Below are 107,725 nucleotides of genomic sequence, written 5' to 3' on the forward strand. Positions count from 1 at the left end.
CCCTGGCCAATGTTGCTAAATGGTTAGCACCCCGACCCACACATCGAAGGGTTGGAGGGTCCTGGGTTAAATCCCGCCCTAAGTAAGGGCGCCTGCAGGAGGCAACAATCCATGTGTCTCTTTCACAACCATGTCTCTCTCTCTCTCCCTCCTCCCTCTCTCCATTCCGCTCTCTCCAAAAATCAATGGAAAAAATATCCTTAGGTGAGGATTAGCAACAACAAAAAGAATACCAGCTGAGGAGTAGTTAAGGAAAAGTCCGAGGGCGTGAATGGGTTAGAAGACCCCAAGAGGGGAAAGAACCCTTCCCCAATGCCAGACCCCAAGAGGGGAAAGAACCCCCAATGCCGCCCTGCCACTTCTCCCTCATTAGCTCAGCTGGACAGGGAACACTGTCTACAGTCAGGTACCACACGATGATGTCTCACTCAACTGCATGCATGACTCCCATTATAATACAAGGGAGCTGAAAAAATCCTTTCCCCTACTGACACTGTAGTTGTAATGTCTTAGTGTTTGTGGCAGTGCTGGTGTAAACCGACTGCACTGCCAGCTGCATATATAAAAGTATAGCATACAGTTATGGACAGTACATACTTGGTAATGACAAACAACTGTTACTGGTTTATGTATTGTTATTTTAGAGTAAAGAAGTTTGCTGTAAGACAGTATGCTGGCAGCAGCCTCATACATCTTATATTTACCATGTCTCTTGATTGCATCATTTTCTCTTGCAGTTGATTTTGTCATGTTTTGTTTTGTAGAGTAAATTTAGTGTAGCCTAAGTGTACAGTGTTTGTGAAGTCCACAGTAGTGTACACTATGTCCTAGGCCTTCACATTCACTCATCACTCACTGACACCCAGAGCAACTTCCAGTCCTGCAGGCTTCGCTCACGGTAAGGTGTACCACTCTTCGTATATATTTCTTTTAAATATGTTTCTATGGACTTCAGAGAGAGGGAGAGGAAGGGATAGAAACATCGATAAGAGAGATCTTGTGCAGTGGCCATCTCCCCGCTGGCCTGTGCCGCCTGCTGCCCGCGGACTCACCGTATTCATCAAATAAAGACATAATACTCCCCCCGCACCACCAAAGAAACATCGATGAGAAAGAAACATCGATGAGAAAGAAACGTCAATCGGCTGCCTCCTGCATGCCCCCTACTGGGGATCGAGCCTGAAACCCGGGCATGTGCCCTAACTGAAAATCGTACCAGTTACCTCTTAGTACATGGGACAACGCTCAATCCACTGAGCCACACTGCCCGGGGCCCATTCTTCATCTTTAACACCACATTTTTACTGTACCTTTCCTAAGTTTAGATACACAAATACCATTGTCACAGTTGCTTACAGTATTCAGTAGAGTAACATCCTGTATACGTTTGTAACCTAGGAGCAACAGGCTATACCGTATAGCTTAAGTGTGTAGTGGGCTATACAAGCTAGGTTTGTATAAGTACACTTTATGGTGTTCACACAACAACAAAATTGCCTAAAGATGTATATTTTTTTAAAAGACGTATTTTTCAGAACATACCCCCATCGTTATGTGGCACATGACTGTTCTGAGGTTTATCTGTGATCAGGGAGAAGATACAGTTTTTGCCCAGGAGCTGTAAAAAATTTCAATGACACCCTGAAATGGTTAAGACTTTGATATTTTATTAAGAAACATCTTTATTTTAAACGACAGTACAAAAGTTGTATATATAATATAGATCTGTATAGGTGTATATACACACAAATGCTCACTCACCCTTACATACATATACACAACCCTGCTCATCAGAATCAAACCCTATTTTATTAATATTCTAAATAAAAAAGTATATTTTTTCCTAAAACATACTGTACATAAAGCTGTCAGACAACCTGAAGAATGGAGGACATTTAAGAAGTATCTAGGCACCCTACCCACAGTCTTCCTCTCCTCACCCTCCCAATACCCTACTCCCACACCCCCATCCTCTGCCCCAACACAAATGGCCTTGACAGGTCAGCACACAGGGCAAAGCCAGAGGAGAGAGCTGCTATCATTATTGACAGAACAAGATGCCTGAGCCCAACTGGGAAGCACAGTATTATAGAGTATGACCTAAATTCTCCGAAACAAACCACTTCAGAATAAACAGAAAGTCTGTAGTAGGGATAGAGGGGAGTGGAAAGAGGAAAGGCCCATAGATTAGAAATGACTTATTAAATTCTAGTTCCTGGGAAAGACTCAATGAGATAAGAACAATGGGGTCACAGAAACAGAAGTAAGACGGGAAAGGGGAGGAGACAGAGAGATAGGAAATCACAATTTCCTGCCATTAATTGCTCCTACAGAGTCTAGGAATGTCACCCCACCCCCTAATCCTAGAGAAGCTCAAAAAATAAAACAAAAGGCAGCACCAGAGGCTCAAAGCTACTTAATTCAAATTCGTATTCTTCTTGCTCAGTATGTTGGCATAGGAGAGAAGAGTACTAACTCAGAAGGGGAAACTATTCATCACATAAAATGGAGACAGGTAAGAGCCTAGAACAGCAGAGGGGTGGTCTTAACATGCATTCCATTCTTCAGCTCCCTTTCTGGCCACACAGAGGTGTCTGCACAGGAGCAGGGAGGTGTGAGACTGTCCACGGGCCAGTCCGAACAGCTGCCCCAGGAGTGGAAAGGAGGCTGGTTTGTGGAAGGGCAGCTCCATCTCTACCGCGGTGGCTCTGAATCTATTAGCTCACCCGGGTCATCACACTGTGTGCTAACCAGTCTCTGCAAAGCCAGGGACCGGTGCTCCCTGGGGCCTCGCTCCTTAGGTTTCTCATTACTACCTGTTAGAGCACAACTCTCAGGGAAGAGCCAGAGCAATGTTTTTTCTTCCTCCAGCTCTTCAGTGGTTACAAAAGAAACCCTCTCTCATGCATTTAATGAAATAAAATATATCCAGGTTATACCAGGTACTTGAGAGCTGAACCTCAAATAAAGAGAAAAGTGAGAAAATACATATACATTTATAAACATACACACTAATATACACCCAGCAAAGGGGCATTAAAAATGCCCTGGTCTTGCCCCGCTGGCGTGGCTCAGCTGGTTGAGCGTTGTCCTGTGCACCAAAAAGTTGCTGGTTTGGTTCTGGGTCAGGGCACATACCTGGGTTGTGGGTTTCATTCCTGATTGGGGAAGCATATAGAAAGCAACCAATCTCTCTCTCTCTCTCTCTCTCATTCTTCTTCTCTCTAAATATATTCTAGGTGAGGACAGGAAAAAAAGCCCTGGCAGGAGGAGGAGACCAATCCATGTTTCTCTCTCTCTCAAAATCAATTAAATATATATATATATACACATACACACACACACACACACACATACATACCCCTGGTCATATGATACCTAATTTCAACTGGAAAGCCCTCTGATGAGTTCCTTCTTTTATATCAGTATAAAGAAAGAAAGTAATTTTGTATACCATATATTTCTAACATTATTGAGCAGACACACGAATTTTAATAATGCAAGGGTAAGGCTGAAGAAAGGGGAAAGGCAAAGCCAAAAGTAACTGAACACAGATCTGACAGAGAAAAAGACCATCCTTTAAGGCACTGAATTAAAAACATAGAAAACCTAAGGCCAAGTTTCCCAATATTTCAGTTAAAAGACCTCAACTCTGGCATTACAATGAAGAGATCCCACAGAGGTAGCGATAGGAAGAGAATGTACACTTATACACTTATAATTTTCCTGAAGTTAGGAACAAGAACAGAAATGATTTATTTTTTTCTCTACTTGAGGGGTAGGCTTAGGATCAAAATGCAAAGGTAGAGTGTAAAAGTCCTATATTAATACTGATATCATTAAAGCAGCTTTATTTTAAAGTAGGCAATCATCCTAGGCTCCAGGTTCCTTCTATTCAAGTACCAACTCTGAACTACTTGACGGTTATTTGATTCTCTGTAATCCAACCGTGCCAAAGGCCAGTTGAAATCCCCTAACCCAGAAAATCTAGCAACATTTTCCCAATTTCCATGGTTGATCCCGAAAGAAATGCAAAATGATAAAATGGTATTGCCATTAATGCATTTAGTGTTTAACTTCTAACTACTTCAAGGGATCCTGACTTACCATTCTCTCTACAGCAATACAACTGGAGACCAAATCTTATTTCCCTTCTCTGGGATGTTAAAAGCTCTATTCCAAGTAAATAAAAACAAATACCTTTTTGCTACCCACCCCTTTCCAGATATTTCCCTTCTCTCTCTCCCTATTCCAACCCAATCTAAGAGACCTCATCATAAAAAATGATTTGGGCTGTACTCAATAGTTTGTGTGTAGGAATGACAGACAGCCTGCTACAGAAAGATAAGAACAGATAAGCAGTTCCCCAGAACAGCAGGGACTCTGTCTGCTCAAAAGAGAGTGTTGGATGGAAGCTCCCCACTGCCAATCAGAAGCTACCTAGAGAATGAGGTGGCTAGACCTGGATATCTTCTGCCGTGTTCACCTCCACCCCATAACAGGGCAGGAAAAAAAAGAAATTAAATTCAACATATACACTAAGAACATAAACAAAACACATCTAAAATGACACTTGATGCATCTATAGTTAAGTTAAGGCTCTGAAATGGCACACAATAGCAGCTTATTGTTAGCACCTGGTTCACAAAAGGACAGAAAAAACACACACATCACAAATGGAAACGGGACAATTTGACAGCAGATACCAAAATTTTACCCTCACCCTTACCTAGCCTCCTCCATTGCATTTCTCCATCATCCCCAACAGCCCAGAGTAATCTCTGGCCACTTGGGAAATGCTTGGTACTCAAATCCATTGGGAAAACCAAGTTAAGGTGGCTAGTCATCAAGATTAATTTCAAAACTGACATTTTTGCCTAGAAGCCTCTAATAGCCAATTCTGTTTGTGAAATTTGTTTTGGGGAGTTATGTTTTCAGTTTATTTTGAGCCCCAAATGATTTTTCACCTCTGGAAAATTGTGGCAAATTACTTCACTAATCAAGGTAAAGAGAACCCTATTAACTGTCAAGTTTTATTCCAAATTAAAAATGTATGTTTTCCGTATGATCACTAATTAAGAAAACCATTTCCTGAACAGTCATTCAAATGTTTACTTGGCACATCTCCCTCTGGTTTCTTCTTGTCATTTACAACAAAGCAAGCAAGCAAGTCAAGAATGATGGGGGCCCAATTCCTCTGTAATGTAACCTCTCCACCACCTTTCTCTCTCCATCTATATTTACCTTTCTTTTGAAAAATCTCCAAGCTGGCACATAAAGAATCCAAGCAATGAAACACTTTTCAAAAGTGTCTAGGCAGAGGGAGCAGGCATAGTGGGAGAGAAGGGAGTAAGGCAGATGAAGCATCTAGCCAGCATCTTTGGTTCCGTACTCTAGGCACCGATAGTTCTTACTCCCTTTGCCAGCCCACACTGAGCACCTATAAGGCACAAAAGCTCTCCATAAGGTTCTACCTTAAGGAAACAGGGCAATCTACTCATCCCAAATCAAATGGCAACAAAACAACACAACATCCTCAACATTCGTCTCTCTCTCCCCTTTCTTTTATTGCATATAAGAGGATACCATGTAAGCGCTACAGAAAGGCACATTTAGAAAACTCAACAAAACTTTATAAAATTAAATGATTGCTATAAAAGCTTGATGTTACATAAATAAATGTTTGGAAGCAAGTTGTTCTAACAACAGACTATCATCCTGATTGCAATTTTGTAAAATCCAGCCAGAGCAAAGTTTGTATCTCAACACCAGATTGCTTCATAACCCCAACGAGCCTCTTTCTGGCCACTTTCCAGCATTGTGAAGCACAGCCTGGAGGGTTTTGGATTTATATACACTTCTTCACATGAACGACTTTTCCTTCCAGTTTTAAAAAATTATATTTCAGTTTCTTAAACTGGCAGCTGAGCTATGGACACACAATGAATTTAGTCAGGCAATCACAAATTCTTTTCAGTGAAATTAACTGAATAGTGGGGATCGTTTGCTCCTTTGGAAGTGGAATATATTCCTTTCTCTTCCCCAAAGCTGGCTCCTAACCTCCCTCCAAATTAGTTTTCTTCTGTAACAGACATACATCATAAATCTAAGGCAAATTTTCAGGTCACTTGATGGTGCAAGTATTAAAGGATCTGGGTGGGTCTATATTAGGAATGTTACCTTAGAAAAATCTTTTGACAGAAAGTACTAGTAAAATCTTTTGATAAAAAGTCAGTTATTTCAACAACCAACCAACTTACAACATGCAGCGTTCTTTTACCTCTATGCTTAAAGCAATGATGTAAGCTGGGAAATTTGGTCCTTATTTTTTTGGCCTCTCAGAAGAAGTGTTCCCTAAATTTGGCTTTGATTTTTCCAGTTGCATAGAGAGCCTTCCTGAGCCCAAGCATTATACCCTGCTATACTTTTCTTCTTAAGAAAATTCTTAATTTTTAAACAAGGTTTGTCCTCTGTTTTCTTTTAAAAAGAGGAAAAAAGTGGACATAGTACAAATTGTGGCCCTTGTACATTAAGATGAAACAGTTTCTATGGAAACTCCACGATGAGGCTCTGTGGTCCCTCCTGCCCCAGTCACTTCCATCTCTCTCTCTTCCATCTCCCCCTCTGTGACTACTACAGCATCTACCTCAGCCACCTCTTCAACCATGGTGAAGTCAACTCCATTGGGCTGCTGCCGGGCCATGGCCTCCAGCTTGAGGCGGTACTGTTCTGCCTCCTGCTCTTTCTTGAGGAGCTGGTGTCGGTATTCCTGGGCTCTTCGATTGGCCTCCTGGAGCTGCTGCTGTAGTAGCTCTCTTTCCGTGCCTTCCTGTGAAAGTAAACCACATCACCACCCGCTCAGAATTCCGGATCACAGTGTCCAGAGAGCACACAAAAATAAAAGGGTTCAGGCCTTACAAGTTTTGGCTTTTGGTTCTTTCCCTTCTCTTCTCCCCACACTGCTGAAAACATTACCTTGTTTTCCTCCCCACTGTGTGTCATCTCTTCTACCCTTGGTTTCTTAGTCAATGGCAACTTCTCTACTTCTTCCTCCTCTTCTTCTTCAATGATAGTCTCCTCTGCAACCTGACCAGCAGGTACAGTTAGAACTACAAGCCAAAGGACACCAATTGAAGGTGATGAATACATTGTAAAACAAAGAGGTTTTGCTTGTTTCAAATTAGAAAATAAACTGAAATATATTCTCTGATATCTTATTTTTCATACGCCTTTGGCTTTTAGAATCAGCAGGTAAATCATGGCCCTGCAGAGAGAAATAGAAAGGATTAGAGAGGCACTAAGAAGGTCTCTGAAAGGAAAGGTAAAGATGGACAGGTGTGGAAGCCATGCAGTTAAGACCCAGGTCTGAGACTCTTATATAAAGATGTCAGGAACTATGACCAATTCGCTTATAATTCTGTAGGAATAACTTGTCTAAAGAAGGCCTGATGTCTTCACAGAATTTTTTTTTTTTTATTAATCCTCACCTGAGGATATTTTTTCCATTGATTTTTAATGAGAGTGGAAGGGAAGGGGAGAGACAGAGAGAGAGAGAGAAACATTAATATGAGAGAGATTCATCAATTGGTTGCCTCCTGCATATGCCCCGAGTGGGGCCGGAGATTGAGCCTGCAACTGAGGTACATGCCCTTGACTGGAATCGAACCTGGGACCCTTCAGTCCACGGGCCGATGCTCCAATCCCTGAGCAACACTGACCAGGGCATCCCCATGACTATTTTGTAACTACCAATTTGTGTTTCTTAGTCCCTTCACTTCTTTCACCAGTCCCCCAACCCTGCTCCCCTCTGGCAACCACCAGTTCAGCTCTCCTCTGGCTGGGAAGCACACTTGCCCTTTCTACTGAAGACTAAAGATCGCAATTCCCTGGCTAGAGCTGAAACACTGAAAAGGAGCAGAGAAGCAGGTTGGCACAGAGTGGAGCAGATCAGAGATGCCTCGCTGGAGAGGGCTGGCCATGGGGCTGCCTCACAACTGTGCTGATTTCACAGCATTGCTGTATCAGAGCTGAGCTGTTCCACAGCCGTGCTGTTTTCACAGCCATGCAGTATCACCACTGAGTTGTGTGCTCTGAATAAAGTTTCCTTCTTCACTGCATCCCAAGTTGAGGATTCCTGTTGGCGATGAATTGGCTCCAACAACCATCATGTGACAACATGATATTATAATGGTATCTCAGTGCAGTATTTATTTGCATTTCTTATACAGATGAAGTAGGCTGAACATATTTCCATATTTTTAAGAACCATCAGTATTTTCTTTTCTGTGAGCTACTGGTTCATATTATTTGCTCTTTCTACCAGATTACGGTTTTTACTTACAAATTTTATTATATATTAGAGAAATTCGCCTTTGCCAGCCTGGTTTCTGTTTCTTTTTTTGGAGCTTCTTTGCCCCATCTGGCACCTGGCATTCTCCCATTCCTACTACTTGCCTTAATACCTCATTTTTAGAGGAAAATTGAGTGTCTAAAATATCATTCTTTTTTTTTAAATCCTCACCTGAGGATATTTTTTCCATTGATTTTTAGAGAGTGGAAGAGAGAGGGAAAGACAGAGAGAAATATCAACACATCGATTGGTTGCTTCCTGCATGAGTCTTGACCAGGGTCCAGGCCAGAGAGGAGACTGCAACCAAGGTATGTGCCCTTAACTGGAATCAAACAGGCCGACACTCTATCCACTGAGCCAATCTGACTGGGGCTAAAATATCTTTTCATAAACAACTGTCTAATGGGATAACTCACCTTGCTGTCCATCTTGCACAGTTACAATAAATGGCTGGCCAATGCCTCCAGTAGGGATTGCAGTTTGGATATTACCCAGAGGCACTCCGTCAGTCACTATGGTGATCACCCTCTGGCCTCCACTCCCCACCACTTGCTGGATTGATGAGTCAACAGAATTTCCTTCTATGATTTCCTCTGAATTAGCTAAAGATGACAAAAGTAAATTTAAAATTTTAGCTCTTTAAAAAATCTGAGTATAGCAATTTCAGCCTCCTTGAAATTGATAATATTGAGTATAGGAAAACTAGAAAAAAAATTAGATTTAGCAATACACAAAAGCAAGCTCTGACAATGCTAAGTCGGAGGAGAAAAGAAATACAGAATGCATTAAACATATTTTCTAAAATGTCTTCATTGAGATGTTAATAGCGTTCACTAAAGATGGGTTCTATGTACTAATATATTCTCAAAATTCTGGTTTAAATATGTTTAGACTTTTTTGTTTGTTTTGTGGGAAGTATCAGAGACCCCAACAAGCTAATGAGCACTGGGATTCTCCAATATGGGATAAGATATGCTAAGTTTCCCCAACATATTTGATCTTAAAACTCTCCCCCGCGCCCCCCCCAGGAGGTATCTTGAAAGTCTAACTCTATGAAGCTCAGAAAAATAACTATAAATTAGAGTAAATCTATTTCTAGAAGGAAACAGAGACATTTAATAGTGAATTAACAATATGTTAAGTAGTCAGATCATTAAAACAAACAAAAATGAGAGGTGGCTTCTTCTATCTGACAGATCAATAATATTGATAGCAACTAACACTGACTCCTTACTATGTACCAGAACCTTCCTAAGAAGTTTACATGTATTACATTGGGTGAAGATTTTTAGTTGCTTAGTCAATGTCCCCAATAACTATTAGGGGAAACAGTTCCTGCCACAATGGAATTCCTCTATCTAAAGAATCACAAGTAGAACTTTGCAATAAGTGGGGTATGGACTATCCACAGGAGCATATTCATGTAATTCAATGGAAATAAAGCATTCATACCCCTTAGAAACAAGAACAGTTAAATGTTAATAGATGAAAGGCCTTGATAGATATAATCTAATCTAACCATCCTGCTAGAAACAAGGAAACTGAGACCTGAAAAGGGGATTTATTCAAGATCAAAGAAAACAAGCACAAATTTAAATATATTGTTCTCCTTCTGCCACGGTGCTCACCCATACACATCTGAGTAGAGATCTTTTCGACTGCTGCCAGTTGGAAAAACAGGATTGGAAGAATGTTTCTCACTACCCAAATGTCAATGGCAGAAAGAAATCAGAACAAACTGCTTTCATTTTGGATGGAGCGCTCTGTAGAGGGTTCCAGAAAGACTCCCAAATGACTATTTCGCCATACCTATAACTATCTGCCTCTACCTACACAAAGCCCTCAGCCTTTTCCCAATAGACCACTATCTCTAACCAGCTGACTTGAAATCCTTTTGTTTTAAATAGCAGAAGGGCACTGTATAGCATGTATTTGCCCAATTCCATTGGAAATACCAAAATAACATCTCCAGGGGAAGAAAACCCAAGCCAACCTGAAATGCAGAGGCTATGACAGTGAGAGAGGCCATCCCATGCATACTGATGCTTTAATAGAATACAAGATACCTAGGCTGCTGCTATTTTGAATCATTCTATGATAGCATCAGTCACACCATAACAGAGTATTTCCAGAAAGTCTGCTAATATAAGACTAAATATTTCAATCTGAAGCAACTGGAGTCAGAGAAAACAAACTTCAAACTGCAAAAAAATAAAAAAATAAAGGAATAATTTAGTCATTCTCTGATAAGATCCAGCTGTCTGATTATAGCACTTAGTGATTTTTCTTTCTGATGCTCCGTGACTCTACATCCTTTTTCCTAGCTGTCTCTAACCATAATTCTTTATTATTTCACACAAAAGAAATCTGCTGGAGAGTTAAAAACAAAAGAAAAATGGTGATTCAACCAGCAGCTATCCCTTACCTACCTGTGGCTCTGTGTGAGTTGGAGAGGGGAGCTGATGCCTCAGCAAGAGCTGCAAGGGTGGCCAGCACTGAGGTGGTGGAATTTGAGAAGTGTACTGTTGAGGAGGCATGGGGGTCACCTATTTCAGTAAAAAAGGCAAATGAGGTCCAGCAAAGAGAATAAAATCAAGATGAACTAAAATGAATTGAGATGCCTTATTAAATCAAAACCTCAGCTTTTCGCTTGGTTTGTGTAGCTCAGTGGTTCAGCGTTGATCCATGAACCAGGAGATCACGGTTTGAGTCCACGTCAGGGCACATGCCCGGGTTGTGGGCTTCATCCCCAGTAGAGGTTGTGCAGGAGGCAGCCAATTGATGATGTTTTTCTCTCACTGATGTTTCTATCTCTCTATCCTTCTCCCTTCCTCTCTTTCTAAAAATAAATAAAAACATATATTTTTAAAAATAAAAGCATTAAAGCCCTATCCGGTTTGGCTCAGTGGATAGAGCATTGTCCTACAGACTGAAGGGCTCCAGGTTCGATTCCAGTCAAAGGCACGTACCTCAGTTGCAGGCTGAATCCCCCACCCTGGTCAGGACTTGTGTGGGAGGCAACCAATCAATGTGTCTCTCACATGGATATTTCTCTGTGCCTCTCCCCCTCCCTTCCACTCTCTCTAAAAATCACTGGGAAAATATCCTTGGGTGAGGATTAACAAAAACAAACGAACAAAAAAGAAGCATTAAAAAAAACCCGTTATTTGTAAAATATTTAAAAATACTTGAAACTCTTATATAACACTCTTTTTAATAAATCCTCCCACAGAGTAAAGAATCTTCTTCTGATATGATTACTCTAGGTAACCTAACTTATTCATAAATTTTAGAAGAATTTCCTTTAAAAGGTAGATTACTTATATAATACTCCTCATAGCTGCAAACTATCGTAAAGCTTTTGGATGATGACTGTGGGAGTGGAGCTAAAGGTAGAGATAGTGATGATATCTCTAAAATACTCAGGGAACCAGCCAAAACCGGTTTGGCTCAGTGGATAGAGCGTCAGCCTGAGGACTGAAGGGTCCCAGGTTCGATTCCGGTCAAGGGCACATACCTTGGTTGCGGGCACATCCCCAGTGGGGGGCGTGCAAGAGGCAGCTGATCGATGTTTCTCTCTCATCGATGTTTCTAACTCTCTCTCTCTCTCCCTTCCTCTCTGTAAAATAAATAAATAAATAAATAAGTAAAATAAAATACTCAGGGAACCAAATGGTTTGGGAAGAACACAGTGCTTGACCTCCAAAAAGGAGCTTATGTCTATTTAATTATTTCTTGCAGAGCAAGATCCAGCCTTTTCTCTATTTTTTCTTAGTTCATGCTTTTCTCATCATTCAGCCTATCATAACAAATGCTGGCTTAAGAACTAACAAATGGTCTGGCTGGTGTGGCTTGGTGACTGAACGTCAACCGATGAACCCAGTGGGGGGGGTGCAGGAGACAGCCGATGATGATTCTATCTCATCATTGATGTTTCTATCTCTCTCTCCCTCTCTGATATATATACACAAATGATCAAAACAAAAAACTAACAAATGAGCCCTAGCCGGTTTGGATCAGTGAATAGAGCGTCGGCCTGCGGACTGAAGGGTCCAGGGTTCAATTCTGGTCAAGTGCACATGCTCAGGTTGCGCTCGAACCCCAGTAGGGGGTGTGCAGGAGGCAGCTGACCAGTGGTTCTCTCTCATCGTTGATATTTCTCTCTCTCTCTCCCCCTCCCCCTTCTCTGAAATCAATTAAAAAATACGTGTGTGTGTGTGTGTGTGTGTGTGTATATATATATATACATATATATATAACATGAAAAAAATAAGGTACAAGTGATTTTTAAATATATGTACATTTGTACATTCATGGAAGTTGGATTATATGTGACAGTAAGTCACTAGCAATCAAAAAACAAGGCCACAATTAAAACACACACACGTGTGGATGCAAACACACACACACACACACACACGCCACCCAACTACAGAATAGCTGTATAGAACTGTTTCATAAGAAAAGCATTATATATGATTATTCCAACCTAAGGTTACTCTCTCCTTAAGAAAAAAAATCCTCACCCAAGGATGTGTTTTTTATTGATCTTTAGAGAAAGAGAGAGAGAGAAACATGGATGTGAGAGAAAAACATCAATAGGTTGCCTCCTGTACTGGTGATAGAACTGCAACCTAGGTATGTACCCTGACGGGGAATCAAACCTGTAACCTTTTGGTGTGTGGGACGATGCTCCAACTAACTGAGCCACCAGGGCAGGATGGTAGTCTACCTTTAATTCAATAAAAATGAATATTTGTGAAAAATCAGGTTTAATGTTCTGACATACACAATTGAAAAGAAATAATTCAAATGACCTTTAGACTTATCTCAGGGAGTTCTAGGAAAATAAAGTAGTTTATTGTTTAATAATGTTAATTGTTTCCTTTTCCTCAATATTAGACACAACATCAAATAAAGTAAAATGTGCACAGATACTATTGTTTTTGGAAGAGAAATGTTATTATCAGTGCCAATTCTTGTTACCTATTCAAAATGTCACATATAAATAAACTCTTCAGACCAGGATTTAGGGGAGTGTGCTATGGTGGCTCAGTTAGTTGGAGCATCGTCCCACACACCAAAAGGTTACAGGTTTGATTCCCCGTCAGGGTACATACCTAGGTTGCAGTTCTATCACCAGTACAGGAGGCAACCTATTGATGTTTAGACAATCTCAGTAAGTTAGTGAAAACTAGATCCAGAAAAACTAAGTAATTTGCCCAAGGTCATGCAGCTAGTGAATATCAGAGCCCTGATTAAAATCTAATTCCATTAGATTCCGAGCCTGTACTCTTTATGAACCAATTTAAAACTATTTATATTTGACTTTGGAGTACATCTTGTGATTCTACAGAAACAGGAAATTCATCTTCATAACTGTTTTGTCCTGATTAATGTTTAAATCAGTCTGCCCTCCTAAATCACTGCAGTTTGTTGGTAGCACTCATGATGACTCATAACTTTAGTCACAAATGGAAAATTGAAAGCAAACTTTGTAATCTGGATTTTTTTAAAATATATTTTTATGGAGTTCAGAGAGGAAGGAAGAGGGAGAGAGCGATAGAAACATCAATGATGAGAGAGAATCATTGATCGGCTGCCTCCTGTACACCCCCCACTGAGGATCTAGCACGCAACCTGGGCATTGTGCCCTGACTGGGAATCAAACAGTGGTCTCCAGTTGGGCTGTCATCTGGATTTTGGTATCAAAAACATCTATCAATATGGTACTCCTAGGATACTATCAGTTAATTCTTAAAAATATTACTGGATGAAAAAGAACATATTACTTGTTGATGGGAAATAAGAAGTCCACCCACCATTCAGGTAAAGAAAATCCTTTAACCCAGATGAATAACACAACCTGAATATGTCTAATAACTTTTCTTTTATCTGTACTGATTAAGCATCAAGTAGGCCAGTCCCCTAAAGGGGAGAGCTAGGTAGAACTGCTTCATGGTTAAGATGACATCAGAGAGATCAGCTTTATTATGCGATAGTTTAGCAATTTCGATTTGCAGTTGTCAACATATGGAAGAGAGAAAGAAGAGCAGTTTGTCAAAAGCAACATGATAAACCTGATATAAGCCTATGGGAGTCAAGTCTAAGACTCTCTATCCTGATTTGCTTATCATTCCAAATCAGGGTCTGAAGAATTTCAGTAGTTAGACTAAAGATCAACTCTAGCTCTTTTCACATGTTTGTGAACATGCAACATTATTGGTTTCTAAAGACTTTTGGATTATAAAAGCTCTTGTTCTAATCAGTGTGGCCTTAACCACTACAAATCCAAAAGGCTGTGAATGTTCTGATTACATGTATATGTATATTTAAGCTAAACATTTTAAATCATTTAGCTGAAAGCAAGGTGATATTAAATAAGCTGATGAGCTATCAAATGAAGGTCACCACTGCCCCCTTGTGGGCAGGACGGAGTCCATCTTTACTGAGAAGTTATTTTCACTTACCACTAGCTATTACTGAGGCCCTGCTGTAAAATGGATCCTGGCCGGCCAGCTGACCTATGAACTAGGAGGTCATGGTTCAATTCTCCGTCAAGCCATGTGCCCTGATTTTGGGCTCCATCCCCAGTGTAGGGCGTGCAGGAGGCAGCCAATCAATGATTCTCTCTCATCATTGATGTTTCTCTCTCCCTCTACCTTCCTCTCTTAATTTTATATATATATAATATAGCCCTAGCTGGTTTGGGTCAGTGGATAGAGTATGGACCTGTGGACTGAAGGGTCCCAGGTTCGATTCCAGTCAAGGGCACATGCCCGCCCAGGTTGCGGGCTCGATCCCCAGTGGGGAGCGTGCAGGAGCCAGCCAATCAATAATTCTCTCTCATCATTGATGTTTCTCTCTCTCCCTCTTTCTTCCTCTCTGAAATTAATAAAAATATATTTAAATAAATAAAATGGATCCTTAAATACAAAATATTGAAGTCTCACAACCTCATAAAGTAGACATTATTATATGTAAAGAAGGCTTAGAGAAGTAGTTTTCCTACAGTGAAGCATCTAGTTAATTAATAATTCAATATCTGAATGCAGATCTGAATGCACAATTCTATATTTATTGTATATATGCTCTACTTTACCATCCTGTCTCTCAGTAATAACACTTTATTCAACATCTTCCTTAGATATTAAACTTAAGTAGGAATACAGTTGTACAGTTGCTTATTTTTAAATGAAAGTCAGAAACAAAAAAAAGACAAGAGTCAGCTGGAAAACTTATTTAAATGAGGACACAAGTGCCTCTGTTGTCAATCAAATATTTGTAAAGAGATATTGAAAATAAGGTCAGTTTTCTTCCTTTTTAGATAGATGTTTTTGTTAAAAATATACAGGTTTCAAAAGGTCAACACCAAATGTTTTGTTATTTTGTTGTTATATATGTTCTCAAGAACAAATCAAGACTCTTATACTTTATTCAAATAACCACATGTACCTCTTTTATATCAGCATTCCAACAACCACTTATGTTTCTTCTGCTGTATTTGTTCATGTTTTGTATTATGAATATTTAACTATCTTCCTTAGTAGTACTATATTGAAGCACCCCTATATTTTCATTTTTTGGGGTCAGGTATAACCCTTCAACAGATTAATGTGTAGAATATTTTACTTTTAACACAATAAGCACTCAGATATAACCCCTATGTATGACCTTCCCTTCCCCCAGAAAGAATAAATACATTAGCTTTAAAATCGATTATAAATTCTTTATTTTGGGAACATTTTAATAAAGGTGTGGGTATCAGAGAGGGTATCTATTCATCTCATAGGAAAACCTGGGGTTCTGTTCATTTTAAGTCTAAAATAAATGCCATGTTATCAGAATATTACCTGAGGTGGTTTTGGTGTTGGTTGAAGAAACAAGGCTAGCGAGGTTGACAACTTCTCCTGACGTGAAGATAAATGGGGTGGCCACAGTCACAGGGTTGGCTCTTTCAGGATTAGCATTCACCTGATTCTGCATTGCTTCCTATAAAACAAAGTGGGTATTTTAAAGTCAGAACACTTATTAACCTTAGTTATACAGTTACTGAAGAGCCAATCCTCACCCCCAATGCTCTATCAAGCAGAACTAGTTCTAGCACACAATGTCCCAGGGAGCTCAGAGTTCTCATTAAGACCACTGTTTATTTTTTGTTTTCTGACAAGGAAAACAGAAATGCTAGGTTGCTTTCTCAAGCTTATATCTACTTTAGAAAACAAGGTGTATTATGTGCAAAAACTTCTACACAATTCACTTAACCTCTCTGGATCTTGTATTTTTATTTGAAAAATAAGGGGTGTGGCCTAAAAAGTAATTTCCAGCACTAATATTCTATGATCAATTATCTACAAGTCAATGTGCTAGCAGGAGATCCCTACAGAGAATCTATGGAGAATATTCTCCAGAGTTTTATCCAACAACTTGTTCCATTCTGCCCTGGAGAATTCCTCAGAGAATATGTAACAAGCAAATAAATGAGTGCCAGATTTTAGAGTCTAGTTTCATATGCTGCACTTTTGTTTCCAGGAATGTCAGCACAATTTCAGTGAAAAGAAACTTATCTTTATTTTATTCCTTTTTTACTTTCAAAAGCAGGGTTTTTTTTTGTTTTTTTGTACAAACAAACATGTTCACTACTTAAAAAGTCCCAATTATGAAAGGTCTCTAAACAAGGAATTGAAAGTTGAAGAGGATAACCAGTCTACAGGGAACCATCTGTAAGAAACAACAAACAAATAAACAAGCCACTGAAAATGCAGCAGAAATGTCTATCTATTTTTTCATATATAATTATCCCCTTGACTAAGAGCTTCAGCTTAAAACAGATTATCAGTTCTCTGGTCACTGTTAAATCCCTTCTTGAATATGCCTCTTCTTCCATCCTCCACTATTATTCCTTAACTCAAGCCCTCTTGGCTCTTGCCCGTCCAAATGAAAGTCACTATATGGTTCTTTAGCATTAAATCTTCTCTCACCCATCTCACCACACTCCAGATAATTATCTTTTTTTTTTAAGATGGTGGTGTAGCACAGTTGGTTGGAGCATGATCTTGTGCACCAGAAGGTAGTGAGTTCAATTCCTGGTCAGGGCACATATATAGGTTACGGTTTGGTCCCCAGTCAGAGTGCATATGGGAGGCAACTGATCAATGTTTCTCTCTCTCTCTCTCCCTCCCTCCCTCCTTTAAAAAAAAAAGTCTGATATCAATCCTATATTTTAAAAATTCTATTGGATCCCCATTACCAAAATAGTCCACACTCCTTTGCATGCCATGTAACACCCCTTACATTGAGAACCCAGCTCCCAAACTCTCAAACCCTAGCTCCCAAACTCCACTTCCCTTGACCAGTCTGTAGTCACAGAACTACTTACTCTTCCCTGAATATTCCATGTCCTTTCATACCTTTATGTCTTTAATTTGCTCTTTTTCTAGCCTAGAATATCATTTTCTCACTTCTCTTCCCATTTCTCTCAAAACTCAGTTCAGATTCTATATCCACTTTAATTCTTGCCTTAAGCATCATTAACACTCCCTATTCTGTGCTCCTGTAATAGCTGGTAGAGCCCTAGCCGGTTTGGCTCAGTGGATAGGACATCAGCCGGCCTGAGGACTGAAGGGTCCCAGGTTCGATTCCGGTCAAGGGCACATACCTAGGTTTCGGATTCGGTCCAACATGCAGGAGGCAGCCAATCAATGTTTTCCTCTCATCACTGATGTTTCTCTCTCTCTCCCTTCCTCTCTGAAATCAATAAAAATATATTTTAAAAAGTAGTTGGTCGATATCTGTTTATCACCAGAGTATTGTAATGCTTTATTTTTTGTCTAACCTTCATCATACTAAACACCCCAAGGGCAGGGCCATGTCCTATTAATATTTATATTCCTAATCCTGTTATTTCCTGATATACAAGTGCTGGCTTAAGAAATTAATGGGTAGAACCATCACAGGTAACTTTTTTTTTATCCTCATCAGAGGACATGCTGAGAGAGAGAATGAATATGAATCATCAATGTAAGGGAGAAACATCGATAGGTTGCCTTCCGTACATGACATGACTAGGGATCGAACCCGCAACCCAGGCACGTGTCTTTGACTGGGAATCAAACTGGCAACTTTTCGGTGCGTGGGCAATGCTCAACAAACTGAGCCATTCTGGCCGGGCAGCTAACTTTTAATTCTGAGATGGCTTCCTTTAATTCCGAGATGACTTGATGGTCTTCAGAGCTATGTACTGTCTCACATCAGTTGATGTACATTCAGAAAACATAAAGAGGCTTTTAATGTAGTCCCAAGTCAATTTTAATGAGAAAAAAAATTTTTTCATGGAAAAAAAATCATTCTAAAGCCAAGTAAATCTTGTTTTTGTATTGGCCACCAACAATGTTATTCAATTTCCATGAATAATTCAGGACTTTATAGAATTTTATATATACATATGTATTTAAATATACTAATGACACTGAATCACAAAACTAAGGCATATTAGTACTTCTTTGATAAGATAGGGAAAATTCTGTTTTGATTCAGCTCCTCTAATAAATCCTTAACTTCAAGTATACTCTGGGGATTAAAAAAACCACACAGACCTGAAGAATGACCAGAATCTCAGCATTGTTTTTCTCCAGGGCTATGTCAAAGGCAGATTTATCAAACTTGCTGAAAGCATGGACATCAGCTCCATATTTGATAAGTAGCTCTACAACATCGCGATGGTGGTATTCTGTGGCCCAATGCAAAGCTGTCATCTTCAGCATATCCTTGGCATTCACATCTGCACCATTCTGTCATAGAACAGTAATGTTTTCATATAGATACTGGTTACAACAGCACAGGTGCAAGATCTTACCAACAATACAGAGACTTTCCATAGGTTACACATATTTAGGTCACCTTTAAGAAATATCAAAGGGAAAAACATTTCTCAAATTATCCTGATGCTGACAGACATAATGCCTTCCATGAGTGGTTCTTCTAAGGACATCACTGGGAAATTATAGTAGAAAGGAAAGGAAGGGGAAAAGAACAGGTTTTTGTTGCATTTATTAACAGAGCTGAGTGAAAAAAACAGGCATAAGTGCAGAGAACACCTGCAGAAAGGAATGAAGAAAAACCAACAAAGTCTGTTTAGCTTTCAAAAGATTAGAATACAAAATATTCATAGTCATGATTACTCTTGAAAGAGAGATAATTCATTGCTATAAACTGTCCTCAACTTGATCTTTCCCAACCTAGTTTCCTGCCAGTAGTTTAAGGAAGGAAGGTGGGCGTCCTTTGTACCAGAGAGACCCGCCACTATTCTTGCTTTACCCTAACAAGCAGTTCCACGATGTGTGCATGTCCATCAGCTGCAGCCATGTGCAAGGGGGTCCTGTCCACTTTGGTTCGGGCGTCCCTGCTAACGCCTGCTCGAAGGAGTACTTCTGCTGTGGAATAATGACCATACTGGGCTGCAAGGTGGAGGGGTGATGTTCCAAGCTGTGGGAAAATAATACTCATTGAGTATCAGCTGCGTGCAGACTCCTAAATCATTACCGGAGAGATACAAATGAACAAGAGGTGAGTTTTATGGTTCCTGCCCATGGAAAGAGAGTATCTGGTTGGGTAGACAGAACTGAAGAAATGAATTAAAAAAAAACAAAAAACTAATAGGGGTATAAATATACCATCAATTAAATAAAGCGCTAAAAAGAATGGATTTAAGTCAGATGGATTTATCATGTAAGATTCCCTAAAGGACATGATTTTAAACAGGGCTTAGAAGATAAAATAATTGGACAGACAAGAGGATTCTGAGTCAGGGGTAAAGTTTCAAAACAATTTCTAGGCAAAGGGCAGAGACTAGAAAGTTGCATGTAGATCTTGGGGTGCTAATTTAATTGCTTGTAACAGAAGTTTGTTAGCACAGTAAAGCAAGGCAAAAAGACTGATGAGATTAAGAGGCAATAAAAATTTAGCAACTAAGCCCAGCTGGCGAGGCTCAGCAGTTGAGCGTCGATCTAATAACTAGGTGGTCACGGTTTGATTCCTGGTCAGGGCACATTCCTGGGTTTTGAGCTCAATTCCCAGTGTTGGGCATGCAAGAGGCAGCAAATCGATGACTCTCTCATCACTGATGTTTCTTTTCTTTTTTTAAAAAAATATTTTTTTATTGATTTCAGAGAGGGAGGGAAAGGGAGTGAGAGCTAGGAACATCAATGATGAGAGGGAATCATTGACCGGCTGCTGCCTGCACACCCGAAACCTGGGCATGTGCCTTTGACTGGAATCGAACCCAGGACCCTTCAGTCGCAGGCCTATGCTCTATCCATTGTGCCAAACCAGCTAGGGCTCATCACTGATATTTCTCTCTCTCCCTCTCCCTACCTCTCTGAAATCAATAAAAATATATTTAAAAAATTTTTAGCAATAAACAAGTCTATATCATCTCAAAGTAAATCTTATAAGAGTTATCAGCATCCACTTTGGCCAGAAACCTATTCTTGTTTTTGCGTTATGCTGGTTTATTTTTATTATTATTATTATTATTTTAAATATACGTATTTTATTGATTTTTTTTTACAGAGAAGAAGGGAGAGGGATAGAGAGTTAGAAATATCGGTGAGAGAGAAACATCAATCAGCTGCCTCCTGCACACCCCCTTACTAGGGATGTGCCCACAACCAAGGTATATGCCCTTTGCCTGGAATCAAACCTGGGACCCTTCAGTCCGAAGGCCGATGCTCTATCCATTGAGCCAAACCAGTTAGGGCAATGCTGGTTATTTTTAAGCCTACTTCATTTACACTTTGTTTTTTATATATTCAGCCTCTCTGCCTGACTGGATTTAATTCACATTGCTCTTTTCAGGCCTATTTATAAAAATGCTAATCTCATGTGTTTCCTTTCTTCCTTTCAGTGAAGTGCTAAGAACCTGCTGTCCTCAGTCCCGGACAGGGTGGCTCAGTTGGTTAGAGCATTTTCCTGTGTACTGTAGGGTCGTGGGCTCAGGGTACCGGGGAAGGCAACCAATCAATGTTTCTCTTTCACATCGATGTTTCTCTCTCTCTCTCTGATCAATAAAGAAACAAGATACTAGGGTGAGGATTAAGAAAAAATAAAAGAACCTGTTGGCCTCTGAAATTATAAATTAACCACTCCAGAAAAGAGGACAGTCACTCATTGAACTGTTAAAATTAGGCAATGTTTACAAAATCTATGGATGCTAAGGAAGCCCATATTATAATCTGGACCTGGATCTTCTAAAATTCTGCTCTCCAAGCTGGTTGTCTAGGATCATAAAATTACATCTTCCTCTTTTTTTTTTTAAATTGATTTCAGAGAGAAAGGGAGAGGGAGAGAGATATGGAAACATCAATGATGAGAGAGAATCATTGATCAGCAGTCTCTTGCACACCTCCCAGCTGAGGATCGAGCCTCCAACCAAGGCATGTGCCCTAAAAAGGAATCGAACTGTGACCTCCTGGTTCATAGGTTGACGCTCAACCACTGAGCCACACCGACTGGGCTAAACTATTTCTTATTAATCAGGACATTGTAGAGAAAAGGAAATAGTTTATTAGCTTACAAATGTTCTTTTCTTATACTTATTTTGTTTAATTTCTAGCTAATTACAGAAGCCTATAACCCAGGTTTCTGTAATTAAACGGAATTAAACTTTTGGAAAATACTCTGAAAAGCATTATAGAAAACCACAAGTATAGCCCTAACCGGTTTGGCTCAGTGGATAGAGCGTCGGCCCGCATGCAGACTGAAAGGTCCCAGGTTCAATTCCAGTCAAGGGCAAGTACCTTGGTTGCAGGTATATCCCCGGTGGGGGGTGTGCAGGAGGCAGCTGATCGATGTTTCTCTCTCATCGATGTTTCTAGCTCTCTATCCCTCTCCCTTCCTCTCTGTAAAAAATCAATAAAATATATTTTAAAAAGAAAAAGAAAACCACAAGTATATACATTTACAATTACCATCTATACATCTATAGGAGACATTTTCAATTTTGAAAACTAAAAGAAAATGAAAACCACATATTTAGATGAGAGAAAGAAAATAAAACCCTATGAGGAGAATGAGGCAGAAAGTAAATAAAGAAAAATCAATAAAGTCTTTTTAGCCTTTAAGAAAAAGATCGGTGCCCTGCCTGGTTTGGCTCAGTGGATGCAGAGCCGGCCTGTGGACTGAAGGGTCCCAGGTTCGATTCTGGTCAAGGGCATGTACCTTGGTTGCAGGCACATCCCCAGTAGGGGGTGTGCAGGAGGCAGCTGATCGATGTTTCTCTCTCATCGATGTTTCTAACTCTATCCCTCTCCCTTCCTCTCTGTAAAAAATCAATAAAATATATTTTTTTAAAAAAGAAAAAGAAAAAGATCGGTGCCCTGGCCAGGTAGCTCAGTTGGTTAGAGCATCCTTCTGATATGCCAAGGTTTCTGGTTCTGTCCCCTGTCAGGGCACATACAAGAATCAACCAATGAAAGTGTAAATAAGTGGAACAACAAATAGATGTTTCCCCACCCCTCTCTCAAATCAACAAATAAAATCTTTTTAAAAAAAGAAAGAAAAGGGAAAAGATTGGTAAAGCACACATTGGGAATAATCAAGAGAACTAACCCAGTCTGTGGTGAATGGGGCACCATTTGCCATCAATGTCCTCACTTCATCATCTTGGCCTTTTCTTGCTGCTTCTAGCAATCTCTTCCCCAAGTCCACCAAAGACATCTTTATGCATAGGAACAGAAGTTTTCAGGAAGCTGTAACTCAAACATAAGGAGAGCTGTCTGTAAAATGTTTTTCGAAGACTTCCTGTACTTTAATATACTTTTCAAGGTGACTCTCTGGTAGGGCATTTCCTCATCATCTAACACAATCAGATATTTGGAAAAATTTCAGGCCCCAAACAACATTTCCCTCACTTTCAATCTCCAGAATAATAATAATAACAATGATAATAAGTGCAACACATCACATTACCACTTTTCTAGCTTAAGGGATCAATAAAACAGCATTTCATCCTTCTGAAATGACCATGGGTAGAAATATGTCACAGGAAAGAATGACAGATAGACACACCAAGGTATATGGCAGACACTTTTTCAAAAATGAACAGAGTGAACCTCCCACTTCAAAGCAAACAAACGACAGTATTATTGCCAATTATCAATTATGTCAGCTTTCAAGCAAAAATTAGAATTTGGGGAAATTTACCTCCACCATGAGTAGAAGTTTACTACAAACTTTTTGATGGAATTCATGGTGATACTAATAAATGTGAACTTTTCAATACTGTGTAATAAAATGCATCAACACTTGGATAATCTGCAGAATTTGGTGAACCAATATTTTTCAAATGTCCAATGCATGTTATAAAATCATACAGGGGTAGGAAGAGAGGGAAAAAGACGGCTGAGGAGTAAGTGGAAATTACATTCACATCCTCCCAGGCCCAAATTGTAATTACAACAAAATTATAGAACCATCAACCTGAATAACCCATTGAAGACTACCTGAACGGAAGGCTTATAACCAAGGATTTATAGAAGCCACATCAAGACTGGACTATGTGACAGAAGGGCCACAGGAAGAGAGAAGCCCAGTTCCCTGAGCTGATTGTTTAAGAGAGAGCTACTCAGAAGTGTGGCACCTACATTGGACTTTGCACAATTAAATATAAACCTTGCCCTGGCTGGTGTTGTAAAATGGTTTGAGCAGCGGCCTGAACACTGGAGGGCTGCCAGTTCGATTCCAGTCACGGGCATGTACCTGGGTTGCAGGTCTGATCCCCTCACCTGGTTGGGGCACGTGTGAGGCAACCAATTCATGTGATATTTCTTTCTCCTCTCTCTCCCCCTTCCTACCCCATCCTTTCCATTCTCTAAAAAAGAAAAAAAATCAATGGAAAAAAAAAATCCTCACTGCTCTGATGAGAATTAAATTTTTTTCTTATCTCCCCCCCCCCCCCCCCGCAAATATATTTTTTTTGATTTCAGAGAGAGGGAGAGGGAGAGAGAGACAGAAACATCAATGATGAGAATCATGGATCGGCTGCCTTCTGCATGCCCCCTACTGGGGGATCTAGCCGGCAACCTGGGCATGTGCCCTTGAACAGAATCTAACTGGGGCCCTTCAGTCTGCAAGCCAGAGCTCTATCTACTGAGGCAAACCAGCTAGGGCTTAATGTATTTTTAAAATAACAGTATTTTGGGGGGGACTAAGTGCCATTCTCCTATGTCAATGCGGGCAGTACCCACCAGATAAAAGATGTAATCTAAGAGCCCTGGCCTGTGTGGTTCAGTTGGCTGGGCGTCGTCCAGTGTACTGGGAGGTTGCCAGTTCATTCTGGTCAAGGGCACACGTCTGGATTGTGGGCTCCATCCCTGTGGGGGTTGTGCAGGAGGCAGCTGATTGATGTTACGCTCTCACATCAATGTTCATCGATGTTTCTCTCTCCCTCTCCCTTCCTCTTTCTCTAAAAATCAGTTAAAAAAAAAAAAGATGTAAGGGAAAACATTCTCCCTTTACTGTATGTTATCTCCACTTTCCCTACATATAAAGTGAAGAAACAGAATTTGATCTAACCTGACTCTTAGGACTTTGAAGATGAATAAAACACCCACATCCCCTCCCAAACACACGAGAGCTTTCAATGATCGTGTTTTAATAATGGGTGAAGTGCCTGAGCTCTTGACAACGAAGTACTCTACTATTAGAGAGTAATTAGAGAGTAATTACGTTGGTTGATATAAGAAATCAGGTGGGGATGATCTTTGTTGGCTTAAGTGAAGCTATGAGCAGAGAGAAAGCTAACTGCAAGGAGAACAGGAATTGAAGAAACCATGGTCTGAGCTCCCCCCCCCTTTTCTATCACACATGTCCCCACTGAGCCGCCAGCTGTGCAAACGACTGTGCAAGAGCTGGAGGCTGAGGCTCAGCTGGCTAGAGCCTCCTCCCCATACACCAAGGCTGCAGGTTGGTCCCCAGGGCACATACAAGAAGCAAGCGGTGAATGCATAAATAAGTGGAACAACAAATTGATGTTTCTCTCCCTTCCTTCCTTCCTCTCTCTCTTAAAAAAAAAAAAAAAAGAAGTGGAGGCGGGGCCCTTAGACTCTTGTTCAGATTAGCGTGCTCCCTAGTAATCTTTAGGCTATTGCTGGGGCCGGGAATTAGAGTCCCCGTTTTCCCCTCTACCCCAAATCCTCCAGTTTCCCAGCAATGCGCTGTCTTTCGGGAAGAGCCAGGGAGCCAAGGTCTCAGCTCAGGCAGCAGCCCGGCCCGGGCTCCGCGCTGCCCCCTGGTGGTCACCTCTACGGCCTTGGCTTGCCTTGGTCCAGCTCCCCAGCCCCAGGTCTTACACCCACCCCCTTCTTCACCTCCTCCCAGTCCCCTCCCCTTCCTCCCGGCAGCATCCCCTTCCTCCGCGCCCCCCTGCCCCAGGCTCCCCCGCTCCGACGAAGGGGCGCCGCTCGGTCCGCACCCACAAGTTCGGGGCTGTGCTGGGAAGCGGTGCAACTTTTCACGGCACTCGCCCGCCGGCCCTGACGCGCCCCCCCTCCCTCCTCCCCCCACACACAGTCCACGCATCTTCTCTTCCCCCTCACCTCCTCGTCCGGGACGCCGCCGGTTGCGCTTTCGCCGAACCCGCCAGTTTGGTGCCGTCTCCTTCTCTAGTTTAGACTCCCTGTCAGTGACGGTTACTTTTTTGGCCTTTTCCTATATGCATATTTTGGGGGCCTTTAACCCCCCTCGTGGAGAAATGGAGGCAACAAAATGGCGGACCCGGAAGTGGAGACTGCGGAAAGTAATTTTTGGCGGAGGGATCTGCGAAGAAAAAATGACTATGGAACCTGCATTTCCACCCGAACAGAAGGAGGATGCCCCTCTGAGGCTCCTTTGCTATCCACCGAAGGGCTCTTGGCGGCGAAAAAGCGTGTATCCGGGAAATCCTAGGCGGGACTATTTAGCGACGCGGAGGATTGTCGGTGACGTGTCTTACGTGCCGTATAGACCCGGCAGGGGACGGGCCCGTGGTTTGTTTTGGCGCCAAGAACCAGGCGGACCGCTAAAGAGAAAGCGGCTCTGTATCGGTCCTGCTCCTCTTCGGTTGCTTCTTGGGAGGCCAGCTCTCAGGGCGGAGAAACCTTGTTTCCGCGCCCCCACCCAGGGGCAAGCTGATTGGGACGTTCCTGGCTTTGTGCCTGGCGGACCTAGTTCCACTTCCAGCCCGAACGCGAGGACCCTAGAGCCCAGCTGTCAACACGAGCAGTGAAACCAATGACGGGGGCATTTCTCTGGGGGGAGGGAGAGGGGGGCCGGAACACGATGGAGCAGGAGTTTGCACACCCATCCGGGCGCTCCATGTACCAAACACCGGTATCCTCCCTCTAACCCAGCCAGCGCCACGGGGAAAGGACCCATCGCGGACCCATTCTTGATTAGAGTGTGGCTTTTGCCTTGGGTCGCTGGCCTTTCGTAGCCTGCGAGGAAGCTCTGCGTGGCGCTCCCTTTGCTGAGCTTACCTAGATCTTGTTCACGTCATCTTTGGAAGTATTTGCAGCCTGATACCCAGGTACCGGTCCACATCCGGAGGTACGGCTGCCCTTTTTGAGAGGCAAAATCTTGTTTCATTCCCGGTGACATCATAGTGTCTGGCTCAGCGCCTTTCCTAGAGGAGGCACCCAAACACGACTTGTAAATTAGTACAAGTGGTGGTTGTTTTTTTAATGAGCGTTTTAAGCAGGCAGGTAACATTTGGGCGAGCTTGTTTGTTGTCTCAGGCACGTAGGCTGAGATGAAGAGCAGACTTAGTGCCACAGGTGCCTTCCGAGGCACCTGGATTTACTACCTCCAATACGGGGGTAGCCTGTGGGCAAGCAGAGTGATGGGTCACAGCTTTCTCCCTAAATAATTCTGAGTTGATTTCACCCTTGTTCCCTATCTTTTCAACCAGAAGTGAATCGTTTTAATGTACAAAGGCTACTCGAAAATCATTCTTCCTTAAAAGTGGAAAGAAAAAAATATACAAGCTGAATGTGAAAGCAAGGCTAACTTTTGGGATCCATACTGCTTTGCCGTAGAGAGAGAAAACGAGAAGGCAAATCCTGGGATTGAATGTCTTTATTAAAGAAATGAGTCAATGCAGCACAAACTTTGGAAGGAGTGGGAACAGGCCGTGGGGTCAGAATGGGGTTGCTCATTTCATGGTCTTAAGGTAGCTGAAGGGCTGTGCCTGAGGCCCACTGATCAATGCACATGGCGAATGCAGGAGGGCACGTCTAAATTAAGGACCGACCCAATGCCTTTTAGAAACAGAATCAAAACCTTACCAGTTATCATAAGGGCCAGCAAGACTGCATTTTAAGATTTGAATTTGAGTGACTTTCCTCAAGAGTTTTCAACCCGAGGTTAGGGACAAAATAGTAAAGGGAGTAGGCTTGAAAAAAGAAACACCCTTTCGAGAGAGTGTGTAGCTATTTCTGAAACAATTCAAGGCTTCCCCCTATTTTTATTTTCCAAGATACAGTATTCCTCTTATTTTATACCTTTACCCCCCAATTTCTCTGAGAAGAAGAATTTATTATAAGAAGGAAAGCAGAAGCAAGTGTCTTATCACCTTAGCCTTTTAGAAACCCTACTGTCTTGTAGCAGATAATGTCAAAATTTACAAGGTACTCTTCAACCCTTGAAGAAATATTTGTGTTTGCTGGCCTAGAGCAAGAAATTAGGAAAATTTGAACAATCTCAAAACGTAAGAAAATCAGCCCTGCCACTTTACACTACTATACTACTCTCTGGTGCCCCCACCAGGCCTGTTTTCTGGAATTAATATGAAATGGGGGGTGGGGGGTAGGACGTAACTACTCCATTGCTTGAACCCTTTACTTTGTGACTTGAGGGCTTTTGAGAGAAACTGATACATTAAATAAATAAATAAATAAATAAATAAATAAATAAATAAGACACAGCTCTGGCAAATTCATCAGCACCACCTCAACACAATAGAGGGAAGAAAGCAAGATTGATAGGGGAAAGGATGGAAAGGAAGGGGTTTGAAAGGGAAGACCATGCAGGCATGGTGGGAGAGAAGGCGTGGGCTTAGAGCAAGTCCAGTTCGAAGGAGTGGATGCTGGCAATCGGGGCCCTCCAGAAGTTGAAGGTGCTGTACTGAAGAAGGGCATCGCCTTCAGGGTGTTTCTCCTGCTCTGTTTCGGTTGCTTGCCCGGTCATTTTGCCAACGCTGCTGTCCTTGACCTTGTAGATGGCTGTATCTGATAGACCCAGGCTTTCCAGCTCCGACAGATCCAGTTCGGGAATGGGCATCCTCCAGAAAAGAAAGGAGCTGTACTGGCTACTCACAGGGTCCCTCATAACTTCCTAAAAAGAAACCACGGGTCAGTCTTCACGGGACAACAAGCTCTTGGTGGTCCCTTCATGGCCTCTCCCTACTTAGAATCTTTCCGTCCCCAATGGCCCCCAGTTCCCTGGGATCAGCTTCAGGAACCCTCCCTCTATGACCATTTCCTACTGTTTCCTAACTTCTCCCCAACTTGGAATGACTTGAGTTACTGCCTACTGTTTCAAGTCAATCTTTTTTAAAAATATATATATATTTTATTGATTTTTTACAGAGAGGAAGGGAGAGGGATAGAGAGTTAGAAACATCTATGAGAGAGAAACATCCATCAGCTGCCTCCTGCACACTCCCCACTGGGGATGTGCCTGCAACCAAGGTACATGCCCTTGACCAGAATCGAACCTGGGACCCTTGAGTCCGCAGGCCGACGCTCTATCCACTGAGCCAAACCGGTTAGGGCTCAAGTCCATCTTGAGGCTGGTTTTCAAGGCCTTTCAGAATCTGGCCCTATTCTGCCTAGTAGTAGTAGTACATCTCTGCTACAGTTATTCTCATCACTCACTCCCACTTTCCATCTTAAAATACTACCCAAGTTTCAAGACTCCACTCAAGTCCCTAGAGGAATTTTCCCCCGGAATTCCTATTATGTTTGCAAATACGGAACTTCTTCCTGCCTTTGGTTTAATAGGTCAAAGCCCCCTGAAAAGGGCTTTCATGACAGTTGGGCTTTCTGTTTTCCTCCCTCTCTCCTGTGCCCTAGTATAGCCCTGGCCGGGTGCTCAGCTGGTTAGAGTATTGTCCCAATACAGAGGTTGCAGGTGAAATCCCCAGTCAGGGCACATACAAGAATAAACCCAATGGCCCTGACTGGTGTGGCCTCTCTAAAAAAAGTCAAAAAACTTAAAATCCCATTATAAACTCACCTCTTTCAGGAGGACTTCCTTAAACTTATTCAGCTGCAGCTACTCATTTCTTCTAGCATCTACCTTACCACTGTAGTTTTACCTGGCTATATCAGTTTGAGGTTACAGATCACTGTTACAAGTATAGGGATAGCCTTTATCTCCTTCAAGAGACTGAGAGTATCCCCAAGGGTAAAAACCAATCTACTTTGTACTTTCTTCACAAGTACTGGGCTTTGCACACAAAAGACATTCAAGGCTGCTGATTAATTTTCTCTCCCTCTTTATTTAGTACAATGAATACCTCGCCACTCCCATCTATTAGTCCTCAGATAAGCTTTAACAGCCTATCTATTTCTCTCTAACCTACCTCTGCTTCCAAACAGAACCCAGGTGCTAAGAGAATTTCCTATGCTATCACAGGTCTCTTTTTCTCTGGTCACAATGCTAGAATATATCTGATGATGGTGAGAGCAAATGGGTTAGAAACCCCAGGTAAGGAAGGTAAAGTTTAGATTGGGAGGAGAAGGTGCTTTAACAGAATTAGATACTTGTCCATGCTTTAACTAATATTTCTATCACCCTCTCTGCTCATCCCTCCCATACCCTGATGTTATAGGACTGTTATACCTCCCTGCAGCCTCCACTCTGCTGCTTGCTAGCCAAGATAAGGGGCAAGAAGCATTCGTTGCAACGTTCCCAAAGGAGCAGAAAGCACATTCCACTGCCTCCAAAAATAGAACCCTGTTTCAAAAGGACTTCCTCCAACACGCTCCGTTGGCTCTCATCAGGCCTTGAGAGACCTAAAATAGGTTCCAAAATGTGTTAGGCAGACATAACTAGCCCTGGCTGGTATGTTCAGTGGTTAGAGCATCGGCCCTCGCACCGAAGGGTCATGGGTTCGATTCCCGGTTAAGGGCACATATCTGGGTTGCAGGTTCAATCCCTGAACCTGGTCAGGGTAAGTGGGAGGCAACCAATTGATGTGTCTCTCTCAAATCAATGTGTGTGTCTCTCCCCCTCCCTAAAAAATAAAATATAATTGGGTGAGGACTAACAAATATATATATATATATATATATATATATATATATGTATATGTATATACACACACACATATATATATGTATATGTATATGTATGTATGTATGTGTGTATATATATATATATACACACACACACACACACACACACACATATATATATATATATATATATATATATATATATATATATTCTAAACAACAAAAATCATGATAACCAGTACCCTACAGAACCCCTATCAACCCATATAAAGTGAAATGTCTCTAAAAAAAAAAGGTAAAAAAAGAATGCATTAATCTAGGATACGCTTATGTATGAGTGTGGGAGCTTTAGGAGGGGTAAGTAGGTAGACTCAGATGTTTTTAAAGTTAAAAGCAAATGCTGAGTTGCTCTTTTTCATCTTAGGTTCAAGCTCCAAAATAACCCCCAGCAGAGAAGCTGCTTAGGAATGTGATGCAGGGACTGGGACAGGGTGGGAACATGTTAGAAAGGTGAGGTCATCATCCTATGATAGATAGTCAGCCCTGATCATCTCCACAATCATTTGTAGAGACGTGTGCACAGAGAGTTACAAAAACGGTGGTACCTATTAACCAATCAACCAGGGTTACAGAGATCCTAAGAAGCAAACCTTAGGAGGCAAAGTGTTACTTCTGCCGACAGGGATATTTTACTAATATTATTAGTTATCTGCCTACATAGCTGGCTTCTTTTATATCCCCTCCCTTACCGGTCTTCTCCAGTGAGAGCTTAGTATAATGCTGGGCAAAAAAAAAAAAAAAAAAAAAGACTCCTAAGAGGGGGCGGGATTAATAGATTTTTAAAAACACCTTAGAAATTATCTAGTGACTTGTGAAGCCTCCCAGTCAGTTTGGATAGAACCCAGGTCTCAGAATTCCCAGTCTGGACTTTTCTGATGTGTTGTACATCGATAGTTGCCTTTAGCTTTATGTAATCCTATACCAAGTCTCAAAACTTGCAAGAATTCTTAGTTCCTGAAGAGCAGATATTCAGCAGATATACTGATTGTTCCTGTGGTTCCCGTCTGAAGGGTGAACATGCAAAAGGCAAAGGGGAGCAAGCTAGAATCCGAGAAAGGGAAAAGGCTCTGACAAACTGACTCCCGGTCTTACAGCGGCGTGTGTCTCAGAGCTGTCTCCTCCCTGGGTATCTGGCTGGGCTACTCTTGACCATTAAAAAAGCTAAGGGAAATTTCACAAAAGATTGACTTCAAAGGCCTAAAATCTCTAGATATGACTCAGAGACATCTACAGAGAGTACCAAATACATTCGAGAGAGATGCTCATACAAGCATTAACGGCATTTAAAATCAAGTCAGGAGCATTCACTTACACAGAAAACGGAAGCTAAAATATCCTTTACATTGATAATGAAATTTTACAATGCAATACAGTGTGAATCTAATTCCTAAGTACCCAAAATTTGCGAGAGGTCTCTTTTCAGCTAGCTTGCTCTTCCCCTCCCCATTTGCTGGATTAGCAAATATATATAAAAAGGCACACTCTCACTGAACCACACAGACCCGCCCAAATAGCCTTTGTCCGGCCCCTCAGTGGGAATCCAAGGTCTACCCAAGCAGGCCTTGCTGTGTCATGCTGCCACCGTGGGGGGGAAGGACAAGGGATGGTGACGGTGGGGAATGGAAGCGCTCCGGCACCTCACTCCATGTGCCTCATTCTGGGCTTGGATTTTCCTCAGAGCCATGTCCTCCCCCCACCTATTCCACTGAGCTGCAAACAAGCATTCCTTTTCCAGAATCTGTCCCTATGCCTACTAGCTTTTGTGTGCTGTACTAATTCAATATGGGATCAGGTAGTTCTCCAACACAGAGACCCCCCACCTTCCCCCCTCAAGCTGCTGCTTTCTTCCGAGCATGGGTTTGAGATGGGGAGGAAATTATTAAAGGAAATGTGAGGATTGATCTCAATATTATCTCATATCCCTTCCCCCAAACTGCCTCCTATGGAGACAAGTTTGGGGTGAAGGTAGACACATCAATAAAACACTACAGAAAAAAAAAGAAAAAGGAAACAGGGAAATAGAGGCTAGACTCGAGCAATACAGTAGGACTAGAGATTCATAAAACACACACACACACACACACACACACACACACACACACAAAACCCACACAAATTATAGCTTGAAAGGAAGATAGGGATAACTAGACTGAAGATAAAACACACAGGACAATAAATTATAGGCAAATAGGTACTTGAAATGAGATAAATGCTAAGAAATAACCACAGGTAAATTGTTAAAAATTAATGTCTGTGTTCAGGATTAGAAGGCATGGATGGAGATGTGAGCGAGAGATGTAAAACGGAGAACAAATGAACACATGACCGTTGTTCATAGCGGCGCCTTCTCTCCTTCTGAACTGTCCCCCCAACCTCATCCTTATTTGGGGGTCCTCAACCTAACCAGAAGCAGCTGCTCCTGGATCTCTGCAGCCCCCCCCCCCCATCCTTTCCCCCTCCCCCAGTTAGTTTACCTGTTATCAGGGAATGACTAGTGTGTTCCAAAGGTGGAGGGAGGACCCCGGCTCCGGTCCCTGCTCTGGGCTGGAGAGACAGGCAGCAGCGGGGGCTGGGCCGGCTTTGTCTTCCCTCTCCCGCTCCCTCTTCGGGGACTGCCTCGCGGCCGCCTCCCCTGCAATGCAGCCCCTCCTGAGGAGGCGGAGGGCCCCCGCCCCTCCCCGCCGGACTCGGCTAATTCAAACGATAGGCTCCGCGGCGCTTCGGGGAGGGAGCCGGCTGGAGGCAGCTCCCGGGTTTGTGGGTCTGCAGTGACCGCCCAGCCCTCCCGGCGCCCCCCTGCCAACCGAGGGTGCACCGCATAGGCAGTTAACTGCCCTCTGATTTTAGGGTTCTGGCTTCAACATCGTAACCCGGCAACAATGGAGGCGTGCCCCTGTATCCCCCAATTTAAGGGTTTCAGGTTACCAAGTGTTTTTGAAAATCAGGGAAATTCTCCATCCCTCCCTCCCGACTCGCCTCCCCACCCTCATAAACCGGGCCCCGCTCCATTGGGGGTAGAACACAGAAGATGGGGGGCGGGGGGGGCGCTGCGTCTGAGAAACTCGGGACTTGGCTGGGTCTGGGGGAGATGGGGGGTTTCGGGGCTCCGCTTCGCTTTGCCTCGCAATGCCTGGCGCGCCAGGAAAACGTGCGATTCCCGGGGGGGGGGGGGGCCCAGCTTGGGTGCCCGGTCCCCACCGACAGGTCCCCGCTCCGCAGTGCGCCGAGCGGGGCGGCGGCGCCCGGGGGCTCCGAGGCCTCCGCCCAGGGCCCGCCCCGAGCGCCGCCGCCTCGGCCCGGGGAGGGGGAGCTGTGCGCCCGCCCCCAGCCGGACGGGTTTCGTAATCGCGTCGCCGCCGTTTCCGCCCTCGGCCAGCCCCACCTCTGCCGGCCCGCCCTCGGCTCCCCACCGCACCGAGGAGCGAGTCCGGGGACCCCACACTGGCGGGCACCGAGCGGGAGCCCCCCAACGAGCTCTGGCCGGGCGCCTCGATGCCGGAGCGGAGCAGGTGAGGACGCGGAGCTGGTCCCCGGGCGGTGCGCCCCGCCCGCCCCGCCCGACCGGATGCCGGGGGTGGGGGGGGAGGGTGTCCGGGGCTGCGGGCCGGCTGGGTCGGTGGGAAAAGGGGTGCGTCCCCTGAGTAACCGCCCCCGTCCACGCTCACGCGGCGCCCCCGGCGCGGCCACTGGAGAGGAGAAGGGAAGGGGGGCTGGGGTGTTGGGGGAGATGGGCGGGGAGGTCTCCGAGACTCACCGACCTCGGGTGGAGGCTCGTGCCGGACAGAGTGCAGCCGAGCTGGGCCCGGGGAGGTCTGAGTCTGAGACCGGGGTGGCCACGGAAGACAGTGACAACGTCCGAAAGATGCACCGAGGGGTCCCCGTCCTAGGTCATCGTGGGGAGGGGCAGCGGAGAGGGTCAGGGTAGGGTTGGGCGGTCGGCAGACGTGGAGTCGGTGAGACTGAAATGACAGCGTACTGGGGGGGGGGGGGGGGGGCGTTTAGGGCCTACCTCTGTTTCATCCTAAGCCCCGCAAGGCCTCCCCTGGGGCAGATGCCTGAAAAGTGGGGTCCACCCCTCCTTCCCTAGAGCCCTCAGGAGCTCTCCTTGGCTGGAGGCCCGCGGGGGACCAGCTGCAGCCCCGGGTTTGTTGCCCACTCCATTCTCTCCATTCTCTCCCTCCAGCTGCTGCTTGTGAAGGCTTGTCAGGCAGCGGGTTGGAGGCCTTGGGGCTGCAGGCAGCGGGACCGGGAAAACCGGTTTGGGGCTAGAACAGGCCCGGGGAACTACCTCTGAACATCCTTCCTCCCTGGAACCTTTCTCCCATCCCGTGTCCGGCTCACCCCCCAGCAGTTCCGCAGCCCCGGCGTGACCTTGGTGCCTTCCCAGCTGCAGTCCACCCTTCCTATGTGGGACGCAGGCCCGGTTCTCAGAACTACTCGACTGTCAGGATGTGGACTTCTGTGATCTAACCCTGATCCCTCCTGCTGTTTCCCCTTCACTGTGGGATTGAAAGAGCGGACAGTGGGTTTGGTACCTCTTCCTGGGCTTGCCAGCTCAGGGCTTGATTTTTTTCTCAACCTAACCTTTAGATATTTTAAAGAATGAGAGTGGCCGCCAATCACTCTTACTTTTCTGGCCTTGTTCCCTCCCAGCCCCAATTTCACCCTGCCCAGTCTTCTCCGCACTCTGACGTCACCCTCTCCCCCAAGTTTTAGAGACCCTTATGTCCTATGTCCTCTAGGGCAGTGGTCGGCAAACTCATTAGTCGACAGAGCCAAATATCAACAGTACAACGATTGAAATGTCTTTTGAGAGCCAAATTTTTTAAACTTAAACTACTTCTAACGCCGCTTCTTCAAAATAGACTCGCCCAGGCCGTGGTATTTTGTGGAAGAGCCACACGCCAGGGGCCAAAGAGCCGCCTGTGGCTCGCGAGCCGCAGTTTGCCGGCCACGGCCCTAGGGAATGGAATTTCCTGGTCACTTCTCATCATCATTGGTCATTTCATGCCAAGTCCCACACACACACTTTCCCTCCACCCGGCTCTGGCCAGGTCCCTGGAAAAGGAACAGAAACGTCCTTGTTCCCTACATTGCCCCTTTCCCTCTCTCTCCTCTCCCCCTCTTTTCTTCTCTCTCCTCCCACCATCCACTTCTGTCCACTCAGCTTGGAGCCAGGGGGGTGCTGGGGAGAGTCCACTCTCAGTCCAGCCTGTCTGGTGGTGTTGGGGGTTTCCTCCGATTCTTCATTGTTTTCTCCATCACCCCCCACCCCTGCCTCCAGCCCCTACCACAGGCTGCCACCACCATCGCTACAAACCCTGTGACCGACTTCCCCATTGACCACAGCTCCCCTCTCTGGACAGCTGTGTTCTGACTTCCACCCGGTCTCATAGCTCCTCCCTCCAGTGGTGGGAAGGGAAGTACGAGAAAGCCCAGACTCCTGGGTCCTTCGCTTCCTTAGAAGCTCTCTCTCCAGTGTTTGTGTGATCTCATCTCGGGGCTTTTTAAAACAACTCAGTTCTTAGATCAGTCTAGGTCAGTGGTCGGCAAACTCATTAGCCAACAGAGCCAAATATCAACAGTACAACGATTGAAATTCCTTTTGAGAGCCCAATTTTTTAAACTTAAACTTCTTCTAAAGCCACTCCTTCAAAATAGACTCGCCCAGGCCGTGGTATTTTGTGGAAGAGCCACACTCAAGGGGCCAAAGAGCCGCCTGTGGCTCGCGAGCCGCAGTTTGCCGACCACGGGTCTAGGTTTGCCAGAGCTTCAGGGTTAATGGCCCGGGACTGGAGGGACAGGAGATTCATAGTCATGCATTTATAGTATCTACAAATACTCTAAAGCTGCCCTGTTTGGAAACGTTGGGCTTGCCTGTGTTACAGGACTGGGAAATGCAGCGAGGACAGAGAAACTCGGTGTGCCCTACCCTGGCTGGCAGTAATGCAAGTTCTTCCTTGGGCACTAAAGCTTTGGAAAGTTCCTTGGGTCTGGTTGGCCTATGACGCTTGGGGATGGAAGTGGTGAGGAGGGAGGAGAGAACAGGTCACAGCTTGAGGGGAGGAGAGAGGGAGAGAGAGAGGCAGGCGCAGAGCAAAGTGGCACGATCGGACATGTGAAGAGGGTGGGGAGGCTGGAAAAAGATTTCTCCTGTCCTGCAACCTGTGCACAAGACACACACGGAGATACGGCCATGCCACACATGTGCAAACAGCGGTGAACAGACAGGAGTGTCCTGTATCACAGAGAAACAGAGTGTGTGTGTGTGCAGCCTTGAGGAACGATCTCAAGGTCAAGTCACAAAGGAACTGTTCAATGTCTTTGGGAGGGGTTGGAGCTCAGTTGAGGGAAATGAGGAGGAACAAGGGCAGGGACTAGAAGGAGAGGGAAGAAATTGCTCACTGTGGAAAGTCTTTCTTGAGCACCAACCTGCTGTACTGTTACCTAGGACTTAGGTGGTCTAGGTCTTAAAGAAAATTGAGGTGTTCAGGGTAAAGTAAGGAAAAAGGGAGGGACAGGGGTGGAGGCCTTGTTTGTGAGAACAAAAAACCACCATTTCCTCTTCAAAGTCACTTATATGCCCCTCCCCTTCTGGCCGATACCCAGGGAGAAAGGAGGTAGAGCTTGTAGAACCCCCCTCCCCCGAAGTTTGCTCATTTATGCCAGGATCCTTTGGCCCCTCCCACCCTCTCCTAGATGCTTCCAGCCCCTTCCTCTCCCTTCGTGTCAGCTGCTGCTGCTCCTTAACCCCTTGGTGTGCTTTGGTTCTTTTCCTTTCTTTGGGAGTCTCACTGTGAGGTTCTCACGTTTGAGGAGGTTAGTGTTGGGTACAGGACTAGGGCTTTTAAGGGAGAACACGAATCTGAGCTCTTTAGGGGGCTTCTCAGGGAGGGAGGGGTTCCCTCATTAACCTTTCTTCTCTCTCCACTTTCTGCTCCTCCAGGGTTCCAAGCCTGAGGAAGAGAAGCGTGTGCCTGCCTGCCCAGCTCACTCCCTGGCCCTGCTGGTTTCTCAGGGTCTGAGACACTGGCCTTGGCTGCCCAGCTAAGGTTCCGAGGACTCTCCTTCCTCTGGCCCCGTCTTGCTGAGTGAACCCAGGTTGTTGTGACACCTGCAGGGAGTGAGGAGTGGGCGGTCAAGGCACCAGAGCAAGAGCCCTCTGGGGCCTCGGGCAGCAGAGTGAAACTGGAACCATCAGGGAACATGAGTGAATTTTGGCACAAACTGGGCTGCTGTGTGGTAGAGAAACCCCAGCCGGTGAGTCTCCCCACCCCACCCCCACCCCACCACGCACGGAAATCAGTTACCGTTTACTGAGACGTAGGCACACCATGTAGGACCTGCTGTCTAAAAAGCACACTTCTAGCCTCCCTCTCTGTCAGGATCCTTTCAGTGGCTAGGCAGGTATGTACCAAAATAAAGGGGGACTGACTGGGTGATGGGAGAAGTGAATAGTCCTAGCTATCACTTCCTGTTCCTGTCCCTTCTGAGTTGGGTGGGGGTTGTAGGTGGAGCTTAATACCTGTCAGTTTTCCCCATTGTTTCCTCATCAGCCAGGGGTGACTTTGGCGTGTCCTTTCTTTGTCCAGCGTTCACTCTGCAGGCCACTGCCCTCACCCGCCTGCCTGTGTCCTCTCTGTTATTCCAGCCTTGCCTTTCATACCCTAGTGATTTATTTCCCCATGACAACGCCACATTCCCTTTCCTACCGGGCCTTAGCTCTGCCCTTAGTGGTTTTCAAGACTCTTTTTTCCTTCCTCCACTGTGACTGCAGGAGGGCCTTTCAGACATAACGCCCCTATTTTCTCCAAGCAGAAGAAGAAGAGGAGACGGATCGATCGGACCATGATTGGGGAACCAATGAATTTTGTCCACCTGACTCACATTGGCTCTGGGGAGATGGGGGCCGGAGATGGACTTGCCATGGTAATCAGGGGATGTTTGAGATGGGGTTGTGGCCTAGAGCTGTTCCTCTTTGAAAGTTCGAGCAGGGGTCATAACAGAATACTTGATGGGGAAGTAAGAAGCGAGGATTCTAGATCTGGTCACCAGTTGCATAAACCTGGGACCTTGGCATTTTAGGTCTCTGGCCTAGGCTCCCTCATCTTTATAGTTAACAGATTGTTATTAATTGGGGTGGGAGATATATATGTCTTTAAGAGTTACTTGGCTGGCTTTTTCCAAAAACCGTATCCCTTCCTTCTGTTCATTAAGAACTGCTGTCTCAGTGCTATAGTAGGTCATATTGTGGTTGGTAGTGTTGGGGCAGGAAAAAGGCCAAGCACCTCCGTCCTAAATAACATCTAATATGTATTTTGCTCTCAAAATAAGAGAAATTGGGATGGAGATAGTGAAGGAGTCTTCACCAATTGCAAAACTTAGATAACTATGATAGGGTCCTTTGTGGGAGGATCTTTTTAGTAAAAGAATAATTTTTTTTTTTAGTCCTCACCCAAGGACATGCTTTTATTAATTTTAGAGAGAGAGGAAGGGAGAGGAACATTGATGTGAGAGTGAAACATCGACTGGTTGCCTCCTGCACATGCCCCGATGGGGGAATCAACCCACAACGTGGGTATGTGCTCAGACTGGGAATCGATCCATGACCTTTCGGTGTATGGAACCATGCTCCAACCAACTGAGCCACACCAGCCAGGGTGTAAAAGACTAATTTTTATCTCATCCTCACAAAGGTCAGTGTGAAGGGAGGCATGGGAACCTCCCTTGGAAGAATGGTGAATAATTTTAACCTTTCCAGATGATTTTATCTTCAAGAAGATGGGGTCAACCTCTTCCATGGAGGGCACAGGGGAGAGTTCTTCCTGTGAGACATGAAGACTTAGGAGGGTTTCACATGTGCTTTTCCACAGACAGGTGCTGTTCAGGAGCAGATGAGATCCAAGGGAAACCGAGACAGGCCATGGAGCAATTCTAGGGGCTTGTAGCTCCGACAGGAATGGTGAGTCATTAGAGAACACCTCCAGCACCTGCTGAGGCTCTGCCTTGGAACCCCGATCCTCTGCAAGAAAGGGCATCAAGGGAAGGAAGAATTAGACCGGGAGAGTTAGTAATGTGGGATCCAGAAAAGCAGAGAGAAAGGGATGTGCAGACAGGAATAGAGAAAAGAGCGCACGATGGAAATTGTCTGCCCCAGGTAGTGCCTTTCTCCCGGAGACCTTGGTTTTCTTTGAGGCTAATCTTTTTTTTTTTTTTCATCATCAGTTTTTGCCATCTGAAGTCTCCACTCTGTGCCCAGCCCAGAAGAGATGCTGCCTCCACCAGATCCTCCGATAACCAGTGTCCTCAAGGCCCCTTTTTTCCTTACCTGCCTGATAGTGCCTCAAAGGCTTGGGGGCTGGACTCCCTCTACTTCCTCTGGCTGTAGCCCCTCCTGGAGATGGGGTCAAGGCAGCAGGACTGACCGAGTAACTACTGGTTGGCCAGAGGAGCTCAGCTGAAGCCCTGGACACTCTCAGATCTGAAATAGGAGTTTCCGGAAACCAGGAATGAGTTCCCTTCTCCTGAATGACAGTCTGGGTGCCGCCTGTTTTTAAACTCTTAACCTGGAACTCCTTAAGTGGCAGGTGGGTGAGGTTACCAAGCTGAAGCTGGCTTTGCTGAGAAGCTCCCTACCTCTCTGCCCTCCTTCCTTCTGGAATGAACTGAAGCAGACCTCAAGCAGGGCCTGGGAGGGTGACCACTGCCTAGTCTACTCTCTTTAAATCTCAGACCTTAAGCTCACAGCTCTTCAATATCTCTCTGCCAATACCAGCGTCTTTCTCTAGTTAGGCCTCTAACCCTGTTTCTGTAGCATTGCTAGCTCCCCAGTATCTTTCCTTTTTAAAAATTAATTAAAAAGTAAATTTAAGGTGCACTCTCTTAATTACCCCCACCCTGCTACCACCTCCGTCCTTACCCTCATTCCTGTTAGAAACCTTATTGTTTCCCATTGAATAAGACTTAAGAGATGGATCTTAATCTGAAGACATTCCAGTTAGGTCTTGGGGACCTGGCCTGCCCTCTGCCAACCTCCCTGCTGGCCCAGGTGAGATGAGGAGGGGGAGCTGGAGAGAAACCCAGGTTGCAGGGAAACTAGGAGTTATGTCTCAGGGGGACTTCCTTCCTGACCATGGAGGATGGAAGGTGGGGAGATAAATTGGTTGAAAACAATCATCTGGGAGTTTAGGAATCTTACAATCCTCACAACCTGGGAGCAGGGAGACAGCAAGGTTTCTCCGTCTGGACACTTGACATTTTGGGCTGGATAATTCTTAGTACTGGGGGACTGTCCTGTGCATTATAGGATGTTTTGCAGTGTCCCTGGCCCACCCTAGTTATCACAACCAGAAATGTCTCCAGACATTGCCAAGTGCCTCCCAGGGGCAAAAGCACCCCAAGCTGAGAGCCAGTGCTCTAGAATCAACATATTTTTCTCTTGAGTGATTTTTTATCCCCTGCCACACCCCCATCCCATTATTCATCCTAAGCCTGAGCCTTGATGAACTAGACCCCATGTAAAGTAGGCTTAGTAATCTCCAAACAATTTTTTATTCATTGTGTTGCTTGTGCCTGCAGGGGTTGCTTGTGATGGACACACTTCTCCCTTCTTGCTCAGTGGAGGAGGGGGTTCCTGCAGTGGTGGGATGGGGGAAGGGAGGGAGAGAACAGCAGTAGAGCCATAGACACCCCAGCGCTGTTCTCCCCGAACTTGAAGCTCTATTTCTGTGCCCTAGTCCTGGAACCCGACACAAATAAGACTCAGGGAGTTTTGTCTGAAGAACTCTCCACCTGGCCGGAGAGTCTGCTTTAGGTGGGAAAGGAACGGAGGGGCAGGGTCTTCAGGCACTTTCCGTTTTCTCAGGTGTGTTTTGTTCTGCCCCCTTCCTTGCAGGGAGACTAGGAAGGCAGAACAGGACAGATGAGCTCCTGCCTGCTCTGTGTCCAGAACGCAGGGCTCTCTCGAGCTCAGTAACAGGAAGCATGGTGGTAGTGGTAGTGGGGGATCAGGAATGTGGGAATGAGGATCCACTCTGCTGATTTCACCATCTTGAAGTTTGCCCCCACCTTACAGTGACTGAGGTTCTAATTTTTTCAAGTTTCGGTGTATTTCCTAGTTTTCCAAGGTCAGAGATTGCTCATAGAGATAACATTCCAAATGTACTCTGTTCCAGTCAAGCTAGTTGCTCTGAAAGTAGTTCATCTTGTTGCCTAGAATAGCATGAGGGTTTTACTAGATCTAAAGGGTTGACAGGAGAGGGCAGAAAGAGGGGGGCTCTGGAATCTGGTCACCCTGATCTTTAGCCTTATTCTTATGCCAGTTCTTTGGACACAATCTCTTCTTTGGTTCTCTCTCTTTTAGCTACCTTCTCTTATGTGTGTGCTACCATCACTTTAACAATATTTAGAGTGATGGGAATGGGTTTGAGAGTCATAATTTATATTGAAAATGTGTTGGACTTCTAAATATACTTTTCAAATAAAAAGTTTAAGCAAAATAGTCACAGAGTAATCACTACAGGTGTGTATTGGATTAAACAGTAGACATGGCTGCTGAAGGGTAACTCCTAGAAAGTGGCTAATGTGGGATTTTGTACCATTTGTCCTTTTTGAGGAGAAAAGAAGGCTAAGTATTGTGAAGGCGAGACCACCATCATCTAAGGGCTCAACTCCTGCTTGGCATTCATCTGAGGTTTTTAAAAAGAAGTACTTGTTTAAAAAAAACAACAACTTTGGAAATAAGATGAACAACAACCATTTTATCCTGGGGGCAGGAGAAGCCCAAGCCAGATGCTGGTAGCTACCCAGTTCAGTTTCACAAAATTTTTGGTCTCTCCTCCCTCAGATACCTCTGTAAAAAGACACAAGACCAAACAAGGTGTTTTTTTTTTCTAGTTTTGTTTTTCTGTACTAAAAATACCCAGTGGGTGCTGGGATTGAAAGGGGAGGAGAGGTTGAGATGCTGACACCTCTTCTTGCAGATCAAGTGGTCATTACCTCCGGTTTCTGTCTATCTGGGTAAGGAAACAAAATAGAGAAAAGGGGGAATATTATAATGACATCTATTTCGTTTTTTCTTGCTTCTCCCTCTGCCCACAAACCCTCATTCCCTCAACACTACTGCCCCCTATTGATGCTTTTTTATATTGAATGATGGCTTTGGACACATAAGGAGAAACACAAAAACCGTTAAAATGACCATGCATACCATATTGTCCTTCCTCTCTCCCCAAAGGTCCTATCATTCTATCAACTGAAAATATTTTAGCAGGTCAATCAGAGCCTTTGGTAGTTATTTTGGTAAAGCAGAGGACTGTCCTTCCTTGAGAATTATTAGGTTGCTAAGAATAATACCAGAACAATTATTGAGGATAGTGGTGGTTAAAAGCATCGACACTAGTGTCAAACCTGGTTTAATTTCTACTGTTGCCCTAACCCAGTGGTCAGCAAACTCATTAGTCAACAGAGCCAAATATCAACAGTACAACGATTGAAATTTCTTTTGAGAGCCAAATTTTTTAAACTTAATCTTCTTCTAACCACTTCTTCAAAATAGACTCGCCCAGGCCGTGGTATTTTGTGGTAGAGCCACATTCAAGGGGTCAAAGAGCTGCATGTGGCTCGCGAGCCGCAGTTTGACAACCACGGCCCTAACTGGTTTGGCTCAGTGGATAGAGCAGGCGTCCTCAAACTACGGCCCGCGGGCCACATGTGGGTGTTTTTGCCGTTTTGTTTTTTTACTTCAAAATAAGATATGTGCAGTGTGCATAGGAATTTGTTCATAGTTTTTTTTTTAACTATAGTCCGGCCCTCCAACGGTCTGAGGGACAGTGAACTGGCCCCCTGTTTAAAAAGTTTGAGGACCCCTGGGATAGAGCATCAGCCTTCGGACTGAAGGGTCCCAGGTTCGATTCCGGTCAGGGGCATGTGCCTTGGTTGCGGGCACATCCCCAGTAGGGAGTGTGCAAGAGGCAGCTGAATCGATGTTTCTCTCTCATCAATGTTTCTAACTCTCTATCCTCTCCTTTCCTCTGTAAAAAAATCAATAAAAAATATATTTTTAAAAATTCTCTGTAACTCTGCCACTTACTAGCTTAATAAACCCCCATTTCTTCAGTTGTAAAGTGGGGATAATAATACCTCATAGGACTGATCCAGGTAAAGTGCATATAGCAAGACCTCAAATATTGGCTTGTTGTTACTGTTAAACTGCATTAATAAGCTGAAAACTTAATTATCTTTCATATCCATTAATTATCTGCATCAAGAATTCTTTACAATCTACAGTCTTAACAGTTTGGTCAATTATCATCTAGTGACCAATCATACATGCTGCCTAATGACCAACCAGTTGTTCAAGATGTAGCAGGTGGACTCCATGGCCAACAATAACGTGAATAAACCAATGCATATTAGGAACCAGTAAGCAGACAGGTAAGTAACAGTTCATGCAAGCACAGGGGCCGGTTCAGAGCTATCCACAAAGATCCTGGCTCATCACCAAACACTTACTGGTTGCATCCTTGTGAACACTGAAGAGAGGCTGTTCCAAATATCCTCCAGCCCAGCCCTGACCTGCCTCCAAAACATAAGCGCTGGGCTGGGGCTGGGGCTGAGGCTGAATCTGGGGCTGTGGGTGGGCGTGGGGCTGGTGGTGGTGGTAGTGGTGGTGGAGGTGGTGGTGGTGCTGGTGGTGGTGGTGGTCTGAGTGTCAGGCCAGAGGGCCGAGTCCAGGGGGCACTCCTCAAGACGCCGATCACAGCGACATTGCTGGTAGGTGCAAGGCCGGTGCTCTGTACGGAGTTGGCTCAGTGCCCCAACTCGAAGGCGCCCAGAAAGGCCCTGCAGCCTCCCGGCCCGGGTCCTGCTCATGGTGCCTGACTGGCAGTGGCAGTGCCACGGGCCCCAGGGCATCAGCACCAGCCGCAGGTCCTCGGGAGGTGGCATGGATGAGGGTGAGACGCGAGACCAGCGCCTGGGGGTGGATCCTGCTGTTGACCACCGGGTCAGGCTGGTGTCGTACAGCGGCTGGTGCTCAGTAGACCTCCAGGTACTGGGCGGCAGGCTTGTGGTCAGCCTGTATTCTGGCTCCTGGATATTCGCTGCAAACCTGGAGCTGTACCTCCTCGTGGTAGTGGACGCCCTGCTGTCAATCCCTGCCTCACTGTTATTCTTCTGGGCGTTAATCACAACCCCCTCCTCCAAAGACCCATCCTGATCTTGCTCCCAGGAACGCAACCTGTTCATGTCCGTGGACACCGTAGAAGCCAAGAGCTCGTCAACGGCGGGGCCTGCCAGGCGGTCGGCAGTGGCCGCGACGTCGTCCTCATCCTCCATTATTACCCTTCTCTTCGGGGGGACACCGGTCCGGGGGATGGACCGGTAGTTGCGGGTCATCGCGCCCCTGGAGCGGAACCTGGCCGGCTGCCTCCCAGTTGAAGTCAGGCCTTGGGCCCCCGCCCCCGCCCCGGTCCCCAGGCTCAGCAGCAGCAGGGCCCAGAGCAGCGCGCCGGCGGCGGCGGGGACCATGGGGCTGGACGGTGTGGGGCTGGGAGGGAGGCCAGTGACCGAGGCCGGGCTCCTACTTTCTCTCCCTCCCTTCCGCTCTCACCGACCCGCCAGGTCGTTAGAACCGAGGCCCGCGGCGGGGCTCCGATGCGCGCGCCACGCCCCTCCCCCGGGGCCCTCTCCTCCCAAAGCCCCAGGGGCTGAGCTGGAAATCCTCGGGAACCCCAGCAGCAAGAACTCTGCGGATTGTGATGTCAGGGGCTGGGGAAAGAGCAGGTCACTTCGTTGGCGCACAGCTCCAATCTCTCGCGATTTATTAACCACCACACATCTGAATTGACTAAAGACAGGTTTGGAAAGCACTCCTTCCCGGCTCCCAGGCAGCAGACATGGCTAAGAAGGGATGAGGGGCAGACAGCGGCTCTCCAAGCTTTTGGGGGCAGGGGAAGGGGGCGGGTAGAGGAGGGGCGTGGACTCTGTCCTGGCTCCCACAGGCGGCTGGCTGTGCTCAGGGAAGCCCTGCTTTTCCCATGGCCCCTCATCCGGGCGGGCGGACTGCTGGGATACCCCAGGCCGAGAGATCTCAGCCCCTTCCAGAGGATGCAAATGACTCCTGGAGATGAAGTGACTGCCCCAGGTTCTACAGCTAAAGCAGGACAAGGACCCACCGCTTTGCACTTGCCCATACAAAATACCACAACTGGCTGAAATGAAAGTCACCAGCAGATCAGGTTCCAGACCTCAAAGCTCTGCTTCGAAGGTAAGGTCTGGGAAGGAATGACACGTTGAGATGTCAAGATCCAGTGGTACTGGGGTTGACGATGAGATGATTTACAAAACAGCTTAGATGTTTCAGGGGTAAAGGTGTAGGCAGACGGATATCTTTGCTTGGTTCTAAGGCCCTTTATTCCAGTCCTATGCTAGGTCCTTCCTGAGTCATGGAGATCCTGGTCCAGCCTAGGAGAGAGAAGAATAACTAGTACAGGAACAGGACCTGGGTTTTCTTGTTTATTTGTTTTATATATATACTAGAGGCCTGATGCACAAAATTCGTGCAAGGGGCTTGGCGGCCTTGCGCCACCCCCCTCTTCCCCCCCACTGGTTGTTCTGGAAGGTCATTCCACCATCTGGTCTAATTACCATATTAGCTCTTTATTATATAGGACTAGTGGCCCGGTGCACAAAATTTGTGCACAGGCGGGGGGTTGTCCCTCAGCCCAACCTGCACCCTCTCCAATCTGGAACCCCTTGGGGGATGTCCGACTTCCGGTTTAGGCCCGATCCCAGGGATCGGGCCTAAACCGGCAGTTGGACATCCCTCTCGCACTTGGGGACTACTGGCTCCTAACTGCTCACCTGCCTGCCTGCCTGATCACCCCTAATCCACTTTGCCTGCTGGCCTGCTCACCCCCAACTGCCCCCCACCCCACCCCGCCCCCCGCTGGCCTGATTGCCCCCAACTGCCCACTGCCCTCCCCTCCTGGCCTGATCGCCCCTAACCACCTCTGCCTTGGCCCCACCACCTGGCTTTGTCCGGAAGGATGGCCAGAAGGTCTCCTGGTCTAATTAGCATATTACCCTTTTATTAGTATAGATAATTGATTTTTTAGAGAGAGAGCAAGGGGTAGAGAGAGAGGAAAAGAGAACGAAAGAGAGGGAGAGGGAGAGGGAGGGAGGGAGAGAGAGAGAGAGAGAGAGAGAGAGAGAGAGAGAGAGAGAGAGAGAGAGAGAAACATCGATCAACTGCCTCCCGCACACACCCTGACCGGGGATCAAACCCGCAACCCAGGTATGTGCCTTGACCAGGAATGAATCCACAACCTTTTGGTGTACAGGATGATGCTCCAAATAACTAAGCCACCAGGCCAGGGCAGGACCTGGGTTTTACTCACTGGTTTGGGGAGAAAAGCCAGGTGAATTGGAAGATTGGTGATGCTTGAGTTGGTCATCATTTAGGATTCCTTTGCTCCCTAGCACCCCTCCCCAACTGGATAGTCTCTCCAATTTACTGCCAACAAACATCCCTTTCTAATTTCTGAATCTCCTCTAAATTCTGTGCTGTGATTATTCCTTTATTCCTTGTTGCCTCGGCACTTATATGTACAATTTTTTATTTGTTTTTGTTGGATACAGTAATGTCCTTAATTTTTTCTCTGCATATGTGCATATTTTCTCAGATACTTCAGAACATCTGAAAGCAGGGCCTCAGGTTTTTAGTTCCTTTGTGTCTCCCCCAAGGCATTAAGAAAATGGATACTGGTCCTAGCTGGTTTGGCTCAGTGGATAGCACGTCAGACTGCGGATTGAAGGGTCCCAGGTTCCATTCCGGTCAAGGGCACATGCCTGGGTTGCGAGCTTGATCCCCAGTTGGGGGCATGCAGGAGGCAGCCGATCAATGATTCTCTCTCATCATTGATGTTTCTATCTCTCTCTCCCTCTCCCTTCCTCCGAAAAAAAAGGAAAAGAAAATGGATACTGGCTTTACACATCTCACCCCAAACCACTATCCTTAAGCTCAGGACTCACCGTCTGACAGCTTCCGGGATGTGGACCTGGTCCAAGGAGATGAGTTGGCCCAGTTCTCCCAGGCTGTTCAGAAAACGAATTTTTCGTGTGAACTTGGAACTGAAAAGAGGGGATAAACCATATGTGTTGTATACTGGGAAGAGGGCTCCTGGAGACCCTTACAAAGGGAAATGGAACAGGTAGAGTGGTTAAAAGACTAGAAAGAGTCAGGATGGGGCAAGTTCTTGATTTTGAAAATGGGAAGAAGTGGGGAGCATCTGAGATCTTGTTCTAGGGCTTATGTTATCAAGTTTGGCTCAAATAAACTCATTTAAAATAATAGGAAGAAGGGGAAGGTAGGGGGTCCTTGTCTCCAGAGCTCATACCTGATGAAGGGCCGAAGCAGTGCCAGGAATGCCTTCATATACCACGTAGCATGGACAACCACCAGGGCACGCAGGTTTTTCCTTAACCTGAAGAAGAATAGGAGATCATCCTAATTCTTCTTTCATCTTTATACCTGAAGATCAGGTGGAGCTATATTCTTTAACTTCCTTCCCTTCTCTAATTTCTAGATTTTTCTGGCAACTGGGTCTAACCCCCATTCTTTTCATTACTATCTCAGCTCCATCCATCTTATTCAACCCTCCATGCTCCTCATTTTAGGAAATTCTCCTCTCAGACTCCCTCAGCTTGATCTTTGTCCTTTGACCCATTTCCTTCCTGTGTCCTACCCTCATATAAGTCCCTTTGGTACACTTCCCCATCCCTCCATGACCAGGCCTATTTATAAAACTCCAGGTGGAAGAAGGCCAGTGAGGAGAAAATAAAGAAGAGGGAAGAAGAAAGAGACAAATGAGCAAATGGAAGATGGGGGAAAGAAAGGAACAAAGAAGGGGAAAACATCTGTGGGTCAGGGAGGATGGCAGAAGAAGACAATGGATTGGAGAGTGAAATAAATGGCAAGACCACGGGGAAAAGGAAGGGTGCCTTCTAAATGCCAGGCAATATGCCACTCTGATTTACTTGATTTTCACAAATACCCAGCAGCAAAGGTATTTTTTCATGTTGCAAATAAGGAAACTGAGTCCCAGAAAGGTTAAGTGACTTGTTCAAAGCCATAGAGCTGATAAAAACAAACAACCAACCAATCCCCCTGCCCGCACACACACAAATCCAAAGTCACATAGCTGGTTGGCAAAGGCAAGATTTGAAACTTGATTTCTCTGATCCCAAGAGAGAACAGAAGACAGGACAGGCTTGGAAAGGGGTGTAGAGGGACAAAAAAGAGGGAGAACTAAATGGAAGTAGAAAGAATGGAAAGACGGGAAAGGGTGAAGATTAACAAAACTAAAATAAAACCAAAGAAGATAAAATAGGCTTATAGCCCCTTGTTCTGAGGCTCACCGCCGATCCAGAGTCCTGTAACACTGGCGTATCCAGCTCAGAGGTGGAACTTGAGCCCTGCTTGTGCCTCCATTCAAATGAACAAGCAGGTAATTTTCAGCTACCAGCAGCTCTAGAGTTCCCACCATATACCTGGAGGGACAAAATTGTCAGGAAAGGTATATGTTTTGGGTTGTGGGAAATGAGAGGGACATTACTGTAGCCTCTACAATCAGCTACTGATAAAAAAAGGGGTTTCTTTCTTACTTTTCCCTCCGTAACCTCCACCCTGGAGCCCTTCAGGCCTTCCATCTCACCTAAATAAGTGTTCCATGACATAGGTATAGTTGGGAATGCTGCTGCTGGGTAGATAACAGGAAGCAAAGAGGATGACAGCATTGAGGCCCTCACCATGGTAACCTGGGAAGGATAAGGGAAAATTGACAGACATGGTTAGGTTGAGGGACTCTGAGGATTGAGAACCCAATAACAAGGTTCCAGTGTAGGCATTTTATTCCAGAAGTCACCGTTCTCACCCCTCCACGTACGCTAGCCATTACCTCCATGAGACAGGACTTTCTTATAGGGCTCAATGACAGTCATGTCCACTCGCTGCTCCCTCTGCCCTGTCCGGAAAACCCTCCAGCGATGGCCGTCTTCTCCAGCCACATCCCACATACAACCCTGGCCCAGCCTTTCAGCTGCCTCACTGGCCCCCAGGCCCTCTGCCTGGGGTAGCTCATCTACAAGAGAGGGATGGGGAAGGATTAACAAGGCAGAATACACACCTTCAATATCTGGTACCTTCCCCAGATTCCTAGAGTTTATTACACCAACTTCTCATTCCTCAGTTTTCCCCCATGACTCTAGCCCTCGTTTGTTCAATACACCCAGACCCTTCCTGGTTTCAATTTCCTGCGACTCATCTTCCTCACCGTGGTCTTGAGGTAACCTTGCACTCTGGTAGGTCAATGGCCCTTGACAGTATCAGGGTGTTTTTTTCTGGATTTTTTATTTCTTTCTTTCCACGCTTCTCCTTGGGTGAGCTCACCTATTCCCATGTCTTCAGTTACCACCAATAAGGTGAAGACTTCCAAATTTGCCTCTTTAACCCAGGCTTCTCTCTTCACTCCACACCCATGTCCCTACATGCCTAGACTGGACATCTCCACTTTGTCTATCTCTGTCATCTCCTATCACCAGACACAAAGTGCAACTCAACGGCATGCTCTTCCTCCTCTCTCCCATATTTCCTTTCTTGGTGAATGACCCCATCTCTCTAGCTTCCTGAGAGAGGAAATTGTGCATCATCCACGACTCTTTCTTCTCTATCAGCCCTCAAGCCAACAGGACTCCAGATCCTCTTTCCTCTACCTCCATTACATTCTTTCCACTATTGCCGTTCTGGTTCAGGTTCTTAACATTTCTTACCTGGCATTAGTACAAGCCTCCTAACTGGCCTCCCTGCCTTTAGTCTGTTTTCCTCCATTCCACCCTCTACACCACCACTAAAGCAAGCTTTCTGTTCTCCCCTACCTTCTTTGCTGAAATGGCAATATACTATACCCACTAATTCTGCAAAATCTTTCCATGACTATAGAAAGAGCTGCCTCATCTTAAAAAATAATTGCCTAGTACTTAGTATTCCGTTGTATGGATGCACCATAATAGCATTAATATCCTACTGGGGCAGCCCTTAGGTTATTTCCAATCTTTTCAGAGCAATTAAATCTGATCATGTCATTCCCTTGATTAAAAGCATTCAATGGCCCTGGCCGGTTTGGCTCAGTGGATAGAGCGTCAGCCTGCGGACTGAAGGGTCCCAGGTTTGATTCCAGCCAAGGGCACGTGCCCAAGTTGCGGATTAGATCCCCCCAGTAGGGCGCGCGCAGGAGGCAGCCAATCAATGATTCTCTCTTATCATTGGTGTTTCTGTCTATCTCTCTCCCTTCCTCTCTGAAATCAATAAAAAAAAATATTTTTAAAGCATTCAATGACCCATTGCCTATCAGGTAAAATCTAAATTCCTTAGCATGGTAGCAAGGATCTCCATGAGTTGACCTTGCTTATTTAACATAGCACTATCTTTTGTCATTCTCTCTCCACCTCTCAGCCCTTCATATCTGAGTGATATTATTATATTTTGTTGTTGTTATTTTGGTCCTGGCTCTGGGGACCGCTCCTGATGAAAAAAGTGAAAAGGTGTTTTGTTATTCATAACAAGCCCCTTTCAAAAACATGGGTTTGTATTAATGCGGTGACTTTGGAAAGCCCCTAAGGATCAGTAGCTGGTTGCCAGGGGAACCATCCATGTGATTAGAGGGTTGGAACTCTGGGGAGGGGAGAGAGGAGCGAGAGGTTGTGTTAATCACTAATGGTCAGTGAATTAATCAATCATGTCCACATAATGAAGCCTCCATAGAAAGCCCATCAGAAGGGGTATGAAGAGCTTCTGGGTTAGTTAACACATAGAGGTGCTAGGAGGGTGGTGTGCCTGGAGAGGGCATGGAAGCTCCACACCCCTGCCCACACACCTCATCCTATGCATCTCTTCCTCTGGCTGTTCCTCTGATAACAAATCTGTAATCTAGTAAGTAAATTGTTTTCCTGAGTTCTAGTGAGCCATTCTAGCAAATTATCGAACCTGAGAAGGGGGCACTGTGTAGCCAGTTGGTCTGAAGCACAGGAGACAACCTGGACATGCCACTGGTGTCTGAAGGGGGGGGCGGGGGGGCGGGGCGACAGTCTTGTGGGACTGAGCCCTTAACCTCTGGGGTCTGTGCTAACTCCAGGAAGTTAGTGTCACAACTGAATCTTAGATACCTGTTAGTGTCTGGAGAGTTGGAGAATTGGTTGATGTGGGGGAAAACTCACGTCTGGTGTCAGAAGTGTTATGAGTAGAGAAGAAACAGTTTTCCTTAATATCTAAACAGTCATGCTTAATCCTTTGAGTTCCCAACATGTCATGCTATAGTCCTAGTTGCTTCTCCAACTACCTGATAAACAGCTGCTCAGAATCACCTCCTCTGTGAGGTCTTAGGCAGAACTGACCTTTTCTTTCTCCCTGCGTACATTGTACCCTGTACACATGCAGATCCTAACCTTTGACTGTACTTACTTGTATATACAGCATGTCTATTTCTTACCAAACAGATAATTCTCTGAGGGTAGGGATCTTATTCATCTTGATAACTCCAATTTTAGCTCAGTGATGGCATGCAACAGCCATCCAATAGTTTTTCTTGATAAACAAAGGACCCCACCCCTCCTCTTTTGGACTCCTCTCCCATTGGAGTTCTAGGTTCTACCTTTCCAACCTCAAGAACTAATTTTGCTGACCTTACCTCTCAGTCCCCACCTCATTAGTTCTACCTTCAGTCCCATTAAATCCATCCTGAGCTTTAACACGGGCCTCTACTTCTACCTGCTTGTTCCTCAGGTTTCTTTCCCACCTTCCCATTCAAATTCATGTCCACTGTCCAGCTTCTCAGAGTCTGAAGGTGTCTCCAATTCGTCTATTTCCAGGTCAGAACTGTCATCAGGAGAGGAGGGTACAGAGTGGATGGGAGAAGCACCATTATCTCCAGGCCCCTTCGTCAAATTCAGTCGTAACTCTGGGGCAGAAAGACGTTTACGCATGGGGCGCTGGCCACACAGGGCTAAAGTGCTGGGGGTACCTGGGGGTAAGGGGAAGGGGACAAAAAATAGAAAGATGCGTGTGTGTTGGTTAGGATTCCTTGTGTGTGGAAGTGATAATATGGGGTGAATTCTAAAGGACTAACACAGGGGACATTTGGGAAAAGGGAAGTAGAACTGAAAAGGGATGAGGGTGGATTAGAATCAAGAACTTGAGGCCTAGGTTCTAATTTCCTACCTGCCTGTGAGTCTCTTTTAGGATCGTCGGGATCTTCAGAAGAGTCAGACTCTTCAGGAAGCAATCTGGAGGGAAAAAAAGATTAAAAGGGGGAAGAAACATAGGCTAAAGGCACCGAGCCAGGTATCAATTCTCTCTTCCTGCCATGATTTTACACCTCTGCTTTCCTTCTCCCCCCTCTTCAAGATCTAATTTACCATCCTTGCCCTCCATTTGTGACCATCACTTCTGTCTCCCAACCTCCCTCTCACCTCCTCACCTAGGGAATTCTTCATCCTGCCACTCCTCCTTCAGCTCCAATTCTGCAAGTCTCACGGATGCTCCTAGTCCTGCTGCTTCTGCATTCTCCCTGACCCGAAGAGAGTCCCCCAGCCCCCGGAAGAAAAGATGACCGTGAGACAAACTAGGCAATGTCTTGAGGGAAGTGGATTATAGGTAGGAGACACTGGAATGAAGCATAGTAATTAAGGTGCAGAGAACAGGCCTTGAAAAGAACTTGTCTCGTAGATGTTTCTACCATCTTCACCACTTGCTGGAAACAGATCACCCCTACTGTTGGGGTTAGGAGCAGAGGAAGGGTAGATGTCAAGCTAATCGTATTGACCTGTGGCAGTTGCTCCACCTACACAGTAGGGGTGAGAGGTATTCCACCTGACAATTGGCTGGAAGCCGACAGACCTGCCCAGCTGTCACTTGGCAAAGTCCAGGAAGATGGCACCTCGGCAGGCCTGCCTTTCCTCCACCGTGCTGGGGAGTGGCCAGGGGAAACCACGGCCTAGGTGGAGGGGTGGGGGAAGAAGGTAAGGAGGAAGAGATCTGCTGGGGAGAACCTGGACCCAAACTTAGTTCTGGGTCAGCTTTCCTGATAGCCATTCTGGAGTATGGGGGTTAGGAAACAGAGAATAGGGGCATCTTTATCAGACACAAAATATAGACACTTCCTTTACAAAAACGCACAATAGGGAATTACCCCGGACTCCTTGTTCACCAGTTCCCGTACCATACCAACATTTCCTACCCAAAGCCACTTCTCTGTAGAGTAATTCCTACAGCTTTATCGCCTCTAGGAACCCAAGATTAGACTTGGTAAGAGCTGGATGGTGGGGAAAGTCCCAAGAGTATTCACTTTTTGTCTCCAACCAAGTTAGCTAAGGTGTTACTTACCCAAGAGCCAATGTCTTTTCTCCTGCCTCTTGTTTAGTTCCCATCTTCACAAACCCGACCCCTTCTTTAAACACCTGGATCTTCAGGGAATTGGCTGCCCCAGCTCTCCAATTCTCTCCCCTTTCTCTGCCTCAGCTGTTGTTGTCTTGCCTCTGAGGAGGAAGGTGTGGAAGGGAGGCAACCTCACTCTCAAACAGGTTTTGCCACCTCCCTTCTCAATGAGCAGGTTTGCCCAAAAGAAAACCCATGCCTATGTGGGGGCGGGCTTTGGGGAGGAGAGTACATTTTCTTTTCTTTTTTTTAATTGATGTTTTTAGAGAGGAAGGGGGAGAGAGAGAAATATCGATTGGTTGCCTCCAGTATGCGCCCCAACTGTAGATTGAACCTGCAACCAGGTATGTGCCCTGACTGGGAATTGAACCCACCACCTTTTGGTGTATAGAACGCTCCAACCAACTGAGCCACACCAGCCAGGGCGGAGGGTACATTTTTTAAAATGGCCAGTCATGAAGGGCTCTGGGAAGGCAATTTGCTCTTCTTTCCAGACTCCTTATAATCTGGTAGCTGCTCTTTTTTTTTTTTTTTTCTAAAGGCAATGGTAAAAACCATTTTGGTTTTAGGACTATCTTGGTCCTACACCTTTTAGAGCATAAGCAAAATCAGCGACACAGAAGTATATTATAAGGATGGTTCTAGAAGAAGAAACAAATGAAAGGAAAGGCTGAGGATGAGGAGAGCTAAGAGACTGTTGCTCCTTATTCCCCACAAGAGTCAACTAAAGGAAGATGTTAAGTACAACAGGAAGAAAGGGGAAAATATTGAGGAGGCTAAAACAATTACCTGATGGAAAAGCCTGATTGTAGTTGTAAAAAGAGACACTAAGGCCCCAACCAGGAAAAAAAATTATTTAATACTTTAACAAAATGCAAAATAAAGTACCCAAGTTACAAAACATAAATTCCTTTGGTTCAGTAATCACACCACTATTTTTATCTTCCAATGGCTACACACATCATCCCCTCAAAGTGAAGTCACACTGTTGTCCCCTTCACACTGAAGACGTCATGCCAAAACCACCACATACCTCACTATTCAGCGAAACTGTTGGCAACTTACATGGAACAGAGCTTTGGGGTAGGACAAGGGGGAACAGGTCGGTGTGGAGAGAAAAGGGGACTACACATGCAGAACGAGTCAGTGGGGGGGGGGAGCTCTCTGTCGGATCACTATGGCATGAATCAGACCCCTGCACATGCTACATGAGGCTGAGTCCCTTGGTACAATCACATATAAATACAGACAATCCAGTGACCCTGAGCACTCCCAGGGAAGACAGAACATCGAGTCTAGATCCTTAGTTTTATAGATGGGGAACATGAGACCTGGAGATGAAGTGTCTTGCCAAAAGACACACAGTTGGCGGCGGTCCATATTAGGACTCCATGTTTCCTTGTAATAAGAGCAAGAAGAGAATGACATGGACAAGAGAGTGACAGACCCGCTAAGGCCGGGGACAGAGCTGAGGCTCTCAGGGCCGTGCTGCCGTCTTTCGGGGAGAGTGCCCACGAGGCCTTTCTGAGGGTCTCCTGAACGCTCAGGGGTCTTCTGAGTTTCTTCAGGCCCCTGTGGCTTTGGGACAAGGCATCCAAAGAAACTGAGAGCCAGGCCACATGATCAGGGCAGAAGAGAATGGCCTCTACCCTGCTCCCAAACAACCCTAAAAGAGTCACAGTAAGTTCAGGGAAAAAATTTAGCCACCTCAGAATCAGACACCATTACCCAACTGGGGGCAGAAAGAGGAGTCATGAAGCTGGAAATCCAGAGGCTGAAAACTGGAGTAAGAGTTTCTGAAGCACTCTATTTTCTGCCTGGCTTAGAATAGGTATTCATCAATACTTGAATCAATGAGAGAACAAATGACTACATGGAGACAATGAATGTTTGGTTCCATGAGAGATACTGGTTCTGTGAAAGAGCCTTGCTGAGGGCACTGTTGGGGCGCACATTCTTTTTGTGCCACTCAGCTGGAACAGCACAGGAGTTACACTGTACCCCTGGGGAGTCAGTGCCGATCTAAAGAATTAAATTAAATAACAGTCTGATTAGGAGAGATTGGGGGGAAAGGTAGAAAGCCATTCCTAAAGCAGCTGCTTTCTTTAACTTCTTTCTCCTCCCAGATTTACGAGAACAGGACAAGTGCACCTGACCCTAGAGCAATGAAGACAGAATTGCTGAAGCCTCTCAAAACATGCATTCGAGGTGGTTCAAGCAACCCCCCCCCCCCGCCCTCTCCCCTCCCAATAGTCACTTCTTGGACAGGAAGGCAGCGGTGGATTGTGACAGCGAGATCTGACTGCACTTCTCAAAGATGGCCTCGGCTGAGAGTTTAGGCAGCCCCTGATCCAGAGGGCACTCGTCCACCAAGCTGTTCATGGGTGTGGGGGGCAATGGAGGCTCCTCCTCATCTTGACTCAGTCCAGGGATCAGGGAGGTACCTGCCCTGTCCGATTCCTTGTCCACCTGCTCCCTGGCAGTCTCAGGGTGCCCTGAAGGGATTGTCATGGAGTCAAAATATGCTGACAGGGCTTCCTGGAGCAGAGGCAGAAGTTTCTTTCGAGAGACCTGGGTGTTGCCTTGAAGATAGGCTTGGAGGTTAGGGTGAGGGCTTGGGGCAGGGGTCAGCTTCAGGGCCGGAGAGTGGGACCGTTCCAGGACTCCACAGATCTAAAGAGGCGACAAGATGGGGAAATGGTATTTCAGGTGGCGAAGCAAACTGTGGAGGCAAATTGCTGAGGCTTCTAAGTTGGGAGCTTCTCTTACAGAGGAGAAAAAATTTTTTAAATCACTCAGTTAAGCTGTATTGCTTGCAACAAAAGGCATATCAGCTAATATACATAGTATTTTATTTTATTTATTTATTTATTTATTTTTTAGTTAATCCTCACCCAAGGATATTTTTTTCCCATTAATTTCTAGAGAGTGCAAGGGAGGGGGAGAGAGAAACATTGATGTGAGACACATTGATTGGCTGCCTCCTGCACATGCCCCGATGGGGTCGGGGATCGAGCCTGCACTGCAATTGAGGTACGGGACACGTATCTATACTGAGGTCAAGGGAAGGACAGAGGCAGAAAAAATTAACTGATCAAAGTGAGGGTGGGAGGTATGCCAGGCATGGTGCCAAATCTGGCCATTTATCAATACTGTACAACCTCATTTAATCCTCACAATTGCTTTATAAGATTGGTATTACTATTACCCTCATTCACAGGTAGGGAAACTGAGGCTTAGACAGATTAGGTGACTTCCTAACATCATAGTTTGAATGAAGCAAAGCTGACACTAAAACCTAGGTCTGTCACCAAAACTGGTGTTCGGAATCACTGTGTTCCTAAAACAGGAGGGAGAGAGGAAATGGTAGGGCTGACTGTGAGAAGAGGGCCCCATCCCCAGCACCAGGCAGCCTGGGCCATGGTCCTGCCATCACAGCTCCAGGGAGCAGCACCAAGGGGCTCTGGTTGGGAGAAGGGGCAGAGATATAGGAAGGTGGGGAGAGGCACTTCTACTGGCCAAAGTACCTTTTACTTTATGACATGATTAGTAGGAGCCACCTTTCACCGAGTGTTTACTTTGTGCCCAGCAATGTACTATTCATATATTATGTTTAATGATCACATCAGACTAATTAGGAGGTAATATTATGCTATTTACAGGCTCAGAAGTCAACTGACTTGCTTTAGCTCAAAGAGAAAGTAAGTGGCAAATCTGGGGCAGAAAAGCACGTCTATCTGCCTTTAACACTGTAGTCTTTCCACAGTGCCAAACTTCCTCCACTGAATGAAGTTACACTTGCTTCCTCGAGGAGAAGACAAAGGCAGAGAAGTGTGGGAAAGGGCGGACGTACCTTTTACAGGCTCAAAGGATTATCTGGCTGCATTCAGACCAGTCTTCAGCAGTCATCACACAGCCCAAGCAACCCAAAGAGGCCCTGGACTGCTTTAAGTCCACTTTCAAATTCTTCCCTGGGCTAATGAGTAACCAAAAGAGGAAAAGAAAGGGGAGGAGCTGGGAAAGGGGGCCAAATGGAAGACCAGGCAAGAAAACAAACCTGCTCCGGGTCCCTTCTCCACAGTCAGCGCTACACAGAGTGATTACTCCCCGCAGGGTAAGTAGTAGAAAAAGTTCCTTTTGTGTTTCCCCCTTTCAGGCAATCGGGTCAAGAGAAAGGAATTGATGTTCAGGGGTGAGGAGTTCATGATTAAACAAAGAATCGAGTTTAACTCCAAGCTCATTACATTTACTTTTAACCCGATGTTCAGATCTCTTCTAAGTAGGAACTCCATCTCTAATTGTTTTTGGAATCTCTCTTTCTCAAGAATAATATGATTAAGGGTATTCACATAGACATAGAATGGAAAAAGGGGAAGGGGAGATTCTGGAAGCAGGTCAAGGGACCTGTGTGTAAACGTAAGAACCAAGGAGCGGTCTTCACAGCGCAGGGCAGCGTGTGAGGGCAGAGCTCCGCAGAGCCCTCAGGCTGGAGAGGAGGCAGAGACTCACTGTCATTCGGAGTGCTGCGTGGGGACAGAAAATAGCCAGCTGCCGCACGGGCTCATTGTGCGCGTTGAAGAAGATAGCCATAGCGACCAGGGCGTCATAGCTATGAGTCTGGCAGAAAGCATGGAGGTCTGCAGCGAGGCCCGGCCTCTGCAGGAAGGCCTGAAAGAGAAGAGATGGGCAGGGATGAGGGCTGCAGCTGGAACCCCCTTGTCACCACCAACAAAAATGCTTATGAGGAGTTTCTTCGCATGTCCCAGGTTCTTTCTAACCTGGGACTTGTACTCCATAAGAAAAGGTACCTAGTATTTACTCTGTGATATCTATGTGCTCGGAGGCAGTGTGTAGAATGGGGAGAATACAGGTTTGGGGCTCAGACAGAACTGATTTGAAAATCAGCTCTATTGGGAGAAACCAAGATGGCGGCATAGGTTAAACACCTAACCTACAGCCGGGCACAACAATTTCAAAAACACAACTAAAAATCAAAACGGACATCATCCAGAACCACAGGAAAGCTGGCTGACTGAAATGCCCACAATTAGAAGGAAAGAGAGGACCACAAGGAAAATCAGGGAAGCCGTAAAAGCTTGAGGTATGGAGACACGGGTGGAGACAGGAGCCCGCGCGCGTGCGGGGAAGACGGAGCCGGAGAGGAAGGGGCGGCTGACGGCCTGGCTGGCGTTCTCTGGCGGGAAGGAGATAAAAGCGCCAGATTGTGCTGAACCCCAGCTCCGACTGCACTGAACCCCAGTCCCGGGCGAAACCCTGGGAAGCCGGGCTCATGCTGGGGGAGTCTGGGCTGTGGGGCGGAGACACGGAGGAGTTGCACCAGAGCCGCGCACGGGAATGTGCGCAGAGGAGGGACTGTTGCCTGTGCCGCTGGATTGCCCTAGCGGGAGGGAGACAAGGGCTCCGGACTGTGCTGAACCCCCAGTTCCAACTGCACTGAACCCCAGTTCCGGGAAAGACCCGGGGAAGCCAGGCTCATACTGGGGAAAGCTGGGCTGTGGGGCAGAGGTGCAGAGCAGAGCACCGGAGGCGCGCAGGGGATTGTGCGCGGAGGATGGGCTGCTGACTGTGCCGCTGAGTCGCCCTGGAGGGAAGGAGACAAAAGCGCCAGACTGCGGTGAGCCCCAATTCTGAGTACACGGAAACCCAGTTCTGGGCGAGAATCTGGGAATCCAGATTCATTGGGGGAGAGACTAGACTGTTTGGCAGCACGCGAAACTCCAGGGCGCTTTTCTCTCAGAGGTGTTTGCTGGGAGTACAGAGGGACACAGGAACCTCATAGGGCGGGGCTGACGGGAAGCCAAGGCGGTAGGCTCCGCCCTGTAACTCCGCCCCATCCAAGCTGAACACAGAGGCTTTTACAATTTTGCAAGTCTAGTTGAATGGGGCTGTCTCCCGGCATAGACACAGCTGATCCTCACAGCCAATTGGACTGGAGGTCACATCCTCCCAGTGTACCAACAGCAATCAAGGCTTAACAACACCAAGACTTTGCACTCAGCCCACAAAGGGGGGTATCAAGAGCGACCACCTAGGGAGATTGGGGAAGCTGAGCGATAGGGAGGCAGCCAAAAGGGGAAGACACCGAAACAGGTCACGAATATAAGTGATGCTGTAATTCATGCTGAGGGGCCACAGGCAGTAGCTGACCTACACTCCATTGGAGACCCAGAAACGAAGGCATCTAGTGGTCGGTGTGAGATGACACCAGATTTCAACCACTACCATAAGGGACACATTCAAGAGGCAGACGCAGTGAGCGCCAAAGCCTTGCTGCACCAAGACCCGGCAAATAAACGTGTCTCCCGCACAGCAACTCTTCCTTTATAGACACAGAGGGTCCGCACGACCAATTGGCCTGGAGGACAATTCCTCCCAGTGACACCAACAACAATCAAGACTTAACTATACAAACAAGGACCAAGATGGAGGCATAGGGCAGAAGCCTGATTGCTGCCTACCACAACAATTTTGAGACTACGACGGGAGAGCAGAGCGGACACCATCCAGAACCACCGGAGGGCTGACTGAGCAGATGCTCTACAACTAGAATGAAAGAGAGGGGTACGCGGGATGAAGCTGATGCCGGTGACCCAAAGACCACACTTTAAAAACTACGGCTCAGGCGACACAATGGCGGCCTGGATCGTGCTCGGCGCAGTTCCCCCAGCGGTCTCCGGCTGAGGGGAAGGCTTCACTCGCTGCCGAGCACGGACAGATGAGCCCCTGGGAGACATGGGGCGGGAGACTACGCGCTTGCTGACCTCCGAGTCCTTCAAGAATCTCAACGCCTCGGAAGTGGCCAGGTGCGCACGCTCGGCGACCGGCCACCGCTGCAGACCCAAGGGCCGACGCAGCCACCCCGGACCAGCCCGCCGCCGCGCACCGGGCACACCGTAGCTTCGCCGAGCCCGCCGCCCAACGAGTTCTGCGGTGGCTGCCCTGGAACTCTGAGAAAATGGCCGAAGGAATTGCTGAGAGGGAATTGACCAACAGGAATTGGGATCAAGAAGATGAAACCCCGCTGGGTCCCGGAACCGGGTGAAGCCGCGCGCCTCTGGGTCCGGGTGAGGCTGGAAACTGGGTCAGGGTGAGGCTGGGCCCCGGGTCCGGGTGAGGCCATGTGCCCCTGGGTCAGGGCAAGGCCATGCGCCCCTGGGGTCCGGGTGAGGCTGAATCCTGGGTCTGGGCGAGGCCGTGCGCCCCTGGATCCGGGTGAGGCTGAATCCCGGGTCTGGGCGAGGCCGTGGGTCCCTGGATCCGGGTGAGCCTGGGTCCCGGGTCCGGGCGAGGCCCTGGGCCCCTGGATCCGGGTGAGCCTGGGTCCCGGGTCCGGGCGAGGCCCTGGGCCCCTGGATCCGGGTGAGCCTGGGTCCCGGGTCCGGGCGAGGCCCTGGGCCCCTGGATCCGGGTGAGCCTGGGTCCCGGGTCCGGGCGAGGCCCTGGGCCCCTGGATCCGGGTGAGCCTGGGTCCCGGGTCCGGGCGAGGCCCTGGGCCCCTGGATCCGGGTGAGCCTGGGTCCCGGGTCCGGGCGAGGCCCTGGGCCCCTGGATCCGGGTGAGCCTGGGTCCCGGGTCCGGGCGAGGCCCTGGGCCCCTGGATCCGGGTGAGCCTGGGTCCCGGGTCCGGGCGAGGCCCTGGGCCCCTGGATCCGGGTGAGCCTGGGTCCCGGGTCCGGGCGAGGCCCTGGGCCCCTGGATCCGGGTGAGCCTGGGTCCCGGGTCCGGGCGAGGCCCTGGGCCCCTGGATCCGGGTGAGCCTGGGTCCCGGGTCCGGGCGAGGCCCTGGGCCCCTGGATCCGGGTGAGCCTGGGTCCCGGGTCCGGGCGAGGCCCTGGGCCCCTGGATCCGGGTGAGCCTGGGTCCCGGGTCCGGGCGAGGCCCTGGGCCCCTGGATCCGGGTGAGCCTGGGTCCCGGGTCCGGGCGAGGCCCTGGGCCCCTGGATCCGGGTGAGCCTGGGTCCCGGGTCCGGGCGAGGCCCTGGGCCCCTGGATCCGGGTGAGCCTGGGTCCCGGGTCCGGGCGAGGCCCTGGGCCCCTGGATCCGGGTGAGCCTGGGTCCCGGGTCCGGGCGAGGCCCTGGGCCCCTGGATCCGGGTGAGCCTGGGTCCCGGGTCCGGGCGAGGCCCTGGGCCCCTGGATCCGGGTGAGCCTGGGTCCCGGGTCCGGGCGAGGCCCTGGGCCCCTGGATCCGGGTGAGCCTGGCCCCGGGTCCGGGCGAGGCCCTGGACCCCTGGATCCGGGTGAGCCTGGCCCCGGGTCCGGGCGAGGCCCTGGGCCCCTGGATCCGGGTGAGCCTGGGTCCCGGGTCCGGGCGAGGCCCTGGGCCCCTGGATCCGGGTGAGCCTGGCCCCGGGTCCGGGCGAGGCCCTGGGCCCCTGGATCCGGGTGAGCCTGGGTCCCGGGTCCGGGCGAGGCCCTGGGCCCCTGGATCCGGGTGAGCCTGGCCCCGGGTCCGGGCGAGGCCCTGGGCCCCTGGATCCGGGTGAGCCTGGCCCCGGGTCCGGGTGAGGCCGTGGGCCCCTGGATCCGGGTGAGCCTGGGTCCCGGGTCCGGGTGAGGCCGTGGGCCCCTGGATCCAGGTGAGGCCACGCGACCCTGGGTCTGGGAGAGGCCACGCGCCCCTGGGTCCGGGTGAGGCCATGCGCCCCTGGGTCCGGATGAAGCTGAATCCTGGGTCTGGGCGAGGCTGTGTGCCCCTAGATCCGAGTGAGACTGGATCCCGGGTCCGGGTGAGGCCGTGGGCCCCTGGATCCGGGTGAAGCCGTGCCCCTGGATCCGGCCGAGACCAAACCAGAGGGAGTCGGACCTGCATTACCACCATTTGTCCACCATCCAGAGCTGAGGGGTCAGTGCCGACATGTACTCATAAGGAACTGGTGGACATTGATATTGGGTCTCAAAAGAACTGTTGGACCAGAAAGAAACTCACTACAGACTGATTCATTTGCCTGTCAGCATAACTATTATTGCTCGTCGCACATTCAATTCTTATAAGTATATCTCTAGTGACACATGATTTCGCTCATCTAGGGGAAATGATGAACAACATAGACTGATGAACAAGAACAGAACCAGAAACAAGGAGGCATCGATCGGACTATCGGGCCTCAGAGGGAGGATAGGGGAGGGTGGGGGGAGGGGGGAGAGATCAACCAAAGGTCTTGTGTGCATGCATATGAGCCTAACCAATGCTTAAGTTCAACAGAGGGTTGGGGCATCCATGGGGAAGGGGGTGGGATGGGAATGGGGGGATGAGGACAAATATATGACACCTTAATCAATAAAGAAATCTTAAAAAAAAAAAAAAAAAAAAAAAAAAAAAAAAAAAGAAAATCAGCTCTATTACTTATTAGCTATATGATCAAGGAATTATATTAACCTCCCTGGACTTAAGTTTCCTCATCTATAAAATGAGGATAAAATATCTACCAAGCATGACTGTTTTACAAATTGAAAAATGACAATGTTTCCGATCCTTGGCATTTCTAATGTGTCTATTTGTACTGTGATTATGGTACTTGGGAAGCCTTTTACATTCTTTTGTTTGTTTCCCAAACTAGATGATGAGTCATAAGGGAAGAGGTCATGCTATTTTGTTTTATTTAATTATTTAGTATTGTTATATAGCATTTAGTAGAACGCTGTGCAGACTATGCGAGTATGTGTTCAGATCAGGCTGTCGAATGATTTAACCAATATAATATGGAACCAGGAATTAAAATACCATTATCACAGTTATATCCATTTACCCATTCAACAAAATTTACTGAGCATCCACTTTGTGCCAAGTCCTGTCAAAGGTGCTGCAGGTATAGCAGAAACAAAAGAAATAGGGCCCTTGCTCTGGCAGGGCTGATAAACAAAAAGAGGAATATAGATGATAAAACAAGGAAACCATGAACTATGATTATTTCAGTGTGTTGAGTGCTAGGAAGAAAACAGAAGAAGATAACGGTTAGAGATTTTTGAACAGGAAGGATATTATTTCAGTTAGGATGGTCAAGAAAACATTCTTTTTTAAAAAAAAAAAAAAGTATTTTTATTGATTTGAGAAAGGAAGGAAGAGGGGGAGAGAGATAGAAACATCAATGAGAGAGAATCATTGATCAGCTGCCTCCTGCATGCCCCCTACTGGGAATCTAGCCCACAACCTGGGCATGTGCCCTGATACGGAATCAAACCATGATCTCCTGGTCAGAGGTTGATGCTCAACCACTGAGCCATGCCGGCCAGGCTGGAAAAACCTCTTAAAAGAGGAGACTCCTGAGCTAAGACCTGCATGACATGAAGGAGCCAGCTATGCAAAAGGAAAAGCAAGTACAAAGGCCCTGAGTTGGGAATGAACTTAATGATTCCAAAGAATGGAAAGAAAATCAGTATGGCTGCCGTACTGTGGCGGGGTTGAGGGGGAGCAGGAAGAAGGGCTGGCGTGAGATCAGAGAGAAAGACAGGGGCCAGACCAAGGTGGGCCCTATAAACCATAGTGAGGCCTTTACATTTTATTAGCAGTGCAATGAAAAGCCAGTAAAGGAAGAGGGTGAAAGGATCTAAGTTACCTATTAGGGTCATCACTCTGGCTGCTGCGGAGAGAATGGTTTGTAGGGGTACATAAGTGGAGGCTGGTAAACTGTGGGGGCGAGTACAGTAGTACAGTGAGAGACAATGAACTGTGGGAGTTACCAGAGCTGGAGAAACATAGATAGGTACCAGGTATGTGGAGGAGAGTCAGACGTGAGGGGCAAGGTTATCTACATAACTGAAGGTTTTCTTTTCCCACCTACACCTACATCTTGCTCTTACCTCCAAATCCATATATATTGCACTAATGGCCACCTTGATGCCTTGTCTGAAAATGGTCTTCTGGTCCTTTCTCAGCATCTGCTCAGTAGTCAGGCCTAGAAAGTAGATGAAAGACTAGGAGTCAAAAAAGAGAGCTCAGGGTCCCAAGACTAGGAAGAGGAAGACACCAAGGTGGGTCATGGGAGAGGAAAAACACAGCCTTTCTTTTGGGCAATTAAAAGGGCTAACTGAAAATGTAATTATATGATAAAAATTACCTTCAATTACTGGGTCACAACAGTTACCTTTAGAGCAAGGGACTTGGAGAGAAGGGTACATGTAGTACTTTATTTTCAACTAGAGGCCTGGTGCACGAAATTTGTGAACAGGTAGAGTCCTTAGGCCTGGCCGGCGATCAGGGCCCATCTGTGGGGTGACCTGCAGGGCGATTGGGGCCCCCCACTGGCACCCACATTTGGGGCCTGCGGGCAGCTTCTGCATTAAGCATCTGCCCTGGTGGTCAGTGCGCATCATAGTGACTGGTTGTTCTGCTGATTTGCATATTTGGCTTTTATTATATAGGATGATGAGAGAGAATCATTGATTGGCTGCCTCCTGTATGCCCCCTACTGGGGACCGAGCCCACAACCTGGACATGTGCCCTTGATTGGAATTGAACCCGGGACCCTTCCACAGGCTGACGCACTGTCCACTGAGCCAAATTGGCCAGGGTTACTTATTTACTTTTTTATCGGAAGGTAGCTGGGTGGAAAATTATGTAAGTTTTTTGTTCTCTTCCTTTGTCTTTGGTATATTCACCCTGTTTCTTCTGCTTCCCTAACCAATTATCTAGATCTCACACTGATAACTTAGTATTTCCTCAGCATATTTTATTTATAAGTCTATATTCTCTGATTAGAGTGAAAACCTCTGAGACTTTAGTATATTCTTCCTATCTTCCCCAATAGCCCAGACAGAATAATCCAGTAAATGACTAATTAGTTCCCGATCAGACTCACACACTACCTCATTCATCTCCAAAGCTTAAACCATTACCCATGCTCTGAAATTGTTTTGATGGTGTTTTCTCACATAGGAGGGAGAGAAGTCAGTTTAACACTTCATACCCGACACATCAAACTTTGCCTTTTGCAGAGAATCAAAGATGTCATTTCTCTTGGGCAGATCTGTGAAGAGGGCCTCCAGCTTCTCCACATATTTGTTGTCCTTTGGGGTTGCTTTTCCAATTTTAAGGTCCATGTTGACACAGTCCAGGATGATTGTTGCTGTGGAAAGGAAGATGACAGAACTCAAATCTTGTGGCCCTCCATTTATGACCATGGAAACACACCTAACCCTCCAACCAAATGGTCACAATACAGAGGAGATTGTATGCAAACTCAGGGTTATGTCCTGAGTAAGACCTCCCAAATCCAAACTAAAATGCAGGCAGGGAAGTGGGGAAACAGTAGAAAGAAAGCCTGAGCATCTCAATCCTTGGAGATTGTGAGACCTAGTAAGAGAAAGATGACCTCTCTTCTGTAGGCCAAATTCTAGTAAAGAATCTTTTTGTTGTTGTTAATCCTCACCTGAGAATATTTTCTCCATTGATTTTCAGAGAGAGTGAAAGGGATGGAGGCAGAAGAGAGAGAGAGAGAGAGAGAGAGAGAGAGAGAGAGAGAGAGAGCGCACGCAAAGCATTGACATGAGAGAGACACATTGATTGGTTGCCTCCAGCACATGCCCTAAAAAGGCCAGGGAATGAACCTGCAATCCACGTACATGCCCTTGACTGGGAATCAAACCTGAGACTCTGGTCCATGGGCCAACGCTCTACCACCTAGTCACACCAGCCAGGGACCAGTAAAGACAGTCTAATCCAATTCTCTCTCTCTTTCTCTTTTTTTCTCTTTCTCTTTTTTACAAATAGAGAAAAAGAGAACAAGAAAGGTTAAGAGATTTGCTCAAGGTCACATAACTACTTCCTGGGCAGAAACGGTACTGGAACCGTTTCCTGCTTCTGTGGCCACCTCTTTTCATTATCGGGTGCTGCTGAGGCAGCTTCTAGGTCTGTTGTACCGCTTCCCTTCTGCATCCCCAACAAAGTATCCCACAGCCTTTTAAAACCTAATTGCCCCCCTGGAAGAACCCCAGCCTTCAGCATGGGCTGAATGGCTCTGAGAGGGTATGGTCAAGCTGGAAGAATCTAGACTTTTCAACTGTCCCTTCTCTGGGATAGGAATGGAGGAACTACCCAGTCAGGCCCCAACCAAGCCACCCTCACCATGCAGAAGGGCTGCAGTTTGCCTGTCCAAGATCTCTGGTGCCCCCTGCAGGATTCTCTCGGTCACCAGGGTAGCGCAGGACCCCACCAGCTCAACTGAAACATGGCAGGGAGGGCAGTGCTTCTGCTCGATGGGCCGATGGTCTAGCACCTCTGCCACCGCCTCCTCCAGGGCTGCGTCACTTCTGTGTGGGGAAAGGCGGTGTGGGAAAACGAGAAACAAAGGTGGGTAGGAGTTCTCCAGCTGCTTCCAACCACTCTCCACCTCACTCTGAAGGAAAACGCAGACGCCTTAGGTAAACGCTTAGACCTCTGGTCACTTCTACCTCTGCCTCACTCCTTTCAATTCTTTTCTTTAATGTTATAACTGAAGTCATCTTTAAATAGTGTATACGTGATTTTGGCAAAGTGCCTGCTACGAATACCTTATTCACATAGTTGATGTCCTTTAAGGTTGCCTTTCCAATTGACACCCTTGATACCCAACATCTAAATCGCTCCTGTCCCCTCAAGTCACTTAATACCCAAATTCCATGCACGTCACCAGATCCTGTGGCTTCTATCTCAATTTCTATTTATTCCCTCCTTTTCACCCCTCTGCTACTGCCTTATTCTAGACCCTCAATATCTCTCATCTGGATTATTCCAATAGTTTCCTAACCAAACACCTGCTTCCAATCTTAGGCCTTCCTAAGCTGTCTTCCACAATGCTGCCTGAATGATCATCTGAAACATGCAAATTTGATTCTGTTAGGACCTGGAATAAATATAATTAACAACAGTTCCCCACTGTCCTAAAATAAAGTCTAATCTCTTTCACAGGGTCTCCATGATCTGGCCTGTCTACCTCTCTAGTCTTACCTTTTTCCATGTCTTATTTCTCACTCATATTTTATGCTCCAGCCATGCAAAACAAATTCCAGTTCCCCCAACTCACCATGCTATTTCATGCCTGCCTGCCTTTGCTTATATTAATCACTCTCTCTGCCTGGATGCTTTTCCTCACTACCTTACCTCCCCATTTCCCAAATAAATAGCTAGTCTTCTTTCAAGATTGAGATCAAGGGTTACCTCTGTTAGGAAACCTTTCCTGACACCCTCTACTCCCCTCTAGTACATTTAACCACTGCATCCTTCCTGCACCTACTGTCTCCTAGAGTGATGGTTATCCCCTACCTCCAAGCCCATTACAACGACCTATTTGCCTAGTTCCCTCTTCCTGACTGAAAGCTTCTTGAAACAGGGACTCTGTCTCACCTGCATCCTCTAGACGGAAGTTTATTAATGAGTGAATGGACAGCTGGGTCGATGCCCTTAGGCTGCCCTCTCTCAATGTCCTGCTATAACCAGTGTGCTCAAGGAAATAACATACATTTTAATACTAGCAGGAGCCAGACAGACTTACTTATGTGGCTTTGTTGGCAGTTTTTTCCAGTCTTAAATTAGGGATGGAATTATTATAGGTGTGTCCCTTTATTAAAGACACTAATAAGATACTGTCTTATGTAGGAAATAATTTTGCTAACTTTTTAAAAATTAAAAAGAGTTGGAACCATTATTCAAAAGTTTCTATTATAATAAATCTGCCACGAAATCTTAAAATATAATAATACCAAAGGCAGCTTTAAATGATTTCTGAGTTATCTTTTAGTTTGAACTCTCCAAGTTTCTACTTGCAAAACTGGAGAAGCGATAATATTTTCTATATCGAATATGACCCATCAATTACCATTAGCATGTGAGATTCCCAAGAGCAAAAATTCTTCCTCTCTTTATATCTTACTCATCAGAGCCCAACATGGCACATGATTAAGTATCAGCTTAATGTCCTTCCACATACCTGGGTAAGACATGGTGGTCAACAAGGATTAGGGTGAGCTGGCCAGCCTGGTGCAGCGTGTGGAGGTCAATCTCATCCCGGAAAATTAAGAGGGACTCTGGAATGTGAATCTCCTGAAGGAGGAAGACGTTGTCACCTCGTAGAGGTAGCTCAGAACGTTTTATATTTAAAACTGGAACAAAGACATCCTCAGTCTCAGTTGTCTGGAGAGGAGAGTGAAAAGAAGGTATGGCAATGTTTTGGAACAGACAGGAAAAATAACAAGATAATTGAGACCAAGGAAGACATGATTTTGGGTGAGTTACTGCCCTTCTCAAAGCCACAATTACCAAGTCAATAAAAATAAAAGGACAACCTTGCCCTTTCTCATTCTTAGCAATAACATGAAGGTCAACAAGAAAACTCATGCCCTAGCCGGTTTGACTCAGTGGATAGAGCGTCAGCCTGCAAACTGGAGGTCCAAGGTTCGATTCTGGTCAAGGGCACATGCCTGGGTTGTGGGCTCGATCCCCAGTGGCGGGCTTGTGGGAGGCAGCCGATCAATGATTCTCTCTCATCATGTCTCTGTTTCTGTCTCTCTCTCCTTCTTCCTTCCCCTCTGAATCCATCAATAAAAATATATTTAAAAAACACACACAAGAAAACTCATGAAAAAGAGCTAGTTCTAGATGCTGCAGAAAAGGGATTATCAGTCTTCAAGAGCTGATGTGGGCATGAGGCATACACATTAGATCATGGATACCCACAAGTTAATAATAAACTGTCTGAATATTGTTTTATGGTTTACACATTCTTATTTTTGAAATTTTATGAGTTTATTTGAGCCAACTGCCAGGAAGCAAGATCTCAAATGCTCCCTGTTTACACATTCTTCAAAATACATTTACTCATTTGATCCTCACAGCAACACTGTAAATTATTTCAGGCTTTACAGATGGCGACATGAGACTCGGAAAAGTTAAGGGATTTAACTTACCCAAGACTAGATGGTGTTAAGCAGCAGAGCTGAATCTTGAATCCAAATCTTTTCATTCTAAGAGATTCTGTTCCTAAGTACTCACCTTTGCCAGGTAAAAAGCCAAGGCGAGAGCGGACACCATGGAGTCCAAGTCACAGGCTTCATTTCCCAGCACGACATGCAGTGGCTGGGACTCCTGGAAGGAGAAAGGGAAACTAGCAGAAGCATCTACGTGTTTCCATTTGCCTTACACTCATGTAGGGCTTCACACGCATCCTCTCACTGATTCCCACCGAGGAGGTGAGCAGGTTGATATTACAGGTCCTCATTTCATGGATGAGGACATTGGCTGAGAGGACATCTGTGTGTGTTTTTTAAAATGTATTTTTACTGATTTTTTACAGAGAGGAAGGGAGAGGGAGAGAGAGTTAGAAACATCGATGAGAGAGAAACATTGATCAGCTGCCTCCTGCACACCCCCTACTGGGGATGTGCCCACAACCAAGGTACATGCCCTTGATCGGAATTGAACCTGGGACCCTTGAGTCTGCAGGTCGATGCTCTATCCACTGAGCCAAACCGGTTAGGGCGGGCATCTGTGTATTGGCAAAGCTTTGAGCATTCCACACAGATCCAGTTAGTGGGAAAGTGCTCTTTTCTCTCTGCTACACTGTCTCCCTGACTGTTAATTTACAAAAAGCCAGTAGTAAATAATTCTGACTTCTGCTGTTGCTTTGGGCACTTGAGAAGTCAAAGGTAAGCTGATATACGAGTATTCAAGCCATGGTTTATTATTCCCCCCATTTTTAAAAGAGGGAAAAGAATCCTTAATACTTCAAAAAAATAAGATCTAGTCCATTATCTAGTTGTCCATAAAAACTTCCCCAAGGAACCTCCATGATAACCAGATATAACCAACACTTCAACCAGAGAAATAGGCTACTTTGCCAGTAGGTTTAGCTTAAAGCAAGCACAATTGTTGCTGCTGGAACTTTTACTTACACTTTGAAAAGTCCAGCTGCTGGTAAGAACTGGGTAGGGAGGGTTATTATTAACCTTGTTCCCTTGTATATCCCCAGCTATCAGATTTTAAAGAAAATACATTAAGCCCTAGCTGGTTTGGCTCAGTGGATAGAGCGTTGGCCTGTGGACTGAAGGGTCCCAGGTTCGATTCTAGCCAAGGGCACATGCCTGTGTTGCAAGGCTCGATCCCCAGTAGGGGACGTGCTGGAAGCAGCCGATCAATGATTCCCTCTCTCTCCCTCTCCCTTTCTCTCTGAAATCAATAAAGAAATATATTAAAAGAAAATACATTAGCCGAAACCGGTTTGGCTCAGTGGATAGAGCGTCGGCCTGCGGACTCAGGGGTCCCAGGTTCGATTCCAGTCGAGGGCATGTATCTTGGTTGCGGGCACATCCCCAGTGGGGGGTGTGCAAGAGGCAGCTGATCGATGTTTCTCTCTCATCGATGTTTCTGACTCTCTATCCCTCTCTCTTCCTCTCTGTGAAAAATCAATAAAATATATTTAAAAAAAAGAAAAGAAAAAAGAAAATACATTAAAATCTACAGTGCCCACAACAGCAGAGACTAGGGTTTGGATTAGTTCTGAGACATTTAGAGTGTGCCATGCACAAACTAATCATTTCTGTGCACAAACTAATCATTTAATCCTCAAAACAACCTGAAGAGGTAGGTATTTTAAGAGTGATGATTTCATTATAGGTATGAGCATTCAGCCAGATGGAATGAGACCATAAAGTCTATGGTTCAGCTTAGGGCACAAGAATTCTGTCTTACTAATTTGCTTTTGAACTTCTCTCTCAACCTGCTTCTGAGGGATGAAGGGATAAGAGAACAAATGAGAAGCACTAGTTATAGCAGAGTTTCTTAATTTCAGCACTACTGGCATTTTACACTGGTAATTCTTTGTTGTGGGGGCTATCCTGTGCCTTGTAGGATGTCTGGCAGCATCTCTGGATTCCACCCACTAGATGCCTATAGCACCCCAGTCATGACAATCAAAAATGTCTCCAGACTTGCCAAATATTCCCTGGGAGCAAAAATCACTCCTGGGCACCCGGCTGGCATGGCTCAGTGGTTGAGCATCAACCTATGAACCAGGAGGTCATGGTTCAATTCCTGGTCGGGGAACATGCCCGGGTTGTGGGCTCGATCCCCAGTGTGGGGTGTGCAGGAGGCAGCCAATCAATGATTCTCTCTCATCATTGATGTTTCTGTCTCTCTCTCCCTCTCTCTTCCTCTCTGACATCAATATATATATATATATATATATATATATATATATATATATATATATATATATATATATGTTTTAAGTTACCCCCCATATAAGAACTACTGGGTTATAGAAAGGTAAAAATCCACACATTCTGGCTTCTATCAGGGAAGATTTGCTAGATGGAAGAGTTTAGAAAAGTGGGACAGGAGCTCAGAGGAGCAAAACATAACAAGGAGCAGTTATCAAGTAATTAATTTTAGGGAAAAAATGAATCTAGAATCATCTTCCCTGTACTGGCTATAAACCCCTCCCCCCCTCCACACACACACCCCTCCACACCATTCTCCCAGAAAGAGACAATTTTAGAAGACTTCTGGTGGTATAAATTGCTTGATCTCATAACTAAGTTCCTGTTTTTAAACTACCCTCTTTCCCACCTCCTATTCCCACTCCTAGTGAGAAGTACAAAAGGCAGAGGTCATCTGTCAAGATTTTGGGCAAAGGGTGTCCGGGGAAAGTTGGCCCTGAGAGTCTCCCCTGCGCCCATTTATTTAAGCCTAATTCAACAGCGTGGCAGCCAAGACCCATTCATACTAAACAGCATGGCAGAGTCTTTTCAATATTACACTCTTTCCCAACACAATGTGAGAATTCTGTACCCAAGGCCCCAGCGCTAGAGGAACTTTTCTGACTTGTGATTCCTCCTCCTGATACCAGAGAAGGCCCCTCTGTCCCCTGGACACCAAGAACTGCCCAGATGGCGGTGGACCAAAGTGACAACAAAGCACTTGAGATAAGTGGCTGCCCAGATAACTTGCTCACTGAACCAGTCAGGGGCACAGTGTACTCTAGAGGGAACTACATAAACACCAGCGGCCGTATGGTCCTGACTCTGGAGCAAAAAGAAGAACAGAGAAAAGGCAGAGCAAGGGGCCCTGGCCGGGTGGCTCAGTTGGTTGGAGTGTCATCTCGAACACCAAAAGGTTGTGGGTGCGGGTCCCAGTTCAGGGCACGGATGGGAGGCAACCAATGGATGTTTCTCTCTCACATCAACATCTCTCTCTCTCTCTCTCAAAAAAAAAAAAGGCAGAGCAAAGGGGAGACCTATTGCTGGGCACGGAGAGGCCCGTTCTAAAACTCACATTCATGCTGCTTCATTTCAAAGGCAGAGGAATCAGGGTCAGTCAGATCTTCAGCATCGAGAGAAGGCTAAGCAGCAAAGCAGAAAGCAGGGACTACATACAACTTCATGGCTGAGGTGAGGAAAAAGGATTTCCAGAGGAAGACGAATAACCAACCCCTTGCACGCAGCCAAGTTCAGACAGCAACCCAAAGGAACTGATACAAAAGGAATAGTCTGGAACTTGTAGCTAATCTCGGAACAGGAGTGGCGAAGGGAGGTGGTGGCGTTCCTTTCCCCTGTCAGCACCCACCATCCCCCCAGCCTGACTGGTCTATTCACCTCCCGAAAACCACACTGTGCACATCCCCAGCTCTGCCCTTCGCACCTCTTGCTCTGCTCTGTCTGGAAGAGCAGGCTGCTGTTTGAAAAGACCACAGACGGGTTGAATCTCAGCTCTGCTTCTTACTTGCAGTGGGACCCTGACCTCCCTAAACCTCGCTGTTTTCATTTTAAAAATTAAGATAATAGCCCTGACTGGTTCGGCCTGCAGACTGAAGGGTCCCGGGTTTGATTCCAGTCAAGGGCATGTACCTTGGTTGTGGGCACATCCCCAGTGGGGGGTGTGCAGGAGGCAGCTGATCGATGTTTCTCTCTCATCAATGTTTCTAACTCTATCCATCTCGCTTCCTCTCTGTAAAAAAAAAAAAAAAATCAATAAAAAATATTTTTTAAAAATAAAATAAAAATTAAGATAATGCTGTGATCAATTCTATGAAGTGGTAATGAGCATTAAATGAGACAACACACACACAAAAATAATAAATGAGACAACACATTAAGTGCCCACTCTGTAGTAGTAAAGATGAGCTCTCTTCCATCTCCTTCTCTGCCCCTCCCTGTCCAGTCAGGCCCTCTTCAAAGCCCCCTCTCTCTGTGAAGCCTTTCCCGTTACCCAGGCCAGAGCAATCCTCTTCCTCTAACCCTCCCCCTGCCAACATGAGGCTCTCATATGGAACCTGACTTCTACTTTTAGGAGCTCACCACCTTTTCATGGATACATCCCAAATCCTTGACATAGCTTACAAGCTAGGTGACCATATACCTTGTTGTTCAAACTGGGACACTTTTTGAGAAGGAAAGGGGGTTGCAATGAATGATTACGTCAGAATAAACTAAGACTGTCCTGGGCAGAGCAGGTGTATGGCAGCCCAACTTATAAAGCAACATTCTCCTCCTCATTTAGAAAAAAACATGTGCAACTCTTTATCCTCACCCCATCCCCCAACAGCTGTCAGCACAAGCCAGACAGCCTCAGTTTTCTGACCCTGGGGGGAGAGTTCAGAGCAAACATAGCTATACTTAGAGCATGAGGAAACCTAAGCTGCCAATGGAAGAAATACAATCTGAGAGCCACAAGTAAATATAAACTTTTTTTCTTAAAAAAAAAACACACTCACACAAAAAAAAAACCCCTACCCCACTACTGAAATATTATATCCTGACAGCCACTGTGGCCTCCGTGGGGGGAGAAGAGATGGGTTCCAGGGCTGGCAAAGCAAACCACTCCCCTTCTGAAGCTGAATATGGTCTGATGCCTACTCTACAAAATAGTTAATGAGGGATGGGGGGGGGGGGGGGAGGAGACAAGGAGCCAGAGATAGAGAAGCCCTCCCAGCAGAGAAAACGGGACTGGTCCTGGTGCCAGGACTATAAATTCCTAAGGATAAGCCAGCCACTCCTGGTTCCTGCCTCATGCCTGAGAAGTACAGACAACACAGATTACCCGCAGGCTGCTGGCTGAACACCTAACCTCGAATGCAGCCCCACCCTGAAGCAAACATTTTTCCCCACTTGGCAGGAGTGGGGATTTCTTTTAAATGGAACACACTACTGTCATTGTGGCAGAGGCTGTAGAAAATCCCTCTGGTATCAAATGCTAAAATTATGGTATCAACAAGAGAGTTGTCTGCGTTATCAGCCATTTCTATATTACATAAAAGTAAGCATTCACAATTCCCTAAAAGCTAAACTATAGTTTAACTGAAACACTCAAACATAAGTGTCTCTAAATCACACTTTCTTTTTATTTTTAAAGATTTTTATGGATTTTTGGAGAGAGGGAGGGAGGGAGAGAGAAACATCGATGGGTTGCCTCCTGAATGCTCCCTGACCTGGGATCGAACCCGCAACCTGGGTATGTGCCCTGACCAGGAATTGAACCTGCCACCTTTTGGTGTACGGGCAACCCTCCAACCAACTGAGCCACACCGGCCAGCGTTAACTCATACTTTCTTTACACAAGAATTCCGGCCTCTGGGGAATTAAATGGGGAGAAGAAAAAGGATCTTTTTCATTTCATATCCATATTGTATTTTAAAATGTTCACAATGTACAAATTCTGTAATTAAAAGCGATCTAAGCTACTGGTGTCCACCTGTATGTCCGGCCCCAGTTCATCATCCACTAACTTTTCTAGAGTCTAATTTTCTCATTTCTCCTGGTGCAGGCAAGGCTGTGTGATGATGAGAGCTCTAAGCTACAACCTCACCTTCCCACGTTCAAGGAAGCATTAAGATCTAGGTCTTGCTCCTTGAGGGATGATTGTAGGCAGAGCAAGGTCAGGATACCAGTAATATTAGAAAAATTCAGTTATTTTCAGCTTCATACCACTGTGGAGGACATACTGTTAATCTGAAAAGGGAAGGGATGATCTGGAGAGTAGATGCTGTAGTAATAGATGCATGCAATGAAATGCTACTTGGTGAGGTTTCAATTCCAAGGGCTCTTTACCGAATGGTGGGAAAGAGACCAGTCATTTGGGTTATTGCAGGGGGAGCAGTGAGGGGCGGTGGGGATACAACTGCTTAGCACTCAGAACGGTGCCACAAAGACTCTAGGTCAGTGGTGGCAATTGGAAGTAACCAAAATGAATTAATTCAAATTTGCATTAGAACAACTTTCCCAAAAATTGTATTTCACAAGTATTTGGTGTTAAAATTAAACTTCACTCCTATTCTTCAGGTAAGGACATTCATTTATACCAGGAGCTGAGTCTGCAGGCCGAATCAGGCGACTTTTAGGTTTTGTTAAAGACGAGAATCTATCACTCAGGGGTATTTTCAGATCTAAAGATACTTAAGAAAGGAAAGCAACCGTCAACCATCCGTCTAGGTTTCTACAGGGGCAGTGTAGCTTCAAGTAGGGGGGCCAAGTGACCTCCTGGAGCCTCTCTCTGGCCAGCTTCTGCTGCTAACTGGGGATAGCAGCCTAATGCTGCCTGGCTGGGAGATTCCAGCTGGCTCAGAGAGTACCCAAAATAAGCCACAAAGCATTCAAGTCATGCTTATAGTTTTGATTCCAAACACACTTTGTGCTTATCTTCCAGGCGGGTTTTTTTTTTTTTTTTTTTGGTGGTTTTTTTTTTTTTTTAAATGTAATCTGTGTGCCTTCAGGCCAAGGAAGAAAACTGGAGGCAAAGGGATGCAGGTTGCTGGTCAACAGAGATATATTGTGTATGTTTATCTTAAAAACAGAAAAACACCACGACCACCTCTCCTCTAGGACGAGTCAGGGGTGCCCGCAAGAACCCGCCATTCAAAGGCAATAAAGCCATGAGCACAGGTTTCCTCGGACCCCCGGGGCTCACCTGGAGGCCAAGGGCCAAGGAGGCCTTGTTACCGTAGAACTGAAGGGTTCTACGGTGACAAGGAGCATCTCGCGGGGCACCCCTGGCGGCGGCACAGCCCTGGACCTTTGGGCGTAACTGACCCAGGCGACAGCGTTCAGCAGCTCAGATACAGGACCAGACCCATGATTCCTCCTTCCCGCTCTCGGGTGGACCCTAGAAGCAGCGGGTCAAAAACCGGGAGCCTGAGCAGCATTTCCACGCTCAAGACTAGATTCTCATGGACCACTGCTCAGGCCCCAAGCCTGATCAGACAGACCCAAGCCCCCACCCTACAACTCCCCGTTCCTTCCACACAGACGCTCCTCAGATCCCACATCTTCGTCCTCCCTAGACCCCATGTCCCATTCCCTACGATCACAGACAGGGGTCCGTTACCTGCAGAGCAGCTCGACAACCCTGCAGGTAGTCCTCCATGGTGAAGCCCAACGTGTGCCACCGCCCCTTGCCGTGGAGAGGTTACTCGGCGAATGCGCCCCGCCCCGGACTCAGGGACTAGTGGTGAGAGTCAGGAGGCGGGACTCGAACTCGCCACAAGGCGATTCGGCCCCGACGCCGGGAGGAAGTGCGTCATCGGACGCTCCGGGAGTCCGACGTCGCCCCGCCCCCAGCGGCGGGGGGCGGAGTTCTACGCGCAGAGTCTCACAGGACACCTTTCCGGAGGCGCCAAGTGGGACCTGGCGCGGGGCGTCTTGGGAAATGTAGTCTAGAAGCTCCGAAATGGCCCTAGGCATTGAGGGGAGGAGAATTTTCTGAGATCACTCATTTGACACACAACGTACATGTGTCACGGTAACCTATCTTTGTGACATCTGAACTTTCCCTTTCGAGTCCAACTAAGAATGGTATATCTTTCCATCTATTACACCGAGCCTCTGGTTGACATCTTGAATTACATGTGGCAAAACAGCTCTTCTTCCTTTTCCTTTCTCGAATTCTCTCCCTTTAGCAAACTGACCCATTGTCACCAACTTGGTGATTGTCCATTTTATAAAAACATTAGAATAATCGTTGGACCCTCTTCTTAATACCTATAAGTTCTTGCCAACTCCTGCTGCTTCTTTCTTTACAACTCTGGGGCCTGTTTTTAATCGTCTCTGGAATGTCTCCTCGTTCTTTCCCTGAACTGTTGTAACCCGTGTTCTTTGCTCCCTGCCTCCCTAATTGTTTCAACTGCCCTTTCAGCCTTCAGAGTTGCTTGAAGTTTCATCCTATATGGCAACCCTGTAAGTAGAGTCTGGAGGACCCTTCAGAATGTAGAGTTCGGTCCCAACCTCCTTTAACTGCCACCTTCCAGCCCCACAGTAGTGCAGAGTGCTGCACATAAATGTAGTCTCATCATCAGATGTTCCCTCCTTGCTTAATCCATCCCTTTATCTCCTGCCACCAGACTGACACCAGCTTTTCCTGCTCCCCAAGCTCGGAACGGAGAGGAGGTGACCGGTGTGAGTGGAGGCCTGTGGTGGGAACCAGGAACAGAGCCCAGGGATACTGGATCGCCTGCTTGCTCAGCTAGTTCTCTCCCTGCTGCACTCTTCTTCCCAGAGCCTGGGCGTTCTTCCACACCCGCCGTCTTCGGCACTACCAGGGCCATAGCCCAGCCACTTTCATTTCTAGACTGAAAAGGCGATAGAGGGAGGACTTGGAAAGGAGCAGCATTTTTAAAAAATTTAAATGACGGAACATGCAAATATCTTGCTCTTTGGCCCTGCTTCCGTGGATCCAGAGCAAAGGACTGCTTTACCGGGGGAGAAAGCCCAAACCCAACGCGCTGCTGCTGTCCAGCCCTGCTCCTCCCCACTTGCTCTTCCCTCTTCTCACCAGAGAGGCACAAGCGCTCCGTCCCTTCCCGAGGCAGGCGGAGGGAAGAGAAAGGCTCTGTTGTTTTTCTCTCCCTGTTTCTCTCTCCCTCGCTGCTGATCGCCAAGCTGCTGACCAGGTCAGAAAGCCCTGATGGAAATCCGCCGGTGCTGGGCAGGCCCCTCCTCCTCCAAGGAGCCTGTCCTTGACTAATTTTTCTTTGTCCCGATGGGAAGAAAAGAAAGACGAAAAAAGAAAAACCTCAAACTTCCCTTTGAAAACCAGCTTGGAGTCAGGGCCTGAATCGCACCTCGGGACTCGGCAACTCGGGAATCCTGAAGACACGCTTGGAGCCACGGGGGAGCACCTGGGCTGCACCCCTACCTGCTCTCACCCCCCCTCCCGTGCCCTGGATCCTGGGCGTGGGTCCGGAAGTGGCCAGGACCCAGCAGGACCGCCGCTGGCTCATAAACCTGTGTAAGCTCTGGCGTTGACAGCTGGAAGGCAGCTGGGACTGTGGCGGCGCCCCCATCGGACTGTCGGAGCTGAACCCTCCTTCTCCGTCCTGGAACAGCCTTCTTTAAGGTAAAAACTTTGTTTTATCCACACCCTTCGCCTCCTCTTCTACTCCCAGCTCCGGGGAGGGGACACTGACTGACCTTCCCCCTCTGGTCTCTCCAGGTCTGGATTGGGAGAGGAGGAAGGCAGGGAGAACATGTCAAAGGGATGCTGCTTGGGTCCTTATTTTTTTCTTTTTCTTTTAATGAAACCTTCTCCCGTCCCCCCCCCCCCCCCCCCCGCCCCGCTCCATTGCGAGCAAGCACCTTGGTGGTGGTTGACTTATTCAGAGGGGAAATTTTAAACCCTTCGTTGCTTGAAGATTTGGGTCAGACTGAGAAGGATACCGGAGTGGGACAGTAAGGGACACGCAGGGAGAGGGGAGTTCCTGGGATGGGGTAGGAGGGTGAGCGTCTTACTGAAGCTCCCTCCCCATTTTATAGGCTGCTTCCAACTTTTGGCTACTGACTGCCACTGCTAGGGAGGGGCCAGGGCTATTTTAACTCCCTCACCCACAGCCAGAAGGTAATTCCTGCTGGAGAGAACATGTAGGGCTTGAATGGAGAAAAGAGGAAAAGAATGGAATCCTGATTGGTTTGGGTACCCGCCCCCCCCCCCCCGCGCCCCCATCCTTCCCTGCTCTGAAATCCTCCATGCCCACCCCACCAGGGGTGCACCGTACAGAGTGGAAATGCTCCACTCCGTTTCCTGCCCCGCCTCTTAAGGCTTAGCCCACTTCGCTTTGCCCAGTTTTCCTGGGACCCAGCTCCCTCCCGTGTCCAGCTCCTGGTTTGTTTGGGCTCATCCCCTTAGCCAACTAGCTGCCCAACCCCCACTTGATTATTGATCTGGCACTGGACAGAAAAGATGAAGGAGCCCTGCTTTCCTGCAAGCTGTTTTAACTTCCCCAGGCTTTGGTGCCTGCTTGCCAGGCTCATCCCAAGTGTCATCTGGGAAGGGAGGAAAGAAGGAGAGAGAGAAAAACAAAGTGTCAGGCCTGTAGGCATTTTTTTTTTTTCTTTTTTGCTACTCTGATTCTAAATGAACAACACGCAGATGAGATACAGCTCGCATAAATTATGTTTGAGTCAGGAGGATGATCAATTTGGGTGACTAGGCTTATTTCCTTAACTTTGATGCTCCTCATCTTCATCTCCCAGGCTTTACTTACCCTTGCCATGAATTCCTGCAGGATTGCAAGAAGGAAGCATAGTCTCAAATTAGGAAGAAGCCAAAGAGAAGATTTCTGACAAGTTTAATTTCTTTCTTTAAAAAAAAATAATATATATTTATTGAGTTTAGGGAGCAAGAGGAAGGGAGAAGGGAGAGTAAGAGACGGGGAGATAGATAGATAAACATCAATTTGTTGTTCCACTTAATTATGCATTCATTGGTTGATTCTTGTATGTGCCCTGACTGGGGCTCGAGCCCTGTAACATATTGGGAGCATGCTCTAACCAACTGAGCTACCCGGTCAGGACAAGTTTCATTTCTCACCTTTTTTTTACCCTGAGTCAGGGGTGAGGGGAGCATGTTTCCCAGAAGGCAAAGTTTGTGGCTTTTTATTGCTTATGATCCACAGCATTCATTAAATGTCTATTCCTGCTGAACTTGATGCTTAGTGCTGATAGAGAGCAGGTAAAACAGGTCCAGTGCTCACATCTAAAATGACCTAGATGGGAATAGACAGAACATATGCACACATGAATGAATGTAGAGGGAGTATTTTTTATGTAAATCGATAATCATTTTTATATTCCGTATAAATGGTAGCAAGAGAGTATCTCTGGGTTAAGACAGTTTGGGGAGCAAAGAGGAGCTGGGGAGAAGTTGGCATCTCACCTCCAGAGAAGCTTCCTGGAGGAATGGGGGGTGGGGAGGAGGTTTGTGCTCCTAACCTAAAGTTATTTATCAGCACAGCCTCTGTTCAGGTCCCTACGGCCTACATTTCCCCTCTCTGGCCACAGGAAGCCCCTCCCAAGACCTTTTTGTTCTGGTTTGAGATTGTGTAAAGTTCAGTGGAGTCCTCGGAGGAGGAGGACTTCTTTCTCAGCCACGTTTCGTCTTTAGGGGCATGATCCTGACTCTGCATCTCTACTCTCCATCCCAAGCACGACGTGGCTGTTCATGTGGCCGCCCCTGGGATGAGGCAGAGAGAAGGCAGTCCTAAGGACACCTTCGGACCCTTTTAATTGTGTGTGCTCAGGATGATCCATGAACAGCCAAGGGTGGGGTTTGGTGTAGGGCAGGGGAATTACCTTGGTCCTGGCTAGCGTGGGAGCTACCAAGGATGAGCTAAAGATCACTGTGTTAATAACCATTAGTCTAGTTTGTTGTTGTTAATCCTCACCCAAGGATATTTTTTCCATTGATTTTTAGAGAGGGAGGAAGGGAGGGAGGGAGGGAAGGAAAGGGAGAAAGGAAGGCAGGGAGAGGGAGGGAGGGGTGGAGCAAGGGAGGGAAAGAGAGGGAGGGAGGAAAGGAGGAGGAGGAGAGAGAGAGAGAGAGAGAGAGAGAGAGAGAGAGAGAGAGAGAGAGAGAGAGAGAGAACTATGTGAAAGCAACAGATCTATTGGTTATCTCCCGCACACAACCAACCAACCGACTGGGGCTGGGGATCGAACCTGCAACCCTTTGGTGCGAGGGCTGATGCTCTAACCGTCGATCACACTGGCCAGGCACCATTAGTGTAGTTTTAACATTTCTTTCTCCATCTCTTTCCCTTCTGTCTTTCTCCTTTTCTCTGTCTTTTCTGCATTCCTTGTCCTTTTCTGTTCCAGGGAAGCTGATTCCACCGAATGCCTTCAGTCATCTCACTGGATTCGTCTCTCCCAGACCGGAAAGCCCTGCACACTCCGGTCACAGCAGGTTAGAGGTGGAAGAGCTCAGCCTGCGGCCGCTCTCCTGTTTACCCACGCCGCCGACGAAGACGCTGCTCCCGCAGCCGGGAGTGACTGCAGACTCTGTCCAGCCTTCCACGCCACATTCCTCTCCTGAGACTTTCCTGGGCCTATTTGCTTTCCAGCCCAATGATTTCCTTCTTATTAGATCCGTCTCTCTTTTGCACATCAAGCCTAGATTAGGCAACTTCCTGAGGACTGGAAAGTCCTTTGGTGCCCCTCAGTTGACCTCTTCTGACCATGGAACACCATCAACCTGAGCGTCCGGTCTCCGACAAGGCCAAGACTGCAGAAGCAGTCAGTCCTGAAAACCACGAGGTCCTATCAGTTCCAGATGAGCACCCCGAGGACAAGGATGCCGGAAATGCTAGTGTTGCGACCGGAGATGCTACTGGGGCTGCCAGGGATGCTGATGGGGCAGCCGGAGATTCTACTGGAGCAGCCAGGGATGCTGATGGGGCAGCCGGAGATTCTACTGGAGTGGCCAGGGATGCTGATGGGGTGGCTGGAAGACAGGAGCCAGCAGATCACGGGTCACTGCCAGTTCAGGGCCAGGATAATCTTGAGTCCCCTCCACCTGACACTAGCTCAAACCAGCCAGGGCCAGACCACAGGACACAGCCTGAGGTAGAGACAGTGGGTGCGTGCTCCGGGCCCCAGGAGCTTCCCCAGTCCCCCAGGGCCCAACAGCTGGAGCTCGATTTCTACTGTGTAAAGTGGATCCCCTGGAAGGGAGAACGGACACCCATCATCACCCAGAGCACTAACGGCCCCTGCCCGCTCCTCGCCATCATGAACATCCTCTTTCTTCAGTGGAAGGTAAGAGAGTTTGGGGTGGGGGGGGCGAGGCCTCAGAAAACGCTGAAGAGGGTCTCTCCCCTGAACCACTTCCTTGATCATCCTGATTTTCCCAAGCCAGTCAAAACGTTTCAAATTACTCTTCCTGTTTCTCCAGCTTGAACAAATGAAAGAAGATGTTCATAAAAACAAACAAAAAAGCAGTTCTCTGTCCTCCTCCTGTATCTTCTACTCTCTAGCAGATGGGAATGCCTTGCAGTATTTCACATTCACTCCCTTGCTTGCGTTGTAAGCCTTCTTGTTTTCCACCACACCCTAGCGCTGGACAGCCCCTGCCCTGCCCCCGCCCCCCTGTGGGTTTCTCCCGAGGTGCCCTGTGAAGGGAAGCAGCACGTGCTGACCCCCTGATCACTCTCTGCCTCCAGGTGAAGCTGCCCCCTCAGAAGGAAGTGATCACATCCGATGAGCTCATGGCCCATCTTGGTGAGTGACTGGGCCTTGAAGAGGAATCTCACAGAATTACAAGCACTATCCACTCAGCCAGAAATCCAGAATATTGAGGGGCTTCCCATTCGGGGTTCTGATGGGTCAGGGAGGGTGAAGGTGTCTGGGTGTCAAGGTGTCAGGAGACCTGGGTTGTAACCCCAGTTCGAACCGTAGCTTTTCCGTGTGACCTTGGGCAGGCCCTTCACCTGTTGTGAGCTGATTTCTTCCTCTGGGACATGAAAGGTCAGGATTCGAATCCAAGGCCCTTTCCAGCTCTGGAAATCAGTGGTTCGGTGACATTACCCCCACCCATTCTCAGGAGAAGAGGAAGCTGCGTTGAGGGCCATTGGTGGGGTAGACTGATGAGGAATCCTGTCTTGTAGGAGACTGCCTCCTGTCCATCAAGCCCCAGGAGAAGTCAGAGGGACTTCAGCTTAATTTTCAGCAGGTGAGCAGAAAGGTCTGCGGACAAAGGTTTGCAGCCTGGTAAGGGGACACCCAGGCTACGAAGAGAAGCCTTCCTGCTGCTTCTCCAGAGGGTTCCTTGAACTGTGATTTTTTTTTCTGCAGGAGGAAGAGGAGGGTAAATCTCTGTCCTAGAAAATAAGTTTATCTGCATGAGATAAAGAAGGGTTGAGGCAAGGGAGGAACGGAATGGCTTGTGGGAGAACCTGGGAAGAAAAGCAACAAGATTAAATATTTTATTTCTGGGGGTGGGACTGAAATGGAGGGGAGGGGAGGCTAGACAGTCATGTTCTCCCTCCCCCCGCCCCCCCCCCCCCGCCCAGCTTCATTGAGTTACGTAAGTTTAAGACATACGGTGTGCTGCCCTGGCAGGTGTGGCTCAGTGGGTTGGGCACTGAAAGGTTGCCGGTTCAATTCCAGGTTGGGGCATGTGCCTGGGTTTTCAGTGGCAGGTCGGGGTGGGGGCATGCAGGAGGTAGCCAATCCATGTTTTGCTCTTACATTTATGTTTTTCTCTCTCCCTCTTCCTTCTCTCTCTCTAAAAAAAAAAAATTGCCCAACCAGTGTGGCTCATTGATTGAGTGTGGACTTATGAACCAGGAGGTCATGCTTCGATTCCTGGTCGGGGCATATGCCCAGGTTGCGGGCTTGATCCCCCCAGTGGGGGGCATGCAGGAGGCAGCCTATCAATGATTCTCTCTCATCATTGATGTCTCTCTCTCTCTCTCCCTTCCTCTCTGAAATCAATTAAAAATATTTTTAAAAATCAATAAAGATATGATGCAATGTGTTAATTATTTAATATATCCATCGATTTTTTTTTCTACCCCCAGAATGTGGACGACGCAATGACCGTGCTGCCTAAACTGGCCACTGGTCTGGATGTCAATGTGCGATTCACAGGGGTCTCAGATTTTGAGTATACACCTGAGTGCAGTATCTTCGACCTCCTAGGGATCCCTCTGTACCACGGCTGGCTGGTTGATCCTCAGGTGAGGGTGAGAGGGCCCAAATGAGACTCTTATCCAGAGAAGCACCATTTTGTGGGCTGGGGATTAGAGAGGTAAGGGTTAGGGATGTAGGGATTAGATTGGCTTTGGAGGGAATCCGGGTTAGAGGCAGGACCCACTGGAGAATTCCTTGAACTTGAAACATTTTTTGGTAACATTCAAATACAAGCAAATCATAGGCAGTTATTGAGACAGCAAAGGTTTCAGGAACCTTTGGTCCTAGGGTTGCAGTTCATTTCCTTCCTAAAAAGATCTCAATTTTTTTTTCTATTATTACCCCACCCCACGGCCCATGCAGAGTCCTGAGGCGGTGCGTGCAGTTGGGAAACTGAGCTACAATCAGCTGGTAGAGAAGATCATCACCTGCAAGCATTCCAGCGACACCAACCTGGTGACAGAAGGTGAGCCCCCCCTTCTCTTCTGTGGGTCTTACGTGGAGGGTACGATGGCGTACCCTGATTTATTTCCTCTGATTTATTATTGTTCATTGTCTATCTCCCCCAACACCACCACATCCCACTAGAAAGGGAGTTTGGGGAACACATTAGTCCCCCTAGTGCAGTGGTCGGCAAACTGCGGCTGGCGAGCCACATGCAGCTCTTTGGCCCCTTGAGTGTGGCTCTTCCACAAAATACCACGTGCGGGCGCGCACGTACAGCGCGATTGAAACTTCGTGGCCCATGCGCAGAAGTCGGTTTTCGGCTCTCAAAAGAAATTTCTTTTATTTATTTATTTAAAATATATTTCATTGATTTTTTACAGAGAAGAAGGGAGAGGGATAGAGAGTTAGAAACATCGATGAGAGAGAAACATCAATCAGCTGCCTCCTGCACATCCCCAGTAGGGGATGTGCCCACAACCAAGGTACATGCCCTTGACCGGAATTGAACCTGGGACCCTTGAGTCCGCAGGCCGACGCTCTGTCCACTGAGCCAAACCGGTTAGGGCTCAAAAGAAGTTTCAATCGTTGTACTGTTGATATTTGGCTCTGTTGATTAATGAGTTTGCCGACCACTGCGCTAGTGCAGTGCCTGGCGGGCGCGAGGTAGCTGCTCAGCAACTGTTTGTTGAATGAATGAGTGACTGCAGCCAGGCTTCAGGGAAGAGATTTCAGAAAGTGGGACCACCACCAGGCCTTTCGACAGGGACTCTCTGGGTGGCCCTCCTTCTGTGGACTTGGGATTTAAGCCAAGGACCCCCCACCCCCGCCCCCCTGCTTCTTGTGCCCTTTGGCAGGCCTGATCGCAGAGCAGTTCCTGGAGACCACCGCGGCCCAGCTGACCTACCACGGCCTGTGCGAGCTAACCGCGGCTGCCAAGGAGGGTGAACTTAGCGTCTTTTTCCGAAACAACCACTTCAGCACTCTGACTAAGCACAAGGTGATGAGGCCTGCGGGTGGGGGAGGGCTGGCGTGCTGTTTGTTTCCTCATGCCTGTTTCTTCTGGGTGTGTTTCAGTCAGGACAGGGTAGATTAAGCTCTGATAACAAATGACCCCTGAAGTCCCCGTGGATTCCTGCCACCAAGGTTTATTGCTCACAATGCTGCATGCCGCTGCAGACTGCTGGCCTCCTCCGCACTCTGGGTCTCGGGCTGACAAAACAGTCCTCACCTGGAATGTAGGAGGGACCCCACACACTGGCTTGTCGTGCTTCCGCCTGGGAGTGACACGTGTCATTTCTGCTAACATCTCATCGGCCAGAGCACGCCATAGGAGCGAGCCTGCCATCAGTGGGACAGGGAAGTGTAATCCTGTCCCATTGGAAGGGACCGGAAGGGAGTTTTTCAACAGTACCAAAGTCTTCCCAAGTTAGAAATTGTTTTGGCTCTCTTAGGAATTGAGGAGAAGAGGGAGAGGTCCTTGGTTCTCATAGGGTTTCCCCACACGGCCATCAGGCGAGACTCGGGCCGTGGTCGGCAAACCGCGGCTCGCGAGCCACATGCGGCTCTTTGGCCCCTTGAGTGTGGCTCTTCCACAAAATACCACGGCCTGGGCGAGTCTATTTTGAAGAAGTGGCGTTAGAAGAAGTTTAAGTTTAAAAAATGTGGCTCTCAAAAAAAATTTCAATCGTTGTACTGTTGCTAGTTGGCTCTGTTGACTCATGAGTTTGCCGACCACTGGATGGGAAGCAGGGGAGGAAGCAGGATCCCAGCTCTGAGGACTCCATGCTTCACCACAGGGACGGCCATGCTCTCACCCAGCTGACCGTCCACTCGAACGTCCCTTCCCTCTCCCCTCAGCCACTCAGACTCACAAGAGACCCGCAGCTCACACTGACGTGTTCCAGCTGGCACACCCATTGGTTCAAATGGCCTCCGGGCATCTCAGATGACGTGGGGCAGTCAACTGCCTCTAGATCCCCTGTCCCACTGATGCGCTCTGTCCTCTTCCCTGCAGAGCCACTTGTACCTACTGGTCACCGACCAGGGCTTTCTCCAGGAGGAGCAGGTGGTGTGGGAGAGCCTGCACAACGTGGACGGAGACAGCTGCTTCTGTGACGCTGACTTTCACCTGAGTCATTCCCTGGGCAAGGGGCCTGGCGCCGAAGGTGGGAGTGGCTCCCCAGAAAAGCAGCGGCAGGTAGACCAGGTGTGTGGCACTTGGGGGGAAGGGCGCCGAGCACGTGCGCTTCAGAGACCCCTTTGCCGTCTGTGAGCTGCCTGCCTCGCATCATCTGGCGATGATAACATGACACCTCTGTCCCTTTCCTGCTCCCCGGGGGCCATCGCCACGCTTGGTGGGTATTCTCTGGCCCCACAGAGACTATACTTGGCTGTGTGGTTTGCTCTGGAGGAGGAGGAACTAGGAGAAATGGGAAGGGGAGGAAAAACTGGTTTGGGAACCTATAGCTAGCCCGAATATCTCCCAGGCCGCAGCCCACCTCACCCTGTTCTCTCCCCATCTCTCCAGGACTACCTGATCGCCTTGTCCCTGCAGCAGCAGCAGCCACAAGGCACGCTGGGTCTCAGCGACTTGGAGCTGGCCCAGCAGCTGCAGCAGGAGGAGTACCAGCAGCAGCAAGGGGTCCAGCCGGTGCCAGCGCGGGCCCCGTCGCCTCAGGTGAGCCGCGGTCCCCTGTCCTTGGCGCTCGCTGTTCCTCCAAGCTCCCCCCTCCCCAGTGTCCCACCCCTGCTTCTCCTGCCCAGATACTGGCTATGGTTATTCCTGCAATTGTCTCTTCAAGGTTTCCCTGGGGGGCCCTTCTCCTGTCTGGCCCTCTCCCCCCGGGTCCCTTCCTCTCTTCCTCTCCCCACGGCCCCTCCCCATGCTGACCCGCTTCCATCTAGAATCTCTGGCCGTGTGCTCTTCCCAGGCTGATGGGTGACCCCTTGTTAAATCCCATACAGGGGAGAGGAGCCCCCTCTGGACGCCCGGCGGGAGAGCGGCGGCGGAGGCCCAAGCCAGAGTCCGACTGTGTCCTCCTGTAGCGCTCGGTGCCCGGTGCCAGGCTGCCCGGCCTCCTCTTTCCGAGGCCGTGACTATTTTGCTTGCTCTCCCAGGTCAACCCCTGAGATATGCAGGGTAACTTATTTATGGACTGTTGGGGGTCCGAGCAGGAAGGAAATGTCAAGGTCAGACTCAGTGACATCCTTGCTCACTCGCTGCCGGCCTTCTCTTCCTCCCAGTCACCCTGGGCAACTACAGTGGGACTGCTGGGGTGAGGCTTTCTGATCCCCAACTCCCCTTTCCCAGAGTATCACACTAATATACAGACTCAGGCTCCAGGGTGAGGTCCCTGCCTAGACTGCATCTCCCCTACCAACCCCCCATGACGGGCGGGGTCCTTCGGGCTATCCCGCAGGTCCGTCTCCCTCTGTTTCCGGATTTGATTTGGGTTTCTATCTTCATTATTTGTAATGCCCTCCTAGGGGTTTGGAAATAAACATTGTCTCCTGAGATCTGTTGTTTGCCTTACCCTGTAGCAAGGGGGGGTCAAGTGGTTAAGTTATTTGACCCAATTGAGGAATGCAAAGTGGGGAGGGAAGGTAGAGGTGTGAGGGGGTTGCCTGTCATATCTAAATGAGCCAGCAGGGGGAACCAGAGCCTGCGTTTCCCTTTGTGGTTTGTGTTCCTCTGTTTTTGATAGGCCTTCCTGGGAAATAGTCCTCTAATTTGGAGGTGGGTTTCCAAGTCCCCCTTTGGACCGATGAATTTGGGGACTATGTTCCCTGCTAACCCGAGAGACTTCCCAGGCAGGCAAGAGGCAGCTTGATCCTCGGTTTGCCTCCCAGGGTTATACAGATGGTCCTTTGCTACCTCTGGCCATTTCTGACCTTGTTCAGGTTCCTGTTTCTCAATTATTTTGCCTAAAATTTCCTGGGGAAGAGAGAATAATGGGGGTGGAGTGGGGACGGAGGGGAGAGAAACCCTAAGGGGGGGGGGGTGTTGATAACTGCAGCTCTCAAGTCCAAAACAGGATTCCTGTTGAATAACCAAATGCACTTCAACTTCAAGGCCTCCTCCCAGCCCCATGTCCTGCTCCACCCAAACTTCAATCAGGGAACACAAACAAGAATGAAATTAGTTAAAAAAAAACAACTACCAGTGTGGGTGAGATATTCTGCCCAGGGTATGGGAAGAAGGAGCAGGGCAGAAACTATCAAGGAGATCCCATTAACCCACACCGAAGACAGAACTAGGCGATCCAGGTGCAGCTACCACTTTGAGATGAGGAAAATGAAGGGATTTAAAAGAAAACTCCCGGGTTCCAGCCTCAACAAGAAGCTGGGACGTGTAATGCTCAGTGAGGGGTTATCCTATTTGGAGGCTCAGCTGGTCTCCTGCAGGCTCAGCCAAACATGGGACTCTCAGATCCTTGAATGTCATACGGGGGTGGAAGGGGGAGGGGGGCCTCAAAGGTCTTCAGCCCTGCACAGGGCTAGTAGGGCTGGTCGGCAATCCCCTTTCACGGTATCCTGCGGACAAGAGAATTACGCGTTAGGAAGACCTACTTCCACTGTGGCCCAGGACTCTGCCCCCGGCCTCGTGCTGACCCAGAACTTGTCTGGTGCCCGGAGTCTTACTACTAAATTAACCCAAGACTCAGGAGTTCTCCAGGGCCTGTGCTCAGCTGTGTGCGGGGAGTGCGGCGGGGAAGTGAGGGGCAGAGCTCTCACCTGGAGGGAAGAGTAGAGGGACCTCCCAAATTTCTTTCTGAACTCAGCTCGGATGCTGAGAAGGTCAGTCTCACTTCTAGAGATAAGGATGCGCATCAGGGCTTGGTAATTGGGCTCAGTTTCCTAGTAGAAGAAGAAACAGAATGGGTGGGGGTGGGGGATGGCAATAAGATTCTCAAAGAATAGGGATTAGATGTCATGGTAAATTATTCTAGAAAGTGGAGGTGAGGTGAGAGTCGTGGGAAAAGAGGAGGAGAGATGATCTAGGGGGAAGTTATCTTTGCCCATCCTCATGGAAGATGGCGCAGCAGGAAAGATCGGCTCTGGCAGAAGCTGGAGTACTGTTCTTTCCTTCCACGTCTTTCCTGGCCAGGCCACTAGCTTAGAGCCTCGCTCCCCCAGAGCTCCGTCATTCATGGGCAGCTCCAAAGGCAGGCACTCAAAAGACAGAAAAGACTTGCTGCCTATAAAGACTTCCCGCATGAGAGCCAGGAAGACAGTTTTTAACTCTCAAGTTAGTGAGCGTCCAAGGAGGATACGCCACCCTACCCCCAAGCCGAGGTGTTGGGGCTCTGACCGGGAACAGAACCAATGGGACTTCCGGTTCTGATCCGGGCCCACCAGGGCCATCTCCCTGCCCCATCTTTACACATCAGTTCCTCCTGGTTGGACCCCTGGGGTTCAGCATCACTGTCTTCCTCCTATACCTGCACCCGGCCTCCTGCTTTTTGGTTAAAGAAGGTAATGGAGGGTCCCATTTAGAAATAGTAGAGGTATAAAACGTGATCAAGTCATGAATGACAATTGATTATAATAAGCAATGTGTTATCACAAGAGGTTGCTAAATAAACATTTTTGTTTGCAAACGTCCTGTTTGTGTCATGGGCTGTGCACTGGTGCTGTCACCATTTGCAACGACCCTCCTTTTCCGAGTTTGCTCAGTCACTTGACTCACATGATCCTCCCCAGAAGTGCCTGCAACCCACACTCATGCCATCCCCACAAATCTCCCATGAGGAAACAAAAGAAAATGATGAGCCCTGACCAGTTTGGCTCAGTGGATAGAGCGTCAGCCTTCCGACTGAAGGGTCCCAGGCTCGATTCCGGTCAAGGGCATGTACCTTGGTTGCGGGCACATCCCCAGTGGGGTGTGTGCAGGAGGCAGCTGATGGATGTTTCTCTCTCATCGATGTTTCTAACTCTCTATCCCTCTCCCTTCCTCTCTGTAAAAAAAAATCAATAAAATATCTAAAAAAGAAAAAGAAAATGATGAGATAAAAAGAAGATGCTATATTTCATTTGGACTCATTACCTGATTGTCAGTGGGCCTGATGGCTACTTTATTTTTAATTTCAGCTGTCATCAGTTTTGTATCATGATAAAGATTGTAATTGCTCCCCAGTATCTCTTCTTCCAGCTCTTGTTACTCCAAAGTTGTAGAATTTGGGCAAGGGTCACTCATTAACTGAATATCCCCACTGGTATACAACTACCCTCCACACCAAACCTATATTAAACATAAACCTAGTCTTGATACTTGAGAATGTACTTGGCATCCGATTGGCAAACTTTTTAGAAGTTTTCTGAAAAAATTTTTTCAGAAAAATGGGCCTATATTATTTTTTGACTCTTACTTCTGAGATAAATCTAGCATTTATATTCAAGAGTGTGGGTCCTGTAATCCAAATGCATACATTACAATTATTTACTGCTGGGATACAATTTGTTTTTATGACGCAAATGAGATAACCACAACGCTTCAAATGAGTCTCAGTGCTGACTCCCTATAATAATACAAGCTTTATTGGGGAAGAATAATGACCTACTGTCAAAATGGAAATCTCTAGATGATAAAACAAGTGCTTATATGTACTGTCTTTGTTTGTTGTTGGTACTGTCTTTGGAATAGCTGTCAACAAGGCATGATGGTTTCTCAACCAGTATACAAAAAGCTATTCCAGTTGCCAAAATAGTCACTTTTTATATTCTTCACATTTTAGAGGATTTTTTAATTTATAGCTTTGGGGGACCTGGCTCAATGAGCAAAGTGACTAGATTCTGCTTATGAAATTACTCAAACCAAAGTCACCAATTTAATTGTGAGTAATATGGAACAAAGTCTGACAGTGTGGACAAAGGTGGCCCTGGTGCGCTTACGGTATGGTTTATAGCTCAGGCTTACCTTGGAGGTATTGCCGGTTTGGTTCCACACTACCATAATAAAGCGAGTATCACAATAAAGCAAGTTACACAAACTTTTTGGTTTCCCAGTTCATAGTAAAAATATGTTTACACTATGTTGTAGTCTATTAAGTGTGCAATAGCATTATGTCTAATAAAGCAATGTATATACCTTAATTTTAAGATACTTTATTACTTAAAAATGCTAACCATCATCTAAGTCTTTAGTGAGTTGTCATCTTTTTGGTGGTGGAGGGAGGGTCTTACCATCAATTTGTAAAAAACTCAATTTCTACAAGCTCAATAACCCGGGTGGGACTGCATAGACCAACACCTATGGTATAGACGAGGAGTTGACATGCGACAGTTCAATGTCCTACAGGACCATTTTGTCTTTTGTAAGGAGAATAGATGACTTAATAGCTGTGTGACCTTGAGGCAAGGCACTTAACCTCTCTGTTTCAGTTTTTCATCTATAAAACAGGGATTAACTGAAATGAGTGCAGTGTGTTCAACATAAGCCCTGGTGCACAGTGAACGCCTAAGAAAGGCTGGCTCTTATCATTATTCCTGCTGGTGTTATACCCATCACCATTCTGGCAAGAACTGAAACTGGTCAAGGCACTGTCTTCCAGAACAAATTCATAACGATATGTGGCCACCTGGACATTAATCAGGCCAAAATGGTAGCTTGAGTGCCCTTTAGGGCCAACTAATTTAGCTCTAACCACAGCTCACGCCTGTAGTCTTGACAAGACAGCTTGCAAACCTGAGAGCTGCTGTAAGTTTATAAAGAAAATAAAGTAACTATGAAATTGTTACATTAGCAGCAACGTGCAACGTCCTCTCTCTTGCCCAGGAAGTGTCTCCCCCAGCTTTTGGCCCCAAGGCAGAGGAGAAAAGGAGGGTCCCTCTTACCTGAAGGGCTTGGTGAAGTTTATCGGCAAAGTACAGCGCTGTGTTCCTGATCACCGCGGCTGGAAGCAAGGAGGGAGAGATGGAGAGAGGAAGCTCCAGTTCCAGGGAGCTACCTCTACCCACCTGGCCCGAGCAGGCCCCTACCTAGGCTGAGCAGAGCCATCTGGGCATCTCCATGGAAACGGTTCCGGACGGTGTGCTCCCACTCATGCCCAGTGCACCGCTGGTACCGATCAAACACTTGTGGGGTGAGGAGGAGGTGGTTAGAAAGATAAACGCGGGGGGCTGATGATCACAGAGAAGATGAGTTCCCCTCACCTTCCTCAGGCAAGACTCATCATTAGAGCAAGCGGGGGGGACAAGGGGGCTCGTGTGTACCTCGGACGAGGTGTTCAGGATTTCTCTGGGTGAGGATAAGGACCCATAATCCTTCTGTGCTGGGTCCTTCAGCCTGCTTCAATGCCTGGGAGTGGGGAGTAAATTAGGATCATTGGTTGGGGGCTGCAGAGCCATGGTTATAATGTTCCCAGAATCCATCACAATGATGGTAGAAATGGGATAAGGGTGAAAAATTATATATATATATATATAAAAGGGGGGGCAGCCAGGGTGGCTCAGTGGTTGAGCGTTGACCTATGAACCATGAGGCCACAGTTTGATTCCCGGTCAGGGCACATGCCCAGGTTGCAGGCTCAATCCTCAGTGTGGTGTGTGCAGGAAGCAGCCAATCAATGATTCTCTCATCATTGATGTTTCTCTCTCTCCCTCTCCCTTCCTCTCTAAAATCAATAAAAATGTATTAAAAGGGCGGGGGGGGGGGCAAGACTACAAGAGGGGTCCTGCCCTCACAGCTCCATCCCCCGTTCTGGGGAATTCTGGCACAGAAGGAATGAAATAATCCCCAAGGGAGAGTCTGGGGAGGGTCCCCCAGCCCAAATGCCAATGAGAGTTGATGAGCTCACTTCCTGGGAGGTCAGGAATCAGAGGTTAGATGAGTGAAAGGTTTCAGATGTGACACCACCTGACACCCCACGCCCCCATCACACCACTGAGGGCTCCTTCCACAAGGCAAGGACAGGCTTGTAGGACAAGTGGGTACACGGGTGGCTGCTGGCTCTAAGATATGCTAGAGGAGGTGTCTCAGGTGCATGACTGTGCCAACCCCTTAGCCCCTGCTCACCTGGACATCCTGTTCTGCCAAGTTATAGTCAATGATTTCAGAGTAGCTCTCGCGGCCCCCCTAGGAGGAGAAACTCTTTCAGGAGGACTCTTTGAGGGGCAGCTTTTTATCTCCGGGTCAACAATCCAGACCTAGTCCCCCCACAAAGCCCTCTCTTGTCCATTTACATCAAAACAATGCTCTGCACTCTGTTCCCCGCCTCCCAGATGGTGTAACTCTCTTTCGATGCAAGTCAGTCCTCCTCACCTTGGCCAGGGCCAGGAGCAGGTCCCGCAAGGTGCCGCTGGTCTCGGATTTGATGTCCTCCTCTGCCTCCACGTGGAAATCTGGGGTGGGGTCAGGAGCTCTCTGAATCCTCCTGATTCCCCCCAGGTGGGTGCCTCTAGGACCTGTCGCATGCCTGGCCCCTGTGCCCTGGCAGCCCTGCTATGTCCTGCTTGCAGCAGCTCAATGGCTGCTAGTCCCCAGGATGGAAGGCAGACGCACCATCATGGCCACCCGGAAAGCATCCCTAAGCTGCGAGCACCCAGGTGCTGTGGAACCACGCACTGTGGCATGGCCTCATCTGCAGGTGCCAACCTTCTGCAGGCAGGAGGCATCTGTGATTCCAGTGGTCGCCAGGCAGTGAAGAGGAGATAAGGAAACCCATAGGATGAGGCAAGATGGCGAGGGCCTGGCCCCTCACTGGAGGTTAGGAAAGTGATGTGAGAGGTAGGACATTACAAAAGGAAAAGAACAGGAAAGAGAGGAAAGAGAAACAGAAGCAACAAGGGAGAGAGGTCGGAGAAGGATTAAGAGATAGGCCAAGCTCAGCCGAGGAGGTCACGGTTTGATTCCTGGTCAGGGCACATGCCTGGGTTGCGGGCTTGGCCCCCAGTAGAGGGTGTACAGGAGGCAGCTGATTGATGGTTCTCTCTCATCATTGGTGTTTCTGTCTCTTTCTCCCTTTCCCTTCTTCTCTGAAATCAATATATATAATTTTTTAAAATATATTTTATTGATTTTTTACAGAGAGGAAGGGAGAGGGATAGAGAGTCAGAAACATCGATTAGAGAGAAACATTGATCAGCTGCCTCCTGCACGCCCCTCCCCCTCCACACACACACACACACTGGGGATGTGCCCGAAACCAAGGTACATGCCCTTGACCGGAATCAAACCTGAGACCCTTCAGTCTGCAGGCCGACGCTCTATCCAACCAAGCCAAACCGGTTATGGCTATATATCTATATGTGTGTGTGTATATATATATATATATATATATAGTTGTTGTGTTTTTTTAAGAGAGAGATAGGCCAAGACTGGACATCCAAGGAAAATCGGGGAAAGAAAAAAAGGGGGTTGCAGCTAAGATGAGGATAAGAAGCTAGTTCCCAATTAGTGGGTGAGGCATGTGGCAGCCGGGAGCCGGAGAGGTGACACCATGATTAGAGAGCAGGCCCCACCTCCCCCCCGGCCGCAGCAGGCTCCACTCGGCCTGGGGTGTGGCGTGGCGGCAGGATGAGCACCGGGCTGTGAAGATGACCCAGCTCCCCTTGGGACTGTCCCAGTGCCCAACGTGGCCATTACCCGGGCACCTGCCCCGGAGCCCCAGACTAAGACGGCTCATCACTGCTTCTCTCTTTCCTGATCCCATCTGGCTGTCTCCCTGGGGAGACGGAGCACTGGGTGGGGGCCGAAGGGAGGGGAGAGCCCCAGGCAACAGAACTGGGGCAGACAGGCTCCCGGACAGAGTGCGGGAGAGGCGAGGACGGTCCTCAGCTCCCGGCACCCCGCCCTCCTGCTCCTACCGTGTTTGTAGACTGCCAGGCACTCCTGCAGCTGGGGAGGCGTGCGCGTCGCAAGGATCTCCACCGCCACGTCCCCAGCAGAACCCGAGTCCTGCGAGAGATGGGCAGGCCGCGCTGAGACTGGGCCGTGTCCTTCGGATGCAGAGCACATGCCCAGCACCCTGCTCCTGAGGGCCAGGCTGGGATGGTCACAGGGCCTGCTCCCCCCGAGTGAGTGGGCCACGGCCAGTCAGGCAGCCTTCTCCCTCCCCCCGTGGTGACCTCACTGCCCAGACCCCCACCCAGCCTCCGGTCCAGGTACCTTCAGGGCTGTCCTCAGTTCCTGAGCATCCGCACGGGCCGCCGGCTGCAGCAGAGCCACCACGATCCTCTCGAGGTGGCCGGAGAGCGCCGCCTGCAGGGACTTCAGCAGGTCCTGCCCGGGGTCCCGGTGGCAGAGGGGCGGCGTGAGGGGGAGGCCCCAGGCGTGCGGGGAGGTTTGGGAATGTTTGGCTGGTTTTTATCTCAGGCCTGCAGCACCCCCCCCCCCCCCCCATTTAACCAGGGGGCAGGGGCCGGCCTGCTACAGGTGTACCCCAAGTCTTCCAGGGACTTCTCAGGCCAGGGCACGGCTCCCGGGAAGCCCTGGGGGTCTCACCTGTTGGGTGCGCTCCTGGAACGCCTGAGAGATGAGCTGCCTTTGCTCCCTGCTCCGATTGGTCAGCACGTCCACGATGGCGGTGCGGTCCACCCCTGAACCGAGAGAAGGGCTGGGAAGAGCCCAATCAGGGTCCTTACAGGGTTGGGAGTCCCTCACTCCTCAGACGTAAAGCCTCCCGAGGAGGATAGAACAAGGGCTGGAAGGACGGGGGCAGGGGTCCTATCACCCCCACTTCCATTTGGTTTCAAAAGGAGATGCAGCCCGGACAGTGTGGCTCAGTGGCTGAGCATCGACCCAGGAACCAAGAGGCTGCCAGTTCGATTCCTGGTCAGGGCACATGTGGGCTGGATCCTCTGTGGGGGGTGGTTTGGGAGGGGGGCGGGGGTGTGCAGGAGGCAGCCAATCGATGTTTCTCTCTCACATTGATGTTTCTATTTCTCTCTCCATCTCCCTCTCTCTCTCTCTCTCTCTCTTTTTAAAAATATATTTTACTGATTTTTTTACAGAGAGGAAGGGAGAGGGATAGAGAGTTAGAAACATTGATGAGAGAGAAATATCGATCAGCCGCCTCCTGCACCCCCCCCACTGGGGATGTGCCCACAACCAAGGCACATGCCCTTGACCGGAATCGAACCTGGGGCCCTTCAGTCCGCAGGCCGACGCTCTATCCACTGAGCCAAACTGGTTTTGGCTCCTCTCTCTCTTAAAAAAAAAAAAAAAAAAAATCAATAAAAATATTTTAAAAAGAAAATGCAAATGAAATGGCATGCAAATCCTACCCAAATTTAGGCAAAGGTGGCCTGTGTGGTGGGGAAAAAAAATGGCTTTTGGGGATCAGCAGAGTTGGATTAGGATTCAAGCTCTGCCATTCTGAGCTGTGAGAGCTGGGGGAAGTGTCTTCACCTCCCTGAGCCCCGTTTCCTCATCCGTACAATGGAGATAATACGCCTGAGCTCACAGGGTGTTGTGAGAATGGCGATGACACACCTGCCATGTACTTGACATTCAGGAATTAAAGCATTCCACAAACGTTTATCGAGCTCGTCAGTTCCTCCCTGCTCGCCCTTCCCCGGACTACAGACTGGCTTCAAACAGCTAAACCCCCCAAGTGAGAGGGAAGGGGGCTCACCTTGGCCCGTGATGGCCCTCAGCAGCCTCTGCACGTCCTTGTCCACACTGAAGCTCAAGAAGGTCCTGAGGGTGCCCAGGGTCCCCCAAGCTGCAGTCTTAAGAGCAAGGAGGCATCACAGGTCTGCCATGGCCTCCCCGGTGCCCCCAGCCTGACCCTTGGCCTGGCCTCGGGGCCTGGCCTGTTTCCCTGTTCCCAGCCCCCTCACACCTTGAGTTGATCGAGTAAAAATGGTTCCTACAGTCCTGGCAGCCCCTACCTTGTTGGCAAGGCCCAGGTGGCTGAGGATCTCCTGGGTCAGGGAGAGCCCCATCTTCTCGCTGGTCACAGACATGGTGCAACTGGCTGCCCTGGAACACAGTGGCCACCTGAGGGGACCTTCCGGCCCCTCCCGGCCTCTTGATGACCCCTCGGCCCTGAGACCTGGGCTCCCCTTGCCTACCCATGTTCCTTGTTGCAGAAAAAGAGAATCTTAACCTGCTTGGCAGGTTTGGGAGCCCAAGTGGAAGGGTGAGAGGGGAGCCCCCACCTTCCCCACCTCTCGCCCTCCTCCAGGAAACAAGTGTTGATCAGGGATGCTGCCAGGCACCAAACGAACCCTCCCTGACTCCAGGGCTGGGCCCCCGGCTCCCAGTCCTTGGCCTGAGGTGGATGACCCCCTTCTGAGGCCCAAGTCCCCTGGCCTCCGTGGCCCTGCTGGGCGGGCGTTCCCGGGGCAGTGAGCACGTAGGTAGGGTGGGAGCTAACTTCTAACAGCAGCATTCCTGCTTCGGCCCCAGCCCACCAAGCTGCCTACCTGCTGTCTGCCTGTCACCCTTGGAGTCTCCAGCGGGGGTCCCTAGATCAGCAGGTGCACTGTCTGAACTGATGGGTGTTTGTGTTCTTGTGGGTACATGGGTGCCTGGACAAGAGAGCAGGTACTCATGTGGGAAAGGAAAACTCACTTCTCCCTCCCCCAAGAGAGCCACAGGCCCCTTCTCCACCCCGCCCCACCCCACCCCACCTGGGGGCCCAGGCCCAGTGCTTACCCAGAGGTGCTGGGGGTGAGGTGGTGTCGTCACAGCCTGGTGGTGTGCCCGTGTGGGCACTAGCTCCTGTGTGGCCTGGTAGAGGAGAGGGGGGCGTGTACAGTCAGGTGGAGCAGCCAGTCAGATGACCTCTCTAGCAGCCCAGCCCAGCTGTTGTCTCGGGCTCTGGCCCCTCCCAAACGTGGGAGAGGACCAGGCCGTACTGGGTCCCACAAGCCAACGCCTCCCTCCCGACGGAGCATCTCTCCTCCCGGAACCCGGGCCCCAGGCCACGCGGGAGAACTCCGCTAGGCCTCCGTCGCTCAGCCCCAACACAGGAGGCTTTGTGCACAGCTTTCCCAGTGGGGCCAGGTGGGACCATCACAGCCCAGACTTCTGACCTGGCTCTGCCTCTGCCTCTGCCTCTGCCTCTGCCTCTGGCTCTGCCTCTGGCTCTGGCTCCCTGGGGGGAGGGGGGGGCAGGTCAGACAGGCTCCAGGCTGATTTCAGGCTGATAGAGAAAAACCTGTTGGGGCACATACCAGCAAGGCACCCCAGCCTTCACCCCAGAGGGGGTCCCAGCCCAGAAACTCCCTTGACTACTGCCTTTTTAGGGTCAGCCAGCCGGGACGGGCAGGGCCAGCCAGCGGACTCCAGCGGACTGTTTCTTTCTTTCTTTCTTTCTTTCTTTCTTTCTTTCTTTCTTTCTTTCTTTCTTTCTTTCTTTCTTTTTTTTAAAATATATTTTATTGATTTTTTACAGAGAGGAAGGGAGAAGGATAGAGAGCTAGAAACATCGATGAGAGAGAAACATCGATCAGCTGCCTCCTGCACACTCCCTACTGGGGATGTGCCCGCAACCAAGGTACATGCCCTTGACCGAATTCGAACCCAGGACCCTTCAGTCCGCAGGCCGACGCTCTAGCCTCTGAGCCAAACCGGTTAGGACTGTTTCTATCTGTGGGGAAGGAAGGGCACAGGTATTTGGGGTGGGAGCAGATCGGCAGAGTCAAGAGAGAAAAATGCAGAGGGTGTTCCCTCTGGACAGAAGTACCATGCTCCCTCCCGACAGATAAGGGAGGCTCCCTCCCCGGTCCCTGTTTCCTCGATTCCTTCTGCTGCCTTTTGGCTGCCAGGCCTGTGTTAGCAGCCGGTGATGCAACCTCCGCAGCTGGGCTCTGTGCTGCTGTCTGCGCACAGAGCAGCAGGTGAACAGTCTTGGGGAGGAGCGTCAGGCGCCCCAGAGCAGGCAGTTACTCGAACCTCAGCCAGCTCCCCAGGGCCTGGGAGCAGTCTCCTTCCTGCCTCCCTGGAGGGGTCAAGTGGGGGCTGGGCACCGAAGCCAGAGCGCTGTCTCCATTCCTCGGCCACTGTTCCAACCCAGGAAGCACCTCCCTGTTTTTTCTACATAAGGAGGTGCCTGCAGCTCTTCACCGATCAGAGCAGGGCTGAGGACGCGCCAGGAAGGGAGATTTTCCGCGGGGCAATCCCTGCTCCTTACTTTTCTCTCCTGTTAACGTGGAAAACATGCACCGGTTTTTGCTGGAGAACCTGGGTTCAGGCCCCAGCTCTGCACTGGGGCACCTGAGAAGCTTTCTGGGAGGATTAAATGAGGTTCTATAGGGGATGGCCTCTGACAGAGAAAAAAGTGCCTTGTAAATGAGGGTTGCCGGATTTAGTAAATAAAAATGCGAGACACCCGGTTAAATTAGAATTTCAGACACACAACACATAATTTGTTGGTATTAAGGATGACCCAAATATTTCATGGGATATACTTATGCTAACAAATTATTTGTTGTTTATCTGAAATTGTAATGTAACTGAGCAGCCCGTATTTTACCTGGCAATCTGAAAAATGGGACTTAGTTTCCACAATTGTTTAAAAAGAGGTTCTGAAACCGGACAACCAATGGGTCCAGGCTGCCTGTCACTACTTGTGCCAATTAAGCAGGGACAGGGTTAAATCATATCTGAGCATTTATTCCAATAATGCCGGCAGCATGGGAGAGCAGCAGGTCACCCACAAAAATCTGCTCTGCAAACTCCCCCATAAGCCAGCTGCTTATATGGGGTTCAAGGACAAAGATTACATGGGAAGTAGGCAAACGGAATAAAAATGGGTATAATGGTTACTTATTACTGTCAATGCAGTCTGGGGGCTTGCAAAGAGCTGGCGGCTCCAGTTTCAGAAGCAAGGTTATTAATCTTTCCACTAGAAGCCCGATGCACCAAGATTCATGCCAGAATGGGCCTTCCTTTCCCTGGCCTTCCTACGATGCTCAGAGGCCCAGAGCATCCAGCCCTGCCCCTGGCCATCTTTGTTGTGTTAATTTGCATACTCACTCCTGCTTGGCTGGTGGGCGTCGTGAAGGTATGGTCAATTAGCATATTACTCTTTTATTAGGTAGATGATAATAGGTAGCTCTCAGATGAGGAGGATGGGCTGCATCCAGATCGTGTTTCTTCAATCAGAGTGAAACAATCATGGTTAACAGAGTATGATTAATATTTCTTATAATGAATAGTTAGTCCCCAATATTTTATTTCTGTCCCTAACATTTCTGAAGCCAGACTCTTTAGACTGAGAATTCTGGTCTGCAGTGTGACCATGGCAACTTCCTTAAACTTTCTTGTGCTTAGTTTTCTCATCGTCAAAATGGAGATAATAATAGTGCTTATATTATAGGCGAACGTGTGAATTAAATGAAGTAATACATGTAAAGCACTTTAGAAGAGTGCTGGGCACAGACTGGTAAGTACACACGTCAAAATGTTAACTAATATGTAATCATAAATATTGCTATAATGTTATTTTTTTTTAAATTTCTTTATTGATTAAGGTGTCACATATTTGTCCTCATCCCCCCATTTCCATCCCACACCCCTCCCCATGGATGCCCCAACCCCCTGTTGAACTTAACCATTGGTTAGGCTCTTATGCATGCACACAAGACCTTTGGTTGATCTCTCCCTTCTCCCCCCACCCTCCCCTATCCTCCCTCTGAGGCCCGATAGTCCGATCGGTGCCTCCTTGTTTCTGGTTCTGTTCTTGTTCATCAGTCCATGTTGTTCATCATTTCCCCTAGATGAGCGAAATCATGTGTCACTAGAGATATACTTATGAGAATTGAATGTGCGACGAGCAATAATAGTTATGCTGATAGGCAAATGAATCAGTCTGTAGTGAGTTTCTTTCTGGACCAACAGTTCTTTTGAGACCCAATATCAATGTCCACCAGTTCCTTATGAGTACATGTCGGCACTGACCCCTCAGCTCTGGATGGTGGACAAATGGTGGTAATGCAGGTCCGACTCCCTCTGGTTTGGTCTCGGCCGGACCCAGGGGCACGGCTTCACCCGGATCCAGGGGCCCACGGCCTCACCCGGACCCGGGGCCAGGCTCACCCGGATCCAGGGGCCCACGGCCTCACCCAGACCCGGGACCCAGGCTCACCCGGATTATAATGTTATTTTTAAATGATAACTGTTATTAACTTGTCTCCCTAGGAAGTCCAACCTTGGCTCTCTTTTGCAACTTCTTTCCTGCCAGTCTCCTATCTGGTCATAAGAGGGCAGCAGCAGTCACCGAGGACCGAGAGCCCCCTAGCGGTTACATGAAGTCTCCGAGGTTCTGGTTCCACAAGCTATCAGAACCTCATCGTGCCCTTATTGGGGAATGCAGCCTCCCAAAGACCTCAGGTTCCTGAGTGGATTTTGTAGGAAGGCCAGGTCAGGGAAAGAGCCTCAGGTGGACATCCACTCCAGGGACCCCACTGAGACCGGCCTCAGGACATAGGCAGGGGCCGTTCTAGGCTGGCTTACCGTAGTACAGTGACTACACAGCCTTCTGCTTTCTGTGCCTTTCAGAGTCTCTTCTGGGAATACATCCCAGGCTTAGGGGGCAATGAAGGGAGAGAGAGAGAGCTCTTGTTCCCCAGTCCAAACCTCTGCACGGGACTGCAGGCTGACCTGCAAGCCGAACTCCGCATTGGAAGAAGGCAGGCAGAACGCCAGTCATGTCGAAGAAGCACCGTCCTGGTTGCCCAGGAGTGAGGAGTATGGGTGATGCATTTATAGTTGCTCCACTGAAACTTGGTGGGCTCTCACTTCTTCTGTCCCTTGGTTTTGTTTTGTTCAACTCCAGGGCGGATCGAGGGTGTTTTCAGGTTTACTAATCACCTTCCACCCCCATGCTCTAATGTTTAGAATTTCAGAGCTGGCGATCCTAGAGATGACCTGGTCTACCACCCTCTTGTTACTAACCCAAGGGGGCTGAGTGACTTCCCAAGGCCATGGCGTTGGAATCAGCATCTGGGTCTCCTCATTTCTTCCCAGTGTTCATCACGCAGAGCAAGGCATGGCTGATTTGGGGGTCCCTCTTAGTGGAACGCAGGAGGACAAGCAGTAATATATACAGCCTCGGCTGGTAACTCATAAATACCTCTTTAACTGTTAACTCCATCTTGCTTTTCTACAAATACAGTCATGTGTCGCTTAACGTAACCAAGGGGATAGGTTCTGAGAAATGTATGGTTAGGCGATTTTGTCCTTGTGGGAATATTAGTATCACAGAGTGTACTTGCACAAACCTAGCCCATTGCACATCTAGAACATGGGTTATATGGTATAGCCTATTGCTTCTAGGCTACAAGTCTGTATACCATGTTACATTTCTGAATACTGTAGGCAGTTGTTACACAATAGTATTTGTGTATCTAAACATAGAAAAGGTATAGCAAAAAACGTGATAAAAAGCCCTAACTGGTTTGGCTCAGTGGATAGAGCGTTGGCCTGCGGACTGAAGGGTCCCAGGTTCAATTCTGGCCAAGGGCATATGCCAGGGTTGCGGACTCGACCCCCAGTGGTGGGGGTGTGTGTGCAGAAGGCAGCCAATCAATGATTCTCTGTCATCATTGATGTTTCTATCTCCCTCTCCCTTCCTCTCTGAAATCAATAAAGAAATGTATTAAAAAAAAGTGGTTAAAAAAATAAAAAATGTGCACCTGGATAGGGCACTTGCCCTGAATGGAGCCTGCAGGACTGGAGGTTACTCTGGGTAAGCGGTGAGTGAATGTGAAGGCCTGGGACATCAATGCTGACTTTATAAACCCGGTACACTTAAGCTACACTAAAATTCTTTCTTTCTTTCTTTCTTCAGTAATAAATTTACCTTAGCTTACTGTTTTTTACTTTATAAACTTTTAATTTTTTTTTAAACTTTTTGACTCTTGTAATAACACTTAGCTTAAAACACAAACACATTTTATAGCCATAATACTAGTATGTATATTAAATATACATATATTTAATCCTCACCCAAGGATATGTTTATTGATTTTAGAGAGAGAAGAAGGGAGAGAGAGATGGAAACGTCCACGTGAGAAGGAAACATCCACTGCCTCCTGTACGGGCCCCGACCAGGGATGGAACCCCCAACCTGGTTACGTGCCCTGACTGGGAATCCAACCCACAACCTTTTTGGTGTGCAGGACTATACTCCAATCAACTGTACCACCCAGCCAGGACCAAAGATATTTTTCTTTCTATCTTTATTCTAGAAACATTTTGATATTTAAATTTTTTAAGTTTTAGGAAATATGTTTTGTTAAAAGCTAAGACACGAACACGTACATTAACCTTGGCCTCCACAGGTCAGGGTCATTAATATATTACTGTCTCCCCTTCCACATCTTGTCCCACTGGAAAGTCTTCATGGGCAAACACAGGCCCAGACCTGTCATCTCCTTTGATAACAATGAATACCTGCTTGAGGCTCTTCGTGAGGAATAGGCATTCTTTTTTAATTATGTTTTTATTGATTTTAGAGAAAAAAGGAGAGGGAGAGAGAGATAGAAACATCAATGATGAGAGAGGATCATTGATCGGCTGCCTCCTGCATGGCCCCCATTGGGGATTGAACCTGCAACCCGGGCATGTGCCCCTGACCAGAATCGAACCTGGGACCCTTCAGTCTGCAGGCTGACTCTCTGTCCACTGAGCCAAACCAGCTAGGGCAGAAATAGGAATTCTTTTTAAAAATATGTCCATGGTGGTTTGCTTCCTTTTTTTTCATCATAGATTTGTTTGTAAGCAGACATTAAAAATAATAAAAATAAACAGGCCAAAATGGAGTCAGTTTTGCTAAGCCTCGTCACCACGGAGTTAATTGTAGTTTCAGCCTCGCCCAGGAGTAAAATTTTATATCAGTCTGGAATTTCCCGATCAACTGGATATGACCCCCTGCTTTCTCCTAAGGAAAGTATCTTTGCCTAAAATAACACAAATCCACTTTTTAAACTTCTTAGTCCTACCTTCTTTCTGCCTATAAAAACCTTCCGTTTTGCACAACCCCTCAGAGCACCCTTCTAGTTCCTAGGTGGAATTCTGACCCATTCATGAGATTTATGAATTCCTTAGTAAAAAGGAATTTGATAGTCAAATTTACTCAGTTGAATTTTGTTCTTTAACACAGATAAATTCCTCATTATTAACCGGTATAGAAAAATTCCGCATTACTAACCAGTACTAATTAATAATGCAGAATTTTTTCAATAGATGGAGTTACACATATGTTGATATATATGCGATTTGATATGTATGCTATTTTGTTGTATTGACAACAAGCTTCAAAACTTCATATGTCAGCCCTAGCTGGTTTGGCTCAGCTTGTGGACTGAAGGGTCCCAGGTTCAATTCCAGTCAAGGGCACATGCCCAGGTTGTGGGCTCAATCCCCAGTGGGGGGCGTGCAGGAGGCAGCCAATCAGTGATTCTCTCTCTTCATTGATGTTTCTATCTATCTCTCCCTCTCCGTCCCTCTCTGAAATCAATAAAAATATATTTTTAAAAACTTCATATGTCAAATTTTCTGAAGGTGTTAACATCATAGATATTTTTACCCTTAAAAATGTAAAATTTCATGCCAAAAAAAAAAGAGCATTTGTAGGAAGTTTTAATTCATTACTTTATTTTGAAGAAAAGTGCTGCTGAAAGTTATTGTATACTTTGGGAAGCTTATGGTGAACATGCTCCATCTCAAGATACTTGTGAACGCTGGTTTAAACGCTTTAAAAGTGATGATTTCGATGTGAAAGACAAAGAACGTCCAGGTCAACTGAAAAAGTTTGAAGACCAACAATTACAAGCATTATTGGATGAAGATGCGTGTCAAACTCAAAAACAACTTGCAGAAAGATTAAACGTTGCTCAGCAAACAATTCCCGATCGTTTACAAGCAATGGGAAAGATTTTAAAGGAAGGAAAATGGGTGCCACATCAACTGAATGAAAGACAAATGGAAAACGGAAAAGTCATCAGTAAAATGTTGCTTCAACAGTATGAAAGAAAGTCTTTTTTGCATCAAATTGTGACTGGCGATGAAAAGTGCTTTTATTTTGAGAATCCCAAATGCACAAAATCATGGGTTGATCCAGGTCAACCATCAACATGGACTGCAAGGCCAAATCGCTTCAGAAAGAAGACAATACTCTGCGTTTGGTGGGATCAGGAAGGTGTGGTGTATTATGAGGTTCTAAAACCAGGTGAGGGGAGGGGGGGGGGGACCCAATAAATAAATAAAAAATAAAAAATAAAAAATAAAACCAGGTGAAACTGTTAATATTGATTGCTACCGGCAACAAATAATCAATTTGAACCATTCTTTGATCATAAAACCACCAGAATGTGCCAGAAGACACGGCAAAGTAATGTTGTTTCATGATGATGCACGATCACACACTTCAAAACCAGTTAAAGACACGTTAAAAGATCTTGCCTGGGAAGTATTAACCCACCTGCCATATTCACCAGACCTTGCTCCTTCAGATGACCACTTGTTCCGATCGATGGCACTCGCACTTTAAAAAATATATATATTTTATTGATTTTTTACAGAGAGGAAGAGAGAGGGATAGAGAGTTAGAAACATCAATCAGCTGCCTCTTGCACCCCCCCCCCCCCACTGGGGATGTGCCCGCAACCAAGGTACATGCCCCTGACCAGAATCAAACCTGGGACCCTTGAGTCCGCAAGCCGACGCTCTATCCACTGAGCCAAACCGGTTTCAGCTGGCACTCGCACTTTCTGAGCATCACTTCAAAACGTAGAAGTGGAAAATTGGGTCTCTGAATGGTTTGCCTCAAAACAAGAAAAGCTCTATTGGGACGGTATCCACAAATTACCTGAAAGATGGGGGGAAATGTGCAGCTAGCGATGGACATTACTTTGAATAAAGCACTTTTGATGTTTCTCTTGAAATTATCGTGTTTTCTTGGATTGTAAAATCCGCATTATTAACCGGTACACCTGGTAACGTATTTCTGTGTTGGCGTTTTCAAAATTTTGTCAGGAGCTTGTTGAAGTCTTCGAAAGCGGCTGCCAAACCCTTGATTGAATATTTTGGGAGTTCGTTTTCCTCTTCTGCAGTTTCCTTTTCTTTTACTTCTTCAGCTGGGTGTTCCTGCTCCAGCACCAACAGCTTCTCATTAACCAGCTCCTCAGAAACCGCCGTGGGAGCCCCCCAGGCCTTCCTCATTCACACCCAGGTTCAAGCTGTTTGCCGCCTCCATCACAGGCTTGTCGATTTTTGCAACATTGGCACTGGGTCCTCCTAGTGACTAGGAGGATGTTCAGCCGGCTATGAGG

General features: G+C 47.6%; 8 protein-coding genes across 22 annotated transcripts; 2 read left to right on the top strand and 6 right to left on the bottom strand.

Annotated features, from left to right (window-relative positions):
- Positions 1 to 1,560: 1,560 nt before the first annotated feature.
- Positions 1,561 to 33,906, bottom strand: GABPB2 (GA binding protein transcription factor subunit beta 2). Of its 5 annotated transcripts, XM_079760650.1 has the most exons (11): positions 33,159 to 33,906; positions 25,945 to 27,008; positions 24,595 to 24,720; positions 22,958 to 23,097; positions 19,667 to 19,834; positions 18,946 to 19,140; positions 16,204 to 16,342; positions 10,780 to 10,896; positions 8,767 to 8,952; positions 6,976 to 7,109; positions 1,567 to 6,829 (listed from the first exon to the last, which is right to left on the bottom strand). In XM_079760650.1, exons 4-11 carry the CDS (start codon positions 23,063 to 23,065, stop codon positions 6,530 to 6,532), a joined length of 1,347 nt encoding a protein of 448 aa, XP_079616776.1. In that variant the 5' UTR covers positions 23,066 to 23,097; positions 24,595 to 24,720; positions 25,945 to 27,008; positions 33,159 to 33,906; the 3' UTR covers positions 1,567 to 6,529. The 5 variants fall into 5 exon arrangements, with proteins under 5 accessions (XP_079616779.1, XP_079616778.1, XP_079616776.1 ...); XM_079760649.1 differs by lacking the exon at positions 24,595 to 24,720; XM_079760652.1 differs by lacking the exons at positions 19,667 to 19,834; positions 24,595 to 24,720 and having other exon boundaries at positions 1,562 to 6,829.
- Positions 27,451 to 37,624, bottom strand: MLLT11 (MLLT11 transcription factor 7 cofactor). Of its 3 annotated transcripts, XM_079760660.1 has the most exons (3): positions 34,443 to 34,458; positions 33,159 to 33,228; positions 27,451 to 28,717 (listed from the first exon to the last, which is right to left on the bottom strand). In XM_079760660.1, the coding sequence occupies exon 3, from the start codon at positions 28,709 to 28,711 to the stop codon at positions 28,439 to 28,441; it is 273 nt and encodes a 90-aa protein (XP_079616786.1). In that variant the 5' UTR covers positions 28,712 to 28,717; positions 33,159 to 33,228; positions 34,443 to 34,458; the 3' UTR covers positions 27,451 to 28,438. The 3 variants fall into 3 exon arrangements, with proteins under 3 accessions (XP_079616786.1, XP_079616788.1, XP_079616787.1); XM_079760662.1 differs by lacking the exon at positions 33,159 to 33,228 and having other exon boundaries at positions 34,443 to 37,624; XM_079760661.1 differs by lacking the exon at positions 33,159 to 33,228 and having other exon boundaries at positions 34,439 to 37,624.
- On the top strand, positions 34,044 to 42,177 carry CDC42SE1 (CDC42 small effector 1). The gene is made up of 5 exons (XM_079760663.1): positions 34,044 to 34,193; positions 37,631 to 37,944; positions 38,503 to 38,613; positions 39,558 to 39,646; positions 39,910 to 42,177. Exons 2-4 carry the CDS (start codon positions 37,891 to 37,893, stop codon positions 39,630 to 39,632), a joined length of 240 nt encoding a protein of 79 aa, XP_079616789.1. The 5' UTR covers positions 34,044 to 34,193; positions 37,631 to 37,890; the 3' UTR covers positions 39,633 to 39,646; positions 39,910 to 42,177.
- A 125-nt stretch (positions 42,178 to 42,302) lies between these two features.
- On the bottom strand, positions 42,303 to 45,213 carry LOC307093008 (protein MENT; the record flags this gene model as incomplete). Its single annotated transcript, XM_079760657.1, has 2 exons — positions 42,303 to 42,698; positions 44,197 to 45,213. The coding sequence occupies 2 exons, from the start codon at positions 45,211 to 45,213 to the stop codon at positions 42,678 to 42,680; spliced, it is 1,038 nt and encodes a 345-aa protein (XP_079616783.1). The 3' UTR covers positions 42,303 to 42,677.
- A 6-nt stretch (positions 45,214 to 45,219) lies between these two features.
- Positions 45,220 to 54,889, bottom strand: BNIPL (BCL2 interacting protein like). 3 transcript variants are annotated; one of them, XM_079760655.1, is made up of 10 exons: positions 54,122 to 54,889; positions 53,217 to 53,306; positions 52,958 to 53,022; positions 52,536 to 52,760; positions 49,644 to 49,826; positions 49,401 to 49,503; positions 49,105 to 49,236; positions 48,084 to 48,170; positions 47,719 to 47,781; positions 45,220 to 46,149 (listed from the first exon to the last, which is right to left on the bottom strand). In XM_079760655.1, the coding sequence occupies exons 1-10, from the start codon at positions 54,163 to 54,165 to the stop codon at positions 46,113 to 46,115; spliced, it is 1,029 nt and encodes a 342-aa protein (XP_079616781.1). In that variant the 5' UTR covers positions 54,166 to 54,889; the 3' UTR covers positions 45,220 to 46,112. The 3 variants fall into 3 exon arrangements, with proteins under 3 accessions (XP_079616781.1, XP_079616780.1, XP_079616782.1); XM_079760654.1 differs by having other exon boundaries at positions 47,719 to 47,817; XM_079760656.1 differs by having other exon boundaries at positions 45,222 to 46,149; positions 47,719 to 47,817; positions 53,209 to 54,889.
- A 122-nt stretch (positions 54,890 to 55,011) lies between these two features.
- On the bottom strand, positions 55,012 to 77,777 carry PRUNE1 (prune exopolyphosphatase 1). 4 transcript variants are annotated; one of them, XM_079760641.1, is made up of 9 exons: positions 77,481 to 77,557; positions 74,009 to 74,108; positions 70,158 to 70,250; positions 69,097 to 69,299; positions 67,257 to 67,441; positions 66,100 to 66,258; positions 64,994 to 65,088; positions 58,682 to 58,840; positions 55,012 to 56,845 (listed from the first exon to the last, which is right to left on the bottom strand). In XM_079760641.1, exons 2-9 carry the CDS (start codon positions 74,072 to 74,074, stop codon positions 56,426 to 56,428), a joined length of 1,380 nt encoding a protein of 459 aa, XP_079616767.1. In that variant the 5' UTR covers positions 74,075 to 74,108; positions 77,481 to 77,557; the 3' UTR covers positions 55,012 to 56,425. The 4 variants fall into 4 exon arrangements, with proteins under 4 accessions (XP_079616767.1, XP_079616769.1, XP_079616768.1 ...); XM_079760643.1 differs by lacking the exon at positions 74,009 to 74,108 and having other exon boundaries at positions 69,097 to 69,209; positions 77,481 to 77,777; XM_079760642.1 differs by lacking the exon at positions 74,009 to 74,108 and having other exon boundaries at positions 77,481 to 77,774.
- A 578-nt stretch (positions 77,778 to 78,355) lies between these two features.
- Positions 78,356 to 89,657, top strand: MINDY1 (MINDY lysine 48 deubiquitinase 1). 2 transcript variants are annotated; one of them, XM_079760638.1, is made up of 10 exons: positions 78,356 to 79,487; positions 82,241 to 83,179; positions 83,584 to 83,641; positions 84,028 to 84,092; positions 84,943 to 85,101; positions 85,418 to 85,520; positions 86,356 to 86,498; positions 87,516 to 87,707; positions 88,029 to 88,178; positions 88,466 to 89,657. In XM_079760638.1, exons 2-10 carry the CDS (start codon positions 82,601 to 82,603, stop codon positions 88,544 to 88,546), a joined length of 1,530 nt encoding a protein of 509 aa, XP_079616764.1. In that variant the 5' UTR covers positions 78,356 to 79,487; positions 82,241 to 82,600; the 3' UTR covers positions 88,547 to 89,657. The 2 variants fall into 2 exon arrangements, with proteins under 2 accessions (XP_079616764.1, XP_079616765.1); XM_079760639.1 differs by having other exon boundaries at positions 82,246 to 83,179.
- A 129-nt stretch (positions 89,658 to 89,786) lies between these two features.
- Positions 89,787 to 99,629, bottom strand: ANXA9 (annexin A9). 3 transcript variants are annotated; one of them, XM_079760644.1, is made up of 15 exons: positions 99,482 to 99,629; positions 99,102 to 99,176; positions 98,870 to 98,974; positions 98,333 to 98,418; positions 98,074 to 98,170; positions 96,942 to 97,036; positions 96,606 to 96,719; positions 96,305 to 96,395; positions 94,761 to 94,840; positions 94,515 to 94,574; positions 93,713 to 93,797; positions 93,479 to 93,574; positions 93,335 to 93,393; positions 90,236 to 90,358; positions 89,787 to 90,034 (listed from the first exon to the last, which is right to left on the bottom strand). In XM_079760644.1, exons 1-15 carry the CDS (start codon positions 99,618 to 99,620, stop codon positions 89,972 to 89,974), a joined length of 1,368 nt encoding a protein of 455 aa, XP_079616770.1. In that variant the 5' UTR covers positions 99,621 to 99,629; the 3' UTR covers positions 89,787 to 89,971. The 3 variants fall into 3 exon arrangements, with proteins under 3 accessions (XP_079616770.1, XP_079616772.1, XP_079616771.1); XM_079760646.1 differs by having other exon boundaries at positions 98,333 to 98,423; positions 99,102 to 99,523; XM_079760645.1 differs by lacking the exons at positions 98,870 to 98,974; positions 99,102 to 99,176; positions 99,482 to 99,629 and having other exon boundaries at positions 96,942 to 97,053; positions 98,333 to 98,851.
- Positions 99,630 to 107,725: the final 8,096 nt, after the last annotated feature.

This window comes from Cnephaeus nilssonii, assembly GCF_951640355.1.
Source record: "Cnephaeus nilssonii genome assembly, chromosome: 21".
Classification (NCBI taxonomy): domain Eukaryota; kingdom Metazoa; phylum Chordata; class Mammalia; order Chiroptera; family Vespertilionidae; genus Cnephaeus; species Cnephaeus nilssonii.

Excerpts from the sequence above, each read along its gene's own strand:
- GABPB2 (XM_079760649.1), bottom strand. The coding sequence starts at position 23,065 with ATGTCTTTGGTGGACTTGGGGAAGAGATTGCTAGAAGCAGCAAGAAAA. Across the intron at positions 19,141-19,666 it reads TCGTGGAACTGCTTGTTAGG|AATGGTGCAGATGTGAATGC; the intron begins GTAAAGCAAGAA and ends GTTCTATGACAG. Across the intron at positions 7,110-8,766 it reads TGTGCAAGATGGACAGCAAG|TTCTAACTGTACCTGCTGGT; the intron begins GTGAGTTATCCC and ends TTTGGCTTGTAG.
- BNIPL (XM_079760654.1), bottom strand. The coding sequence starts at position 54,165 with ATGGGAACTAAACAAGAGGCAGGAGAAAAGACATTGGCTCTTGG. Across the intron at positions 48,171-49,104 it reads TACAGGACTCTGGATCGGCG|GTTAAGGAAAAACCTGCGTG; the intron begins GTGAGCCTCAGA and ends ATTCTTCTTCAG. Across the intron at positions 46,150-47,718 it reads ATCCCGGAAGCTGTCAGACG|GCTGGACCAGGATCTCCATG; the intron begins GTGAGTCCTGAG and ends TCTCTCTCCTAG.
- PRUNE1 (XM_079760640.1), bottom strand. The coding sequence starts at position 73,925 with ATGAAAACAGCGAGGTTTAGGGAGGTCAGGGTCCCACTGCAAGTAAGA. Across the intron at positions 66,259-67,256 it reads AACTGCAGCCCTTCTGCATG|CAACAATCATCCTGGACTGT; the intron begins GTGAGGGTGGCT and ends TCCTTTCCACAG. Across the intron at positions 65,089-66,099 it reads GGCAAAGTTTGATGTGTCGG|GCCTGACTACTGAGCAGATG; the intron begins GTATGAAGTGTT and ends TCTACTTTCTAG.
- ANXA9 (XM_079760644.1), bottom strand. The coding sequence starts at position 99,620 with ATGTGCCCCAACAGGTTTTTCTCTATCAGCCTGAAATCAGCCTGGAGC. Across the intron at positions 97,037-98,073 it reads GAGGGCCATCACGGGCCAAG|GGGTGGACCGCACCGCCATC; the intron begins GTGAGCCCCCTT and ends CTCTCGGTTCAG. Across the intron at positions 96,396-96,605 it reads AACTGAGGACAGCCCTGAAG|GACTCGGGTTCTGCTGGGGA; the intron begins GTACCTGGACCG and ends CATCTCTCGCAG.
- MINDY1 (XM_079760638.1), top strand. The coding sequence starts at position 82,601 with ATGGAACACCATCAACCTGAGCGTCCGGTCTCCGACAAGGCCAAGACT. Across the intron at positions 86,499-87,515 it reads GCACTCTGACTAAGCACAAG|AGCCACTTGTACCTACTGGT; the intron begins GTGATGAGGCCT and ends TCTTCCCTGCAG. Across the intron at positions 88,179-88,465 it reads CGCGGGCCCCGTCGCCTCAG|GGGAGAGGAGCCCCCTCTGG; the intron begins GTGAGCCGCGGT and ends AATCCCATACAG.
- MLLT11 (XM_079760662.1), bottom strand. The coding sequence starts at position 28,711 with ATGAGGGACCCTGTGAGTAGCCAGTACAGCTCCTTTCTTTTCTGGAGG.
- CDC42SE1 (XM_079760663.1), top strand. The coding sequence starts at position 37,891 with ATGAGTGAATTTTGGCACAAACTGGGCTGCTGTGTGGTAGAGAAACCC. Across the intron at positions 37,945-38,502 it reads TGGTAGAGAAACCCCAGCCG|AAGAAGAAGAGGAGACGGAT; the intron begins GTGAGTCTCCCC and ends TTCTCCAAGCAG. Across the intron at positions 38,614-39,557 it reads CCGGAGATGGACTTGCCATG|ACAGGTGCTGTTCAGGAGCA; the intron begins GTAATCAGGGGA and ends GCTTTTCCACAG.